The sequence below is a fragment of the Heptranchias perlo genome, chromosome 3 (genome assembly GCF_035084215.1).
Source record: "Heptranchias perlo isolate sHepPer1 chromosome 3, sHepPer1.hap1, whole genome shotgun sequence".
Classification (NCBI taxonomy): Eukaryota; Metazoa; Chordata; class Chondrichthyes; order Hexanchiformes; family Hexanchidae; genus Heptranchias; species Heptranchias perlo.
The window spans coordinates 47900909-48045087 of NC_090327.1; the positions used below are offsets into that span (position 1 = coordinate 47900909).

The 144179-nt window shown below is 43.9% G+C and overlaps 1 protein-coding gene across 1 annotated transcript; it reads right to left on the bottom strand.

Annotated features, from left to right (window-relative positions):
- Nucleotides 1-502: 502 nt before the first annotated feature.
- Nucleotides 503-105848, bottom strand: LOC137308161 (serine/threonine-protein kinase H1-like). The gene is made up of 3 exons (XM_067977048.1): nt 105792-105848; nt 100838-101572; nt 503-2165 (listed from the first exon to the last, which is right to left on the bottom strand). The coding sequence occupies exons 1-3, from the start codon at nt 105846-105848 to the stop codon at nt 1857-1859; spliced, it is 1101 nt and encodes a 366-aa protein (XP_067833149.1). The 3' UTR covers nt 503-1856.
- Between the last annotated feature and the right edge of the window lie 38331 nt (nt 105849-144179).

A 144179-nucleotide genomic window follows, 5' to 3' on the forward strand; every position in this document is an offset into this window, starting at 1 on the left:
AGTTGTGTATAGGCCCCCTGGTAGCAGCTGTGAAGTGGCAGAATGTATAAATGCAGAGAATAGACAAGCATGTAGCAAAGGCAGTGTGGTTTTAATGGGGAATTTTAACTTTCATATAGATTGGGATAAGCAGATGAGATCATATCAAAAAGGCAGCGAATTTCTTGAGTGTGTTCAGGTCAGCTTTCTGAAACAATATGTCCTAGAACCAACAAGGGGGCAGGCCATATTAGATTTAATAATGAGTAATGAGCCAGATTTAGTTAACAGCCTAATGGAGCGTGAATAGTGTTCATAATATGATTGAGTTGTGTTTGAAAGGGAGAAACCCGTAACAGCTACTAAGATTTTAAATTTAGGTAAGGCCGATTTCAACAGGATGAGACAGAGACTGTCCACAGTAAACTGGGCAAATCTGTTAATGGGTAAAATGACAGAAGATCAGTGGGAGGTGTTCAAAAAAGAATTTATTCTAGTACAGAACCAGTTTATATCCCTAAGGGGCAAGAGCTCTACTTGCCAGAAAAAGCAGCCATGGACGACAAAAGAGGTAAGGGACAACATAAAAGTAAAAGAAAAAGCATACAAAAATGCAAAAAAATAGCATAGATCCTGGCGACTGGGAGAGATACAAAGAACAGCAAGGGGTGACAAAACAGATAGTAAGAGCTACACAGAGGGAGCGTGAAAAGAAACTTGCAAGGGATATCAAAATCAATGCAAAAATTTTTTAAAATTATATTAGGAAGAAGAGGGTGGTCAAGAGCAATGTGGGCCCCTTAAAAAATGATAATAGTGATATTCTAAATGGAAATAAGGAAACGGTGGACACGTTAAATAATTACTTTGCATCAGTACTTACAGTAGAGGAAGAGGATAGTATGCTGGACACCCCAAGGAAACTAATATTGAATCTGGGACAGGGACTCACCAAAATTAATGTAAGCAAATTAACAGTAATGAAGAAAATAATGGCGCTAAAGAGTGACAAATCCCCAAAACCAGATGGTTTCCATCCCAGGGTTTTAAAAGAAGTAGGTGAGAACATTGCAGATGCCCTAACTATAATCTTCCAAAGTTCTCTTGATTCAGGAACTATTCCTTTAAATTGGAAAATTGCACATGTCACTCTGCTATTTAAGAAAGGTGAGAGAGGGGAACCTGGGAATTATAGACCAGTTATCCTAACATCTGTGGTTGTGAAATTACTAGAGTGTATAATTAAGGATAGAGTTACTTGAACACCGTGAAAATTTTCAGCTGATCAGAGAGAGCCAGCATGGATTTGTAAAGGGTGGGTCAAGCCTGAAGAACCTGATTGAATTTTTTTAAGAGGTGACTAAAGTAGTGGACAAGGGAATGTCTACGGATGTTTATATGGACTTCCAGAAGGCATTCGATAAAGTCCCTCATAAGAGACTGTTAGCTAAAGTTGAAGCTTATGGAATTGAGGGCAAATTGGCTGAATGGCAGGAGACAGAGAGTAGGGATAATGGGCAGGTACTCAAAATGGCAGGATGTGACTCGTGGTGTCCCATAGGGACCTGTGTTGGGGCCCTGAATGTCAGAAAAGATAAAAGATATTTTTGAATTTTACATCTCATGGCATAAACATGTCTATCAATCTTTAAGATGACACTGATTAAACAGAGATGCTAAAATACTGACAACTCTATTTACTTTGATATAAAAAATGTTCAATACAGAATTATAGCTACAGTCTTGTGGCTGTGTATGTGAATTGTTTGTATGTTATTTAGACTATTTTAAATGGTGAACCAGCCAATTAAAGTCTAGATGATTCAATCATTTCTTTGCATGAAGAACAGTTTCATTAGGTGTAAAAACCTTGATTTCTACTGGTCAATGTGGTGCTGGTACCATAGGTTAAACTCCCGGATTTCCTTCTCACGTAAACGACGGGACTTGCTGGAACGGCTTGATTTGGTAGACTGTGCTGACTTAGAGCTTTGACAGCGGGAAGATGTTCTCCTCATCAAGTTCTGCGAGATTGACCGATGGAGGTTTTTCATAGAGGACGATGCTGCCATTGTCACAACCCATGGATGCTTCAAAGCTTGTGCAGCTGCCATTCTCTCATTAGGGTCTATTGTGATTAGTCTGTCAATGAAGTCCTTGGCAAGGTTAGAAACATTAGGCCACGGCTATAAAGAAAGGACAATGCAAACAAAAATCAATATTAATACAGAATGTTATGTAAGATAACAATGAATTCATTAAAGATCAAGAAAATAGTCAGAACATTTATAGGAATGGCATCTCTTCCCACTCTTGCACATCACCTTGGGAGTCCCCTGAGGATTCAATCCTTGGCCCCCTCCTCTTCTTATCTACATGCTACCCTTTGGCAACATCATCACAGACATGGGTCAGCTTACACATGTACACTGACGACACCCGGGTCTACCTCTCCATCATATAAATGCAAGTCTTTCTTTCTTTATTTCATATCTCTTCGATCCTCCACTGTCTCTGTGCTGTCAGACTGCTTGCCCAACGTTCAGTCTTGGATGAGCCACAATTTCTTCCAGCTAAACACTGGGAAGACTGAAACCACCGTCCCCACCATAAACTCTGTACTCTCATCACTAACTCCATCTCCTTCCCAGCCGTTGAGCTCAGCTTCTGACCCCATATTCTCTTCATCACAAAGACGGGCTATTTCCACTTCTGTAACAATGCTCACCTCCGCCATTACATCAGCCCATCTGCTGCTGCAGCCCTTATCCATGACGTTGTCACCTCCAGAATTGACTATTCCAATGCTCCCCTGGACGGCCTCCCATCCTCCACGCTCCTTAAACTTCAGCTCATCCAAAATTCTGCAGCCCATATCCTATCCCGCTCCAAGTCCCACTCACCCATCACCTCTGTCCTTGGCTAGTGATCTCCCGCTACCTCAAAATTCTGATCCTCGTTTGAAATCCCTCCAATGCCTTGCCCTTCCTTCACTCTGCAACCTCATGAGCCCTGCAACCCATCCTCCCATGAATTCTCCATTCTTCTGGCCCTGGTCTCTTGTGCATGCCCTGCCTTCACCCCCCGCTATTGGCAACCTTGCCTTCAGCCGCTTAGGCTCGACAGCCTCTCCACCAACCTCTCATCCTTTAAAAATCTCTTTAAAACTCACCTTTTTGACCAAGCTTTGGTCACCCCACCTAATATCTCCTTCTTTGACACCACATTCATTTTATTGATTATGCTTCTGTGAAGTGCATTAGGACATTTATCTACATTAAGGTCAATATTTAGTATAAGCTGTTGTTATCATTGTTGTTAAGGCCAGAAATTAGAAATAAAATCAGAAAATGCTGGAAATGCAGATGAGTCCAGTAAGGTAAAAAGTTAAGCTAACATTTTGGGTGGCACATTTAATTAGAACTCTAATGAAGGGCCCTTCCCAAAATGTTAATCTACCTTCTCTCTTTCAGATGTTGAATGACTGGCTATGCATTTCTGTTTTTATTTCATTAATTTATTAGTCATAGTAGGGATTCAAAATTTATCAAAAAGATACTAATTGTTACTTAATTGCAACACATTTACATTAGTGATAGGTTTCTAGTAACAATAACACATTTTAATAACTGAACAATGAGTTGTTTCGATAATGGTTACTCATAATGATGCATGTGTACATTTATTTTGGATTTTGCAGTGATGCACTGAATGGTAGAATGTGAGTTTGCATCCATGATTCCTAGCATGAGAAGTTCCTGATCACAGGAATAAAAAAATGATGTGGCTTTTTATATCTAATCTTAAAAATCAGTAATAAATTGGAGTTGAGCTGTTAGCTCGTAGCACTTACATTGTTTAATTCTAGTCAGTTTAAAAACAGGAATAATAATTTCACATAATGCAGAATATTCCAAAAGTATACTAAGTACGTACAGTGAGTCTATCATAGGTGCACTGTTGAAAAAGGAATGAGAATCAGCTACATTGGTGGCTGCTATTGTAACTTCCTCTGTATTATGTGTAAAGAAATCCTAAACGCATTGTTTAAAAATGGTTTTACATATTAGACATTGTGCACAAAGGAAATCTTCCCTTGCCGTTTTAATATAAAGACTGGGTAAAATATTTTGTGATATCGCAATGTCAAAAGCAAGTGCTTATATCTGAATCAGGATATGAAGTACAGTCAGGAGATTACTGAATATAAACAAAGATGAGGAGAAAAAAAGCGCCAAGTGTTCCCAGGCTACAGAGGGGTGATTTAGACAGGGCTCCAGTTCCCCACTATCTTATATCCTTTGTTACATCCTTCAATATGTGTGTGAAGTGGGGAGGGGATTCTGGAAGAATAGGGCCGTGATTTGTCTGTATGAGAGCCGCAATGGTCAAACACTCTGCCGGCACTAAAACAAAAGCAAAATACTGCGGATGCTGGAAATCTGAAATAAAACAGAAAATGCTGGAAACACTCAGCAAGTCAAGCAGCATCTGTGGAGAGAGAAACGAGAGTTAAGGTCGATGACCTTTCATCAGAACTGGAAGAGGTTAGAGATTTAACAGTTTATAAGCAGGTACAGAGCTAGGGAAAAATGGGGGGGGGAGGAAAGAACAAAGGGGAAGGTTTGTGATATGGAGGAGGGCAGGAGTGATTAAATGACAAAAGGGATGATGGTGCAAAGTAAAAGGAGGGGGGGGGTGGAAATAGGACAATAAAGAAACAAAAGATAGGTCAGAGGAGGTGTAAATGGCAACAGCAGAACTATTACCAGCACCTGCTGTCTGAGAAAATGGGAGCAGTGGTTATGATCTGAAGTTGTTGAAATCAATATTGAGGCCAAAAGGTTGTAAAGTGCCTAAGCAAAAGATGCATTGAGCTTCATTGGAACAGTGAAGGAGGGCAAGGGCAGAGAGGTGAGAGTGGGAGTGGGATGGAGAATTAAAATGGTAAGTGACTGGAAGCTCGGGGTCATGCTTGTGGACTGAATGGACGTGTTCAGCAAAATGTTCACCCAATCTGTGTTTGGTCTCCCCAATATAGAGGAGGCCGCATCGAGAGCAGTGAGTACAGTATACTAAATTGAAAGAAGTACAAGTAAATCACTGGTTTTATCTGGAAGGAGTGCTTGGGGCCCTGGATGGTGGGAAGGGAGGAGGTGAAAGGGCAAGTGTTGCATCTTCTGCACTTACGTGAGAAGGTGCCAGGGAAAGAGGAGCGGGTGTTGGGAATGATGGAAGAGTAGACCAGGGTGTTGTGGAGGGAAAGGTCCCTTCAGAATACTGAAAGGGGAGGGGTGGGGAAGATGTGTTTGGTGGTGGAATCGCACTGGAGGTGGTGGAAATGGCAGAGGATGATCTGTTCAATGTAGGGCTGGTGGAGTGGAAGGTGAGGACAAGGGGGACTCTATTGTGGTTCTGAGAGGGAGGAGATGGGGTGAGGGCAGAAGTCCAGTAAATGGGATGGACACGATCGAGGGCCCTGTCAACTACAATGGAGGGGAATCCACGGTTGAGGAAAAAGAAAGACATATTGGAAGCACTGGAGTGGAAGGTGATGTCGTCAGACTCTGCCGAGATTCACTGTTGAGGTTTTCATACAATGATCATTTTACTAATGATCATGGGACTTATTTAAATGTTCCCAATATTTTGCTGTGTAGCAGTAATATGAAATAGGGTAAGAGAAAAGTGAACAGAAATGGTACAAAGTTGTTCTTTGTATTGCACAGGAGATTATTAGAAATAAAGTAAAATTGTTTGGTATCGCCAAAAAAGGTCTAAGTTAAAGATGTACAAAAAATGTCTGTGTGGAAATAACTACTCAAATAAATACAACCTGTCAGAGGTTGCGAGGCCATGAGTGTTAGGTTGCTTATGTAGCTAATTCAATATAAAGGTAACAATGCAAGATAATAAAAACAGAAAAGTGTATAGTTGTAAGAAATTGACCACAATGTAAAAAACTGGTTCTATTGTTCCTTTATTCACAGACAGTACAGATCTGAATGTATTCACACGTGCTATATTTTCTGTTCCAAGCACCTCTGAAGAAGGCAGTGGTGATTCATTTCAGGCATGTCTGTGGTAGGCATAAGGGTGTGGTGCTTTAAGAAAGAAAGAACTTGCATTTAAATAGTGCCATTCATGACCTTCACAGCTAATGAAGTATTTTTGAAGTGTAGTCACTATTGTAACGTTGGGAAATGTGGCAGCCAAGAGAATGAGAGGCCAGTCAGCCAACAATCCCTTCAGAATATATTCCAGTACTCATTTTGAAACCCATTCACCCCTGAATTAGAGGTTAAGAAGTTCCTGACTGGTCACAGAGACAAAGCTATGTCATCGGCAGAGAATTTATTTATTTGCATTAATTTATTTGCATTACCAAAGTCATCTGGACAGGTGACTCTGGACAAGCTTGGAGCACGTATAAAGCTAGAAATTATTATTAGTGATATCAGTGGATGGAAGTTTAAGTACAGAATGACATCATTTTCCTCCATTTTAGTGGAAGCATAACTAATTTAAAATAAGTGGGTTGATGTCTGTGTTAAAGTAGTGGGCAAATAAATGTTATTCTAATGTTTTCAGCTAGTATCGTGAAACAGCAATCGCAAGGCTATGGGGTACAGCTCAACTTGGACTGCATTAGCTAGATGAAGGAAAAACTGCTATTTTAGATTACCTCAGTAGCCGGGAGGCAGAACTGAGTCAACAGACCACTTCCTTACCAATTAATTGAGTTTCAAATCATTTGTTTGTACTAGGTACAATGTGACTTTTTCAAGGTCTCATGAGGATTTGGCAGGAACATCTAAGTCAGCTTGTATCCTTTGTAGTTAGGATACTCAGCAATCAGATATATAAAAGCACTAGCCATGCATTCGCACTATCTACAGGACCCAAGAGAAATGTCTTAGCAATATGTGTGAGTTCCTGTAGAAGAGAACTAAATGGCTCAAAACTGAAGCTTTGGTTGGGTAAAATAATTTTTCACATTAACAACAGTTGTCCTTCGTTGTCAGTTGTTAGTAGTAAACACACTCATCAAAGGTTCCTTTTGTAGTGTGTTGTTGGAACATGAAATGCTTTACCACAAGGAATGGTTGAGGCAGAGACCATTGTATATTTGAAGAGATATGTAGATAAATATTTGAAGCAGAGGAAGATACAAGGTTATGGAGAGAGAGCAGGGCAGTGGGATTAGTTTCGGATTGTTCTATACTCCATCACATACATAATCAGATGAATAATCTTTTTCTGTGCTGTAGACTTCTATGGTTCTAAGTTGTCACATAATATAGAGAACATCTTTAGATTAATCATGGACCAGGAAAGTGATAATTCAGAAAAAGAAATGGTAAGTAGTGTCAAAACTGCAAAAAAAACTAATGATTTTTTATTCTCTTGACTAATAAAATAGAGATTTTAAAAAAAACAATCAAATGGTTTCAAGTTAAATAGTAAAACTTTGTTAAAACCTATGTTTATATAAAATGCTGTTATGTCAGTGCTGCCCTAATAGCTCTGAATGTATCTGAGTACCCCAGACTCTTCCATCACCATCCCTGGGTGTGTCCTGTCCCACCGCCAGGACAGACCCACCAGAGGTGGCGGTACAGTGATATACAGTCAGGAGGGAGTGGCCCTGGGAGTCCTCAACATTGACTCTGGACCCCATGAAATCTCATGGCATCAGGTCAAACATGGGCAAGGAAACCTCCTGCTGATTACCACCTACCGTCCTCCCTCAGCTGATGAATCAGTCCTCCTCCATGTTGAGCACCACTTGGAGGAAGCACTGAGGGTAGCAAGGGCACAAAATGTACTCTGGGTGGGGGACTTCAATGTCCATCACCAAGAGTGGCTCGGTAGCACCACTACTGACCGAGCTGGCCGAGTCCTGAAGGACATAGCTGCTAGGCTGGGCCTGCGGCAGGTGGTGAGCGAACCAACACGAGGGAAAAACTTACTTGACCTCGTCCTCACCAATCTACCTGTCGCAAATGCATCTGTCCATGACAGTATTGGTAGGAGTGACCACCGCACAGTCCTCATGGAGATGAAGTCCCGTCTTCGCACTGAGGACACCATCCAACGTGTTGTGTGGCACTACCACCATGCTAAATGGGATAGATTCAGAATGGATCTAGCAGCTCAAAACTGGGCATCCATGAGGTGCTGTGGGCCATCAGCAGCAGCAGAATTGTATTCCAGCACAATCTGTAATCTCATGGCCCGGCATATTCCTCACTCTACCATTACCAACAAGCCAGGGGATCAACCCTGGTTCAATGAGGAGTGTAGAAGAGCATGCCAGGAGCAGCACCAGGCGTACCTAAAAATGAGGTGCCAACCTGGTGAAGCTACAACTCAGGACTACATGCATGCTAAACAGCGGAAGCAACATGCTATAGACAGAGCTAAGCAATTCCACAACCAACGGATCAGATCAAAGCTCTGCAGTCCTGCCACATCCAGTCGTGAATGGTGGTGGACAATTAAACAACTAACTGGAGGAGGAGGCTCTGCCAACATCCCCATCCTCAATGATGGCGGAGTCCAGTACGTGAGTGCAAAAGACAAGGCTGAAGCGTTTTCAACCATCTTCAGCCAGAAGTGCCGAGTGGATGATCCATCTCAGCCTCCTCCCGATATCCCCACCATCACGGAAGCCAGTCTTCGGCCAATTCGATTCACTCCACGTGATATCAAGAAACGGCTGAGTGCACTGGATACAGCAAAGGCTATGGGCCCCGACAACATCCCAGCTGTAGTGCTGAAGACTTGTGCTCCAGAACTAGCTACGCCTCTAGCCAAGCTGTTCCAGTACAGCTACAACACTGGCATCTACCCGACAATGTGGAAAATTGCCCAGGTATGTCCTGTCCACAAAAAGCAGGACAAATCCAATCCGGCCAATTACCGCCCCATCAGTCTACTCTCAATCATCAGCAAAATGAAGGAAGGTGTCGTCGATAGTGCTATCAAGCGGCACTTACTCACCAATAACCTGCTCACCGATGCTCAGTTTGGGTTCCGCCAGGACCACTCGGCTCCAGACCTCATTACAGCCTTGGTCCAAACATGGACAAAAGAGCTGAATTCCAGAGGTGAGGTGAGAGTGACTGCCCTTGACATCAAGGCAGCATTTGACCGAGTGTGGCACCAAGGAGCCCTAGTAAAATTGAAGTCAATGGGAATCAGGGGGAAAACTCTCCAGTGGCTGGAGTCATACCTAGCACAAAGGAAGATGGTAGTGGTTGTTGGAGGTCAATCATCTCAGCCCCAGGACATTGCTGCAGGAGTTCCTCAGGGCAGTGTCCTAGGCCCAACCATCTTCAGCTGCTTCATCAATGACCTTCCCTCCATCATAAGGTCAGAAATGGGGATGTTCGCTGATGACTGCACAGTGTTCAGTTCCATTCGCAACCCCTCAAATAATGAAGCAGTCCGAGCCCGCATGCAGCAAGACCTGGACAACATCCACGCTTGGGCTCATAAGTGGCAAGTAACATTCGTGCCAGATAATGACCATCTCCAACAAGAGAGAGTCTAACCACCTCCCCTTGACATTCAACGGCATTACCATCGCCGAATCCCTCACCATTGACCAGAAACTTAACTGGACCAGCCATATAAATACTGTGGCTACGAGAGCAGGTCAGAGGCTGGGTATTCTGCGGCGAGTGACTCACCTCCTGACTCCCCAAAGCCTTTCCACCATCTACAAGGCACAAGTCAGGAGTGTGATGGAATACTCTCCACTTGCCTGGATGAGTGCAGCTCCAACAACACTCAAGAAGCTCGACACCATCCAAGATAAAGCAGCCCGCTTGATTAGCACCCCATCCACCACCCTAAACATTCACTCCCTTCACCATCGGCGCACTGTGGCTGCAGTGTGTACCATCCACAGGATGCACTGCAGCAACTCGCCAAGGCTTCTTCGACAGCACCTCCCAAACCCGCGACCTCTACCACCCAGAAGGACAAGAGCAGCAGTCACATGGGAACAACACCACCTGCACGTTCCCCTCCAAGTCACACACCATCCCGACTTGGAAATATATCGCCGTTCCTTCATTGTCGCTGGGTCAAAATCCTGGGACTCCCTTCCTAACAGCAATGTGGGAGAACCGTCACCACACGGACTGCAGCGGTTCAAGAAGGCAGCTCACCACCACCTTCTCAAGGGCAATTTGGGATGGGCAATAAATGCTGGCCTCGCCAGCGACGCCCACATCCCGTGAACGAATAAAAAAAAAAGTTACCGTTGTTACACAAAGCTCTTTAGTTTCATGTCTATAATGACCTAGATTTTCTGATCTGGTGGGAATCCCGGCGATTTGGTGGAGGTGCATTCCCATCTCCCTGCGCTTTACCCCCAGAAAATCTTCCCAGGTCACAGTGCAGTATTGCTTTGTTAATCATGGCAAACATGTCAGATGACATATTCCTGTTATTATCTGTTACTTTTGGCAGAAAATCTTGGAAGTGGTAGTCGAGATCAGGGAACCAGAAGAATGGCTCCCCAAAACATTGCCGACTCCAGTCCACCTCAAGACGGACCTATAATGGGCAGAAAAAAAAGTGGAAAATATGGGCCAATGTCTCCCTAAGAGTATGTACCACATAGAACGTGACAAGTAACATATGTGGCATAAAATGTGGTACAAAGATCTGGCACACATTCTGAGGACTAAAATAAACTCCAGTTCAGTACAGGAATCCGAGGGAACATCTTCAACATGCCATATTGCTGTATGTTGCAACATATTTCTTTCCTCAGCAGACGTTTGTAAATGTATGAGCAAACTCATCAACTAGAGTCGTGGTTCACTACTACTGTTCCCTGTTAGTCAACAAATGTGTCTCAAACCTCCTGTGATGAAAAGATTATGACAAAATGACTAAGCCCTAGCAAGATCCTAGGTAAGAAGCAAACACAGGAGTGATTATGGAGGAAGGGTCCGTTTTGGGCGGTGGTAACGCGATGTGCTACCACCCCGCACCCAACGGACCCTGCGCAGGCAGGACACAAGTTTGGACCCAAGGGAGCACTGACCTGCAATTGGCGTTCCTTTCCAGGCCTTGCACATGGAATCAATGCAATTTGCACTTTCCACCACCAGAGGGAGCTCAATCTCCTAAAGGGAGGATGTTTCTTAGAAATCTCTTAAAGGTAGCTGGTTCCTGTTATTTGCTGAAAATAACAGCCTACCGTCTGCATGGAGTCTGAACAGAGATCAGACATCGCACACGTAAAACACAGATGTAGATACCATCCATATGTTTACACACTGATGAGTTATGTTAAAACATTGAATAAAGGTTGCGCACTACTAAATCCCACAACCTCCAATCTGCACACCAGACCTCACCAATCTGCCGATCTGAGTTGGTACCAGGCCTGCGAGAGTGCATGCACCAAGGTTCTCTGCTGATGCACTAGAGACCTTGGGTGCAAGAGGTGGACAGAAGGAGGGACATCCTATATCTGGAGGGGGGACAAGAGGCCTTCCAGACATATACTCATAAGGCAGCGGAGGACGAAGTCAATGCAGCGCACAGCATCATGAACATGGATGCAATGCAGGAGGAAGTTCAATGCTTTGACATGAGTGGTCAAGGTGAGTGAGGTCAACTGTCAAGTGGCGTCTCCTGCCAACAGCACTGTGTGCGGACAACACAGTGTGAGCTGCTGAGAGTTTGGTACGTGTGGGAGTTCGGTGCAGTGGGGGAAGGAGGTGCTGCTCTGCCTTGCTTTTCCGAACTTTTTCCGCAGAGCGGCAGTGGACCTGAGAGTAGAAGACTGAGATTGGGGAATAAAAGCAGCAGCAGACCTGCAACAAGAGACAACTACTGTGCGACGTCACAGGTGAGGCAGGAGAGTCAGAGAGGTGAGCACAGTATGAAAGGGGAGACCGAGAGCGGGAGGAGAGTCTGAGAGTCTAAGGCAAGTCATGGCAGCACAGCTCGCACCCGTGATATGCTCCTCCTGCACTATGTGGGAAGTCATGGACACTACCAGCGTCCCTGGCGACCATGTGTGCAGGAAGTGTGTCCAGCTGCAGCTAATGGCTAACCGTCTTTCGGAGCTGGAGCTGCGGGTGGATTCACTGTGGAGCATCCGCGATGCTGAGACTGTCGTGGATAGCACGTTCAGTGAGGTGGTCACACCACAGGTAAAAATTACGCAGGCAGAAAGGAAATGGGTGACCGCCAGGCAGAGTAAAAGGACTAGGCAGGTAAAGCAGGAGTCCCCTGGGGCCATCTCCCTCTCAAACAGATATTCTGCTTTAGATACTGTTGGGGAAGATGGCTTATCAGGGGAAAGCAGCAAGAGCCAGGTTCAGGGCACCACGGGTGGCTCTGCTGCACAGGAGTGGAGGAAGAAGAGTGGCAGGGCTATAGTGATAGGGGATTCCATTGTAAGGGGAACAGATAGGCGTTTCTGCGGCCGCAAACGTGACTCCAGGATGGTATGTTGCCTCCCTGGTGCTAGGGTCAAGGATATCACGGAGCGGCTGCAGGGAATTCTGGAGGGGGAGGGTGAACAGCCAGTAGTTGTGGTCCATATTGGTACCAACGACATAGGTAAAAAAAGGGATGGGGTCCTGCAAGGTGAATTTAAGGAGTTAGGAGATAAATTAAAAAGCAGGACTTCAAAGGTAGTGATCTCAGGATTACTACTGGTGCCACGTGCTAGTGAGTATAGGAACAGGAGAATAGACAGGCTGAATGCGTGGCTGCAGGGATGGTGTAGGAGGGAGGGATTTAGATTCCTGGGACATTGGGACCGGTTCTGGGGAAGGTGGGACCTGTACAAGCGTGATGGGTTACACCCGAGCAGGACCGGGACCAATGTCCTCGCGGGGGTGTTTGCTAGTGCTGTTGGGGAAGGTTTAAACTAGAGTGGTAGGGGGATGGGAACCTGAGCGGGGAGTCAGAAGGGAATAAAGTTGAGAGCAGCAAGAGAGGGGAAGATCCAGGGGAAATCTACAATACAAATAGTACAAACAGTTGTTCAAGAACAAGTGAAAGGGAAAAGCGTAGAGCAGCGGAAAGAAAGTGTACTTTAGGCATGACAGATAAAATAAAAACTAGAAAGCGTAAGGCGATTAACCCAGCATCAAAGCTGTGGCAGGGGGTTAGGAACCTGAGCAGGGAGACAGAGGAAATCGTGTCAGGAAGGGACAGAAGGTATGGAGTAAAAGGTAAAGTGTTAAAAAAGGAAAAAGCAGGAACTAAGTGTCACAAAACATATTTGAAAGTTCTTTATCTGAATGCACGTAGCATTCGTAACAAAATGGACGAGTTAACGGCACAAATAACTACGTATGGGTATGATCTTGTGGCCATTACAGAAACATGGCTGCAGGGTGACAACGACTGGGAATTAAATATGCCAGGGTATTTAACAATCAGGAAGGACAGGCAGGACGGAAGGGGAGGTGGGGTGGCTATGTTAATAAGGGAAGGAATCACTGTAATACAGAGAAATGATATTGGGACAAAGGATCAGGATAATGAAACAGTTTGGGTAGAGATAAGGAATAATAAGGGGAAAAAAAACACTCGTGGGCGTAGTATATAGGCCTCCTAATAGTTGCAACTCTGCTGGAAGAAGTATTAATCAGGAAATAGTCGGGGCATGTAATAAGGGAACAGCTATAATTATGGGGGATTTTAACTATCATATTAACTGGACAAATCAAATTGGGCAGGGCAGCTTTGAGGAAGAGTTCATTGAGTGTATTAGGGATGGATTTCTTGAGCAGTATGTAACTGATCCTACAAGGGGGCAAGCAACCTTGGACCTGGTCCTGTGTAATGAGCCAGGATTAATTAATAATGTCCTAGTTAAGGATCCCCTTGGAATGAGTGACCATAACATGGTTACATTCCATATCCAATTAGAGGGTGAGAAGGTTGGTTCTCAAACAAGCGTACTGAGCTTGAATAAAGGAGACTATGATGGTATGACAGCGGAATTGATTAAAGTGGACTGGGAAAATAGATTGAAGGGTAAGACGGTACATGAACAGTGGTGTTCATTTAAGGAGTTATTTTACAACTTTCAAAAAATATATATTCCACTGAGGAAAAAAGGGTGTAAAAGAAATGACAGCCATCCGTGGCTCAGTAAAGAAGTTAAGGATAGTATCCAACTAAAAACAAGGACATATAAGGTAGCCAAACTTAGTGGGAGGATAGAAGATTGGGAAGTCTTCAAAAGACAGCAAAAAGTAACGAAAGGATTGATTAAGAAAGGGAAGATAGATTATGAAAATAAATTAGCAAAAAATATAAAAACAGATAGCAAGAGTTTCTACAGTTATATAAAAAGAAAAAGGGTGGCTAAGGCAAACGTAGGTCCCTTAGAGGATGAGTCCGGGAAATTAATGGTGGGAAACATGGAGATGGCAACAATGCTGAACAAATATTTTGTTTCAGTCTTTACGGTCGAGGACACTAAGAATATCCCAACACTGGACAAACAGGGGGCTCTTGGGGGGAGGAGCTAAATACGATTAAAATCACTAAGGAATTGGTACTCAGTAAATTAATGGGACTCAAGGTGGATAAATCCCCTGGACCTGATGGCTTACATCCTAGGGTCTTGAGGGAAGTGGCAGTAGGGATTGTGGATGCTTTGGTAATTATTTTCCAAAATTCTCTGGACTCGGCAAAGGTCCCGGCAGATTGGAAAACTGCTAATGTAACACCCTTATTTAAAAAGGGTAGTAGGCAGAAGGCTGGAAATTATAGACCAGTTAGCCTAACATCTGTGGTGGGTAAAATTTTGGAGTCTATTATTAAGGAGACAGTAGCGGAACATTTGGATAAACATAATTTAATAGGACAAAGTCAGCATGGCTTTACGAAGGGGAAGTCATGTCTGACAAATTTGCTTGAGTTCTTTGAGGACATAACGTACAGGGTGGATAAAGGGGAACCAGTGGACGTAGTGTATTTAGACTTCCAGAAGGCATTCGACAAGGTGCCACATAAAAGATTATTGCTCAAGATAAAGAATCACTGGATTGGGGGTAATATTCTGGCATGGGTGGAGGATTGGTTATCTGACAGGAAGCAGAGAGTTGGGATAAATGGTTCATTCTCGGACTGGCAACCAGTAGCCAGTGGTGTTCCGCAGGGGTCGGTGCTGGGTCCCCAACTCTTTACAATCTATATTAACGATTTGGAAGAGGGGACCGAGTGTAACATATCAAAGTTTGCAGATGATACAAAGATGGGAGGGAAAGTAGAGAGTGAGGAGGACATAAAAAAACCTACAAGGGGATATAGACAGGCTGGGTGAGTGGGCAGAGATTTGGCAGATGCAATACAATATTGGAAAATGTGAGGTTATGCATTTTGGCAGGAAAAATCAGAGAGCAAGTTATTATCTTAATGGCGAGAAACTGGAAAGTACTGCAGTACAAAGGGATCTGGGGGTCCTAGTGCAAGAAAATCAAAAGGTTAGTATGCAGGTGCAGCAGGTGATCAAGAAGGCCAATGGAATGTTGGCTTTTATTGCTCGGGGGATAGAATATAAAAACAGGGAGGTATTGCTGCAGTTATATAAGGTATTGGTGAGACCGCACCTGGAATACTGCATACAGTTTTGGTGTCCATACTTAAGAAAAGACATACTTGCTCTCGAGGCAGTACAAAGAAGGTTCACTCGGTTAATCCCGGGGATGAGGGGGCGGACATATGAGGAGAGGTTGAGTAGATTGGGACTCTACTCATTGGAGTTCAGAAGAATGAGAGGCGATCTTATTGAAACATATAAGATTGTGAAGGGGCTTGATCGGGTGGATGCGGTAAGGATGTTCCCAAGGATGGGTGAAACTAGAACTAGGGGGCATAATCTTAGAATAAGGGGCTGCTCTTTCAAAACTGAGATGAGGAGAAACTTCTTCACTCAGAGGGTAGTAGGTCTGTGGAATTTGCTGCCCCAGGAAGCTGTGGAAGCTACATCATTAAATAAATTTAAAACAGAAATAGACAGTTTCCTAGAAGTAAAGGGAATTAGGGGTTACGGGGAGCGGGCAGGAAATTGGACATGAATTTAAATTTGAGGTTAGGATCAGATCAGCCATGATCTTATTGAATGGCGGAGCAGGCTCGAGGGGCCGATTGGCCTACTCCTGCTCCTATTTCTTATGTTCTTATGTAACTGCACCACACACTACACCCCCATCCCCCACATACCAATAAACTCTTTCCATCAGTATTCAACTCTTCCAATCAGATGCTTCCTCTCATCCTTACACATTACCACTGTTTCAAGCTGCCCACCCACAACTCACAGGCCACACACACTGGCAGCTATTCAACCATGACAGGCATATCACCCAGGCACACGTTCCGCTTTCTTGCAGGAGAAGATGGCGCATATCAAGAGGCAGCAAATGGCCGTGGCATTTAGCCCCTCGAGCCTGTTCCACGATTCAACGAGATCATGGTGGACCTGTGACCTAACTCCATATACCTGTCTTAGCCCATATCCCTTAATACCCTTGGTTCACAGAAATCTATCAATCTCAGATTTAACATTCACAAGTGAGCTTGCATCAACTGCTGTCTGCAGAAGAGCATTCCAAACGTCTCCTACCCTTTGCGTGTAGAAGCATTTCCTAACTTCATTCCTTCACTTCCTGGCTCTAAATGTTAGGCTATGTCCCCGCGTCCTAGTATTGAAGGACAGGAGACCTCCAAAAACAGTTTACAAATGTCTCAGCAGCCAGAGGCAATAATCCAGCCACTAACCTGTAAATCCTGTGTGCTCCCTTTAAACAGCGCCAGTGAGGGGGGTCCTCCGGGCACTCTAAGATACGTTCAGATCGTCAGGGTTAAGACAGTGCATTGAGTTGAGCGTTAGGCACCATTTTGGAACTTATCACTTTAAATCAGCGTTGCACACTGATTGAAGCCATTTTCTCCCTACTTTACACGATTCCAGCGTTTGTTATCTGCGCCTGCGCAAACTCTTATACCAAGATGGCATCTGGCGCACATCACGCAGGAAACATGCATGCGCATCCAAGATGCCATCTTGGATGTCAGAGAGGCCGTGTAGTGCCGAAACAACGGGCGCTACACAGCCCAATTTAGCGCCCTATGTGTTTAAGGCCACTACCTGCGTGACCCTTCATTGACTTAAATCGTTTACTACAAGAGGAACGTTTTTCAGTGCATTAAAAAATCTGGAACTATCTTCCATCAGTTTTATCCATTTTACCCTTTTCCTTTTATATTGTTTTCATCAAGAAAACACCAAGAGAAAGGGGGGTATATTGCATTAGACAAATAATCCAAATAATAGGGGAAAATTATTTTTGGTAAAATGCCTTTACATTGGAAAATTTAGTACAGGTAAGTTCTAGCCCAACGCAACCTTCTGTACTAAATCAACTAGAAAATGCATTATGTCAGGTGCAAGGGTATTTTGGCAAGGATGAAAATCTCTCCTTGTGCTGTATATTCAAATGTCGAAGAACATACACATTATTTAACTGCTTGCACCTGCAATATCTTATTCAAATTACTAATTAAGGAAAGAAGATAGAACTTGCATTTATCTAGCACTGTTCATGGCCTCAGGAGGTCCCAAAGCACTTCATAGCGAATGAAGTACTTTTGAAATGTAGTCACTGTTACAATGTCGGGAAACCGGTCAATTTGTGCACAGAAAGGTCCCACAAACTGTAGAGAGATAAATGACCAGATAATCTGTTTTGGGTGGTGTTGATTGAGGGATAAATGTTGGCCTAAGTAATCAGAGGACTTTTCTCCTTTGTTCCTCCTTTTTATTTCCTCTTCATTCCATAACAAAGCAGAGTAATTACAATACACCCAATGAAAGACAGTAGGATTACATGACATAGCTGAAATGAATGGAGGTCTGGTCTACATTTATTTAAAGAGGCAGTGGGGGCGAAATTGGGCCTTACAGCATTCATTTTGTAGGTGCTATGTGGACTTCTAAGCCCCGAAAATGGCATCTGAGATGCGCTCGCACACTTCCGATGTGAAGTGCGCAGGACGCCATGTTGGTAAAGGTGGTTGCACACGCGCCTAACGAACGCCGGCAGCATGTAGAGAAGGGAGATTATGATGTAAATCAGTGTGCAAATCTGATTTAAAGCAGCTGGCGAAATTTTCGAACTCCCTGCTCCAGCCAACGCACTGTCCTAACCTCGCACAGCTGAACAGGAATTAAAGGGCAGGAAGGAACCCCCCCCCCCCCACCAGCGTTATTTAAAGGGAGCACGTAGGAGTTACAGGTTAGTTGCTGGATTAGTTATTCTGGCAACTGGTACAATTGTGGGTGTTTGTTGAAGTTTCCTATACTTGGAGAAAGTTGCAATATTATATAGAAAGTGGTCCAGCTGGTCTTGCAGTGCTGTTAGTGGCATTTAAAATAGTGTGCTGAACAAAGTTCCTTCCAGATATGGATGGCCTGCTAGAGCTTCCTCTGGGAATTGAATATGACTGGGAGCATGCAGAGAGGCCACACAGAGCAGGACAAGCTGCTGAAGTGGGAAGAGGAGGAGGAGGAGGAGGAGGAGGAGGAAGTGAAGGAAGAGGCAGGGGGGACAACAACGTAGACAGGCCTTGTCTGCCAGAGTTCTGCGTGATCAGATGATTAATGAGCGATACCCATAACCTCAATGACACCTCCCCATTCACCAACAGTCCCACATAGAAACAGCTGAGAGGAGCAGAACAGAGTAGAGGGAGCGTCCCATAAAAAGGTGGGATTTTGGAGCACCAAGAACAGCTGAGAGGAGCGGAACAGAGCAGAGGGAGTGTCCCATAAAAAGGTGGGATTTCGGAGCACCGAAAACAGCTGAGGAGCGGGGGCCTTCAGGCAACAGCTGTGACGGAGTTCGAAGTGACGTCAGGAATCAGAAAGGGACACGACACAGGGGAGGCACCTGATTGGTAAGTAGGTTCAGGTGAGTATTTCTGCTATTCTCCAGTAACTAAAGTAAAAAGAAAGGTAAGGTCTGCAGCTCTTATAGCAAGTAGTGTTTTTTAGTGAATCAAGGTCCCTGGTGTAGTTAACATTTTCTAAATTAAGAGTAATTTAAAGGAGTAAACTCTTTAAAGGGAATAACTAAACAGCTTAATCTAAGGCAAGTCATGGCAGCAGAGCTTGCACCCGTGAAATGCTCCTCCTGCACTATGTGGGAAGTCATGGACACTACTAGTGTCCCTGGCGACTACGTGTGCAGGAAGTGTGTCCAGCTGCAGCTACTGACTAACCGCATTTCGGAATTGGAGCTGCGGGTGGATTCATTGTGGAGCATCTGCGATGCTGAGATTATCATGGATAGCACATTCAGTGAGGTGGGCACACCGCAGGTAAAGATTACGCAGGCAGAAAGGAAATGGGTGACCTCCAGGCAGAGTAAAGGACTAGGCAGGTAGAGCAGGAGTCCCCTGGGGCCATCTCCCTCTCAAACAGATGTACCGCTTTGGATACTGTTGGGGGAGATGGCTTATCAGGGGAAAGCAGCAAGAGCCAAGTTCGTGGCAACAGGGGTGGCTCTGCTGCACAGGAGGGGAGGAATAAGAGTGGCAGGGCTATAATGATAGGGGATTCAATTGTAAGGGGAACAGATAGGCGTTTCCGTGGCCTCAAACGTGACTCCAGGATGGTATGTTGCCTCCCTGGTGCTAGGGTCAAGGATGTCACGGAGCGGCTGCAGGGCATTCTGGAGGGGGAGGGTGAACAGCCAGTAGTCATGGTCCATATCGGTACCAACGACATAGGTAAAAAAAGGGATGAAGTCCTGCAAGGTGAATTTAAGGAGTTAGGAGATAAATTAAAAAGCAGGATTTCATAGGTAGTGTTCTCAGGATTACTACCAGTGTCACGTGCTGGTGAGTATAGGAACTGGAGAATAGACCAGATGAATGCGTGGCTGCAGGGATGGTGTAGGAGGGAGGAATTTAGATTCCTAGGATATTGGAACCGGTTCTGGGGAAGGTGGGACCTGTACAAGCGGGACATAGGGAACATAGGAACATAGGAACAGGAGTGGGCCATTCAGCCAAAGGGACACGGGACACGGGTTGAGTTGTGGTATGGGGAGAGGAGAAAGTAAGATATGCGTGCTTACACCACCTGTAGCACATGAGTCAGAAAAGATTGTGGGCTGAGGGAGACGAGTGAAGCGAGAAGGAGGATTTGGTATGCAGAGATCCTCATCGATCCCTCCAGCACCGCCAGTGGCCACAGCCTCAGCAAGGGCCCATCCACTGATGGACAGCACAGTCTCCTCCATGGGGGTGAGGACATGTAGGCATACCTATCCTCCATCCGTTCTTTCCTGTTGCCTATTGTTAGGCGCCACCTTCTACTTCAAGAAAGAAGGAAATGTGTCAGTGAATGTCATGCAGGATGTTTGGGTCATGTGGCTGTCATGGTTAAATGGCTGCCAGTGTGTGTGACCTGTGAGTTGTGGGTGTGCGGCTTGCAAGAGTAGTAATGTGTGAGGGTGAGATGAAGCATCTGATTGAAGGAGTTTGTTGGTAGGTGGGTGATGAGGGGTGTAGTGAGTGGAGCAGTGAATGAGGCTAGTGGTGCAGTTGGTAGGATATGCCACTTGAAACTTGAATACACTCACCTTGACCACTCGTGTCAAATCACTGAACTTCTTCCTGCACTACATCCATGCGTGTGGTGTGATGCTCCTGGCATTGACCTCATCTGCCACAGCCTCCCACTGCCTCTTCAGCATATGTCTGGAGGGCCTCTTACCCCCCCTGCGGATATAGGATGCCCTTCCGTCTGTTCACCTCTTCCACCAAGGCCTCTAGTGCACGTTTGAGAACCTCGGTGCATGCTCTTTCACCGGCGCAGCCGTTCTTCAGCATATTCCACCACAGAGTTACTTCCTGCAGCCACAGTGCACCTTCCCTTTAAGAAGTGCGGGCTGCCTTTAAGTGGTGCTAGCTACTCCCGACAGTGGGGCCCCCTACTGGTGCGTGCAGCCAATCAACAGCGCAGGTAGCGCTGGCTGCACGCAGCTATCATTGAAATTAGCAGGCAGCACAAACGTTACGTGCTGCCTGCATCGTAACCAACGAGAGTTAATCACGCACCGCGAACCCAGCGCCCATTTTCGGGAGTTACCCCCAGTATATGTACAATGATTTTGCATCTTTAAACTGTAGAAATGACATCTTACCAGCACCTATTTTTCTCAGACCTCTTTTTCTCACAGACCTCTTTGTGATGCGTACTTTTCCACAATGCTTTTCTGGTAAATAAAGCTTTGTAACGTGATGTTTAATATATCTTTCACTGGTCGCAGCACCTATTTAATACAATGGAATTTGGCACTACCTTTGATGCAAAACTGTTCAATGGGGAACCACATTAATACCTGTTTCAACTACATTTCATATAATATTACCACGCAGGCTTCTTCCACCTCTGAAGTGGTGTCTGCTATAAAAAAATGAAAGAAATCATACTTTATACAAAAGATGAAACAAGAATCAAAATGAAGTGCTTAATATGTTTCATTCATAGTGGTATACTGTCATGGGAACAGGGCTGGATATTTATATTTGGCCATTAGCTTCAACCTTTTTACTTTTGTTCAATTTAGTGAGGCTAAATAAACAAAGTAGTTTCCCAGGATGTAAATAACAAGAACTAGCAGACCTCCTGTGGCATTGCTCATGGGTGGTCTGACATATGAAACATGTTTTAATGTTTAGCTGCTGACCTGGTTTGTCCCTTTACAGACACTGCTCAATTATTCCCCATAGGCGAAGACAAGTAACTTTAGCTGCTTGGAAGATGCTGGGGTCAATCAGAGGGTAATTGTAACTGCTCGTAAATTTCTGATTCCAGGTCATAGAATCATAGAATCATAGAAGTTACAACATGGAAACAGGCCCTTCGGCCCAACATGTCCATGTCGCCCAGTTTATACCACTAAGCTAGTCCCAATTGCCTGCACTTGGCCCATATCCCTCGATACCCATCTTCCCCATGTAACTGTCCAAATGCTTTTTAAAAGACAAAATTGTACCCGCCTCTACTACTGCCTCTGGCAGCTCGTTCCAGACACTCACCACCCTTTGAGTGAAAAAATTGCCCCTCTGGATCCTTTTGTATCTCTCCCCTCTCACCTTAAATCTGTGCCCCCTCGTTATAGACTCCCCTACCTTTGGGAAAAGATTTTGACTATCGACCTTATCTATGCCCCTCATTATTTTATAGACTTCTATAAGATCACCCCTTAACCTCCTACTCTCCAGGGAATAAAGTCCCAGTCTGTCTAACCTCTCCCTGTAAGTCAAACCATCAAGTCCCGGTAGCATCCTAGTAAATCTTTTCTGCACTCTTTCTAGTTTAATAATATCCTTTCTATAATAGGGTGACCAGAACTGTACACAGTACTCCAAGTGTGGCCTCACCAATGCCCTGTACAACTTCAACAAGACATCCCAACTCCTGCATTCAATGTTCTGACCAATGAAACCAAGCATGCTGAATGCCTTCTTCACCACCCTATCCACCTGTGACTCCACTTTCAAGGAGCTATGAATCTGTACTCCTAGATCTCTTTGTTCTATAACTCTCCCCAACGCCCTACCATTAACGGAGTAGGTCCTGGCCCGATTCGATCTACCAAAATGCATCACCTCACATTTATCTAAATTAAACTCCATCTGCCATTCATCGGCCCACTGGCCCAATTGATCAAGATCCCGTTGCAATCCTAGATAACCTTCTTCACTGTCCACAATGCCACCAATCTTGGTGTCATCTGCAAACTTACTAACCATGCCTCCTAAATTCTCATCCAAATCATTAATATAAATAACAAATAACAGCGGACCCAGCACCGATCCCTGAGGCACACCGCTGGACACAGGCATCCAGTTTGAAAAACAACCCTCGACAACCACCCTCTGTCTTCTGTCGTCAAGCCAATTTTGTATCCAATTGGCTACCTCACCTTGGATCCCATGAGATTTAACCTTATGTAACAACCTACCATGCGGTACCTTGTCAAATGCTTTGCTGAAGTCCATGTAGACCACGTCTACTGCACAGCCCTCATCTATCTTCTTGGTTACCCCTTCAAAAAACTCAATCAAATTCGTGAGACATGATTTTCCTCTCACAAAACCATGCTGACTGTTCCTAATTAGTCCCTGCCTCTCCAAATGCCTGTAGATCCTGTCCCTCAGAATACCCTCTAACAACTTACCCACTACAGATGTCAGGCTCACTGGTCTGTAGTTCCCAGGCTTTTCCCTGCCGCCCTTCTTAAACAAAGGCACAACATTTGCTACCCTCCAATCTTCAGGCACCTCACCTGTCGCGGTGGATGATTCAAATATCTCTGCTAGGGGACCCGCAATTTCCTCCCTAACCTCCCATAACGTCCTGGGATACATTTCATCAGGTCCCGGAGATTTATCTACCTTGATGCGCGTTAAGACTTCCAGCACCTCCCTCTCTGTAATATGTACACTCCTCAAGACATCACTATTTATTTCCCCAAGTTCCCTAACATCCATGCCTTTCTCAACCGTAAATACCGATGTGAAATATTCATTCAGGATCTCACCCATCTCTTGTGGTTCCGCACTTAGATGACCTTGTTGATCCTTAAGAGGCCCTACTCTCTCCCTAGTTACCCTTTTGCCCTTTATGTATTTGTAGAAGCTCTTTGGATTCACCTTTGCCTGATCTGCCAAAGCAATCTCATATCCCCTTTTTGCCCTCCTGATTTCTCTCTTAACTCTACTCCGGCAATCTCTATACTCTTCAAGGGATCCACTTGATCCCAGCTGCCTATGCATGTCATATGCCTCCTTCTTATTTTTGACTAGTGCCTCAATCTCCCGAGTCATCCAAGGTTCCCTACTTCTACCAGCCTTGCCCTTCACTTTATAAGGAATGTGCTTACCCTGAACCCTGGTTAACACACTTTTGAAAGCCTCCCACTTACCAGACGTCCCTTTGCCTGCCAACAGACTCTCCCAATCAACTTCTGAAAGTTCCTGTCTAATACCATCAAAATTGGCCTTTCCCCAATTTAGAATTTTAACTTTTGGGCCAGACCTATCCTTCTCCATAGCTATCTTAAAACTAATGGAATTATGATCACTGGTCCCAAAGTGATCCCTCACTAACACTTCTGTCACCTGCCCTTCCTTATTTCCCAAGAGGAGGTCAAGTTTTGCCCCCTCTCTCGTCGGGCCATCCACATACTGAATGAGAAATTCCTCCTGAATACACTCAACAAATTTCTCTCCATCCAAGCCCCTAATGCTATGGCTGTCCCAGTCAATGTTGGGAAAGTTAAAGTCCCCTACTATTACCACCCTATTTTTCTTGCAGCTGTCTGTAATCTCCTTACATATTTGCTCCTCAATTTCCCGTTGACTATTTGGGGGTCTGTAGTACAATCCTATCAAAGTGATCTCTCCCTTCTTATTTTTCAGTTCTACCCATATGGACTCAGTGGGCGAACCCTCGGATATATCCCCTCTCACTGCTGCCGTGATGTTCTCCCTAATCAAGAACGCAACTCCCCCTCCTCTCTTACCTCCTGCTCTATCTTTCCTATAGCATCTGTACCCTGGAACATTGAGCTGCCAGTCCTGCCCCTCCCTTAGCCATGTTTCAGTAATAGCTATAACATCCCAGTCCCATGTACCCATCCATGCCCTGAGTTCATCTGCCTTGCCCATCAGACTTCTTGCATTGAAATAAATGCAGTTTAATCTAGACTTCCCTTGGTCTTTGCCCTGCTTTCTCAGACCATCTGTCCGGTCATGTTCTGTACACTCTCCCTTACTGCCTTTTGTTTCTGTCACCACTTTATTTCCCACTGACTTCCTGCATCGGTTCCCATCCCCCTGCCACATTAGTTTAAACCCTCCCCAACAGCACTGGCAAACACTCCCCCTAGGACATTGGTTCCAGTCCTGCCCAGATGCAGACCGTCCAATTTGTACTGGTCCCACCTCCCCCAGAACCGGTTCCAATGGCCCAGGAATTTGAATCCCTCCAGCTTGCACCATCTCTCAAGCCACGTATTCATCTTAGCTATCCTGTCATTCCTACTCTGACTAACCCGTGGCACTGGTAGCAATCCTGAGATTACTACCTTTGAGGTCCTACTCTTTAGTTTAACTCCTAACTCCCTAAATTCAGCTTGTAGGACCTCATCCTGTTTTTTACCTATATCGTTGGTGCCTATATGCACCACGACAACTGGCTGTTCACCCTCCCCCTCCAGAATGTCCTGCAGCCGCTCCGAGACATCCTTGACCCTTGCACCAGGGAGGCAACATACCATCCTGGAGTCTCGGTTGCGTCCGCAGAAACGCCTGTCTATTCCCCTTACAATCGAGTCCCCTATCACTATAGCTCTGCCACTCTTTTTCCTGCCCTCCTGTGCAGCAGAGCCAGCCACGGTGCCATGAACCTGGCCACTGCCACCTTCCCCTGGTGAGCCATCTCCGCCAACAGTATCCAAAACGGTATACCTGTTTTGGAGGGAGATGACCGCAGGGGACCCCTGCACTGCCTTCCTACTCTTCGTCTGTCTGTTGGTCACCCATTCACTATCTCCCTCAGTAATTTTTATCTGCGGTGTGACCAACTCACTGAACGTGCTATCCACGACTTTCTCAGCATCGCGGATGCTCCAAAGTGAGTCCATCCGCAGCTCCAGAGCCGTCAAGCGGTCAAACAATAGCTGCAGCTGGACACACTTCCCGCAGGTGAAGGAATCAGGGATACAGGAAGGAGCCCTGAATTCCCACATCCCACAAGAGGAACATGACACGGCGCTGGGATCTCCTGCCATGACTTAACCCTTAAATTAGCTTAAGAACAACTACAATGTCAAGAGAAAAAAAAAGGAAAGAAAAACTACTTACCACTCCCTTTAAGGAGTTTACTCCTTTAAATTGTTCTCAATTTAGAGAATGTTAACTACACTGGGGACCTTGATTCACTAAAAAATAAACGCTACTTCCTATAAGACCTGCAGACCTTCCCTTTCCTTTTACTTCAGTTACTGTAGATAAGGAGAAATACTCACCTGAACCTACTCACCAATCAGGTGCCTCCCCTGTGTCGCGTCCCGATCTGATTCCTGACGTCACTTCGAACTCGGTTGCAGCTCCGCTCGGCTCCTCTCGGCGCTCTGAAATCCCGCCTTTTATCGGACGCTCCCTCCGCTCGGCTCGGCTCCTCTCAGCTGTTCTCAGCGCTCTGAAATCCCGCCTTTTATCGGACGCTCCCTCCGCTCGGCTCGGCTCCTCTCAGCGCTCTGAAATCCCGCCTTTTATCGGACGCTCCCTCCGCTCGGCTCGGCTCCTCTCAGAGGAATCAATTATTAAATGATGGTCTTTTTCTCATTTTGAAGGTTGTTTTGAATTGGAAGAAAATGTGACCGTTTGTAGTTTGATGTCTGGAGTGTGAGGCTTGGACACATGTTAGACATTAGAGGGGAAAAATTGGATAGGGCCTGTTTTTGGGTGGGAGTAGCCCGCTCCACTATTACCCCGCGCCCAATGGTCCCTGCGCAGGCAGGACGAGATTTTCGTCAGGCCTGAGGACTCACCTGCAATCTGTGTTGGAAATCAGCGTTGAACGAGGATTCCATGCAATTTGCACTTTCCACCAGCAGGGGCAGCTCCAATCTCTTAAAGGCAGGCTGTCTGTTAGAAATCTCTTAAAGTTAGCTGATACCTTGCTGAATATAACAGCCTGCTGTCTGCATGGAATCTGAATGGAGATCAGACATTGCACACGTAAAGCACAGATGCAGGTCCCATCCCTATGTTTACATAATGATGAGTTCTGTTAAAACATTGAATAAAGGTTGCGCACCACTAAATCCCACATCCTCCAATCTGCATGCCAGCCCTCACCAATCTGCCGATCTGAGAGTCCGTGCACCAAGGTTCTCTGCTGATGCACCAGAGCCTTGGTAGAAGAGGTGGACAGAAGGAGGGACATCATATATCCGCAGGAGGGTTGGGGGGGTGGGGGGAGCAAGAGGCCTTCCAGACATACACCCAAAAGATAGTGGGAGGCAGTAGGGGATGAAGTCAATGCCAGGCACACAGCATCATGAACATGGATGCAGTACAGGAAGAAGTTCAATGCTTTGACATGAGTGGTCAAGTTGAGTGAGGTCAACTCTCAAGTGGCATCTCCTACCAACTGCACCACGAGCCGCATCCACTCCTCCACGCACTAAACCCCCCAACACCCACCTACCAACAAACTCTTTCCATCTGAACTCAACTCTTCCAATCAGATGCTTCCTCTCACCCTCACACATTACCACAGTTGCAAGCTGCCGAACCACAACTCACAGGCCACACACACTGGCAGCTATTCATACATGACAGGCACATTGCCCAGACACACGTCTCGCTTTCTTGCAGGAGAAGGTAGTGCATATCAGTAGGTAGCAAGTGGCAGTGGCATTCAGCCCCTCGAGCCTGTTCCACCATTCAATGACATCATGGTGGACCTGTGACCTAATTCCATATATCCGCCTTAGCCCCATATCCCTTAATACCCTTGGTTCACAGAAATCTATCAATCTCAGATTTAGAATTCACAAGTGAGCTAGCATCAACTGCCGTTTGCAGAAGAGCTTCCCAAACTTCTCCCACCCTTTGCATATAGAAGCATTTCCTAACTTCACTCCTGCACATCCTGGCTCAAAATGCTCGGCTATGCCTCCTAGTCCTAGTATTCAAGTATAGGATACCTCCAAATACAGTTACAAATGTCTTGGCAGCCAGAAGCAATAATCCAGCCACTAACCTGTAAATCCTGTATGGTCCCTTTAAATAGTGCATGTTGGGGGGGTCCTCCAGGCACTCTAAGACACATCAGATGGTCGGCGTTAAGATTCTGCGTTGAGTTGATCGTTAAGACCCAAAATGGTGTCTATCACTTTAAATCAGCGTTGTACACTGATTGAAGCCATTTTCTCCCTACTTTACATGATTCCAGCATTCGTTATCTGGGCCTGTGCTTACTCCAATACCAAGATGGTGTCTGGCATACGTCACGCTGGAAACGTGCATGCGCATCTAAGACGCCATCTTAGACGTCAGAGAAGCTGTCTGGCGCCAAAACAGCGGGCGCTACACAGCCCAATTTAGCGCCCTAGATTTTTTAATTCCTCTTGTTGATTCTGCATTGTTCCTCTGCTTTCTTGATGTACTTGATTCTCTGTAGTTCTTTCCTCACTGGCTAGATCTTTGTTTTTTAGGGGATACATTTGCTTAAGTTTGAGATCAAATAACAGTTCTTAGTACATTAAAAGCTAATTTGGGAAATTTTAAACGGTTAGTAACTTTTAAAGCATTTTCAAGCAAGGTGTAATAGTCATGTGAATGCAAAACAAATGGGATTATAATAGTATAATTTTACTTTAGGCAATCTGCATTACATTTATAGAGGCAACAGAAGTTCACATTCATCTCAAAATCCAACCTTGCCTCAGCAGTATGAGCTGCTTCAGTTACTCGTTACAAAGCCTGTTTGGTAAAAGTAAGATCCATCTCCGGGGTAGCTCTCATGCCAGTGCAGACACAGTGCAGGTTCCTAGCAGTATAGTCACAAATAGGATTCACATCCCAGACATGGTACTGTTTTTACTGCCATCTTTATACCTCTACTGTCTGATGATCCCTTTTACCAATTGCCTTTTCTCCTTCCCATTTGAAACTTCTCCCCAGAAGCTGCCTCTCCTTTCTGCTCATCGCCACCACTCTCATGAGTTGCCACTGTCTCTCTCCCACCAGTCAACACTCCCTCATAAAAGTCTGCTTACGTTTATACATATGCATGCAGTTCACATATTCATCTTCCAAGATAAGCATGTCTGCGAAATGTATGCAGGTGCAGATTTATTTTTTGACAGCTATATGGTTCAATTTGTGGCTAAAGTCACAGTGTTAAGCAAGTTGCACCTCCTTGTTTTGTCACTTTGTAATCCAGGAAATCACACGTCCTTGCTTCATGATTTCCTTGTTAGAAGAAACCCACACACTTATTGACTTTCTTGTTAAGGAAGTGTCATTGATAAAAAATGTATTTATTGTAAACAGGTGTGAGTATTCTTGGCAGAAAAACATTATGAATTTATATGCCACTGGCATAAATAGGACACCTCCACTAAAGCCACAAAGGTGCACACTCAAATGTTGTCTTAGCCCAGGTGAGATATTAAAGCACTAATATAGAATGCTAACACTTATTGTTGGTCATGTAATAGGTTGTAGCTGAAGAGGTGAAAACAATAATTAGAAAATAATTGTCGACAAGTAACCAGCATTTATATAGCACCGTTCACTTCCTCAGGATGTTCCAAAGCAATTCACAGCCAATTAAATATTTTGAAGGGTATTCACTGTTGTAATGTAGGCAAATGTAGCAGCCAATTTGCTCACAGCAAGATCCCATAAACAGCAATGAAATAAATGACCAGATAATCTGTTTTCAGTGGTATTGGTTGAGGGGCAAATATTGGCCTGGACACTAGGAGAAACCCCTTGCTCTTCTTCAAATAGTAGCATGGGATCTTTTACATCTGCCTACACCTCAATTTAATGTCTCTTCTGAAGACAGCACCTCCAAAAGTGTAGCACTCCCTCGGTACCGCACTAAAGTGTCAGCCTAGATTACATGCTCACACCTTCATAGTAGGGCATGAACCCACAGAGGTGAGGATGCTACCACTGAGCCAGGGCTGACGCTGCAAAGTTGCTGATCAGAAATACGAATTTATAGCATTTTTCCACAGAAAATACATAGGAAACTGAGCAATTTTTAAAAATTTTGGGTTTTTATTGCTTCTTTTGCAAAAGGTTCTGTTGTAATGTTGTTTGTTATGTATCCCACAACTTACCTATTATTTCAAAGATGATTTATTATAGTTTACAAATTGATTATGGTTTTCTACTGGATCTTCCGAGCCATTGACTTAGTGAATCTGGCAAGTGTACTTTGGAGCTGCTTCTGGCTGCGTAAGACATGCACGCAGGGAGCCAATGGCACTAGTACAGCACTAAACCAGTATAAAAGTAGCTTACGATACCACTGGCTCCTGGAACAGGAGTTGTTTACACTATGGAGTGCAGCCAAGGGCGTGTGACTCACACTCTGCAGTCAACTCCACTCCTGTAAAAATGCCTCAATGGAACGGAGACTGTTCGTTAATACAACAAAATACCTGTCACCATGAAATTATTGCAACATATATATGTTTACTGTCCATATTTTGGATAAATCCAGAGATGTTTGACTTGCAGTAGAAGCTTGTATTGTACTGCGCTGACTGCATTGAGAAGAAATACCTGTTAAAAGCTCAAAAATTAGCAGTGTAGTTAAACCTGAGAAGATCACTTTGTTAATATCACAATCATTTTATTGTCAATTTTAATGGACAGAAACAGGTTTCTGTCTGTCACTTGACTAAGATTACATCATTCCACTCATGATTCTTCTCTGGGTTTGTCTGTTTTTTAAAATATATATTTTGCTCCTTCCCTTTTTCTGGTTGTATTAATATGCCTGTGCGCCTCTTGTTTTTCAATTTTGAAGAAGGGTCTACATGCGAAATGTTAACATGTCTGTTCTCTTCATTGATGTTGACTGACCCGCTGTGTGTTTCCAGCATTTTCTATCTTTGTTTTACATTTCTAGCATCTGCGGCATTTTGCTTTTCACTTGATCTGGTCAAGTTTTCACTTCATTGCTCTATTGCTACAGTGTAAATAACACAATGTACTGCTCTTGCAATGGGTCCACTATGAAAACCACTATATAACACAATGCATTGTTGGGCTCCTAAATTAGAGTCTTAATCTTCTTCCTTTAACTGAATAACTACAATGCCTTCCCTGTTTACCAGAGTGTACAGTGACTCCATTCACACTTCATATCACTACCAACATCAAGTATATTTAAATTCTGCAAATATCCCATGTTCAAGCAGTAACAAAGTTATACTTGACAATGATGTGACGCTGAAACATTTTCTATGAGTAATTAAGTATAAATATAAGGAATCTTACAACACCAGGTTATAGTCCAACAATTTTATTTTAAAATCACAAGCTTTCGGAGATTATCCCCTTCGTCAGGTGAAGGGGATAATCTCCGAAAGCTTATGATTTTAAAATAAAATTGTTGGACTATAACCTGGTGTTGTAAGATTCCTTACATTTATCCACCCCAGTCCATCACCGGCATCTCCACATCATAATTAGGTATAAAAGTGACAAAGAAAAAAAAATCCAGTCGCCAAAGATCGGGATCTTTAGGGGTTGGATGGCGGGGGGGGGTCAGGGAGAGATCAGGATCTTTGGGGGTTGGATGGGGGGGTCAGGGAGAGATTGGGATCTTTGGGGGTTGGATGGGGGGGTCAGGGAGAGGTCGGGATCTCTCGGGGTTGGATGGGGGGTCAGGGAGAGATTGGGATCTTTGAGGATTGGATGGGGATGGCCGATCGTGCGGGGTGGGGAGGTGAGCTGTCACAGATCGTTGGGGAGGTGAGAAGTCGGAGATCGTTGGGGAGGTGAGCAGTTGGAGATCGTCGAGGAGGTGAGAAGGCAGACATCGGGGGTGGGGGGGAACATCGGGGTAGGGGGGTCTTTGAGATCGGGGGGGGGGGGGGTCGGCCGATCATGGGGGTCTAATCGTGGCAGGTAAGCTTATTGGGCCTGGAGGAAACATTCCTGCTCCTCCTGGCCCAAAAGCAGTGCAATAAAGGCACTCACCTCATGATCCGAACCTTCTCGCCTCCTTTTCACTGCGAGATTCATGAGCCCCGGGAAACCCACACTGGAGGCATTAAATTTAAAAGTCAGTAAAATTCAATTTAAAAAGCCCTAACTAATATCTAATAAGGACATTAACTGCTGTAATAATTACCCGCCCGCCTGAACTAATTAAGGTCCTGACTGCAGTGAGTAAGTTACTTGCACGCATCCAAATGCCTCATTTAAACCCGGAAGTGGACGTGTTGGAGCCGGGTTGCGGTCATGCTTGAAAAATCAATTATTTTAACTACCCACCCGCCCCCAACTCATCCGTTCTTGGGGGTTAAAATTCCCCCCTTTGACTCTGCAACTAGGAGGTCAGCTGGAAATCCCCACAGGTGCTGCTGCAGGCGACAGTTCATCCGCCTGTAAATGGCCTGACAATTAAAATGTGGAGATGCCGGTGATGGACTGGGGTTGACAATTGTAAACAATTTTACAACACCAAGTTATAGTCCAGCAATTTTATTTTAAATTCACAAGCTTTCGGAGGCTTCCTCCTTCGTCAGGTGAACGATGTGAAAACATCGTTCACCTGACGAAGGAGGAAGCCTCCGAAAGCTTGTGAATTTAAAATAAAATTGCTGGACTATAACTTGGTGTTGTAAAATTGTTTACAATTGACAATTAAAAGGAAGTGACGCCGGCAGGGTGGCATCTCCCACCTGTTTTCCCACAGCTTCCACCTGCTGAGTGCCCAATAACATGAATGCTGGAAAGATACCGGAGAGGCGCAAGTGTGGGATGCAGGGATGTCCAGACTTGGGTCTCGGCCTGGATATCCGCTGAGAGAAATTTTTCTTCATAGAGATCTCAAAGCCAGACTACATTATGTTCGGGTTTACGTCCTCTATTCCCTGTTACAAACAGTTACGCTGCCTTCCCACTCCCTTCAGGCAGCTACAATGAAATTGCCCAGAGAGAGAAGAGGCAATTAGAGTGGGAGAAAGCTCGGGTGGAGTACAAACACCGGCATAGATCAGTGGGGCCGAATGCCCTGTTACTGTGCTGTAGATCCTATGTAATTCTATGTAATTATGAAGGGGAACAATTTCCATGATGTTAGGTCTCATCAGCCGGTTCCAACTGTTTCTTATCCGAGCAGCTATCAGGCTCCCTCTAGCAGGCATCCAAGATATACCCATACTGCTGCGAGCACTTGCCTTATTTATTTTAATAACCTGACCCCACCCTGACCTTCGGATACTTTGGCCGGATCACCATGGAAGGGTACGAGTCCTGCTCCACCGCCATAATAATGGCAGAGCAGGATTGAGGAATTTCAGCCTCACTGTGTTGTCCTGAAGGGAATGAAAAGGCAGTGTAACAGGTTGTAACAGGGAATGGAGGGCGTGAGCCCAAACATTATGTAGACTGGCTTGGAGATTTTTATAAAGAAAAATGTAATTCCTTGATAAATTACTTTCTAACTCTACAGTGTCACTGTTTACAGTATACTGAAACAAAAGATCTGCATTTTGAGAATATCTTTCAAGAAAAAGTAAATGAAAACAAATGACTTAATATTCATGTTGTATGTAATTAAATAAATTAAGTAAATAATGGTTTGATAGTTACACAATAAAGCATCCAGAAAGGCATCAATATCGGTATGCACAACACGTAATCCAGTTTACTGATATAAAAAAAATTGGGGGCCCAAAATTCCGAAAGCACCATTGTACCTTTACCACTGGAAGTGGAACTGAGGCAAGGCGGGACTTCCACCTACCATGAGACTGTGGTGTTGACTCCACCATAAACGGTGGGGTTAGGTAATATGAATACAGAGATGCATGCAGGCCATCTAAATCCAGCCTTCAACACCTCTCAGAGTCCACGGAGGGGCAGTGGAAATCTGGGGAAAGGCCTTCAGACCTTAGGGGACCATTTGGAAACAATGATGGAAATAATGGAATGATGGGCTTCTGAGAGCTTTTGATACTATCAGGTCTGCCCTCTCGCTGATCAATGGGTCATGAGATCTAGGGCACAGCACAAATGGCATGGCCAGAGTTTACCTTTGTGATGCTGTCCGCTCTTCTGGTGACCGCTCATGCTGCCTTTCCAGTCAACCTCCTCAGATGCCTACTCATGTTAGTGTCAGGGCACTGGACCATGCTGCCCATGCACCTAGAATGGTGATGCAGCCTGCTGGATAGTTCTCCTGGGACTCCGAAGGCCTGAGACTACGGCCAGCTTGGTTCCAAGAAGCTCACAATGTCACAGCGGAGCCAATTATCACTGTAGTCCCTGACCGTCAGCTATCACCTATGCACAGCACCAGAAAAGGTTTAAGAACAGCGCAGAGAGGCACTAAGGATAGATGCGGTGGTAATAAGAAGCAACAGCTGTAAATACATACGTGTATAGTAAAACCTTTTAGTGATATGAAGTCCAGTATTCTGAGGTATATCTGTTCTTTGTTTGGTTTTTGTGTTTGAGAAGATGTTTAGAAGTCAGTTTGCCAAGGAAAAGCCGGTCCTTATATTCCTCTTTACTGAAGTGTTGCTTCCTTAAGCAGACCTTTTCTGATACATTCTTGTGGGAGCAATGTGGTCTGTAGACTCTGGTGGAAGGGTACCTCCTACTTGGTCTTTTCCCCTTTCGTGTAGCCTTGTCTCGCAGGCCTTTCTCACTTCCCCTTCCTCCAGCTCCTGTTCTGCCTGCATTATAAGGACCTATATGGGAATGCCCAGAGTGAATCCCATAGTAAAGGCTCCACTGCAGAAGGGTAGGAAGAAAACAATTTCCCTGCCTGAAACTGTTGAAAGGCAGCTTGCAGAATCCTTTCTTACCAGCACAGCTGAGAAAAGATTTTTCTACTCACTTCAGTTAAAGCTGATGTTTCAGACAAAGTTTGTGGACAGTCAAAGTCTGTGAACTCAACCACTTCCTGGTTTGACAAGTCACGAAGGTAACTTACCCCTCTTTTCTACAGGTTTCATTTAAGTCAGGTCCAATTCTATCCTAAATGCCAGAATTTCTGGGACTGCAGCTTTTGGTCTCATTTGCATACACACACCACTTTGGGGGCAGGCGCATCTTTTGCCAGCACCCAGTTCTACCAGAATTTAGTGCGTGTTTTTGAACAGGTGTAACTCTAGGGAATCTGACTTACACCCTAAATACTGGATCCCCTACACTCCCAAGAAAGAAAACCACAATATTTCAAGGCTTGGGTGTTAATTTAAAGTCTGCAAACAATACGAAGACCAAGAATAATAGCATGCAAAATTTTAATTAGAAGCAAAGTCATTGACCATGTCTGAATCATACACTTATTATGAAGACAAAGAAGTGCAGAAACCATTTTCGATTTCACTGGTTACTGTGTGACCTTCCTGTCTCTGTATTCACTTTTATAAATTAATGTTTTCTTTTGTGACTTCAGCCATCTATTTGCTTGGTTCAAATTTCTTCTTTGTCTCGCATTTTATAATTAAAATCCATCAGGGCATGAAATTGACAAATGCTAGCATATTGCTTTCAATGACTGGTAAGTGCAGGTTTCACTTTCTCTGCACGCAAGCAGAACAAAGAGGACATACAACAGAGACATAAACCAACGCTAGATGATACCGATAACAATACCTGTCTGGAGGATATAGCCCTTATCTCTCCATCAGCTCTGTTACAGCACAAAAGGATACAGTCTCTGACAGATTTCACAGCTAGAATTTTTAATGCATCGAACAAGAAATAGGGCTTTGTTGATTTAAAAGCTGGAGAAACTTGAGCAAGTACGAAGACAGGTAATAAAAAACTTTCTTTGTGGGGGTGGCGGGGGGGGGAATTAAAGTCAGCCAGCTGTCCTCATGTACTGGATAAATACACTGTGTAACAATAACCTCAGTGTTCTCTTGTTTATGTGTAAGCCCTATTCATTAAACAGTTATTCTTTTTTGATACCCTACATACCTACGCTGTCAAATTATCCTACAGATCTCCAGGATGTCCTGAATAAATTCTTTAGCCTACAGAGGATACTTATAATATGAACTCTTCACTCCATTCCAGTCTGCATCCTACATATATGGGAGATTGCCTGATTGTATTTTGAACTACCAGGACTTTCACAATGAAATCCTTAAGACTCAACAGGCGCTGCATTTCATTTTATTTTATTTCTTGTTACCAATTTAAAATCCAAGCGTATTAAAGTTTATATTAACTGTACATGGGGAAACCTATTTGATACAGTGGGTGAGAATTCCTCTGACTACTATCTGTAGTGACTCCATCGCCAGAAATTTCAATGGGAAGGAGTATGAAGCAGGCTGTATAATGGGTGGTGAATCCAATATTTCCTGTTTAGAACGTCCACCACTGAAGTTGAAAGTTCCAACCAAAAAATGTGTTGTTGAAGATTTCCTTCGGTGGGTATCTGAAGTGAAATTGTAGGCTAATTCTTTTTGAAAGCCTTTACATTTTGTCTAGAAATCTTCATGAATGCATTTACAATGTTACAATACATAAATACTGGATTCTTCCTTCAATATTAGAGCTTTGTACTGTCAATTAGGAGGCTAGATTCTTGACTGACATTCATATCAACACAATGACACAATAATGTTTTAGGCAGGAGTAAACCATTGGTTCATCCAGCCTATCCTTCCAAGCCTCCCATCAGGTTCTTAACTGTGATTCTTGGACTAATAGTGCTACATCAGCTCATCCAAAACTCTGTTGCCCATATCCTATCCCACATCAATTCCCATTCATTCATCACTCCCACCGACCTATATTGGCTGCTGGTTTCTCAATACCTAAATTTAAAATTCTTATCCTTGTGTTTAAATCCCCTCATGACCTTGCCCTTCCCTATTTCTGTAACCTCCTCCAGCCCTACAACCCTCTCGTCATGCTCTCTGTTTCTCTGACTTTGGCCTCATGAATTCCCCCTTCTATCACCCCACCATAGGTCTCTGTGCTTTCAGACGACTAGGTCCCACTCTGGAATTTACCCCTAAGGTGGAAAGTACCCCTACCATCTTACCCCAAGTGGAGAGGGTGAGAAATAAATGTCTCTCCCTCTCCACTTACAGCTCTTCCTTTAAGACCCTCCTTAAAACCCACCTCTTTGACTAAGCTTTTGGTCTCCCCTCCTAAGCTTTTCCTCTTTGGCTTGGCATCCATTTTCCTTGCACCTTTGGGATGTTTTTCCAAGTTAAAGGCACTGTATATATGCTAGTTGTTGTCATTGTTATGTCATATTTACTAACAGGAATTCATCCAGTCCCTGTTCAAAACCATAGTTTTCGACATTTTTATCATCCTCTTACCAAAAAATGTTACTTAAATTTCTTATTTTCCTTTGATATCCTTAACTTCAAACTGTATCCCCTTGTTATGAATTCGGGACTGCTAAATATTTATTCTCTCGTTCAGTTGCATCAGTCACTCCCATAAGCACTTCCGAGGGTCTTACTTTTTATGGGCGTTAACTCGCACTACTCTATACCTATTTGTGTGGTAGCGGGACTTGGAGGTGTAATAGTGAAATCCCCTTATGACCTGAACCAGAGCTCCATGCATCTCTTCAATCTCTCTCTTAACGTAGACTGAGTTAGCACTGGATGAGGCGATGCTTGGTTCAGATTGTGAGGCTGCTTTATTCCATAGTAAGGTGAACGTACAGAGGAATAGTTAAGATCAGATTCACTTAAAAAATAAATATGCTATACCACTTCACTTTTGTCGGTTTTCTTGCTTCACTTAGGCTACCTCCTCTACTTTCTGATCTATAGCCCAGGGCAGAACCTCCTCTCCCTGCAGGAACCTGTCTGTAGCAGCTTTTTGCTGCCTTGTGTGCAAAGTCTTATTTTGAAAGATGGCCTGCCTTTTTGGTGTCTGTGTCTCTCGTATGAACTCGCGCTTCACAGATAGACAGAGATCAAAGGATTTTCCAACACATTGGGTAAGAAATGTTTTCCGTTTACCCAGAATTGTTTATTGTTTACTTTCTGGGAAAAACTATTTTTATGTAGTGTATTAACCACCCTTTGGATATCCCTTTTTTTAAAAATACGCATTGCTTTTAAAGAACAGCATTACAGGGAACTCTTTTTCCAAAATCCTTTCTTTTTTTATTCATTCTCAGGATGTGAGTGTCACTGGCAAGGCCGACATTTATTGCCCATCCCCAGTTGCTTTGAAGTGGCTTGCTTGGCCACTTCAGAGTGCAGTTAAGAGTCAACCATGTTGGAGTGGGACTGGAGTCACATATAGGCCAGATGACAGGTTACCCTTCCGAAAGGACATTAGTGAACCATTTGGATTTTTATGATAAGCCAAAACAGTTCAAAAGTACCTGGATGTGCACCTGAAGTGCCGCAACCTACATGGCTACGGACCAAGTTCTGGAAAGTGGGATTAGGCTGGGTGGTTCATTTTCGGACGGCGCGGACACAATGGGCCAAATGGCCTCCTTCTGCGCCGTAAATTTTCTATGATTCTATGACACATGGTCACTTTTACTGATACCAGTATCTTTTAATTTTTAGATTTTTTAAGACTGAATTCAAATTTTCAAACTGCCATGAAAGGATTTGAACTCACGGTCTCTGGAATATTAGTCTAGGCCTCTGGATTACTAGTCCAGTAACAAAACCACTACACTTCTGTACCCACTACTTTCTGTGGAAAATGGTTAAATCCTAAAACGTGACAACGCAAGGGCGATTTTGGTCATGGTATTTTTTTGGCGGGAACAGGGCAAAAACCACAGTGCAGCACTTACTGCCACGTTCCCACCAACATCCAGCCCGCCGCAATTTTGGAGCGGGCCAGGAAATAAGTGCCCAGCGCTCCTGGTCATCGAGCCAGTTCGGCCATTCAATAACATCACGGCTGATCTGTAAAAGCTTCAACTGACTCAGCCTTTTGTGGGAGAGAGTTCCAGATTTCTACTAACCTTTGTGTGAAGAAGTGTTTTCTGTTTTCGCTCCTGAATGACCTAGTTCTAAGATTATGTCCCCTTGCTCTAGATTCCCCAACCAGAGGAAATAGTTTCTCCGTATCTACCCTATCAAATCCTTTTAGCATTTTAAACACCTTGATCAGATCACCCCTCAATATTCTAAACACAAGGGAATACAAGCCAAGTTTATGCACCCTGTCATCATAATTTAACCCTCTAAGCCCCGGTTTTATTCTGCTGAATCTGCGCTGTCCCCCCTCCAAGGTTAATATATGCTTCCTGAGGTGCGGTGCCTAAAACTGAACTCAGTACTCCAGATCAAAAGCAAAATACTGCGGATGCTGGAAATCTGAAATAAAAACAGAAAATGCTGGAAATACTCAGCAAGTCAAGCAGCATCTGTAGAGAAAAAAGCAGAGTTAATGTTTCAGGTCGATGAACTTTCGTCAGGTGCTGATGCTGCCTGACAAGCTGAGTATTTCCAGCATTTTCTGTTTTTATTTCAGTACTCCAGACGTGATCTGACCAAGGCTCTGTACAACTGAAGCATAATTTGCTCCCCTTTGTATTTCATACCCCTTGAGATAAAGGCCAACATTCCATTAACCTTTTTGATTGCTTTTTGTACCTGTCTACTAGCTTTTAATGATTGGTGTACTTGGACTTCCAATTCTCTTCGCTCATCTACAGTCCCTAGTTTGTCACCATTTCGAAAATACTGTGATTTATCTTTCTTGGGTCCAATATGGATGACCTCACAGTTGCCCATATGGAATTCCATTTTTTTTATTCGTTCATGGGATGTGGGTGTCGCTGGGGAGACCAGCATTTATTGCCGAGCCCTAATTGCCCTTGAGAAGGTGGCGGTGAGCTGCCTTCTTGAACCGCTGCAGTCCGTGTGGTGAAGGTTCTCCCACAGTGCTGTTAGGAAGGGAGTTCCAGGATTTTGACCCAGCGACGCTGAAGGAACGGCGATATATTTCCAAGTCAGGATGGTGTGTGACTTGGAGGGGAATGTGCAGGTGGTGTTGTTCCCATGTGCCTGCTGCTCTTGTCCTTCTAGGTGATAAAGGTCACGGGTTGGGAGATGCTGTCGAAGAAGCCTTGGCGAGTTGCTGCAGTGCATCCTGTGGATGGTGCACACTACAGCCACGATGCGCCGGTGGTGAAGGGAGTGAATTTTAGCGTGGTGGACAGGGTGCCAGTCAAATGGGCTGCTTTGTCCTGGATGGTGTTGAGCTTCTTGAGTGTTGTTGGAGCTGCACTCATCCAGGCAAGTGGAGAGTATTCCATCACACTCCTGACTTGTGCCTTGTAGATGGTAGAAAGGCTTTGGGGAGTCAGGAGGTGAGTCACTTGCCGCAGAATACCCAGCCTCTGACTTGCTCTTGTGGCCACAGTATTTATATGGTTGGTCCAGTTAAGTTTCTGGTCAATGGTGACCCCCAGGATGTTGATGGTGGGGGATTCGGCGATGGTAATGCCGTTGAATGTCAAGGGGAGGTGGTTAGATTCTCTCTTGTTGGAGATGGTCACTGTCTGGCACTCGCCTGGATGAGTGCAGCTCCAACAACACTCAAGAAGCTCAACACCATCCAGGACAAAGCAGCCCATTTGATTGTCATTCTGTCCACCACGCTAAAATTCACTCCCTTCACCACCGGCGCATCGTGGCTGTAGTGTGTACCATCCACAGGATGCACTGCAGCAACTCGCCAAGGCTTCTTCGACAGCATCTCCCAACCCGCGACCTTTATCACCTAGAAGGACAAAGGCAGCAGGCACATGGGAACAACACCACCTGCACATTCCCCTCCAAGTCACACACCATCCTGACTTGGAAATATATCGCCGTTCCTTCAGCGTCGCTGGGTCAAAATCCTGGAACTCCCTTCCTAACAGCACTGTGGGAGAACCTTCACCACACGGACTGCAGCGGTTCAAGAAGGCAGCTCACCGCCACCTTCTCAAGGGCAATTAGGGCTCGGCAATAAATGCTGGTCTCCCCAGCGACACCCACATCCCATGAACGAATAAAAAAAATGGAATTCCATATGGGCAACTGTGAGGTCATCCATATTGGACCCAAGAAAGATAAATCACAGTATTTTCGAAATGGTGACAAACTAGGGACTGTAGATGAGCGAAGAGAATTGGAAGTCCAAGTACACCAATCATTAAAAGCTAGTAGACAGGTACAAAAAGCAATCAAAAAGGTTAATGGAATGTTGGCCTTTATCTCAAGGGGTATGAAATACAAAGGGGAGCAAATTATGCTTCAGTTGTACAGAGCCTTGGTCAGATCACGTCTGGAGTACTGAAATAAAAACAGAAAATGCTGGAAATACTCAGCTTGTCAGGCAGCATCAGCACCTGACGAAAGTTCATCGACCTGAAACATTAACTCTGCTTTTTTCTCTACAGATGCTGCTTGACTTGCTGAGTATTTCCAGCATTTTCTGTTTTTATTTCAGATTTCCAGCATCCGCAGTATTTTGCTTTTGATCTGGAGTACTGAGTTCAGTTTTAGGCAGTTACTTGCCATTTATCAGCCCAAGCCTGGATGTTGTCCAGGTCTTGCTGCATGCAGGCTCGGACTGCTTGATTGTCTGAGGGGTTGCGAATGGAACTGAACACTGTGCAATTATCAGCGAACATCCCCATTTCTGACCTTATGATGGAGGGAAGGTCATTAATGAAACAGCTGAAGATGGTTGGGCCTAGGACACTGCCCTCAGGAACTCCTGCAGCAATGTCCTGACGCTGAGATGATTGGCCTCCAACAACCACTATCATCTTCCTTTGTGCTAGGTATGACTTCAGCCACTGGAGAGTTTTCCCCCTGATTCCCATTGACTTAAATTTTGCTAGGGCTCCTTGGTGCCACACTCAGTCAAATGCTGACTTGATAGTCAACGGCAGTCACTCTCACCTCACCTCTGGAATTCAGCTCTTTTGTTCATGTTTGGACCAAGGCTGTAATGAGGTCAGGAGCCGAGTGGTCCTGGCGGAACCCAAACTGAGCATCGGTGAGCAGGTTGTTGGTGAGTAAGTGCCGCTTGATAGCACTGTCAACGACACCTTCCATCACTTAGAATCATAGAAGTTACAACATGTCCATGTCGCCCAGTTTATACCACTAAGCTAGTCCCAATTGCCTGCACTTGGCCCATATCCCTCTATACCCATCTTACCCATGTAACTGTCCAAATGCTTTTTAAAAGACAAAATTGTACCCGCCTCAATACTGCCTCTGGCAGCTCGTTCCAGACGCTCACCACCCTTTGAGTGAAAAAATTGCCCCTCTGGACCCTTTTGTATCTCTCCCCTCTCACCTTAAATCTATGTCCCCTCGTTATAGACTCCCCTAGCTTTGGGAAAAGATTTTGACTATCTACCTTATCTATGCCCCTCATTATTTTATAGACTTCTATAAGATCACCCCTTAACCTCCTACTCTCCAGGGAAAAAAGTCCCAGTCTATCTAACCTCTCTCTATAAGTCAAACCATCAAGTCCCGGTAGCATCACTTTGCTGATGATTGAGAGTTTTTGCCATAGTTTTGCCCACTCACCTAACGTATCTATGTCCTTTTGCAACTTCCTGCTCCCATCTGCACTACTTATTGTCTCTTCTAACTTTGTGTCATCTAACCTGGCAATCGAGCTCCAGGGGAAAAAAGTGGCATTTGAAGTCAGTGATGGAGGAGTTGATAGGACATTCCCAGCTTGAGCTGAATGGAAGCCCAGCAGTACCTGCTCCTGGTCAACCAAGGACCACCTGCCATAGAACACCATGCTGTCTGTATCTTGTCACCCTCTCTGCACATCCACACTTACCTGAAAGGGTGGTAGAGGTAGAAACCCTCAACAAATTTAAGAAGTACCCGGATGTGCACTTGAAGTGCCGTGACCTACAAGGCTACAGACCAAGTGCTGGAAAGTGGGATTATGCTGGGTGGCTCATTTTCGGCCGGCGCAGACACAATGGGCTGAATGGCCTCCTTCTGTGCCGTAAATTTTCTATGATTCTATTCTATGATTTTTAAAAATTCATTCATGGGATGTGGGTGTCGCTGGCGAGGCCGGCATTTATTGCCCATCCCTAATTGCCCTTAAGAAGATGGTGGTGAGCCGCCTTCTTGAACCGCTGCAGTCCGTGTGGTGACGGTTCTCCCACAGTGCTGTTAGGAAGGGAGTTCCAGGATTTTGACCCAGCGACGATGAAGGAACGGCGATATATTTCCAAGTCGGGATGATTCTATGATTCTACCTCATTTCTTACATTACTTATTCACTATTTCAAAGAAGAGCAGGGGAATGCTCCCCAGCGTCCTGGACAATATTTATCCCTCAACCAATGTCACTAAAACAGGTTCTCTGGCCATTTATTTCATTGCTATTTGTGGGACCTTGGTGTGCGCAAATTGGCTGCCGCGTTTCCTACATTACAACAGTGGCTACACTTCAAAAATATTTCATTGGCTTTAAAGCACTTTGGGACGGGTCGTGAAAGGTGCTAACTAAATGAAGTCTTTCTTTCTTTCATTTCCTCTGACCAGGTCCTGGTCAGCAAGGATAGGTGGGGCAGAAGAGGAAAAAGAGGATGATGATGAAGAGGAAGATGGTTGTAACCTATTGAGAGAAGATGATGAGTATGAGGACACTGATGAAGACCATCCCTCCCTCTGCAACTCTGGTTGCCCTGTTCCCTCTCAAATTACACCACCTTCATCACCTGCCTTATCTGGCTAACACACCAGCTCAAAGCCTTTTACCCAGGGGATCTAGATAGTGAGGAAGAGGATATTGTAACGGGTGACTCCCTGAGCACCATCTAGCCAGAGGAATGGGGAGTTGAGAACTTGGCTGTCCTCCAGTGGAGGCTTCCCTTGACTGAGGAGCCCGTAGACTCCGAGTTCATGAAAAGAAGGATGTTCGATTAGCATTGTATTATGTGCAGACACTGAGGTCAGTCTCACAGGATGGACGGTATTTGAAAGGGTTCCGACAGCAACATCAGGGTAGCTTGTGGCAGCTGGATTATAGTCTGTGACCTTCCTTCTCTCCCACAGAAAGCAGTGTCCCTGGACAAATCTGTGCCTCTTCTTCAACGGAAGCACAGACTGCAGTCCTAGTGTCCCCAGAAAAATCTTCTTCAAAGATGCTGACAAACATGATAAACAGGCAAAGGTTTTCAGTGCTGCTTGGGTGAGCTCCTGAGAAGACTGGAAATGAAGACTAATGGGGGCATACATTCCAGAAACTCTGACTTCTGAAGTCTATCAACTTATTTACATGTGTACACGAATGGGTGGGTTTAGCAACTGGGACTTCTACCAGGACTGGAAGCTTCAGGGGAACCGAAAAAGTGGGCTGAAACATGGTGGAAATGGGCCCTGATGACAATTACGAGTCTCTAAATTGTATTGTGCTGCCAATACACTCCAAACTCACCACTACAAGGACAGATTTTCCCGGCCTACATTTCTGTCACAACTTCCACAAGGTGCCATTTACATTTTGGAAGTTTAAATAAATCTTGCAGTTGCTAAACATTATTGCCAGTTGTTAACATCTTTGCAATACAAGCATGACTGACTTCGGTTCATTTCAGCATGGTTCACTCAGAATCTTACTCCAGAAACATGATAATTAATGGGTTTCCACAGGTCACCACACCTGCTGTACTGACATGATCTGATTGGATTACCTTTTCAATAACAACAATGAATTGTGTGAAAAATAGAAATTGCTTAAAGTAAAGGAATTCTCCACACTAAAAGAAAACCTGCTGCACTTTAGTGCTGTGAATTATCTCACATTTCATTGACATTCCTGCACTATGATGTCATGGCTGTGCATATGGGTACAAACACAGGTACCTATACCCTTCGTCTAGGATTACACAGAGCAATTGTGTAATCGTAAAAGAATTTGAAGATTATGTGATACTAACAGTCAAACATTTCAAATGAGATAGCAAAGAGATTATTTGATTTGGGGTTAGGTAGGTCTTGGGTGAAGGGTGTGTCCGGGAGTGGGGCGAGTTGGGGGTCGAGGCGGTGAGTGGTGGTCAGCAGTGGCCCGTGGTTTTAATGTGGAACTGGGAGGAGTCCTCCTGCACCTCCTGGCTCCACATTCAGGTAAGTATTACCTTTATGGTGGCAGCCTACAGTGGTCCATTTAAGAACCACCGGTTAGGCTGCATATAAATCTGGTTTTCCTGAATGCAGCCAGCCCAGCGCCGACTGTGTTCAGGGCAAATCAGCATCAAACAGGTGTCAGGCCCCTTATTTGCATATGCAAAGGGTCTAACGCTTGTTTCAGGCATGGGCCTTGGACACCTCTTTTGATACCTATAACAATATGGCGGGCAGCGGACTTCTGGTGTGGAATGTTTGCATGCACGCCGCCCGTCATATTGGATGCTTTGGCACCCATTTTACATCCATATCACAAGAGCATTTGACAGAGTGTTGAGCAAAAGGGGGACAAAGAGAAGGTAGATGTTTGGAGGCAATGAAGCATAATTGAAAAGAAGGATCTTTAAGAGGCTTTTGAAAGTAGGGAGAAACACGAGAAGGTGCAGGTGCTGAGAGAGCGAGTTCAAAAGGGCAGGGGCATAGTGGCTGAAGGAATGGCAGATTGGAATGTGCGTACAGGGATATACAACTAGAGGAGATCACCAACGTAAATGGGGCAAGGCCATAGAGGGATTTGTTGGTGAGAACAAGGATCATAAAACTGATTCCAAGTATAATATGCCCCTTTGGAGGTAAGAAAGGCTGGAATCAGCCCACACCTGGTGATCCAACTTATTTTACAACTCTGAATGCAGAAACATTTACATTTTAATCCACATGAAACCCCAGGTTGAGGTTTAAGCTCTGGTGAAGGAAAACTGGTACCACTTCCGATAGCAGATGAGTGTCCAAAACCAAAAAGTTACCTAGTTGAAACCAGAAACCCTCACACAGGACAAGGATCTACTTGAACTGATTGGACTGACAAAACAAATGGAGCTGATTGAAGCTTAGAGAACACATGTTTGAAAGTAAAATTGACAGCCATCATCAGTAACTATTGTGTCTGGTGGAGTAAACAAGAAGTCACTACCTTGAAAGGGATATACAGCAGGCCAGAGTTGGAGGAATAAAGGGCATAGGAGGGGACAAATGTTAAAGGAGGTTATAGAGTTAGGGCAGGATGAAGTCATGGAGACATTTAAGGATAAGGATTTTAAGTTAAATCTATTGGGGAACACGGAACCAGTGTACATCAGCAAGGAGGACAAATGGGAATTAGTATGGGACAGGATGTAGATGACAGAGTTTTGGATGAATTGACATACAAGGGTAGTGGAGGATGGCAGGCCAGCAAAGAGGACATTGGAGAAGTGGCTTTTAAAGGTCATGAAAGCATGGATAAGCATTCCGGTGGAAGTGGATGTGAAGTTGAGGTGGAGGTGGAAAAAAACAGTTTGGTGATAATGGAATATGGGGGTTGAAGTTCATCTCTGGGCTAAGGTTTTACACGATCTTACTCAGATTGGCAAGGGAACAGAGTTTATGGCTGAGATGAGAATGATGACTTAAGTCTTCCTGTAGTTCCGCAGGAGGAAATTTTGACCCATCCATGAATTAATGTCAGGCAAGCAGTCTGGCAGCACAGGGGTGGTGGTGGAGTCAAGGGAGGTGCTGGAGAAATAGTGCTCAGTTTCAGCAGAATACAAATGGAAGCTGATCCCATGTCTGCAGATGATGTCACCAAGGAGCGACATTTAGATCAGGAAGAGATAGAATAGAGCTCTAGAGGTAACTGTGCAGGGGCACAAAGATGTGCCATTGCTGGAGATGTGTTGGATGCATTGGGACTGTAAGGACTGGAATCATACAAGGGTAGTCCCATGGAACTGCACAACAGAGAGGAGTCAGTGGCATGCTTGATTGCAGAGGGGTCAAAGAGAGCAAGGCACATTGCAGTCAATGCCACAGAGGATGTGACATTGACCAGGGCGGTCTTGTTAATGTGAGCGGGACAGAAGCCAGACTAGTGGGATTTAAAAAGGAGCTAAAGGCAAAGAGTGAACTGAATAGAAAAAAGCTAGACTTTGAAATAGATGAGTAGAGCACAAGTGACCCAATCATCAAAGAAAAAACATCGACAATCAATCCAAGTTATCACTGTTAATAATGATCAACTCATGCGCTTGTGTGTGAAATTATTGAACCATCCTGAGCTTAATAACACCCTTTACACCTCAGAATGTTCTCCTCAACTAGGATTTAAACTCCTTTTTCAAAAGTTCAAACCTCCTAAATATTATAATGACACAGAAGATTCTGTTAATCAGTGGAAGTTAAACAAAGCATCAAAGTGATGGTTCATTATGACATCAAAAGTTCCATATGTGGTTTAACTGGAGAATTTTATAAGAAGAATACAGCCCACAGTGGTTATCATCCTGAACTAGCAACCCAGAAATCCCACCAAAGCAAATTACGAAAATGATTTCAATAAATTTGCGGGCTCGTGCCAAAAACAATACATGAAAGCTTCCAAATTATTTTAAAATCCAACTAATGTCCTTCAGGGAAAAGAACCTATCACACTTACCTAGTCTGGTTTACACATGACTCCAGTCCCACATTATGAGATTGACTCTTAATGCCCTCTGAAGTGGCCTAGCAAGCTGCTTAGTTATAAACAATCACTATGAACTTTAATAATCATCACCACAAGGTCTGTAGTGGTTCAAGGAGAAGGCCCACCACCATCTTCTCGGGGCAACTGGGGACAAGCGACAAATATTAGCTTGTTAGTATCGCCCACATCTTGAGAACAAATATAGTAGAAACATAGAAAAATTTACGGCACAGAAGGAGGCCATTTGGCCCATCATGTCTGTGCCGGTCGAAAAAGAGCTAATCCCACTTTCCAGCACTTCACGTGCATATCCTTTTTTCTATTCAGTTCACTCCAAGTGCATATCCAAGTACTTTTTAAATGTAATGAGGGTTTCTGCCTCTACCACCCTTTCAGGGAGTGAGTTCCAGATCTCCATCACCCTCAGGGTGAAAACATTTTTCCTCAGCTCCCCTCTAATCTTTCTACCAATTACTTTAAATCTTTGCCACCTGGTTATTGACCTCTCTGCTAAGGGAAATAGGTCCTTCCTATCCACTCTATCTACGCCCCTCATAATTTTATACACCTCAACTGAATCACTCCTCAGTCTCCTCTGTTCCAAAGAAAACAACCCCAGCCTATCCAATCTTTTCTCATAACTAAAATTCTCCAGTCCTAGCAACATCCTCGTAAATCTCCTCTGTACCCTTTCTAGTGCAATCACATCTTTTCTATAATGTGGTGTCCAGAACTGTATGCAGTACTCAAGCTGTGGCCTAACTAAGTTCCAGCATAACCCCCCTGCTCTTATATTCTATGCCTCAGCTAATAAAGGAAAGTATCCCGTATGCCTTCTTAACCCTTGTGAGGGAGACTAGAACTAGGGGCCACAGTTTAAAAATAAAGGGTCTCCCATTTGAGGTGGAAATGAGGAGAAATTTTTTCTCTGAGAGGTTCGTGACTCTGTAGAACTCCCTTCCCCTGAGAGCAGTGAAGGCAGAGTCACTGAATATTTTTAAGGCTGAGTTAGATAGATTCCTGATTAACAAGGGAGTCAAAGGTTATAGTAGGTAGACAGGAAAGTAGGGTTGAGGTCACAATCAGATCAGCCATGATCTTATCACATGGCATAGCAGACTCGAGGGGCCGAATGGCCTACTCCTGCTCTTAATTCATATGTTCGTATGTTAACCACATTATTTACCTGTCCTGCTACCTTCAGGGATCTGTGGACATGCACTCCAAGGTCCCTCTCTTCCTCTACATCTCTCAGTTTCCTTCCATTTATTGTGTAGTCCCTTGCCTTGTTTGACCACCCCAAATGCATTACCTCACACTTCTCTGGATTGAATTCCATTTGCCACTTTTCTGGCCACGTGACCAGTCCATTGATATCTTCCTGCCATCTACAGCTTTCCTCCTCACTATCAACCACACGGGCAATTTTTGTATCATCTGCAAACTTCTTAATCATGCCCCCTACATTTAAGTCTAAATCATTGATATATATACCACAAAAAGCAAGGGACCTAGTACTGAGCCCTGCGGAATCCCTTTCAGTCACATAAACACCCGTCGACCATTACTCTTTGCTTCCTGCAATTTTGGATCCAATTTGCCACTTTCCCTTGGATCCCATGGGCTTTTACCTTTTTGACTGGTATTGGTTTATTTGAATGTGCCTGCTCAAAAATGGACAGCCATCTGCTGGAAATAAGGGTGGAAAATTGGGTAGATACTAAAGTGTTGCATTTCCTTTCCCTGTGAGGAGAGGAAAGAATAGGCTACCGAAAGGTTATATTTTGTTGAATTGGTCTGTGTATTAAATGTACAGAAAGAAAAGGTAGAATTCTCAACTTCTGCAGGGGCACAACACAGAGATGAGCTGACAAGTAAGCAAAAAGTTTACAGACCTCAACGAGTCGATCCATCATGACCTTATATTAATTAGCTGTCTAAAGTATACATTGCACACATTTTTTCTCCTCTCACACTTTCTTGTTTGCCTTGAAAGATTAACATGCATGCCCATCATGCAGCAGAATGCACTTTGCAGTAATTTACACCTGGGAGTGTTCCTTCAGTCATATTTTTTAAATGATCCCAAGACAAATCCTTCCATGCACTCTCGCCTCTGAGTCAGAAGGTCGTAGGTTCAAATCCCACTCCAGAGACTTGAGCACAAAATCTAGGCTGATACTTCAGTGCAGTACTGAGGGAGTGCTGCACTGTCGGATGTGCTGTATTTTGGATGAGACGTTAAACCGAGGCCCCGTCTACCTTCTAAGGTGGACGTAAAAGATCCCATGGCACTATTCAAAGAAGAGCAAGGGAGTTGTCCCTGGTGTCCTGGCCAATATTTATCCCTCAACCAACAACTAAAACAGATTATCTGGTCATTATCACATTGCTGTTTGTGGGAGCTTGCTGTGTGCAAATTGACTGCCATATTTCATACATTACAACAGTGACTACACTTCAAAAGTACTTCAGTTGCTGTAAAGCACTTTGGGATGTCCTGAGGTCATGAAAGGCACTTTATAAATGCAGGTCTTTTTTTTTAATCAATGCAGCTCTATGATCCGTGCACATGAAATCATACCCCAATGAACTGCACAATGATACTTGGGTGTCATTGTATGTCCTCCGGACGATTTGAACTTCACACCTCTGGTCCCCTGTTTACAGGAGAAGGCCATACATAACAGGAGTTAGCACATCTGCATAAGAGACGCCCTAACTTTAGGGCCTTGAATGACTTTGAGGAGTCCACGTTTGAGATCATCAGGTGAGAGGCCTTAGAGGGAGTCACCAATGATGGAGTTGGAGGTCCCCTATCAGCTCTAGGTCAGCACTTGCCTTCTCATGCTCTTCCTTCTCATCCTATTCTGTCACTGACTGGCACTAGAGCATACAGTGAAGCGCAATACCTCACATTCATTCTGCTGTAAGCTATAATTCAAGGGTTATCGGGATGACAGCGATGCTTTTTCAGGGTGTCAGTGCCAACTGGCGCAGACCTGTTCAGCATCTCAGAGCATCCAGTGTCACTCACTGTTACCCTTCTAAACACCAGCTCAGCTGCATCCACCCCAAGGCTGTATGGCAACAAATAGAAATCTCCAAGTAAACCTTATTTGTTTTATATTTCACATATGTGCAAGGTCATCTTTTGTCCAAAAATATTTTTGCCATTTTTTTCTTTTTAATAGAGTTGCTGAGATTATAGCTATGCACACACCAGCCTAGCTGGTAAATCAGTCTGGTTGAAATTATGACCTATAGAAGTGAAATGGTAGTGCTACATGGTTAACCTTGTGTCAAGCAACAGCTTAGCTCAATGCTTTACCTTAAATGCTCAAGCTATCATTGTTAACAAGCCCTACTTTAAAAAGTCCTAAGCTGTAATAGTTGAGAATCAAGTGCGCAAAAAGATTATAACATTTGCTTGATGTAATCATTTTCTTTAAATTATTAATAAGGTACAGGAAGTCTTACAGCAAGGAGGCCTTTTCCATAAATCAGCAGACAGTCTAACCTTGGCATTGATACATCTCCCCTTGCAAGGTTGCATGTACCTTGAGGGCATTGTGTGCTGAAACACAGCAGCATAGCACGCAAGAGACCGCCTTTTGACCAAGAATGGTAATAGGAATCTGTTTGAAACAATGCACTATTTTTGGCAGACAATAGCAGCCATTGCCAGTTTATCTGCAGAACTGTCACTGACTGAACCATGAACCCAATTGCTTGAGTTAGAAAAGAACAGCCTTTATGGAGGAAGTAGTACAATTTTTTCAGAAAATCCATTTTTGACGGATATGCCTGCTCCAAATAGAAAAATTCAAAATTTGAAAGTTTTCATTAAAATATCTAAATGTAATTAAGGAGATAACCTGAAAACTAGTCGAAGATCGTTTGTAAAATAATTTTTTTCATTTCCAATCTTTCATTAGAAGCGAGGGCATCTCCCTTGGTATTGTTCATGGTCTGCAGCTTGGGCTGCGAGGGGCAGCGGGTGGGCAGAGATTGGCTGAAGAGTGGATATTGGGAAAGTGGGTAACTGAGTGGCTACATGTAGAATCAGGCAGGCAATGGGAAGGGAGCATCATTGGGTGCTATATGTTGGCACCACAGCTGAAAGGGGAGAGGGGGAGTCTGATGGTGAGACAGCCTGGTTAGGCAAGCCATGAAGGCAGATACCATTCAGGATGGGACTTCAATTTAAAAATTCAATTTCGTCATTTCAAAAGAAAGACTTGTATTTATATAGCACTTATCACCACCTCAGGACGTCCCAAAGCGCTTTACAGCCAAATGAAGTAGATCTGAAATGTAATCACTGTTGTATTGTTGGAAATGCGGCAGCCAACTTGCACACATCAAGGTTCCACAAATGGCAATGTGTTTCGAGGATTTCATTTCGTTCACCTGAGGAAGGAGGAAGCCTCCGAAAGCTTGTGAATTAAAAATAAAATTGCTGGACTATAACTTGGTGTTGTAAAATTGTTTACAATTGTCAACCCCAGTCCATCACCGGCATCTCCACATAATGGCAATGTGATAATGACCAAATAATCTGTTTTAGTAATGTTGGTTAAGGGATAAATATTGGCCAGGGCACAGGGGAGAACTCCCCTGCTCTTCTTCGAACTGGTGCCATGGGATCTTTTGAGGTCCACCTGAGAGGATGCATGGGGCCTCAGTTTAACGTCTCATCCGAAAGATGGCACCTCCTACAGTGCAGCACTCCCTTAGTACTGCACTAGAGTGTCAGCCTAGATTTTGTGCTCAAGTCTTTAGAGTGGGACTAGAACCTTTGATCATTCTGACACTGCACCTAGACTGATACTACTGAGCCACGGCTGACACCAGTATGTAGTTTGTTAATTTATAAATATTAATGAAATGAAGGCATTAAATAATGTTATAATCTCTTACGGGTCATGGAACTCTCATGGCTGCTCTTATCACAATGTGATTGGTTCAGTCACAAAAATGGCCTGAGAAATTATACTGTAAACACCTACAATTAACTGTCCCTTTGAAAACCAGGAACATGGGAACTCCTGATATTGGGAACTCCCACACCAGCCTGTTGTCTCCTGTATCATCAGCCTACAAAACCTCATGGGAAGTCTTGTTGAAAGCCAGGGCCTGGCATATCCGAGTCCCAGCCTATTTTGTGGCCTTTCTGCCATTCTCCCACTGCAGGAGTTCATCTGGAAGTTCATCCATTATGTTTCTAATTCGATAAGGAAATAAGTATTGTTTGATTTCGTTCTGGAAAATGAAGTGGGGCAAATAACTGATAGGAGAACAATTGGGAAATAGTGATCCTGAAAACTATGATTTTTAGAAAATATAAAAAACACACAAATTTACTGGATTTCTTTGAAGAAATGATTGATCTTAAAGACAATGGAAATTCTGTGGAAGTGGTGTTTGTAGAATTCACCAAGGCTTTTGATACCAGGCCACGCAAGCAATTAGTCCACAAAATTGGAAGACATGGAATAGAGGTAAGCTTCTGAGGTATACTGAAAATTGACTAGATGAGAGAAAGCAGTGAGTGGTTATGAATGGAGTTTCAGGATGACAAGGGGTTGCTAGCATGCTGCCACAGGGATCAGTAGTAGTACCATTGCTATTTACGGTGTATACAAATTATTTGGTGCCACATTGGAGGGGAATAGGCAAACCAAAGAGATCTGGATAGGTTGCATAGGTGGACTGATGAGCAGCAAATGCCATTCAATGTGAACAAATGTACATTAATGAGATTAGGGAAAGGAACAGTGGAGATATAAACTAAATGGCTCCCGGCTACATGACACAACACAGGGGAGAGATTTGGGGATATTAGTGGATAGCTCACTAAAACCGATAGAGCAATGTGCAGCAGCAGTAAAGAAAGCTAATCTTGGAATGTATAGCGAGAGGGATAGAGCACAAATCCCATAAGTTGATAATGAATCACGCACTGGTACAGCCACGCCTGGAGTGCAATGTACATTTAAGAATAGCCAAGCTTTGGAGGTAGATATCTAGCTAACAGATAGGTATCTTGCTAGTAGATACCTAGGTAGATATCTAGCCAGATATACGGAACATTCAGAATTGACGAGCAGGAAAAGACCGACTGGTCTATCAAGTCTTCCCCACACCATGATGGCCAGACCATAATGGCTAAATACACTTCTTCCCTCACCCAACCTCCCCTTCTCACACCAACCCCCAGCAGCCATGTAATCTCCTGGGAAAGGCAAGATACAGAAAGAAAAGGGCCTATAAGGGAAAAAAATACCCTGTAAAGTTCCTCTCCGACCCCTTCAGGTGTTCAAAACCATTCCAGGAGATCACATGGACCAAGTGTTATCTATAAAGACATTTACCTGCTGTATGATGCGATCTCTGCCCTAGTCAGGAGCCGGTCCAGCTCCCTCTTGAAGGTATGTAGACAGTCAGCACCCACCACACCAGCCAGCAACATATCCCAGAGGCTCATGTTTCTCTGGGAAAAGAAGAACCGCCCAACATCCAGTCTAGTCCAACTCTTCCATAGTTTAAATTTGTGAACCCTGGTCCTCCCCAACCTGTGAAACTGGAATAATCTATTAATAGGGATGCTATTCAGCTAAGATATCTAGCTAAGAAACAGATATCTAGCTGAAGCATCTGAGGTATGGGAAGACCTGTGATTGTTTACTCTAAAGGAGAATCAGGGGAGATATTATCCAAGTATTCAAGATTCTAAAGGGAATAGATAAATTGAACCTCGATAAATGGTTTGAGACTGCCATAAACTTTAGAACCAAGCTTATAAGAGGGAGATGCAATGACAGTTTAAATTTAACAACTTTATACAGAGAGTTGTGATTGTGTGGGACAGGCTGCCCAGCAGGCAGTGGAGGTAGTGTGGAAACTTTTAAGGGAGAATTAAATAGAGATTTGAGGAAGTGGGCAGTCGAGAAGTATTAGTGTTTGATATTGTTCTGGTCCTGTACTTTCCAATACTGTATATTCCTACTGCTTGACATGATCTGTCAGCTCTGTCAGTCCCCAAAAAGCAAATATAGTTGCTAAAAAAGTTCCAAGACATCAAATCTGACTAGCAACAACTATTGTCCTTCTTTGTTTCATGATTTTAAATTCCAACACAGTTTGCTTGCACGCTAGTCTCAGGAAATTTCTTAAAAGCCCGGATAATTCCGTGACTTCAGTGCAACAGCACTCAATCCATTTTACTGATAGTCTTTAAACCGTATGCACCAACCTGACCACAACTTGTCACTTGCTTTAGTTTACATTCAACAAGTGGATAGCAGTTCACAGGGAAGAGGTAATATTCAGAAACAAAACAGTGGGCAGAGTATGCATGTGCATGAATGTAACCCAAGCTGATGATGTCTTGTTGCAAAGCTCCGTTAATTGATGAGCTCTTTGTTCTTATTCTCAGATTCAATATGCAGATATAAAAGAAAATACAGACAAATAAGGGTATGAGCAAATCTTGAAATTGAAGAGTTTATATCCTTCCATACAGCTCACTTTAATGAACTATCAACAAGGTATGCAAGAAGTGGCCTTATAATATATATCTTAAAATCCCTTTAACAACAGAGATGCAAATTCGCATCTGCTTGGAATCTGCAGCCAGATCAGAGTAAAGACTGAAGTCTAAACACAAACAAATCGGAGGAAATTATTCTGAGTACAGCAAGGTCTCAATGCTAATCTTTGGTTTGGGAGTAAAGGTTTCCCATGACTTGAACTAATGTACTGCACCTTTTATTGCAAGTTATTATTGGGCTACAATGTATTGTCATATCCAGTAATGTTTAATGTGCAGTGTGCATGCAGGCAAGTGAGTCTTGCAGAATAGTTTTGGTTGCAGATGACCCTGGAGGGTGACTCCGAGGAGTGTTGGCAGTGCTCTAATGTACTTCTGCACTGGTTGGCTTTGTTTGTGCCACTAGACCTTTATGAGTTACTATATTTGAATAAGGTGACTTATGTAGCGGGTGTTGCTGGCGTGTCAGCATTTAGAGAGCAAGGGGTCGATTTTCCAATGGTGGCGGGTTGGCAGCGGGGGGGTGAAGGTGCGCATGGCAAACCCGCATAAACAAAGCTTACCCATTTCCGACGCGATCGCATGGTGATTGCTGATGATTAATGTCCTCTCCAGGTTTCGTGCCCAGAAGCCAGCCTGATTGACAGGCTGACTACCGTCAGGAGCTGCAACTACCAGTTCTCCAGCTTTCACATGGAAAGTATGCAGCAATAGCAAAATCTGGCAAATCACTCCTTTCAGTAAATGTCCTAGGTTGCCGATTTAAATGCCCCACAGCAATAAAATGAAACTATCATGAAACAGCATGGATGCAAAAATTGGTTAAAAAAAACTACCATTCCCCAGAACCAACATTCTTTACCTTAGTGGTTTACAGGACCTCACTTCTCCCCTCCAAAAAACTGGAATTTATAACCCAAGGACCTCAATGACAATGACTAAGATGGACTGTTGATTTTATTATGAATAATTCTCTGGCAACCCTCAAGTGCAAAATACAGTAAAAGTATCAAGGTATTATATAGAACAGAAGAGAAAAACTAGGAGAACATTTAGACAGATGGTGCATACAATTATCTGAAAAAAAAGGTTAACCAAAGGAAAAAATTGTGCTAAGAATAGGAGTGAAGAAAAATAGAAGACCACATTTTGTTGTACTGAAATCATGTTGGTGCAGCATTTTAGGACTGTCTTTCCACTATAGGAAGAGCATAGTTGATAATAGTTTAGCAATAGTTAACATTGATATCAGCAGTGAACATCTGGATATATGCACGTGAATCGTTGGGAGTAGATACTTACTGTGGCATTATGTTTAAACACATTAGAAAGATTTGGGACTGATTCCAAGTTTGACATACAGTTCCTAGCCAAGCAGATAGTCAACCCAATCTTAGGAGTTTCTCACACCCTTAATTATAGCTAATTATTAGGTTTAGTGGGCTTGCACCTGTTGCACCCAAATGCATTTACAACTATTTATAAATTGTTCAGCTTCTTCCATCATCGCATCCTATTAAATATATTTTTACGGGAAGGACAAGAGAATCTGACACAGAAACACGTTCTGAACTTATCTGTGGATTTATTGCCGGTGAGTGTTTTTATATTTGCATATTTTTGTAGTATCAAGATAAAATTGTGATTTCTCAACTGTGTTCACCTTTAAACAATATTTATACCCAAAATTGCCCACTAATTTGAACTCAATGGGCTAGATTTTCCTGTGAAAGTAACGCAAGGTTAACAGGGCTCACAGTTACTTCTGTGCATCTGGTACAGCAACTTCCAACGACCGCACATGCCCAGTCAAATGCGGAAATCCGGATATTGCTGTACCAGATGTGACCCTCCTCTGTAGACTCTGCGAGAGCAACATCGTGCTGGCTGGCTCCCCATTCAAATGAAAGGAACGACATGAAGTTCCTGCACTGACAAGATGGCCACGAACTAATCTCGCTAGACAAAGGTAATTCAAGTTATTTTAAGTTTAAGCACACTTTTAACGGCGTGGTAGGTCTTAATGACTGCCAAACAACCTCCCTGGCACTGAAAATTAACTTTAATTGTTGTTCGAGATTTTATTAAAAAAATTAAATTTTTATTTAACTTTTTCTTTCTGTCCCTTTTATCTTTGTCCCTTAATTCAATATTTCTTACTCTCTCTATTTTGCTTTCTGTACCTGATTTGTCAGAGGACATGGTTGAGGCACTAAATGAACACTTTGCATGCATACGTACATACGAACAGATGTAGGCCACCTAGCCCCTCGAGCCTGGTCCGCCATTCAATGAGATCATGTCTGATCTGTTTCCTATCACTTGTAACTATCAAAGGGAGTGATAAATTCTCTGTGACCTATCAGAAGGATGGATAAACACCATTTTCACTAGAGAAGAGGATGCTGCCATTGCAACAGTAAAGGAGGAGGTAGTAACGATATTGGATAGGACAAAAATAGAATCATAGAATGGTGACGGCACAGAAGGAGGTCATTCGGTCCAAGGAGACTGTGCCGGAGGCGTCAGAGAATAGATAAAGAGGAGGCACTTAAAAGATCGGCAGTACTCAAAGTAGAAAAGTCACCCGGTCCAGATGGGATACATCCTAGGTTACTGAGGTAAGTAATGGTGGAAATTGAGGAGGCTCTGGCCACAATCTTCCAATCCTCCTTAGATATGGGATTGGTGCCAGAGGACTGGAGGATTGCAAATGTTACACCCCTGTTCAAAAAAGGGGAATGGAATAAACCCAGCAATTACAGGCCAGTCAGCCTAACGTCGGTGGTGGGGAAACTTTGAGAGATAATAATCCGGGACAAAATAAATTGGCACTTGGAAAAGTATGGGTTAATAAATGAAAGTCAGCACGGATTTGTTAAAGGAAAATCATGTTTGACTAACTTGATTGAGTTCTTTGATGAAATAACAGAGAGGGTTCATGAGGGTAGTGTGGTTGATGTTGAGTATATGGACTTTCAAAAGGCATTTGATAAAGTACCATATAATAGGCTTGTTAGCAAAACTAAAGCCCATGGGATTAAAGGGACAGTGGCAGCATGGATACAAAATTGGCTTGGCGACAGAAAGCAGAGTAGTGGTGAACGGTTGTTTTTCAGACTGGAGGGAAGTATACAGTGGTGTTCCCCAGGGGTCAGTATTAGGATCACTGCTGTTTTTTTTATATATATATTAATGACCTGAACTTGGGTATAGAGGGTATAATTTCAAAGTCTGCAGATGACAGGAAACTCGGAAATGTAGTAAACAATCTGGAGGACAGTAACAGACTTCAGGAGGACATAGACTGGTGAAATGGGCAGACACATGGCAGATGAAATTTAACACAGAGAAGTGTGAAGTGATGCATTTTGGTAGGAAGGATGAGGAGAGGCAATATAAACTAAATGATACAATTTTAAAGGAGCTGCAGGAACAGAGAGACCTGGGAGTGTACATACACAAATCTTTGAAGGTGGCAGGACAAATTGTTAAGGCTGTTAAAAAAGCATGTGTGATCCTGGCTCTCCGGAAGCCATCCTACAACTCATCCGCTTCATCCTGGATCACAATGTCTTCACCTTCGATAACCAGTTCTTTACCCAAACACACGGAACAGCCATGGGGACCAAATTCGCACCCCAATACGCCAACATTTTCATGCACAAGTTCGAGCAGGACTTCTTCACTGCACAAGACCTCCAACCAACACTATACACCAGATACATCGACGACATTTTCTTTCTATGGACCCACGGCAAGGAATCACTAAAGAGACTACACGATAACATCAACAAGTTCCATCCCACCATCAAGCTCACCATGGACTACTCCTCAGAATCAGTTTCTTTCTTGGACACACGAATCTCCATCAAAGACGGGCACCTCAGCACCTCACTCTACCGCAAGCCCACGGACAACCTCACGATGCTCCACTTTTCCAGCTTCCACCCTAACCACGTCAAAGAGGCCATCCCCTATGGACAGGCCCTGCGAATACACAGGGTCTGCTCAGACGAGGAGGAACGCGATGGACACCTACAGACGCTGAAAGACGCCCTAGTAAGAACGGGATATGACGCTCGACTCATCGATCGACAGTTCCGACGGGCCACAGCAAAAAATCGCATAGACCTCCTCAGGAGACTAACACGGGACGCAACCAACAGAGTACCCTTTGTCGTCCAGTACTTCCCCGGAGCGGAGAAACTACGCCATGTTCTCCGCAGCCTTCAACATGTCATCAATGAGGACAAACACCTCGCTATGGCCATCCCCACACCTCCACTACTCGCCTTTAAACAGCCACCCAACCTCAAACAGACCATCGTTCGCAGCAAACTACCTAGCTTTCAAGAGAACAGCGTCCACGACGCCACACAACCCTGCCACGGTAACCTCTGCAAGACATGCCAGATCATCGACACAGATACCACCATCACACGAGATGACACCACCCACCAGGTGCATGGTTCATACTCCTGTGACTCAGCCAACGTTGTCTACCTCATACGTTGCAGGAAAGGATGCCCCAGAGCATGGTACATTGGCGAGACCATGCAGACGCTGCGACAACGGATGAACGGACACCGCGCAACAATCGCCAAACAGGAGGGTTCCCTCCCAGTCGGGGAACACTTCAGCAGTCATGGACATTCATCCACCGACCTTCGGGTAAGCGTACTCCAAGGCGGCCTTCGAGACACACGACAACGCAAAATCGTCGAGCAGAAATTGATAGCCAAGTTCCGCACCCATGAGGACGGCCTCAACCGGGATCTTGGGTTCATGTCACGCTACACGTTACCCCACCAGCGAACAAATGTTATCTGTTTTTAATATAATGGGTCATTTGCTGGCTCTCTCTGCCTTCCGGATGTTTCTGCCTCTCTCTGTGTTTTTTTTTCTCTGTTTTTTTTTCCCTGTTTGTTTTTTTATTGAATGTGTATTCGGAGGTTCTGCAGGTAACACCTCTCTGTCTGAACACGGTGATTGCCTTGGCAACGGGCAGTTGCAGAGGCAGTCTGTAAACACCATTTATTATTGTTCAATATGTATAAATGCGTAGGCTTCAAGGAGATCTTGAAACATTTGCCTGAGGAAGGAGAAAATCTCCGAAAGCTTGTGAATTTAAAATAAAATTGCTGGACTATAACTTGGTGTTGTAAAATTGTTTACAATTTATAAATAGAGGCATAGAGTACAAAAGCAAGGAAGTTATGCTAAACCTTTATAAAACATTGGTTAGGCCCCAGCTGGAGTATTTTGTTCAATTCTGGGCACCACACTTTAGGAAGGATGTCAAAGCCTTAGAGAGAGTGCAGAAGAGATTTACTAGAATAGTGCCAGGGATGAGGGCTTCAGTTATGTGGAGACACTGGAGAAACTAGGATTATTCTCCAAAGAACAGAGAAGGTTAAGAGGAGATTTGATAGAGGTGTTCAAAATCATTAACAGTTTTGACAGAGTAAATAAGGAGAAACTGTTTCCAGTGGCTGTAAGGTTGGCAATCAAAGGACACAGATATAAGGTAATCGGCAAAAGAGCCTGAGGTGACATGAGGAAACATTTTGTTATGCAGCGAGTTATAATGTTCTGGAATGCACTGCCTGAAAGGATGGTGGAAGCAGATTCAAGGGAATTGGATAACTACTTGAAGGGAAAAAATTTACAAGGCTATGGGGAAAGAGCAGGGGGATGGGACTAATTGGATAGCTCTTTCAAAGAGCTGGCACAGGCACGATGGGCTGAATGGCCTCCTCCTATGCTGTACCTACTATGATACTATGAATTCACTATTCTAACCTACACTTTCTGGTCTGACTCTGAACTGCTTATTAACAGGTGTGGTTAAGGGGATACACAGCTGTTTACCCCGTTCACACAGGTCCCAGAGGCCCGGGAGAGGGCGCCGCATTGGATTGAGTGCCCCATGAGAAGAACGTTCCATGCAAAAGCCCATGCAAGTATAACAAAGAGCGGGCGCCGTTTGTTTGCCACTCACTGGAAAATCCGACACAATGCGTGCTCCTATCAAATGATTCTTCACAGCCCCATTGCACATCACCCACCTCATGGTACAAGACGCACATTTCTTGATGATAGAATAGTATCAGGACACTCAGTCACCAGTAGCAATTGCTCACAGAGCTCTATTTTACAGATTTTTATTATAAATTATTCCTCAATTTTTTTTTATTCGTTCATGGGATGTGGGCGTCGCTGGCGAGGCCAGAATTTATTGCCCATTCCTAATTACCCCTGAGAAGGTGGTGGTGAGCCGCCTTCTTGAACCACTGCAGTCCATGTGGTGAAGGTTCTCTCACAGTGCTGTTAGGAAGGGAGTTCCAGGATTTTGACCCAGCGACGATGAAGGAACGGTGATATATTTCCAAGTCGGGATGGTGTGTGACTTGGAGGAGAACGTGCCGGTGGTGTTGTTCTCATGTGCCTGCTGCCCTTGTCCTTCTAGGTGGCAGAGGTCGCGGGCTTTGGGAGGTGCTGTCGAAGAAGCCTTGGCGAGTTGCTGCAGTGCATCCTGTGGATGGCACACACTGCAGCCACGGTGCGCCGGTGGTGGAGGGAGTGAATGTTTAGGGTGGCGGATGGGGTGCCAATCAAGCGGGCTGCTTTGTCCTGGATGGTGTCAAGCTTCTTGAGTGCTGTTGGAGCTGCACTCATCCAGGCAAATGGAGAGTATTCTGTCACACACCTGACTTGTGCCTTGTAGATGGTGGAAAGGCTTTGGGGAGTCAGGAGGTGAGTCACTTGCCACAGAATCCCCAGCCTCGGACCTGCTCTTGTAGCCACAGTATTTATATGGCTGGTCCAGTTAAGTTTCTGGTCAATGGTGACCCCCTGGATGTTGATGGTGGGGGATTCAACGATGGTAATGCCATTGAATGTCAAAGGGAGGTGGTTAGACTCTCTTTTCTTGGAGATGGTCATTGCCTGGCACTTGTCTGGCGCGAATGTTACTTGCCACATATCAGCCCAAGCCTGGATGCTGTCCAGGTCTTGCTGCATCCGGGCAAGTACTACTTCATTATCTGAGGGGTTGCGAATGGAACTGAACACTGTGCAATAATCAGCGAACATCCCCATTTCTGACCTTATGATGGAGGGAAGGTCATTGATGAAGCAGCTGAAGATGGTTGGGCCTAGGACACTGCCATGAGGAACTCCTGCAGCAATGTCCTGGGCTGAGATGATTGGCCTCCAACAACCATTACCATCTGCCTTTGTGCTAGGAATTAATGTCTATTATAGGTCACGGTGTTGCGTAAATATTAGCTAAATCTTGGGAACCCAGTTTTAGTCAGACTCCTGCTTTTATAGTTAAACCAGTTTATTAAAAGTTCCCCACAGCATATATAGAGATTCTGATTCTTTCCTTCCCTTAACAGCCACATCTATCTCTTGAGTTCACTGAAAGGTCATGTTTGTTTTCCTGGGCTACATTTACATTGCAACTGTAATGTTGATACAAAGCGGCTTTGAGTCTTACTTATTCTAAAGTTGCAGTGTAAATGTACCGTAATATGACAACCAATGCTACAGGAGTACTGATCGATAGGAATAATATTTCTAGAGGTGCTGTTCATGGGAAACATATTACTTGGGAGCACTCGTTTATGAGAATGAACCACATCATGAGTCAAGCCTCTACTTTACTCACATCCATGGCATTCTCGGATGATTAGATCACATCACCCACTGGTGTTATTTCTCAATAATTGCTGCCCATTGCCTACCCTATTTGTCTACCCCTGTACCTCCAACATGGAATATTGATGTACCATTTCATAAATAAAACCATTTCTGTAGGTTTTCCTTTATATGACCCTTCATGCTTACTTAGAAGCAGTATTACTGTATTACTTTTGAACAATAAGCAACTTAAGATACATTATTTACATATTTTCTTCTTTTCTCAATTCCCCCACTGCTGTTGGATAGGCTAGGGTACCATTTGTGTTCTTGTCTCACTGTGCACTTATAACTGATTCTTCATTTCCTCACGAGTTTGGCTTTTGTCACTGTCTGTTGGATCTCATGAGATTACAAAAACTTTTTTGCTCCAAATCCTGTAGACATCCCTCCACACAATCCAGACCAGCCTGTTACTAAGTCAGATAAATTACAATTTATCAGACTTGTCCCCATTTACCTTAGTTGCTGAGAACACAGTACTCAAACATAACATGAGCGATGTAGTGAAATGGTAGTGGATATTTTGCAATTATGCATTCTAATTACCAGCAGAAAGCTTACTAGGATAGTTCAGAACCTTGTCCTGCCATCATTCCCTTATAGGAACAGGAGTAGGCCATTCAGCCCCTCGAGTCTCTTCCACCATTCAATAAGATCATGGCTGATCTGTATTTCAACTCCATTTACCTGCCTTTTATAACCTTACCTAACAAAAATCTATCAGTCTCAGTTTTGGAATTATCCTGGCCTCATAAATAAACCCTTTCAGCCCTAGTCTCATTCTGTTGAATCTGCGCTGCACCCCCTCCAAGGCCAATATATCCTTCCTGAGGTGCAGTGCTCAGAACTGAACACAGTACTCCAGATGTGATCTAACCAGAGTCTTATACAGCTGTGGCATAACTTCCACTCCTTTGTATTCCAGCCCCCTTGAGATCATTGCTAACATTCCATTAGCCTTTTAAATTATTTTTTGCACCTGGCCACTAGCTTTTAATGATTTCTGTACACGGACCCCCAAATCTCTCTGCTCCTCCACAGTTCTTAGCTTCTCACCATTTAGAAAATACTCTGATCTATCTTTCTTGGGTTCAAAGTAGATGACCTCACACTTCCCCACATTGAGTTCCATTTGCCGCTGTTTTGCTCACTCACTTAATTCATCAATGTCCCTTTGCAACTTTCAGCTCCCATCTACACTACTTACATTTTGCCATTGCTCCTGGTGGTCTTTTTGCCACTCCCTCCCTCTTTGCTGCCATTCCTGGCAGCCATGAAATGTTCCTTGAGATTAAAATCTTTGCAGATTAGAACTGGGGGCCTTAGGTTTGAAGTGAAGACTAGTATTAGGCCGAGGGTTACGTCTGGACTGAGGATTAAGGCTAAATTTAAGGTTTGGATTAGCTTATTTTGGGGGGGGGGGGGAACATCATTTTATGGTAGAGGAGAGTTCAGTTTGGGCCATTCTTTTGGGCCAATATGTTTCATGGCACCAGCCTTGATGCTACTCGCACAGATCTTGTTGTTGTTATTATTTCCCTCTCCCCTACTCTGGCCACGTTGCTGTTCCCCTTTGCACCAAACCGCTAGAAAACCATACTGTTGAATATCAAAGGGCTTGGATCTTCAAGCAGAATAAAATATTTATAATGTGTGATGGCTCATCTGTATTTCGTGGTATATTCATCAAAGAAATCAGTTTAAAGTAATCACAAAAAGAGTTACTCACCACCCTCTGCATAAAGTAGGCCAGAAAGAATAAGGAAATCTTTGTCACAAATGGTTGTTGCAGAAAAGTTCCAATGTTGAAAGAGAATTAAATAGTTGCTTGAAAAAGACAAATATTAAATGTTATGGGGAATGAGCGGGAGAGTGGAATTAGACTCAGTGGAATGTAAAATCGGGCGGGATGTATAATGGGCGGCTGACCTGCTACCGGCAGTTTTCCACCTGGTGAAAGGTAAATTCTACATCAGTGACTTATGTGGAGAAAAACAACAGCAAAGACCTAATAGATGGAATGGCTTGTTTCTAAACTGTAACATTTGGAGTTGCTACAATAACAGGATCCATAGAGGAAGATGTAGGAGAGATGGTAGAAAAGAATGGCATGAAAACCAAAGGGACCTAGGGGTTCAGGTACATAGATCATTGAAGTGTCATGTACAGGTGCAGAAAATAATCAATAAGGCTAATGGAATGCTGGCCTTTATATCTAGAGGACTGGAGTACAAGGGGGCAGAAGTTATGCTGCAGCTATACAAAACCCTGGTTAGACCGCATCTGGAGTACTGTGAGCAGTTCTGGGCACCGCACTTTCGGAAGGACATATTGGCTTTGAGGGAGTGCAGCGTAGGTTTACTAGAATGATACCCGGACTTCAAGGGTTAAGTTACGAGGAGAGATTACACAAATTGGGGTTGTATTCTCTGGAGTTTTGAAGGTTAAGGGGTGATCTGATCGAAGTTTATAAGATATTAAGGGGAACAGATAGGGTGGATAGAGAGAAACTATTTCCGCTGGTTGGGGATTCTAGAAGTAGGGGGCACAGTCTAAAAATTAGAGCCAGACCTTTCAGGAGCGAGATTAGAAAACAATTCTACACACAATGGGTGGTAGAAGTTTGGAACTCTCTTCCGCAAACGGCAATTGATACTAGCTCAATTGCTAAATTTAAATGTGAGATAGATAGCTTTTTGGCAATCAAAGGTATTAAGGGATATGGGCCAAAGGCAGGTATATGGAGTTAGATCACAGATCAGCCATGATCTTATCAAATGACGGAGCAGGCACGAGGGGCTGAATGGCCTACTCCTGTTCCTATGTTCCAATAAAAACATTGGGGGGGATTTTAACTTCCCCCACGACGGGCAGAAGACGGTCGGGGGGGGAGGATTAAATTGGTAAAAATGTGAAATCCGACTCCAATCCCCCGCGATCGTGCCTATTTATGGTTTAACCCGCTCTGGAGAGGTGGATCCATAATTATAATATTTAAATGACGCTCTGTTCCTCATATTTTGGGAGCCATTTGAATTTAACGGCTGCAGGACTGGTTTCCCAGAGCTTGGGAAACGCAGAAGCTAAGGGGAGGTGGGAGCTATCAGATCCAGCAGTTAAGTGCTTTTTAGAGCACTGCTTGTGAGCCAGGAGGAGCAGGAGTGCTTCCCCCCGGCCCCTCAAGCAAATCTTTTGCCGCGATCTGCCTCCCTCCCCGTGACCGGCCAATCCCACCCCCCCGTGATCTGCCAAGACCCCCAATGATCGGCAGAGCCACCCCCTCCCGTAATCGTCCGATCCCCCTGCAATCGGCTGACAACCCCCACAATCTGCTGATCCCCCCTGCGATCCCTCCCTCCCCACGATCTCTCCCTCCCACCCTCCTTGCTGCCGCACTCTAAGCACCCCCATCATTCCCCGGTCTTCTTCGATTACCAGGGACCGTTAAATTCGGCAGGACCTCCACATTCCCGGCATTTCCGGGTTTCATGGCCGCAAACACACACCCCCGCTCCCTCTCCACCTCCCCGTAAATATCGGGACCATTGTGTTTGTTCAGATTTGACTTGCCAATTAAAGGGCTGAAATTCCATTCCTGGAACAATAGCATTTTGTACTGCTGGGGCATTTTTTATTCATTCATCAGATGTGGGCGTCGCTGGCAAGGCCAGCATTTATTGCCCATCCCTAATTGCTCGAGAAGGTGGTGGTGAGCTGCCTTCTTGAACCGCTGCAGTCCATGTGGAGAAGGTTCTCCCACAGTGCTGTTAGGTAGAGAGTTCCAGGATTTTGACCCAGCGGCGATGAAGGAACGGCGATATATTTCCAAGTCAGGATGGTGTGTGACTTGGAGGGGAACGTGCAGGTGGTATTGTTCCCATGTGCCTGCTGCCCTTGTCCTTCTAGGTAGTAGAGGTCGTGGGTTTGGGAGGTGCATGGGGGAACTTAACTGGGTTTTCTATTGTCCCCTCATTTAAATGATGTTGGTGCTTTCCCCCAGCACAATTTACATCAGGCACTGGAGAGCAGAGGTCGAGATTTCTTGGTCAGGAGCTGAAATGTGTCAAATGGCACCTGCATTTCTTGTTGGTGGCAGTGTTTGAAACTGGGAATGTTTTGCTGTGTTTTGTGCTGAGATGAGGCAGGAGACTAATGTCCAAGGGACAGGCAGGAGAACCTATGCCAGGCAAAATGTTTTAAATGGAGGAGAGAGGTCCAGCAGTAAAATGAACTCAGTGGCAAGGGCACTGATCAAGTGGACTGTGTGTTGTCAATTTTCTTGAGTGCTGTTGAGGCTGCACCCATCCAGGCCAGTGGTGACTATTCCATCATACTCCTGACTTATGTCTTGTAGACAGTGAAGAGGCATCAACATTCCAGGTGAGAAACTTGGTGCAGATGTCCCAGCCTTACCACGCAATTTTTGGAACTTATTTTATGTTTTCTTCTTAACAGCATGCAATACACCAACTTATCTCCACCAAAATCTGCTTCTAAGTCATTCTTCAGTCGCATGTATGTGAAAGTGACTAGCCCTTTTGATTTTTCCTCTGGTTTCCTCTTGGCATCTTCCCTGACATCATTCCATTTATCCATGAGATACTGAATTTACTGCATAGTGAGTTAAATATGTTAACTTTGTCTTTTTCTTCTTTCTTTCTTTTCTACCAATTTTTTCCCCTCCCGTTCTCTCCTGAATCTCTCCTGGGGTACAATTCAACTGGCATTAGGTATTCCTGGTTCCTCGCTGAAGTGTCCATCTTTCACACTTGAGCCAGAGAGTGAGTGATGGCAGGCTATTCCACTACAGCGACATCACATCTTTGCCTGATCCTGTCGTCATTTGACATCTACACGGACACATTTCCATCAGGTTGCTGGATACTTACCGGGAGTAGAAACTGTGCTAATTTTCCATTTATTGAGCCCATGGATGCTGAGGTCCATTGCAGCACTCCTAATGCTACGGTACGGTAGCATAGTGGTTATGTTACTGGGCTAGTAATCCAGAGGCCTGGACTAAAATCCAGAGTCATGAGTTCAAATCCCGCCACGGCAGCTGGCGAATTTAAATTCAATTAATTAATTAAATTCAATTAATTAAATAAAAATCTGGAATTAAAATACTAGTATCAGTGATGATGGCCATGAAACTACCGGATTGTCGTAAAAACCCATCTGGTTCACTAATGTCCTTTAGGGAAGGAAACCTGCCGTCCTTACCCGGCCTATATGTGACTCCAGACCCACAGCAATGTGGTTGATTCTTAATTGCCCTCTGAAATGGCATAGCAAGCCACTCAGTTGTAAAATCTCGCTACGAAAAGTCATAATAAGAATAAAACCGGACGGACCACCCGGCATCGGACCACTAGGCACCGGACACGACAACGGCAAAACACCAAGCCCAGTCGACCCTGCAAGGTCCTCCTTACTAACATCTGGGGACTTGTGCCAAAATTGGGAGAGCTGTCCCACAGACTAGTCAAGCAACAGCCTGACATAGCCATACTTACAGAATCATATCTTTCAGCCAACATCCCAGACTCTTCCATCACCATCCCTGGGTATGTCCTGTCCCACCGGCAGGACAGACCCACCAGAGGTGGCGGTACAGTGATATACAGTCAGGAGGGAGTGGCCCTGGGAGTCCTCAACATTGACTCTGGACCCCATGAAATCTCATGGCATCAGGTCAAACATGGGCAAGGAAACCTCCTGCTGATTACCACCTACCGTCCTCCCTCAGCTGATGAATCAGTCCTCCTCCATGTTGAACACCACTTGGAGGAAGCACTGAGGGTAGCAAGGGCACAGAATGTACTCTGGGTGGGGGACTTCAATGTCCATCACCAAGAGTGGCTCGGTAGCACCACTACTGACCGAGCTGGCCGAGTCCTGAAGGACATAGCTGCCAGACTGGCCCTGCGGCAGGTGGTGAGCGAACCAACACGAGGGAAAAACTTACTTGACCTTGTCCTCACCAATCTCCCTGTCGCAAATGCATCTGTCCATGACAGTATTGGTAGGAGTGACCACCGCACAGTCCTCGTGGAGATGAAGTCCCGTCTTCACACTGAGGACACCATCCAACGTGTTGTGTGGCACTACCACCGTGCTAAATGGGATAGATTCAGAACAGACATAGCAGCTCAAAACTGGGCATCCATGAGGCGCTGTGGGCCATCAGCAGCAGCAGAATTGTATTCCACCAACAATCTGTAACCTCATGGTCCGGCATATTCCTCACTCTACCATTACCAACAAGCCAGGGGATCAACCCTGGTTCAATGAGGAGTGTAGAAGAGCATGCCAGGAGCAGCACCAGGCGTACCTAAAAATGAGGTACCAACCTGGTGAAGCGACAACTCAGGACTACATGCATTCTAAACAGCGGAAGCAACATGCTATAGACAGAGCTAAGCGATTCCACAACCAACGGATCAGATCAAAGCTCTGCAGTCCTGCCACATCCAGTCGTGAATGGTGGTGGACAATTAAACAACTAACGGGAGGAGGAGGCTCTGCAAACATCCCCATTCTCAATGATGGCGGAGTCCAGCACGTGAGTGCAAAAGACAAGGCTGAAGCGTTTGCAACCATCTTCAGCCAGAAGTGCCGAGTGGATGATCCATCTCAGCCTCCTCCCGATATCCTCACAATCACAGAAGCCAGTCTTCAGCCAATTCGATTCACTCCACGTGATATCAAGAAACGGCTGAGTGCACTGGATACAGCACTGTGGGAGAACCGTCACCACACGGACTGCAGCGGTTCAAGAAGGCGGCTCACCACCACCTTCTCGAGGGCAATTAGGGATGGGCAATAAATGCTGGCCTCGCCAGCGACGCCCACATCCCGTGAACGAATTTAAAAAAAAGCTGAGATCAGCTAACCCAGTACAAATTTGGATTGAACCTTGGACTTCTGGTCTGGATGACTCGGTTGCCCATAGCCAGCTGAGCCATCAGGGGTACAGTATATGGGGCTCCAAAGCATGGTGCTATCCTGTCATCCATGTTTGCCTGGTTTCCAATTCACATTATCAAGGTACAAATATTCCATGAAACCATCAATGGACCATGAAATTGAATGAAAAAAATAAATTAAACAGAAATCAAGGGTAGCATATAAGACCAGTAACAGTCAAAAAACATTACTTTTCCAGGTGAAAAGGTGCTTTTAGTATTTGATGTATTTCATGATATACACATTTTTGCATGCTTATTTAATAATTTTCCAGTTTTGAAGTCAGCATTTGTAGCAGGTCAGGATCAATGTAAATAATTTTTTCACAAATTGACAATTTTTCCCCCTTTTCTCCGTTCCCGAAGGTATGTCACCTTCAGGAGTACATCACGTTTCACGTATGTCAGACAATGAGTGCCTGTTCTTAATAGAACTATCAGTGAAGAGGCAATTGTGTGCCTCCTAGACTGTACACTGGCAAAGACCGGAGAACACTGCTCTCCATCACATGGTGTGACAGGGGAAACTACGACAGGAAACAAGAGAAGAAAAGTGGGAATGCTGTGCTCACTTACAGCATTCCCACACAGTAGTGTCCCTCCTGAAAAAAAATCATACAAATGTCATTACAGAACTTTTGAAAATAGGACCTATAAGAACACAGCTTGAATCTTTTCATAATTCCTTCCAAATCTGTTTCTCTTTTTAGTACTTAGATACGTTTTTTTGCTCAGCAAAGATGACGGTGCAGGTGTCAAAGCAGCACAGCAGAACTAAAAGTGGTTTTACCAGATTGGCGCATAAGCTAATGGGGTCGTCTTTGTGGTGACAAGCTGTAATCTTATCATTCCATGTTATTAGAGTAAATAACACAGTACTTGAGTTTGATAGTGGGCAGCTCCAACAAAATATAAAATGAAGATCCTCATAGGTGGTATTGTTTTCATCATAAACAACTTTACTTCTAATTTAGACAACAGGAATTAGAGATTACAATAAAAGATAAAAGGAACAGTTTCCTCATGATTACTAAATAAATAAATTGGCAGTTCTTATGTCAATAATATCTGCGCCTGTTCCATAAACAGTTTTACTGGCATTGGTCCAAAATGGGCAAAGAGATGGCAATGAAAGGGACTCTGGTTTTCACCTCCCCTTAAAATCTTCACGGCATGAGCTCACCAGTGCATCTGATTTTCACTGCAACAGTTAGCATTATAAGTTATAATTGACAAGTCAACACAGGTCCAATCAACTGCTGACGGCTGCCTCAGGAAGAAAAATAACTTCGACAATATAATTATTGTACCTATTGTTAATTCCTGAAACAGCTGTACTGTGTAGTCTATATAAACTACATATATAAACTGAGATGATAAATACTCAAACACTGAGTCAACAGAAAGTCTAGATTTAACTTGTGCCCTCAGGTATGGTGCCACCCTCACTGCTTAAAGGTGCATTGTTGTCAGAGCGTTCCTGATTAAACAGTGACTTAAAACATTTGGATCAAGGATGATTGGCGCATTCTCCATCTGTTGTGGCAGTAGAGCTCAACCCTCTTGGAAACTGTTACTTGAACAGTGAACAATTTAAGTTCTTTTGAATCTATTGCTACTGAATACATCCTAACAGATTTGAAGTGTGTTGCTAACACATGTTGAGGCACTTTGGGACCTGATAGTCCTGTTCACTGTGCCTGGGAATGCTCAGTTCTCAGGTGCAAAGGAGAGGGAAAAGGGACGGAAGTCCATAATGCTTCCCCTTCCCCCCCCCACCTCCTCCACCGCCCCCGGTCAGTCTCAAGAATCTAAGATAAAGGAATTCAGTGAGGCAGGAATGCAATTTTTAAAATAAATGCATTAACTTTTCCTTAAATATTGACACCAGCCCACAGAGCAGGCAGGGAAACATAACCTGGAACCTCATTTGGCTTCACACTAGACATTATGCATTGTTTTTTAGTTTCTCCTTTAAAGAGTGGACACTCAGTGACTGGAATTTTGCAGGTTTTTGATGTCATCTTCCAATTTGTCTAATAACAAATTGTTCGATAAAAATCTGCAGTCATTTTATAATCCAAGTATCATTTTCTGTGGGCCCAGCACAGAGAAATTTGGCAGTTTAATAAAGAGTCCAATCAATACCCAGCATTTTCATCTCATGTAAAGGATTTTTTTCCTAAGTGTAACTATGTATCCGTCTGATTACCAGCAACCCTGAAGTTCTTGCTCCAAATCACATCACTACTCCCCAGCAAGCAGCTCAGATCACAGGCTTAATAGTAGGGGACTTCAACTACCCTAACATCAACTGGGATTCAAACAGTGTGAGGGACACAGAAGGCGACAGTGACCACAATTCAGTTAGTTTTAGCATTATTATGGAAAAGGACAGAGTTAAATCAGGAGTAAACATTTTAAATTGGGGGAAAGCAAATTTTACAGAACTAAGAGGTGATTTGGCAGAATTGGACTGGACACAATTACTTGAGGAGAAATCAGTGACAAGCCAATGGGAGGCACTAAAAAGTGAAATTCTACAGGTACAATGCAGACACGTCCCCTCAAAGAAAAAGGGTGGCACTGCCAAATTTAGAGACACCTGGTTGTCTAGAAGTATACGGGGCAAGATAAAGCAGAAAAAGAAAGCTTATGACTGTCACAGAAAACTAAATACTGCAGAAAGCCTAGAGAAGTATAGAAAGTACAGGGATGATGTAAAAAAGGAAATAAGGAAAGCAAGAGAGGGCATAAAAATATTAGCAGGCAAGATTAAAGAAAACCCAAAGATGTTTTATCAGTACATTAAGAACAAGAGGATAGCTAAGGAAAAGGTGGGACCTATCAGGGATGATAAGGGTAACTTGTGTGTAGAAGCAGAGGATGTGGGTAGGGTTTTAAATTAATATTTTGTCTCCGTATTCACAAAGGAAAGGGATAATCCGGACGTAGCAGTTAAAGAGGAGAGGTGTGAAATATTGGATAAGGTAAAAAATAACGAGAAAGGAAGTACAAGAGGGACTGGAATCCTTGGAAGTTGATAAGTCACCAGGGCCGGATGGATTGTTTCCTAGGCTATTGAAGGAAGCGAGGGAGGAAATAGCGGATGTTCGGAGGATCATTTTCCAATCCTCACAAGATACAGGGGAGGTACCAGAGGACTGGAAGACTGCAAATGTAGTACCGTTGTTTAAAAAGGGTACGAGGGAAAGGCCAGTCAGTCTTACCTCGGTGGTGGGCAAACTATTAGAATCAATACTGAGAGATAGGATAAACTATCACTTGGAAAGGCAGTCAGCATGGATTTGTTCAGGGAAGGTCATGCCTTCCTGATTGAATTCTTTGAGGAAGTGACAAGGAGGATTGATGAGGGTAGTGCAGTGGATGTTGTCTATGTGGATTTTAGTAAGGCATTTGACAAGGTCCCACATGGCAGACTGGCCAGAAAGGTAAAAGCCCATGGGATACAGGGAAATGTGGTGAATTAGATCCAAAATTGGCTCAGTAACAGGAAACAAAGGGTAAAAGTCGATAGGTGTCTTTGCGAATGGAAATCCGTTTCCAGTGGTGTGCCACAGGGCTCAGTGTTGGGTCCCTTGCTGTTTGTGGTATATATTAATGATTTGGACTTGAATGTAGGGGGCATGATTGGCAAATTTGCAGACGACTCAAAAATTGGCCATGTAGTTGATAGTGAAGAGGATAGCTGTAGATGCCAAGAAGATATCAATGGATTGGTGGAGTGGGCGGAAAAGTGGCAAATGGAGTTCAACCCGGAGAAGTGTGAGGTAATGCACCTAGGGAGGGCAAACAGTAAAAGGGAATATGCAGTAAACGGGAATGTATTGAGAGGGGTAGAGGAAGTGAGAGACCTTGGCGTGCATGTGCACAGGTCCCTGAAGGTGGCAGTACAGGTAGATAAGGTTGTGAAGAAGGCATACAGAATGCTCTCCGTTATTAGCCGAGGTATAGAATACAAAAGCAGGCATGTAATGATGGAACTGTATAAAATGCTGGTAACACCAAAGCTGGAGTATTGTGCGCAGTTCTGATCACCACATTACAGGAAGGACGTAATTGCTCTGGAGAGAGTGCAGAGAAGATTTACAAGAATGTTGCCAGGGCTTGAAAATTGCAGCTATGTGGAGAGATTGGATAGGCTGGGGTTGTTTTCCTTAGAGCAGAGGAGGCTGAGGGGAGACTTGATTGAGGTACAAAATAATGAGGGGCCTAGATAGAGTAGACAGGAAGTACCTGTTTCCCCTAGCGGAGAGTTCAAGAACTAGAGGACATAGATTTAAGCTGATTGGCGGAAGGATTAGAGAGTTCATGAGGAAAATCATTTTTACCCAGAGGGTGGTGCGTGTATGGAATTCGCTGCCCGAATTGGTGGTAGAGGCAAGAACCCTCAACTCTTTTAAAAAGTACCTGGACTTGCACCTAGTGCTGTAAGCTGCAGGGCTATGGACCGGGTGCTGGAAGGAGGGATTAGAATGGGCACCTGGTTGTTCTTCGAGCCGGCGCGGACATGATGGGCCGAATTGTCCCCTTCTGTGCTGTATCTTTTCTATGGTTCTGTATGGTTCCATCTAATTTTCAGATACTTACCTTAGTCTAGACCTTTGCACGCAGTAGGTGCACGGTGCAGAACACCTGCGGAACTCGCAAAGCATTCCTGGGTCTGCTTGTATTTTTCTTTCATTTACTTTTTTGTATCTCCCCTGCAGTTTGACCTACTGGCTCTAAGTAACAAAGCACACAGCAAAGGGGCAGGAGTTTTAACCCAGCTGCCAACATCATTCCTTTCTGCCCGCCCTTGCTGGGGGAGTTTTTTGCCCCAGTTTTTGATCACGTTGCTGAGGCTGGATAAGCTACCAACTTGTACACCTACAGTACACAGCCGATAGCCACTCGCACAGTGTGTGGAAAAGCCTACAGCCTTCTTCACCCACTCTCCTGATTAAAGGAAGCAGTGTGATATTGGAAGATGACGGTGGCAGGAGACGGCATAATTTTGTTGCTGGACCCCACATTTGTATATTTCAACTGTCACTACCAGGCTTGAATTCGCCAAGTCTCACACTGGCCTCCTGAACTATACTTTACACAAACTGCAGCTCATCTAGAAATCTTCAACCTGCATCATGAAGGAAAGGGTTAACTTTGCTCCTTTGGACATTACATTTGGACCTTTGGACCTACATTTGAAGGAAAGGGATATCTTTGCCCCTTTGGACATTACATTTGGACAATTGGACATTGTAAGTTTAAAACTGCAAAGGCAGAAATGTGCAGGAACTTTGAGAAGCTTCAGTTTTCAACAACTGATAAGAACGAAAGCAAAATGCGCAGAAGCTTCGAACAGGCTGTTGGTTCTCAAAACAACTTTGGTTCTCAAAACAACTGACCTGGAAAAACAGAGCTGAGACAGTTAGAAATCCTTGGGAAAGACAACTAAAACTACTGCACCTGGGTTCACACAGACAAGAAGCGACAGTAGGTTTCACAAGGTGAAAAAGATGCACCTGGATTCGCATGGCTTTAAGTGGCACAGCCGACCGCCCGTCATTAAAGCAACAGTGGGTGAGTGGCCAAAATGGGGCGTTTCTTAACTTTTACTCACACCCCAACTGGCAAAAATTATATAAAAATGGGACATTGTGGCAGATTCTTTACTGCAGTTGGAGGAGCTTGCAGAAACTTTGCCTACAGGAAGGCCACCAAAGAAGAAGAACCTCATGAGCTACAAGAGAGCTGATCACCCTAACGGCCTTGATGCTGAAATCCTTGGTTTTTAAGGTTGCACGTTTTGCTTGATTGTTTTGCTTGATGCTTGTGTGAATTGTTTAAATCACTAAATAATCACTTTGATTAACAAACCTACCGCATACATGTGACTTTGTTTGACTGACTATTGTCCAGGTTCATGAATCACTGTTCACTGGAACATCTGTATCCTCACAATCCTCTTATACCAAGAATCCTATTCAACCTGATATAACATTCACCCTTCCCACTAACTAGAAAGGTAAAAAAGGTGGGGAAACCACAGCCAATTCAAAAAAGAACTCTGGGCAATTTCTCTGACTCCTAGAGCAATCAAGTGAAGTGAGTACACACCAACCTCTCACGCTTTATGCAAACACTTTGCTTTTCAGGCACGGTGTTTGTGTGTCCATGTTTGCCCTTGGAAGTCCGCGGGTTCGAAATGAATTTGAATTGGCAAGGGAGAGGTAGAACTGAGAGGGTTGGAGAAGAGACTGTCACTGTGAAAGGCGGGAAATTTGATAGGGTGCAGTGTCTTTATGAACTAGATCTGGAGGGGATAGAATGCCTTTGTGAATTGGAGTGGTGGAGGGTTTTATTTTTATAGATATATGTGGATACACTGGAAAATGCAGCAAAAGAATTGTCAAAAATCAAAATTTCCTGGGGAAAGCCCCCTAGAAAATAAACTTGGCACAATCAGAGCTCATTTCCCTCTTTAAAAATTTCTAAATCCACCAAATTGCACTTTTGTGTACTTCAGGTTTTTACCCCCCATGTAATACAAGAGATCAATATTAGGTATAGCTGCAGCTTAAGTCATGACAAGTTCATGTCCCATTGCACTCCTATTGTAACTATTTTCATATGCCATATATGAGGCCACTGGATTTGACTTTTCACAGTACAACAAACTGAATTGCTGAATGTGGTCCCAAAAATACTAATAAAAATCTTGAAATCCAATGTAATAAATGGAAATTAACTTACTGAGTCACCTTAAAGCAGTGACTATGGTCAACTTTTTTGGAGCTCTGTCAGCTTTCTTGAAGATGTTCGCCAGCTTTTTTGAGCTTAGTAGGTTGGCATGTGTGCATGCTTCACTACAATATTACAGGCAAACAAACATACAACCTTTAATTATGCACAAACCAAAAAGTTGATGTCAAATCTTGAACAGAAGTTTATGTTATTAAAATACTAATAATTTGTTTACACTGTTGGAATTTAACCAATGGTATGTTAACCATATCCATTTTTCTATTACTGTGGATAAAGTTATGAAAGAGATGGCAGCAATTTTGGAACATGGGTTCATGTTTGTACTCTTCCATGTTGAGTGCTTGATCTTACTGTGGAAAAGGTTCTTCTTCATAAAGAAGAAAGGAGAGAAAATTGGATTCAATTAATTTCCAGGTCACTCTTAAACACTTTCTAGCAGCCAGGCTGGAGTGACATTGGACGAGATCTGGGAGTAGGTTACCTTCTTGCATTCTTGCCTGCAGTTGATGCGTGGCATGAAAAGACTGCAAAATGGGACGAAAATGCATTCTTACTCCGTGAATTAAAAAAAATAAGAACAATAATCTGGTTTGCAGGTTGTTAGAAAACAGGGGGTCAGAATGTAGGCAGAGGTGAACCATTAGAACATCTGGGAGCACATGCAGCACGCATAGAAGAGAAGGAAACCTGGAACCAGGGCCATCTTTGAGGAGTCAAACATTCTACTCGCTGTGATGCTGGGATAAGTTGGGAATGCATGATTCTTTTAAGATATGGGAGTCATTGACACTCATTGGCACTACTATACAGAATTCTTTGGCAGTGGTTGTACTCACCAGTAATTCACAAGACCTGTTACAAACCACTTAATAACATTTGTGGATATGGAATCCTGGGATCATTAGGCTCCAGAGGAAAATTATCATCTGGTATCCTATCTCACTGAAACTCATTTCATGGATACATATTTCAAACACAAGCCAGCAGGCAGTAGGTACATCAGAAAGGGAAATCACAAGAAATGAGACAAGACCCTAGTGCTGTTTCTAGCTCTTAACCTCGCTGTCACATCACCACCCTGATTTTTTAGTTTGCGAATCTTGGGATTTAGGAGTCATTAAAATGGCCCAGATCCCCAGACACAGGATCTCAGGAATGCAAACCCCATCCTACATCAGGTATCTTTGTGGCTAGTGGCTTTTCTGAGTAAGGCTATTGAGTCAATACTGACTTATTCCAAATTGTGAGTCATTTTTTGTTTCAATATAAGCTAGTTTGAGACAGTGCAAACTGATTTCATTTAGAACCTTTGCTGAAATCAGACTGATTTATATGCTCCGCAGTGTTTCCACAGATTCAAGTAAGAGAAAGGAGTGCTTTTTAAAGGCTTGTGTTTGATGGCTGCTGGCAGACTGTGAGGTTATATTTGGCAGGCACCTATTTTTAAATGATATATTGCTCACGTCATATCTCCAAGGTTTCTGCAGATCTGCCACCGCAGTTACGGTGGATGATCGGGAGCAAACACCATGGGCAGAATTATATCAAGCTATTCTCATGCTCCTCCTAGAAGCAAAACCAAGAATTGCATAACAGCGGGCAGGTCATCTGCCCAGCAGTGCATGGGGCATTGCACAGGGAGTCCTTGAAGGGGAGAAGCAGAGAGATTATTGGAATGAAAATCCGCAGGCCTTGCATCTCAGCATACGTGCCAGAGTCAGCCTGCTGGGAACCTCAGCTGCGGACCCTGCCACACTTTGCAGCATCAGGGAGATGTTCCCTCATTTATATTGCCACCCATGTAGTTGTGCTGCAGTATGAGTCAGACCCTCAGGAGAGGTAAAAGAATAATTGAAGACAATAACACGGTAAAGCAAAAGAAAGATACATCTACCAATACTCTAATGCCACTGATGAAGCTTAAAGATATGTGTTTAAGTGTTAACACACAGCTGTTTATTTTACTTCAACTTTGTTTCATGTTGTAAAGAACCATTCACAGTGTTAAAATGCATGAGAAGCATGCATCATCTTCATTGTTATTTTCTAAGCAATCTATTAATCTAATAACTCATGTACTGCCTTCAAGACGAAAGAAACAACTATCTTCAGTCAATGGCTTTCTTAATAAAATTTGAGATCGGGGTTAGGTCACGCACAATATCATTGAGAGTTTTAAAATGAAGTTAATACCAAACTTTGAATATTAACAGTCTCTTGCTTAAATATTATTTCAAACCCAAAGCATTACTTAGGTTAGAAAAGTCCTATGGGTCATACATTTACATAACTGCATTCACTTTATAAGAATTCCTGAAAAGAAGTGAAGTGGAAGAGAATTTTTCATGCATTTTGACGATTGCTAAATCTACAAGCTGCTACATGCTCTCTTCAAGCAATTACCAGACCTCAAAAGTTCCGCACAGTTAGAATGTTTATGTTCTGTGACTGTTTTTAATTACAGGATACCAAGGCAACATAAGTTCATTCCATGCTCGTATTTTCTATACCAATTAAAATTTTGAGAGAACAATTTGTAGAATGTGCATGGTTCATTTGTTTAAAAATCAATGTAATTCAAATTATCCTGATGTTTTACGGTTTCATCATTCTAAATTTGTATTTAAAAATTCTTTGATCCATTATATAATGGCAAAGATGAACTAATTTCCTGGTCAAGCATGGAATAACCTCAATAGATTTTTTGCCAAATTATTTATATTCTCTTCATTTTCCTGACTTCTAAGGCTCCCTCATCCACATGTCATATCTTATTGAGAGGTCACATGAGCAGGTTAACTGCTGCCTATCCTCTGCCACAGCACAATGGTGGCCAGTGATGACTGCTCCCAATTTTCTTGTCTGCAGGCAAGTGTTCCCTCCACTTCCAGCATTAGGCAATTGCAGGCATGAAGAGATATCTATCTACTCATGATAACCATTACAGTTCCACCTGTTATATTTATGATACTGGCCCAAATTTTGCTGTGGCAGAGCATCTAATGGCACCTGCCATTAGTTAGACTTGTCCTTGCACTTTTAGGTTTTTAATTTTTTTGCGTGGCAAGTTGCTGAAAGAGCGAGCTGATAATGTTGCAGTGAGGGAAACAGGGCATCTGGTACCTGAGTGAACAGGGCAAGCAACTGGGTATCTCCTTAAACAATCAGATTGAAGGGTTTAGAAATAAACAATGCAAGGTCTGAGAAGGAAGTGTAAATAAGAGTGGGTGAATTCAATGTCAAATCAGGTACAGAAAGAGAAATAAAGAGAGGGAAAGAAAGACTGGATTAAGAAATAGAGAAAATGAGAAAGAAAGGAAAAAAAAATTAAATTTTCTAAATTTGACATTTTAAAAATCTCCAACAACAATTAATACCTGAAGAAATGAGACTCCACTCTAGTAATAATTAATTTTCAGTGCCGGAGAGGTTGATTGGCAGTAATATAAAAGGGTACTTATGCTTCTAACGATGAGACTTAACTTTCTGATGTGAGTATAGTTCGTATCTACCGTGCAAATACAGCAACTTTCAATGGTGAGGCAGACAGCGAGATGCTGTTTTCGCGAAGCTAACGACGGAGCAGCGTAACTTGGACAGCAACTTTTGGATTTCTGTGTTTACAGCATCAGCCCGTCGCCTGAAGTTGCTGTACCATTTGCGCATAAATAACGGCGAACGCCATTGGCCTCAATGTTATCTTGACAGCAAATTCTGGGCCATAATCTCACTGAATAGTACGTTTCTTTACAGTCCACATTTGATAATCAAAAAAGGTATTTCATCAAAATATGATGTTTTACACAACATACAAAACAAAGAACCTGTCTTTGCTATTGTTTTAAAGTAAATAAAAAAGAAACATCACAAAACCTAGGTTTCCTCAATCTATTATCACTTTTGATGACTAATTAATGCTATTGCTAGACACATTTAAATTTATAGTAGATTCAAAGTCAGTCGGGATAATTTTCAGCTTTGCCACCTATGTGGTAATCTGACGGAGCAGATCGCCTGCTCGTTGTAGAACCTGCCCGATTTTCATCCCAATGAAAACAATGGAATTAAAATTGGCTGTGTTCTACAATGGGCGGGTGATCCACTCTGCCAGGTTAGCGCCCAGGCAGCAAAGATGAAAATTTACAATACTGTGCTGAGAACAACTTGATTGATATCACACCTTTAACATCATAAATATTCCAAGTCACTTAACAGAGATGAAACAACAGTGAGCAGAAGTGGAGGAATTTGGGGTGGCGAATGAAGGCACAGTCGAAGGTTTTCAGCAATTTTTTGAAGGTAGGGAGAGAGGTAGCAAAGCAGAGGGGTTTAAGGAGAGAGTCCCACAGAGTAAGGCCAAGATGGCTGAAGGCTCTGCTACTGATGATGGCTGAGGAAGGAGGAAGCCTCCGAAAGCTTGTGAATTTAAAATAAAATTGCTGGACTATAACTTGGTGTTGTAAAATTGTTTACAATTGTCAACCCCAGTCCATCACCGGCATCTCCACATCACTGATGATGGCGTGGAGGGAGAGAATTCATAGGAGGCCAGAGTCAGAGAGTGGAGCATGAGTGCTGGCGCATAGGGTAGAAAGAGGTTATGGAGAGAGGTGGGCCGAGGCAATGAGGACATTTTTTAGCAAAGATGAATTTGAATTTTTGTTTTGAAGTTTTGAATTTAATATTATGGAAGATGGGGAGCTACTGAAAGTCAGTGAGTACAGGAATGATGGGTGAGCAGCACTTAGTGCAGGATAGCATGTGGAGTTTTGGATGCATGAGTTTGCGAAAGATGGAGCTTGGGAGACTGGTGAGGAGAGCATTGGAGAAGTAGAGCCTGAGGGGAGGAAGGTATGGATGAGGGTTTCAGTGGCAAGGAGGTGAAGTAAGCAGAGGTGAGTAATGTGCAGAGGTGGAATTAGGTGGTGTTAGCGATGTACCTAAGGGATTTGAAGCGCAGTGCAGGGTCAAGTGGCACACAGGGATTGAACATCATCAAGTTCAGCTTGAATGAGCAATCAGGGAGGGAATGGAATCAGGGCTAGGGTATGGAGTTATGTTGGGGGTTGAATATGATGGCTTTATTTTTGCCAATGTTAAACTGGAAAAAACTTTGGCGCATCTGCGCCTTGCAGTCTGATAAAGGAAGGAGCCCAGGAAAGGTAGTGGTGTAGTCAGGAGCTAGTTAGGGAGTGGATCGTAGTTGCAGGAGGTAAGTCTCATCAGAGGTGATTTTAATTATAAGCCGGCTGGCCAGTGGAGCAGGAGACCCGGTCCATTTTGAGGGCAGAGCTTTGTTAACATGGAAATTCTGGGCCAAGTTACAGGCACTACACAAACCCTGTCAAGTTTAAATCTTTCAATCGCAAAGGGCACTTAAGCTTACAATTTTACTTGTAGGTTAACTTTACTGAACAAATATGATTCCGACCAAAATAAATATCCATAATTTTTTGAGGTTCAAAATAATGAAGTCAATGGAAAGGAAAATCCATGTATGATGGGTAACTGATCTGCTACTTCCTTTTTTGCACTCTTGCCAAAGTTGAATTTCACCCCCTACGTTTATTATTTTTTTTACCCCGATTTTTATGAAATTCAAAACCCTCATCTTTGCTTAAAAATTTCCCAATCGCCTCGCCCCACCTCCCTCTGTAACCTCTTCCAACCCTATATGCTAGCACTCATCCTCCACTCTCTGACTCTGGCCTTCTATGAATTCTCTCTATTCACTCCATCTTCAGTAGCAGAGTCTTTTGCATGTGTGTGACATTCATCAGACTTCTCTTTCAGCACCTGATACCGATAGTAAAGTGAGATTAAAACGTTGTAGGTTCTGAACTATATAAATGGATTCCTCTCATTTTTGTATTTGCATAAAATTACATTGAGACCTGTAGTATTTCACAAATAAGTTCCATATAAAAGGAGTGCAATTCAAAGAATATTTCTAGTAGAATGATGAAAACAACAGAAGGTAAATAAATAATAATCCAAATCCATTTCTGTTTTGATTTAGATAAAAAGGAAAGATTAAATACTGAAAATCTGAAATAAAAACAGAAAATGCTGGAAGTGAACAGCAGGTCAGTCCGTACCTATAAGAGAAAGATAAATTAAATGTTTTGAATGAGATCCTTCATCAGAAATGGTTACAAACAAACCATTAATTCATCTTTTTTTCATTTAGACACTCTTCTGATCATTGTTCTGATGAAATGTGACACCCAAAATGTTAAATGATCTTTTTCTTACAACTGTCAATCAACCCACTGTGTATTTTCTGGTGTTTCTTTAATTTAATTTTTTTAGGTCCATCACCGCCGCATATCATTTTCTGACTGTGAAGCTCTTAACCCTGAACTTTATTTTTTTATTTTTTTTTATCGTGCAGGGGGATGGGAACCGATGCAGGAAGTCAGTGGGAAATAAAGTGGTGACAGAAACAAAAGGCAGTAAGGGAGAGTATACAGAACATGACCGGACAGATGGTCTGAGAAAGCAGGGCAAAGACCAAGGGAAGTCTAGATTAAACTGCATTTATTTCAATGCAAGAAGTCTGATGGGCAAGGCAGATGAACTCAGGGCATGGATGGGTACATGGGACTGGGATGTTATAGCTATTACTGAAACATGGCTAAGGGAGGGGCAGGACTGGCAGCTCAATGTTCCAGGGTACAGATGCTATAGGAAAGATAGAGCAGGAGGTAAGAGAGGAGGGGGAGTTGCGTTCTTGATTAGGGAGAACATCACGGCAGTAGTGAGAGGGGATATATCCGAGGGTTCGCCCACTGAGTCCATATGGGTAGAACTGAAAAATAAGAAGGGAGAGATCACTTTGATAGGATTGTACTACAGACCCCCAAATAGTCAACGGGAAATTGAGGAGCAAATATGTAAGGAGATTACAGACAGCTGCAAGAAAAATAGGGTGGTAATAGTAGGGGACTTTAACTTTCCCAACATTGACTGGGACAGCCATAGCATTAGGGGCTTGGATGGAGAGAAATTTGTTGAGTGTATTCAGGAGGAATTTCTCATTCAGTATGTGGATGGCCCGACTAGAGAGGGGGCAAAACTTGACCTCCTCTTGGGAAATAAGGAAGGGCAGGTGACAGAAGTGTTAGTGAGGGATCACTTTGGGACCAGTGATCATAATTCCATTAGTTTTAAGATAGCTATGGAGAAGGATAGGTCTGGCCCAAAAGTTAAAATTCTAAATTGGGGAAAGGCCAATTTTGATGGTATTAGACAGGAACTTTCAGAAGTTGATTGGGAGAGTCTGTTGGCAGGCAAAGGGACGTCTGGTAAGTGGGAGGCTTTCAAAAGTGTGTTAACCAGGGTTCAGGGTAAGCACATTCCTTATAAAGTGAAGGGCAAGGCTGGTAGAAGTAGGGAACCTTGGATGACTCGGGAGATTGAGGCACTAGTCAAAAATAAGAAGGAGGCATATGACATGCATAGGCAGCTGGGATCAAGTGGATCCCTTGAAGAGTATAGAGATTGCCGGAGTAGAGTTAAGAGAGAAATCAGGAGGGCAAAAAGGGGATATGAGATTGCTTTGGCAGATCAGGCAAAGGTGAATCCAAAGAGCTTCTACAAATACATAAAGGGCAAAAGGGTAACTAGGGAGAGAGTAGGGCTTCTTAAGGATCAACAAGGTCATCTATGTGCGGAACCACAAGAGATGGGTGAGATCCTGAATGAATATTTCACATCGGTATTTACGGTTGAGAAAGGCATGGATGTTAGGGAACTTGGGGAAATAAATAGTGATGTCTTGAGGAGTGTACATATTACAGAGAGGGAGGTGCTGGAAGTCTTAACGCGCATCAAGGTAGATAAATCTCCGGGACCTGATGAAATGTATCCCAGGACGTTATGGGAGGTTAGGGAGGAAATTGCGGGTCCCCTAGCAGAGATATTTGAATCATCCACCGCTACAGGTGAGGTGCCTGAAGATTGGAGGGTAGCAAATGTTGTCCCTTTGTTTAAGAAGGGCGGCAGGGAAAAGCCTGGGAACTACAGACCAGTGAGCCTGACATCTGTAGTGGGTAAGTTGTTAGAGGGTATTCTGAGGGACAGGATCTACAGGCATTTGGAGAGGCAGGGACTAATTAGGAACAGTCAGCATGGTTTTGTGAGAGGAAAATCATGTCTCACGAATTTGATTGAGTTTTTTGAAGGGGTAACCAAGAAGATAGATGAGGGCTGTGCAGTAGACGTGGTCTACATGGACTTCAGCAAAGCATTTGACAAGGTACCGCATGGTAGGTTGTTACATAAGGTTAAATCTCATGGGATCCAAGGTGAGGTAGCCAATTGGATACAAAATTGGCTTGACGACAGAAGACAGAGGGTGGTTGTCGAGGGTTGTTTTTCAAACTGGATGCCTGTGTCCAGCGGTGTGCCTCAGGGATCGGTGCTGGGTCCGCTGTTATTTGTTATTTATATTAATGATTTGGATGAGAATTTAGGAGGCATGGTTAGTAAGTTTGCAGATGACACCAAGATTGGTGGCATTGTGGACAGTGAAGAAGGTTATCTAGGATTGCAACGGGATCTTGATAAATTGGGCCAGTGGGCCGATGAATGGCAGATGGAGTTTAATTTAGATAAATGTGAGGTGATGCATTTTGGTAGATCGAATCGGGCCAGGACCTACTCCGTTAATGGTAGGGCGTTGGGGAGAGTTATAGAACAAAGAGATCTAGGAGTACAGATTCATAACTCCTTGAAAGTGGAGTCACAGGTGGATAGGGTGGTGAAGAAGGCATTCAGCATGCTTGGTTTCATTGGTCAGAACATTGAATGCAGGAGTTGGGATGTCTTGTTGAAGTTGTACAGGGCATTGGTGAGGCCACACTTGGAGTACTGTGTACAGTTCTGGTCACCCTATTATAGAAAGGATATTATTAAACTAGAAAGAGTGCAGAAAAGATTTACTAGGATGCTACCGGGACTTGATGGTTTGACTTACAGGGAGAGGTTAGACAGACTGGGACTTTATTCCCTGGAGAGTAGGAGGTTAAGGGGTGATCTTATAGAAGTCTATAAAATAATGAGGGGCATAGATAAGGTCGATAGTCAAAATCTTTTCCCAAAGGTAGGGGAGTCTATAACGAGGGGGCACAGATTTAAGGTGAGAGGGGAGAGATACAAAAGGATCCAGAGGGGCAATTTTTTCACTCAAAGGGTGGTGAGTGTCTGGAACGAGCTGCCAGAGGCAGTAGTAGAGGCGGGTACAATTTTGTCTTTTAAAAAGCATTTGGACAGTTACATGGGGAAGATGGGTATCGAGGGATATGGGCCAAGTGCAGGCAATTGGGACTAGCTTAGTGGTATAAACTGGGCGACATGGACATGTTGGGCCGAAGGGCCTGTTTCCATGTTGTAACTTCTATGATTCTATGATTCTATGATTTGCTTTCTGAGAGGCCTTTTAAAGGTGCGCATGACCAAGCATTAACATCAATGCGCCTGTCAAGTAGAAAGGAAAGCAGATCATTTTTGACATACTACTTACCTTAGATGCTAGCAGGTACAGAAGGACGGCTATTGTGGGCTTGTCCTCTAACTTTTCTTTTCCTCTACATGGAAAAAGCACCTTGCATCTCCGCTCTCTGTCATGCCTTTTACGGGTAGCTTGGTTGCGATAACTAGTTCTAACAGAACTCTCTACAAATAGTCTGAGCTCAATGCTATAGGACCGTATGTAAAAAGAATTGATCTGGGAAGAAACTGAGCTATTATTTAAGGCGGGGGGAGGCAGCTACACATCCATGTAATGACTGTCCCATATGCAAAACTAGAAAATCAACATACCCAGCTTGTTTCGGGAACCCGTAAACTACGTGCCAAAAAAATATTAAAAGTTAGTGTCTGTGGGAAAGGTATGCAAACCACAAAGATCACAGATTAGCATTGTATCCATTCATTCGTTATAGACAGCAACAGAAACAATGTACCTTTGATATTAATAGTTTCATAGATCAGCCTAAATTTAGCAACTGTTTATTGTGGCTTTCAGGCCTGAAGTTTACAAAGTAAATTCAGTGGCTGTCAATCTGGTTACACAAAAGAGACTGAACAAAACTTGTTGAATACTATAGTTATTCAGAGATTGGCATGGGCTATATGCTGGGCGAGTTCCATGTGAAGATTTAAAGCTAATTGGGTAATCCTTGATTTGATTTGTGGAATCAGAGATGCAAAACATGACTAGCTCGACAACTCTTTCCCTTTGCAAATGACAAATACTTTGGTTAAAAAAATAACATAACCCGTGTCAGTATATCTACCTTTTGAAAACAACCTTGACTCTCATTGGGTTCTGTTTTCCTCTGCTCTCGAAAAATGGGAGAAAAGTCTTTTTCTTAATAATTCATAACCTGCTAGTTAAATCAAGGTAATTTTGAAACACGTGGGGCACGATTTTAAAAGGGCGATAGGATGGCAGCGGGCTGATCAATGGGAGTGTGACAAATGTGAATTAAAAAAACTTACTGTTCCCCACACGATCGCGACTTAATTGGTGGCCATTAATCTTGTTTCCAGATTTGCGTCCGAAAGCTGTGCAGGAGGCGGACTGCGCACCCGCATGATGGGACGTGAGCTGGAATGTCTAAATTTAAAGGGCCATTGTTCCAATGGATTTTGCTGGAGCAAAGAGCAAGGAGACACAATGGAGCAGCACAGGGGGCAAGGCTGCTCCAAGATTCAACGATACCTCACTTCAGATGCTACTGGCCGGGGTGAGGAGGAGGAGGAGGGAACTATTTTACCCGGCTGACAGGAGGAAGCGCCCTGCATCGCCGACCAAGAAGGCCTGGTTTGAGGTGGCAGAGGAAGTCATCAGCAGCAGCAACATCTCCTGCAATTGGATCCAGTGCAAGAAGTGTTTCAAAGACCGGTCAGCAAAAGTGAGTACACTTATTGATTCTTCTGCATTCCGTGTTGCACATCACCGCCCACCCACCCCCAACTCATTCTGCACTGCCTAGACTACTCCATCACATCGCACCTCACACCCACTTAAGGCTCATCCTCAACTTGCCATTACTTCGTGAGGACATCCTCACCTCCCCATTTGTGACCCCACCACTACCATTCACCCCAATCCTGATCCAATGTAATGTCTCTGTCTGATACGCACCCTCTGATGCACCTCTTTCACAGTCAGCCTCACCCAAAGCAATGCATTCATCGGTTGGCCACTTCATCATCACTCACTCACACATCTGTACTTTCTCCCCTTCTAGAAGAGAGCGCAAAATGCACAGGAGAGAGCAAGGACTGGAGGGGGCCACAGCAAATAAAGGCGGAGGAGGAGGCCCTGAAGATCAGCCGCACCCTCGAGAGCCTGTCCCCTGGGGGACGCCGAGACTGGCACCCCACAAACATCTAGTCACACAACTTCAACATTCATACACACAACATGAATTAATGTTAACAATGGTTGGCATGTTGAGCACCTCAGTCTGCTCATTGAAACATGACACATCTGTCATGATGCTTAATATTGCCTTTTGTTCCCTTACAAGCCCTTCAACAACCACAGTGACGGGAGAGGGCAATTCCTCAGAGGAGCTCCCGGCCTCTGAGGGTGCACCGTCACATCTTAGCGAGCCATCCACCACCGCAGATACTCACATCTTGGTTGGTCCTAGTAGTCAGTTAGTTGGGTTGGCACCTGGTGAGTCACCACATTTACGTGAGCACGAGCAGACACTGGTGGCAGGGGCAGCTGTGGAGAGTCCACGTTGGTGGGAGCACTCCTCTCCAGACTCTGCTCAGCTGGACGCAGATAGCTGAACCCCGGGGGCCATCCTTTAAAAGGAGAATGATCGAGGGACAGCAGTATATTTACGAGATACTGAAACAGGTGCCACGCACGCTCTCCACAACAGCCCAGAGGATGGAGGAGTCCAACTCCTGCATTATGAAATGGTGGCATAGGAACGTGAGGGAATCTCTGAGATACTGTCACAGGGACGTGAGGAACTGTCTAAGATAGCGTCTTAGGTAACTGCAGAAATGTCTGAGATAGTGTCATAGGTAAGTGCGGGAATGTCTGCGATGGACAGAAGGCTAGCCTCCATTGAGCTTCAAGCACAGCTCTCAAATGAGTCCATTCAGGCCCTGACAATGGCTGTGTGGACTCATGGTGCACAACATTCTGCCACCTTAAACAGGCAGACAGAAACTTTACAACTGTGCTTCCAAGGCATCATACATGTACTCTAAACTGTTCTGCAGCTGGGTGGTAGGAGTGATGTGGGCCTGGTCCAGGAGAGGGATGATGGCGAAAGGGGACATGGAAGCGGGGACGCCACTCAAAGCGCTCCCTCTCAACCAGTACCCGCAAAGCTGCGTCCTCTCCAGGTGGCCGAGTCTGCCCCTGCACAGGTGCAGGTGGAGCAGTCTTTGGAGGGGCCCTACTGGGCTCCAAAACCCAGAGGGCACAGCCTGAAAGCATCTAAGCAATCAGGGCATGAACATGAGCAACCTGCCACTACCTCTGCTGCAGCCACAGGGGATGCACCACGTAGGAGTAGTCGGAAGAGAAAGGCTAAGGATTTGTGAGCACGAAGAGTACGCACAGGGTGTGTTTGACAGAAGGTCATGTTTTTCATTTATATTTGGTCTTTGTTAAAGTCACATTAAATGTTATCATTCTCACCATTACTGCCACGTCTTGCCCATTCTTGACTGCCTTTTGTGATAGCGCCCTTTCACGTGCTTCATCATGAACAGCGCCACTTGATGCCACTCAGTGGCTGACTTTACAGTGGGTGCAGGACTGATTTTTGCTGGGGTGGGGAGTGGGGGAGGGGGGGTGCTGGTGTTGGTGCTGGCGCTGGTCTTTCCAGGTGGTTGAGGACTGGATTCTTCTCACTTTCTGATCTTATGAGAACCGTTCACATATGAGTGACTCCCTGGCCTTGTGAGCAGCCAGGTGAGCCACTGTTCCGCCCATGGGTTCGTTGTCCTCCTCCTCCTCTTCTTCCTCCTCCTCTTGCTTCTCCTCAATGTGGATGGCAGATGTGGATGCTGGCTGAGGGCATGGGGCCTCATCAACCGGTACCCCTCTCTGTTGCGTCATGTTGTGCAGAGGCAACACGTTACTATAATGCGACCCACTCTTGCTGGTAAAGCGCTCCCCCAGAACGATTGAGGCACCGAAATCGCATCTTCTGCAGTCCTATCGCATGTTCAATTATAGACCTGGTGGCGATGTGGCTGTTGTTGTATCGACGCTGTTGCTCGCTGATGGGGTTCCTCAGAAGTGTCATGAGCCACATGTGCAGGAGTTATCCCTTGTCCCCGAGGACCCGGCCCTTAAGGCTGCTCGGTGTGTGGAAGAGGCCCGGGATGTTGGATTCCCTCAGAATGAACGAATCATGGCAACTGCCAGGGAATCTGGTGTACACGTGAAGAAATCTTCTGCGGTGGTCACAAACGAGCTGAGCGTTAATAGAGTGATAACCGTTTCTGTTGATGAACAGTCCTGGCTCGTGTGGAGGTGCTCGGATTGCTATATGGGTGCACCCTGTACACGTGGGAAGCCAGCCACAGAGTGGAATCCCACTGCCCTCTCTGTCTGGCTGAGGTCATCCATGGGGAAGTTGACTTATTGCGAGGCCCTGCAAAACAAACCATCAGCGGCCTGCCTTATGCACTTGTGTGCTGACGACTGAGAGACCCCAGCGATGTCACCAGTAGCACCCTGGAATGATCCGAAGGTGAAGAAGTTGAGGGCAGTGGTCACTTTAACAGCGGCGGGTGATGAGATGCCCCCAGGCCCAGCTGGGAGCAGCTCGGCATGAAGGAGGCTGCAGATGTCTGCGACCACCTGGCAACTCACTCTCAGCCTCAGTATGCACTGCTGCTCAGAGAGGTCCAGGAAGCTGAACCCCGGCCTGTAGACCCCCTGACAAGGGTAGTGCCTCCTGCAACGTTACTCCCTCTGTTGTTGCCCTCTGTGCTCTTGTGCAGGTGCCTGTGGCGCAGCGCTGTGTTGTGGAGCTGCGAGTGGCGGAAGTGCTCGCCATGCCTGGCGAGGATGATGATGTTGTTCATCCTCGGATGTAGTGGTGAATACAGCCATTGCGCCCCCCATCCTGATGGTGTCAGTTTGAGGGGGTCCAAAAAGTTGGTAAATATGTGTAAACAGAACAATTCTGAGTGTGAACCAAGAATTTTCAGTCTAAACACAAAGATGTCCCAGCCAAAAGTTTGTCTGAGAGAACTGAGTGCCCTGCTGCAATAACTCACCTTTTATCCCCATCTGTCAAACAGGCATTTAAATGTCCAAATGGCTGCCGGATGAAACCCAACGACTTCTCAATGCCGTGTTTCACACAGCTCGGGAAACACGTTGAGGCAGCTTTGAAATCACTTGCCTTCATTGTAAATTATATTAATTCATTTTTTAATGGTTTCAACAAGAGATGTAGTGCTTTACAAACATACGAACATACAAATTTGGAACATAGGAACATAGGAACAGGAGTAGGCCATTCAGTCCCTCGAGCCTGCTCCGCCATTTGATAAGATCATGGCTGATCTGTGATCTAACTCCATATACCTGCCTTTGGCCCATATCACTTAATACCTTTGGTTGCCAAAAAGCTATCTATCTCAGATTTAAATTTAGCAATTGAGCTAGTATCAATTGCTGTTTGCAGAAGAGAGTTCCAAACTCCTACCACCTTTTGTGTGTAGAAATGTTTTCTAATCTCACTCCTGAAAGGTCTGGCTCTAATTTTTAGACTGTGCCCCCTACTCCTAGAATCCCCAACCAGCAGAAATAGTTTCTCTCTATCCACCTTATCTGTTCCCCTTAATATCTTATAAACTTCAATCAGATCACCCCTTAACCTTCGAAACTCAAGAGAATACATCCCCAATTTGTGTAATCTCTCCTCGTAACTTAACCCTTGAAGTCCGGGTATCATTCTAGTAAACCTACGCTGCACTCCCTCCAAGGCCAATATGTCCTTCCGAAGGTGCGGTGCCCAGAACTGTTCACAGTACTCCAGGTACGGTCTAACCAGGGTTTTGTATAGCTGCAGCGTAACTTCTGCCCCCTTGTACTCTAGTCCTCTAGATATAAAGGCCAGCATTCCATTAGCCTTCTTGATTATTTTCTGCACCTGTTCATGACACTTCAATGATCTATGTACCTGAACCCCAAGTCCCTTTGGACATCCACTGTTTTTAACTTTTTACCATTTAGAAAGTACCCTGTTCTATCCTTTTTTGATCCAAAGTGGATGACCTCACATTTGCCTACATTGAATTCCATTTGCCACAGTTTTGCCCATTCACCTAATCTATCAATATCCCATTGTAATTTTACGTTTTCATCTCCACTGCTTACAATGCCACCAATCATTGTGTCATCGGCAAACTTAGATATGAGACTTTCTATGCCTTCATCTAAGTCATTAATAAATATTGTGAATAATTGAGGCCCCAAGACAGATTAAGAGCGGGAGTAGGCCATTCGGCCCCTCAAGCGTGCTCTGCCATTTGATAAGATCATGGCTGATCTGATTGTGACCTCAACACTACTTTCCCATCTACCTACTATAACCTTTGACTCCCTTGTTAATCAGGAATCTAACTCAGCCTTAAAAATATTCAATGACCCTGCCTCCACCACTCTCTGGAGAAGGGAGTTCCACAGACTTACGACCCTCAGAGAAAAAATTTCTCCTCATCTCCATCTTAAATGGGAGACCCTTTATTTTTAAACTATGGCCCCTAATTCTAGTCTCTCCCACAAGGGGAATCATCCTCTCAGCATCTACCCCTTCAAGTCCCCTCAGGATCTTATATGTTTCGATAAGATCACCTCTCATTCTTCTAAACTCCAATGTATACAGGCCCAACTTGTCTAACCTTTCCTCATAAGATAACCCCCTCATCCCAGGAATCAGTTGAGTGAACCTTCTCTGAACTGCCTCTAAATCAATTATGTCCTTTCTTAAATGAGACCAAAACTGCACACAGTATTCTAGATGCGGTCGCACCAATGCCCTGTACAACTGTAGCAAAACATCTCTACTTTTATATTCCATTCCCCTTGCAATAAATGACAACATTCCATTTGCCTTCCTAATCACTTGCTATACCTGCATACTAACTTTTTATGAATCATGCACTAGGACACCCAGATCCATCTATACCTCAGAATTCGGCAATCTCTCTCCATTTAAATAATGTACTGCTTTTCTATTCCTTCTGCCAAAGTGGTAAGTTCACATTTTCCCACGTTATACTCCATCTGCCAAATTTTTGCCCACTCACTTAACCTATCCCTTTGCAGACTCCTTATGTCCTCATCACAACTCACTTTCCTACCTACCTTTGTGTCATCAGCAAATTTAGCAACCATACATTCAGTCCCTTCATCCAAGTCATTGATATAGATGGTAAATAGTTGAAGCCTCAGCATTGATCCCTGTGGCACTCCACTCATTACATCTTGCTAACCTGAAAATGACCCATTTATGCCTACTCTCTGTTTCCTGTTAGCTAACCAATCCATGCCAATATGTTAACCCCTGCACCATGAGCTCTTAATTTGTGTAGTTGCCTTTGATGTGGCACCTTGTCAAATGCCTTCTGAAATCAGAGTATACCACAGGATCCCCTTTATCCACATTGCTTGTTACTTCCTCAAAAAACTCTAATAAATTAGTCAAACACGATTTCTCTTTCACAAAACCGTGTTGACTCTGCCTGATTGCATTGAGATTTTCTAAGTGCTAAGTTTCTATAACCTCCTTAATAATAGATTCTAGCATTATCCCTAAGATAGATAGCAGGAAACTACAGGCCAGTTAGGCTTTCTGTCTCACTCCTTTCTTGAATAGAGGAGTTACATTCCCTATTTTCCAATCTGATGGGACCCTTCCAGAATCTAAGGAATTTTGGAAAATTAATACCAGTGCGTCTACTATCTCTGCAGCCACTTCTTTTAATACCCTAGGATCGTCCCGCTGGCTTTAATTGCCAGCCGGACTTTTGGGATCGGGAACGGCGCACGCACCCAGATGGCTCTGGTTGTGCGAGTTTTTGGAGCCGGGATTTCTGCCTGCTCCTCAAAAAGACAATTTTCAATGCTCCCCCGCCCCCAACGCACCCGGACTTTTGCTTTGCAACGAAGGCTGATACGGCAACAGAACCATATGGAGGCGTCACTTGTCTCCTCACATAGTACATTGGAAGATGAGTTGGGCTGTGTTACTGAAAGATAGAATTTGCATTCATATAGCACCTTTCAAGACCTCGGGATATTCCAAAACACTTCACAGTCAATGAAGCATTTTTTGAGTGTAGTCACGGTTATAAGGTAGGAAACGTGGCAGTCAATTTGCGCACAGCATGGTCCCACAAACAGCAATGAAATAAATGACCAGGTCATCGGGTTTTTTTAGGTGTTGGTTGAGGGATAAATGTTGGCCAGGACACCAGAAGAAGTCCCCTACACTTTTTCAAATAGTGCCCTGGGATCTTTCACGTCCACCTGAGAAGACAGATGGGGCCTTGGTTTAACATCTCATCTGAATAACCATGCATGAATATCCATTAGCACTATCTATTGAAATCACACCCCTTTTTTTTACTCATATTTACTTTTTTGCTAAAATTATCAAACAGAGGAAGATATACCTCCATATTGCAAAGGATTTGAAATTTGTCTTGCATGTACTGACAAAATCTTACTCTTGGTAACACGTTGAAGTCAACATTGGATTATTTCTTTCAGAACCTACTTAAGTCTTAAGTCTGGGATAATTTAATGAGAGCCAGTTCTGACCAATAGTGTATTCAGGAGATGCTATTCAATGGGTCTGAAGTCTGTAAACACAGTATAATTACTAAATCGATGTCAAGTCCTGTTGCAGCCTCTATACTTATTACCAAGTCAAGATAATTCAGATTTTATAACCATGCCCATTATGAATCACCAGTTTTTAATATGCTGTTTAAATGCAGCCATTCTTCTTCAGAACCTGAAAGGTCAATTAGCTCCTGAGGGAATCAGTACAGCTCTCTCTCTGATTAATACATTTCAGAGCAGTACTGTGGGAAACTAATAACAATACATTGCAGATGGCTTTTTCTAATCCTATTAACCAAACTCACTGTTTTTTCATTTATCATGAAAGCATCTCTACAAGCCTCCTCAGTAGGTAGCTTGTGAGAATAAGTGGTACCTTATTGTGAAATTTTCTCCCATTGTACTAAATACCAGAGAGCATAAAATCTGTATACAGATGAGGGTTATTAAATGTGGCCTTTTTTAAGAGCCAGACAACCTAACACTTCAGCAGGGTTTTGAGTGACTTCATGCTGTTTTATATATAAAGTGAGCTCTTCTTTTTGAATAGCTTTGTTGACCCGACCTTGTCGAGCATTAATATGGTCAGCTTACCAAATAACTACTAGACAAGTTGCACCTTGTTTAATCTTTTAAGGAATACTTTAAAATGAAGACAAGTAACCTATCTGTCTTCCAGTTGTTTCAAAGAACACTTTGGGGGTAATTTTGAGTTTGGGTGATAGTGTAAAACAGGCAATATTGATTATACATCTCTCCCGATTTTCATTTCCATTGAAGTCAAGAGCTTCACAGATGTCTCCACTGAGGTTTTAATTGAGGGGGTCCTCAAGGAGGGAGGTCCTCTTCCCCACTACCCACAGGAGCGTCCCCAGGGTGACAGTGGTCCAGGCCTGGACAGAGATCATAGACAGGGTCAGACAGGGCCACCTGCATCACCCTCCAGACATGGATGCAATGCCGGAAGAAGTTTAAAAACCTCACAAGAACAGAAGCGTGAGTACACCTCTTCATTTCTCCACCTCTCTCAGCATCACTTCACAACACTTCTTTCACCCCTCCCCAACTACTCTCAACAATTCCCTCCCCTCCATCACATCCATCAACTTTCTATCACAAGAGCACACTGCAACACCTCTCTGTCTCAGTACAAACACACTCAGTTCTTTCTTCCCTCTCTTCACACCACACACTGACACCACTCTCACCTTCTCAGATACTACTTGCACAACTCCTCCCACCACTTCTTCCTCACTTCACATCACACACACTTCCCTTTATATTCATCGCATACCCATCCTCGTTCCATCTTGACGCATCTCCACCTCTCAACACATCAGCTATATGCACGAGCCCCACACAACTCCACTTACCTTTTCAACAGCCACTCACTAACTCTTACCCTCTCTTTCTGCAGCCCATAATGCAAAGGAGAAGAACAAGAGTGGAGGAGGAGTTCCGTACATCATCACCCTCACCGAAGCAGAGCAGAACGCCCTGGAGATCAGGGGTCCAGGCAGAGCATTGGGGAAGGTGAGGTTCATGGCATTCCAGAACAGGGTGTCTATATATTATTTGTAACCCTTCATTCACCTCAGCAAAGTTCCAGCAAGCTTTATTACTTCAAGCTGTATTCTCAGGACTGCCACCTGCTAATGTCATGCCTCTATTTGCCATCCTAACTATTGTCCCTTTTCTCTTTCAAATGGTCAAATTAAGTTGCTAATTCTGAGGAAAGAGATAAGCAAAGATCATGCGCTGTTTAAACAACACATGTTTGTGCCCATGGCTTTGTTTTAAATAGCAGATGATTTGACTTGAGTTTTTGCATGACTTTGCAAAGGCATGTAATGCGCTGATCATTTAAAATAAAGACGTGACTGTTCCACCTCTTCTCTAATTTTTTGGGTGAGTATGAGGTGTATCAGTTTCATGCCTAGGCAGTAGTAAGACCTGAAACAAACCTGAATTCAGTGAACATGAAGAGCAGACAATTAATTGAGGACGATAATAGCATTTTCTGCAACAATTGTCTATTTTTATAGTGAAGTATTATCAGTCCATTGCATAGTGAGTATACTGTTCACTCCCTTGAGGATAGTTACAAATATTTTCTGCTTTTACATCCATTGACAACATAGTCTACATTTTCCAATTAAGCAGCAGTGGTAAGATACCTCACTTGCCACCAGCGTGTGTCAGAAATTGGTTGCGTAATTGGAAAATTTGCCCTGTTGAATCCATTCTAATTGTCTCAGAGATATTGGGCCAGAATTTACTGTCAAAATAATGGTGAGGCTAACAGCGCTCACTGTTATTTATGTGCAAATTGGAGAGCAACTTCCAGCGAGGGCACATGCTCAGTTAAAAGCAAAAATCCGGACACCACTGTCCGAAATGCGCCGGCCGCCATTGGCTTTACGAAAACGACATCTCGCCATCTGATTCACTATTCAAATACATCGAACGGCGTGAAGTTCTTGTACTTACATGGTAGACATGAACTAAACTCGTGATGAAACGTTAGGGCTTGTCTGAAGTGATGCGACGAGCCTGTCTTGCTGACATTAAAAGTTTGCGCATACTTAATTAAGCCTGGATTCAGACGGAGGGAATTTTTTAGTTGACAGAGACTTGTAGAAAACATCTGAGAGAGCCGGGGGTCAGATTTTTTTCACTTAAAAAGGTTCTCGAGACGCAGCTGGCAGTGCCAGGGATCTGGGTCTTTGACACTGGTCAGTGGAGCGACAGGAGCAGGCTGCGAGACCGCTTTCCGCCTCCTATATCTGTGGTCCTAAGGCTGACAGTGTTCGTTCCACAACGGGTACTAGGGTGGGTGAAAGGGCACCGAATTATACTAGAATGAACTCGGTCGGATACCGGGAAGCCGAATGGCGGCTCTCGAAACCTAGAGAGGTCGGTCAATTTAAAATGTGGGGAATAATGCTGCTGTCTGCGGCTGTACAGCTCGGCTAGCCTGGCTTTGCTATTTCCAAAACACCAGTTCCCCACTAATAATGGAAGACCGCTTTCTGTCCTCTATCTCCATGGGCCTGAAGTCAACTGACTTCAGTGCACAACTGGGGCTAGACTGGGTGAAGGGGCACCTAAAGATACCAGAACGAACTGGGTCGGACACCAGGAAGCCGAACAAAAGCTTCCGAAATCAAGCGAGCTTGGTCAATTTAAAATGTGGAGAATAATTCTGCTGCCTGCCACCATGTCATCAGACTTTTTTTTGGTCAATTCCAGACAACGCTCGGATGCCCTGTAGAGGGTGCCGCGCTGTTTCGATCTCCCGCTGACAGCAACTTGCCGTGCAAAACCTCATGGAAAGTCTTTCGGCATATGCAAGTCTAACGAACCTCAGGCGCCATTCGTTTGCCACTTACAGTAAATTCTGGCCCACCAGGAATGCTGGCCTAGAAATTAGTTCACACCAGCCTGAATTGGGCCCAGCGAAAGATTCCTGCACCAGAACGGTAGGCCCAAGGCACACACGATATTGGGCCTCAGGCCTCACTTACACGCGACCGGTAACCTGCAGATACCTGCTGGGCACCCCTAGGCAGCTCGCCGGCGGAGGATTTCAATTTAGGGCTGCTACGTCACCAGTAATGGCCCTCAGGTAAGTCCTGGATTTATACTGTCATTGTCAATGAAGCTTTGTACTGGTTAGTGAGAAGTGGGGTTTGTGAGTGTGCAAGGATAGATCACTCTGAGGATTTTCTACTCCCATCTGCCCCGCAAATGTAAGTACTCAAGAAATGACGAAACTTATTAACTTATCAAGATGAATTTGAATGAAAGCTGAAGGTGGAATTTAAAGCTGTGTCCCTGCCTCCCTACCAGAGAGGGCCCAGCACTCTACTGACATGATACTAGCTAAGGAACAAAGCATTTCCAAATCATTCTCATTTATAAAAATTGACTCTTGTACCTTATTTTTATGTTCTCACGGATAACAAAGCGATACTCAATCTTCTAACATATATTCAATTTTCATTATAAGGTGGTGCTTGGAAGCCAGCCAAAAGCTGGGTTGTAACAAGGAAAATTACATCTGAGGTCCAATATTCGTAGCACCCACTAAACAACATTATTGATCAATGCCTGCATTTTCAGCATCCACATAAGTAAATAATATATTCAGATAATTCAGTAACTACATCATTAAATAAATTTAAAACAGAAATAGACAGTTTCCTAGAAGTAAAGGGAATTAGGGGTTACGGAGAGCGGGCAGGAAATTGGACATGAATTTAAATTTGAGGTTAGGATCAGATCAGCCATGATCTTATTGAATGGCGGAGCAGGCTCGAAGGGCCGATTGGCCTACTCCTGCTCCTATTTCTTATGTTCTTATGTACCCTGGGATTGATATTGTAAATCCTGACACTTAGGCAACCATGATATAATGAAATGACGATGCTGTAAACATCAGCATTGTAAGAAAAAAGCAAATATCCAAGACGGTGGCCTGGATTTTCCTCCCAATTACCGCCATTTTTTGGGAGGTCCCATAGTGTATAATAGAGGAAAATAAGGCAAGGAAACCTTCTGCTGAATTCCCGGTCTTAAAAATGTCTATTGGAATTTTCTTCTGCCCCCTCCCTGGGTGGATCTCACCAGCTCCACTGTATGTAAATGACTGAGTAGGTGGGGCTTGGTCCCATGTCTTATTTCCCTCAATGCCCACTCCAGCTCCAACTCCCTGGAAGGACACCTTTATCGAAGAGGCGTTCAGAATTGTTTGTTAGTGGAAGCCAGATGGTATGTGTTGTAAAGCCATCAGGTGGCTTTCTGTAACTTTCTTTACTTGCTGTTCAGTTCTGCTGCTTCCTGCCCCTCCCCATAACCATTATTTGTAGAATGGGTTTTGGCTTCCGAGATTTCTCTGTTTAATAAGGTTGCTGGCCTGTCCCTTCAAGGGACCTGCTGCTACAGTGAGTGAAATGCAGCCCAGTATTTCTCTCCCTCATAGTGTTGGACCCCACCAATGGACAGTGGAGATAGTGCTGGGAGCCGGCCCTGCATTTGTAAGTAACCCTGACCCAAAAAAAGGACGGAGTCACAGCGGGGTCGGCCTAGCGGCTGAATGTCCCCTCCTATTTTTGAAGAGGTGACTAAAGTAGTGGACAGGGGAATGTCAATGGATGTTATATATATGGACTTCCAGAAGGCATTTGATAAGGTTCCACATAAGAGACTGTTAGCTAAGATAGAAGCCCATGGAATCGAGGGAAAAGTACAGACTTGGTTAGGAAGTTGGCTGAGCGAAAGGCAACAGAGAGTAGGGATAATGGGAAGGTACTCACATTGGCAGGATGTGACTAGTGGAGTCCCACAGGGATCTGTCTTGGGGCCTCAATTATTCACAATATTTATTAACGACTTAGATGAAGGCATAGAAAGTCTCAAATCTAAGTTTGCCGATGACACAAAGATTGGTGGCATTGTAAGCAGTGTAGATGAAAACATAAAATTACAAAGCGATATTGATAGATTAGGTGAATGGGCAAAACTGTGGCAAATGGAATTCAATGTAGACAAATGTGAGGTCATCCACTTTGGATCAAAAAAGGATAGAACAGGGTACTTACTAAATGGTAAAAAGTTAAAAACAGTGGATGTCCAAAGGGACCTAGGGTACATAGATCATTGAAGTGTCATGAACAGGTGCAGAAAATAATCAATAAGGCCTTTATATCTAGAGGACTGGAGTACAAGGGCGCAGAAGTTATGCTGCAGCTATACAAAATCCTGGTTAGACCGCACCTGGAGTACTGTGAGCAGTTCTGGGCACCGCACCTTCGGAAGGACATATTGGCCTTGGAGGGAGTGCAGCGTAGGTTTACTAGAATGATACCCGGACTTCAAGGGTTAAGTTACGAGGAGAGATTACACAAATTGGGGTTGTATTCTCTGGAGTTTCGAAGGTTAAGGGGTGATCTGATCGAAGTTTATAAGATAGTAAGGGGAACAGATAGGGTGGATAGAGAGAAACTATTTCCGCTAGTTGAGGATTCCAGGAATAGGGGACACAGTCTAAATATCAGAGCCAGACCTTTCAGGAGCGAGATTAGAAAATATTTCTACACACAAAGGGTGGTAGAAGTTTGGAACTCTCTTCCGCAAACGGCAATTGATACTAGCTCAATTGCTAAATTTAAATCTGAGATAGATAGCTTTTTGGCAATCAAAGGTATTAAGGGATATGGGCCAAAGGTGGGTATATGGAGTTAGATTACAGATCAGCCACGATCTTATCAAATGGCGGAGCAGGCACGAGGGCCTGAATGGCCTACTCCTGTTCCTATGTTCCTACTGCAGTTCTGATAGGAAGCCAACTGATGAGGACATTCTGATTTGTATGTGTGCAGAAGTTTGTACAAGAATGTTACAGGAGAGGTGTCTGTAAAATGTTGGAAAGTGAATTGCAAAAGACCTTGAAAATGAGGTTTTTTTTGTAATTGTGAAGTTTACCGTAAGCTTTTAAAGCTTGAGAACTGAAAGTTATAGCTATTAATAAATTATTCCACAAGTTTCACCTACCTCACCTACATAACTGTATTTGCACTTGAGAATCATCCTGTAAAGCCTTGTCCGGTTTTCATCCTCAAATGGCATAGTTCCACTAAGCAAAATATAGGAGATCACACCTAAAGCCCACATATCTACTGCATTGGTGTAAGGTTTCCTCAACAGGATCTCAGGTGCAATGTACTCTGGTGTGCCACATGTGGTCCTCATGGACCAGTCTCCACCTTTATTCCCAGAATTGGCTAGTCCAAAATCAGTGACTAGGATCTTGGAGTCTGATCCTGGGTGATAGTAAAGTAGATTTTCTGGTTTCAAATCTCTGTGTGTAATTCCCAAGGTGTGTAAGTACTTGATGCCATCTAGAACCATCTGCAGTACCCTAGTAGCATCTCTCTCTGTAAATGATCCTTTGGCAATGACACGGTCAAAAAGTTCTCCACCAGTAGCCAATTCCATCACCATGTAAATACGATCTTGGGTCTCAAAGACCTCGATCAGCTGGATGATGTTGCGATGGCTCACCCTTCTAAGCACATTAAGCTCTGACTCGCACACCTCCTTTCCTTCTTTAGCCTTAGTCTCAATCATTTTGATGGCAAAGGGCTGTTTGGTGGCTCTGTGTTCAACTCTCACCACCCTGCTGAAGCTTCCTCTTCCAATCAGAGCCTTGATGTCATACCTGATGAAGATGAACAGCACAGATTTGTCAAGATTGGTCAACGATTTAGATAAAATGCCTTTAAAATGCTGTAGTTTCAAAATTCAAAGTTTAACGCAAACATCAAAGTCAAGCTATGTGTGTGTTATTAGACTGTAAATGTAATAGGTAACAACAACAATTTGTATTTATATAGCGCCTTTAACGTAGTAAAACATCCCAAGGTGCTTCACTGGAGCGTCATCACACAAAATTTGACACTGAGCCATATTAGGAGCTATTAGGACAGGTGGTAAGTTTTATGGAGCGTTTTAAAGGAGGAGAGAGAGGTAGAGAGGTTTAGGGAGGGAATTCCAGAGCTTAGGACCAAGGCAACTGAACGATTAAAATCGGAGATGCGCATGAGGAGGAGCGCAGAGATCTCGGAGGGTTGGAGGAGGCTACAGAGATAGTGAGGCATGATGTCATGGAGGGATTTGAAAACAAGGATGAGAATTTCAAAATTGAGGCGTTCCCGGACCGGGAGCCAATGTAGGTCAGCGAGCACAGAGGTGATAGGAGAACGGAACTTGGTGCGAGTTAGGATATGGACAGCAGAGTTTTGGATGAGCTCAAGTTTATGGAGGGCGGAAGATGGGTGGAGGGCCAGGAGAGCATTGGAATAGTCAAGTCTAGAGGTAACAAATGCATAGATGAGGATTTCAGCAGCAGATGAGCTGAGGCAGGGGCGGAGACGGGCAATGTTACGGAGGAGGAACTAGGTGGTCTTGGTGATGGAGTGGATATGTACTCGGAAGCTCATCTCAGGGTCAGATAGGATGACCAAGGTTACGAGTGGTCTGGTTCAGCCTCAGACAGTGGCCAGAGTGAGGGATAGAGTCGGTGGCTAGGGAATGGAGTTTGCGACAGGGACCAAAGACAATGGCTTTGGTCTTCCCAATATTTAGTTGGAGGAAATTTTTGCTCATGCAACGTGACAAATAAGAGACAGCAGAGGGGTCGAGAGAAGTGGTGGTGATGTAGACCTCGGTGTCGTCAATGTACATGTGGAACCTAACGTGTTTCGGATGATGTTGCTAAGGAGCAACATGTAGATGAGAAATAGGAGGGGGGAGGGATAGATCCTTGGAGGACTCCAGGGGTAATGGTAAAAGAGCAGAAAGAGAAGCCATTGCAGGTGATTGGCTACGACTGGATAGATAAGAATGGAACCAGGCGAGCGCTGTTCCACCCATTTGGATGATGAAGGAGAGGCGTTTGAGGAGGATGGTGTGGTTAACCATGTCAAAGGCTGCAGACAGGTCGAGAAGAATGAGGAGGGATAGTTTACCGTGGTCACAGTTACATAGGGTGTCATTTGTGTCTTTGATAAGGGCCATTTCAATACTGTGGCAGGGGTGGAAACCTGATTGGAGGATTGAAGACAATAACAGTCATAGAATCGTTACAGAACAGAAGGAGGCTATTTGGCCCATCGAACCTATGCCGGCTCTTTGTAAGAGTAATCCAGTTAGTCCCATTCCCACGTTCTTTCCCCACAGCCCTGCAAATTTTTTCTCTTCAAATATTTATCCAATTCCTTTTTGAAAGCCACGATTGAATCTGCTTCCACCACCCTTTCAGGCAGCGCATTCCAGATCGTAAAAAAGTTTATCCTCTAATCACCTTTGGTTGTTTTGCCAATCACCTTAAATCTGTGTCCTCTGGTTTTGAACCATTCCTCCAATGGGAACAATTTTTCTTTATTTACTCAATCAAAAGCGGTCATGATTTTAAACACTTCTATCAAATCTCCTCTCAACCTTCTCTGCTCGAAGGAGAACAACCCCAGCTTCTCCAGTCTCTCCACATAACTGAAGTCCCTCATCCCTGGAACCATTCGAATAAATCTTTTCTGCACCCTCTCTAAGGCCTTCACATCTTTCCTAACTGTGGTGCCCAAGTCAAAGGTGCAAGTTTTACATGGTTTCTGTTAAGAGATCTATTTATTTATTAATAATAATAATAACTATTTTAATACCTAAGCTTAATCCCTACTGACTACATTTACCTATTCAATCTGTGTGCATATTATCGGAAAAACAGCAGATCAGTCATTAAGGGAAGTATGTCAAACATCAATGGAGATCACTTGTAGCTACATTGTAGCTCATTTTGCACTGCTAAGAAAATGTGCAAATAAACTTAGAGGTATGTATATATGTAGCAGGATAGAGGCAAACATGATAGCTTCTTTATTTTCCAAGATATAGTCCCTGTGAGCATTACTCCCCACTGGGAGTGCCAGATCACAGATTCACTTCTACAAAGTTTGAGGCATTTTGTGTCTCAACATATATTATAATTTAAATTGCTCAGTGGCTGATCAATTGTAAACAATACTCTTAAATACTGTGAGTCTGCTTAGATTGGGCATTGGATTACTAAAAGTAAAACTAAATTTTTACTAAAACTAAAAGTTGATCTGGCTCCAATATTCTATCGCCAGGCATGTCATTTTGGAACCAACTTGGCCCCAAATAGATTCCATTTATCTCTCCCTTCTCCAAGTAGAAGGAATCTTACAACACCAGGTTATAGTCCAACAAATTTATTTTAAAATCACAAGCTTTCGGAGATTATCTCCTTCGTCAGATGATTGAATGAAAAGGTTCTCAAATCGCATATCTTATACGATGTTGGGACAGCATCACACCAATCAAAAGGTGTCGTTGTTATTCAAACAGGCCAGTCACGGAGAACAGCACGTCCCAGTACACTCGATATACATTGTGTCTTTTACACAGGCAGGCAGAAAGAAACTTAAAATGGCAGAGAGAGAGAGAATTTTAAAAAACATATAAATTTTTTTTTTCCCCCTTTTTGCTGGTGGGGTTACGTGTAGCGTGACATGAACCCAAGATCCCGGTTGAGGCCGTCCTCCAAGTAGGATAGTCATTAGTTGGATAACCGACAAGCATGGGTTTGAGTCCTCCCTAGATGAACAGCAGGTACCAGGAATTCCTCACTAGAACATAAGAACATAAGAAATAGGAGCAGGAGTAGGCTAATCGGTCCCTCGAGCCTGCTCTGCCATTCAATAAGATCATGGCTGATCAGATCCTAACCTCAAATCTAAATTCATGTCCAATTTCCTGCCTGCTCCCCGTAACCCCTAATTCCCTTTACTTCTAGGAAACTGTCTATTTCTGTTTTAAATTTATTTAATGATGTAGCTTCCACAGCTTCCTGGGGCAGCAAATTCCACAGACCTACTACCCTCTGAGTGAAGAAGTTTCTCCTCATCTCAGTTTTGAAAGAGCAGCCCCTTATTCTAAGATTATGCCCCCTAGTTCTAGTTTCACCCATCCTTGGGAACATCCTTACCGCATCCACCAGATCAAGCCCCTTCACAATCTTATATGTTTCAATAAGATCGCCTCTCATTCTTCTGAACTCCAATGAGTAGAGTCCCAATCTACTCAACCTCTCCTCATATGTCCGCCCCCTCATCCCCGGGATTAACCGAGTGAACCTTCTTTGTACTGCCTCGAGAGCAAGTATGTCTTTTCTTAAGTATGGAGACCAAAACTGTATGCAATATTCCAGGTGCGTTCTCACCAATACCTTATATAACTGCAGCAATACCTCCCTGTTTTTATATTCTATCCCCCTAGCAATAAAAGCCAACATTCCGTTGGCCTTCTTGATCATCTGCTGCACCTGCATACTAACTTTTTGATTTTCTTGCACTAGGACCCCCAGATCCCTTTGTACTGCAGTACCTTCCAGTTTCTCTCCATTAAGATAATAACTTGCTCTCTGATTTTTCCTGCCAAAGTGCATAACCTCACATTTTCCAATATTGTATTGCATCTGCCAAATCTCCGCCCACTCACCCAGCCTGTCTATATCCTCTTGTAGGTTTTTTATGTCCTCCTCACTCTCTACTTTCCCTCCCATCTTTGTATCATCTGCAAACTTTGATATGTTACACTCGGTCCCCTCCTCCAAATCGTTAATAGTGGCATAATTCATCATAAAATGTCTGAGTGCATTGCTGTTATGCTCCTGACCACAACATGATTGCACACCATACCCCATCAAATGGTGTATCCATCAATGGGAGGTGTAGACCTTCACCAGCATCTTCTTGCCTCTCTGCAACCCAATTATGGTAGGCACCAATCTTAGATATATGAACATGTGTTCTCATACCTGGATTCCAGGTAGCACCTTCCAGCAGCTATTGTCCAAAGTCTTAGATCAGTTATACTATATCTCAGCGATACAACAGATATCTGTCTTCAGCACAGTGGAAGGTCCTACGAGCACCAGCTGCAACATACCAGCCACCTTGATGTTCCAGTTATCAAAGTTTAACATCTTCTAACTTATTCATCACCAACTGCTTAATCCAGATTCTCATGTGCTTTAGTAACCAGTTGTACCCACTGTAAGGCTAACTCCTCTGCCAGGGTACTCAGTGACAGATTGGTGTAGGCTGGAGTCCACCTTCCCTGCAACCATTTCTGTTTTTTTCCAAAAAACTTGCTTGATTTGGTCCTGGATCTTAAGCATGGGCCAAAGGAAGCTTTTCTATTGTACACCGAGGAGCTCTGAGCTATGAAGAACTGTATATAGCAATATATCTCAAGATGCTTCACAGAGGTGAACTTAGACAAAAATGGATGTTAAGCCAGAAATGAAGATATTAGGAGGAATGACCAAAAGCTTGGTCAAAGAGAGGGGTTTTAAGGCAGTCTTAAAGGAAAAGTGAAAGGTGGAGAGGCAGAGAGGGAATTCCAGACATGGGGCTGAGACAGCTGAAGGCAAATGATGGGGCAAAGAGTGGGGAGGGGGGGGGATGTACAACAGGCTAGAATCAGGGAAAAAGAGAGTTTGGGGTGGGGGAGGTTGTAGAGCCTGAGATGGTTACAAAGATAGTGAAGTAACTTAAACACAAAGATGAGAATTTTAAATTAGAAGCATTGAGGGGCCAGGAGCCAATGCTGGTCAGCAAGGACTGGGGTAATGGGTGAGGAGTATTAGGCGCGGGAAGAAAGACGAAGAAGGCCAAAGTGACCTCACCCCATCGCAGTGCAGTCTGAAAGAGCTATGTCCAGTATGAATTTGACATCTGCTAATATGAATCAGGTGCCCCTTGTTTCTTAAGAACATAAGAAATAGGAGCATGTGTAGGCCATACGGCTGCTAGAGCCTGCTCCGCCATTCAATAAGATCATGGCTGATCTTCTACCTCAACTCCACTTTCCCATCCTATCCCCATAGCCCTTGATTTCCTTATTGTCCAAAACTCTATCAATCTCAGTTTTGAATTTTTCTTCATCTCGATCCTAAATGGCCGACCCCTTATCCTGAGACTGTAACCCCTAGTTCTGGACTCTATAGCCACGGGAAACTAGTTGGTTAGCCTCTCAGAATCTACCCTGTCAAGCTCTCTAAGAATTTTATACGTTTCAATGAGATCTGCTCTCATTCTTCTAAACTCCAGAGAATATAGGCCCTTTCTACTCAATCTCTCCCCACAGGACAACCCTCTCATTCCAGGAATCAATCTAGTGAACCTTCGTTGCACCCCCTCTAAGGCAAGCATATCCTTCCTCAGGTAAGGAGACCAAAACTGTACACAGTACTCCAGGTGTGGTCTCACCACAGCCCTATATAATTGCAGCAAAGCTTCCTTATTCTTGTACTCCAAACCCCTTGCAATAAAGGCCAACATACCATTTGCTTTCCCAATTGTTTGCTGTACCTGCATGTTAACTTTCTGTGATTCATGTACAAGGACACCCAAATCCCTCTGAATACCAACATTTACTAGTCTCTCACCTTTTAAAAAATATTCTGCTTTTCCTACCAAAGTGGATAACTTCACATTTCCCCGCATTATACTCCATCTGCCATGAAATAGGCATTAGGCCCCGATCTGCATGTGTAACAAGCTCAACATCAGTTTCAGGCAAGCGCTCTGGATGCCTACAGAGAATCCCTAACCAATATGACAGGCGGCGCACTTCTGGCATGGAATGAGTGCGCGCTCGCTGCCTGCCATATTGAACCCTTAGGTGCCCATTTTACACCTGTAAAACAGGTGTAGTGTGATCAAATTTCTAGGCTGATCTGTTTGTTAACTTTCCGACTTTTTTTTCATAAATCATTGTGGGTACAGTCGAATACTTTAAGGGACCCATTGGCACCAGGAAATACGTGCAGGAAAATATTAAGGGATCCAGCTCAGAGAATAAAAGAGCCCATTCTCAGCAGCACCCTGAAAATAAACTAACACAAAACACATCAAGAAATTCATCCAAATTCATTGGGGCATCCCGCAGAATTTTTTTTACTTTAAATAACTACTTATTGAAGAAAGTGGAAGAGCAGCAGTGCTGTAGTGATGAAGAACATTTTATTTAATACATCTTTAATAAAAATAAAGTAAATAATTTATACTAATGTTAAGAAAATTATTTTGCATAAGAATATAACATTTGTTAGGGATGAGTAGAGGCTAGTCAGCTCATTAAAGCACATTGTTCTAACATCCTAGGTCTCATTTCATAGCATCAATTATATTTTGAATAACAGACTTCATTATTAAATATATATTATTAAAAGAAAATCTCCCACCATGGAGTTTTGCTTGCTGGGAGTACATATTGTGAATTTAGCACGTGCCCTCACAATTTTCCAACCATTAATTTTAAACGATGGAAAATCATGTGGAACGCATACACTTCAATTTCAAATATGCAGTTCCAGCAGGTGAAGCTCGCGCTGGGAGTGTAAATTAGTAAAATGATTCCCTAAATGCCTGATTTTGCATCTGAGGAAGGAATCTTTGTGAAGTAGGCCTTAGAGTGGAGTGCATATCAACTACAGTGGCACTCAGTGCTGTTTCTTGAATCCTACCAGACTGACTATCCATCCAAGGAGTTCTGACTGGGTTCATCATTCTGAACTCCTTGAGGAGAGTGACTAATTTTATATCAGTGTGCTCAGCAGAGTGACTATTCAGGCAAGATGCTCAGTTTACTGATGTCAGCTTTGTTGCATACTGTTGCAAACAAATAATTTTGAATTTCCACTTGGTGTTCAGCAGACTGCACATTCATATATGCATTAGCAATGTCCCAAGAATACACTCTACTTCCACTTTTTTTGGCTGTGAGGTAGGTTAACCCACCTACTCCAACTTCTGACCATTGTGCTAGTGTTTCCCTTGACCTCTTGCAGATTGATCCTCCACAGTCCTGCATTTTTTAAGAGGTGAAACTATGGAGGTTCGTGCCCTGGATATCTCCTCTTCTCCATTTCTTCTGAGCTTTATATTATTCTTGGGATGTTGGCTTTTGATTGCATCTCTTTGTCGTCCTCATCGGAATCCGCTTTCTCCTTCTCAGAAACCCCAATTGGTTCAGACCCTAAAAGGTATGTGGGAGATGGGATTTGGATCCGTGCCCATTCATATCTGTGAAAATAAGAATGTAGAAATTATGAATTTATGACTTAATAAATCACAATCTATATTTCTAAAGTCTGGTTCATTTGATTCATCATTCTAATTTTGTTCTAATTTGTTAAAAATTGTATTAAAAAAGCAGCAAACGGTGATTTTTTTTGTAAGAAGTTCAATATAAAAAGTAATTTTGTCACCTGTCTCAAGTCAAGCTACTCTGCAATAGTTAGGCCACTGTTACAGAGTACTGTGTACAGTTTTTAAAGGATATGAAAGGCAGAGAGCATACAGTGTAGATTCACTAGGATGATGCTAGAGATGAGAAGCTATAGTTAAGAGGATCGTCTTGAGATACTGATACTATTTACACTGGAGTAGTGAAGGCTAAGAGGAGATTTATTTGAAGTTTTTAAAAGTGATGAAGGGTTTTAATAGGCTGAATAGGGAAAGAGTATTTCTTCATTCGGTGAAGTTAGCGACAAGGGTTCATCAATTTAAAATTGGAAGAGTATGAAATGTGTTGCCACAAGGAATAGATGAGACAGAGCTGCATTGTATCTGTACAAAGTGAATAACAAAATATTATCGATCCATTCTATAAATATTTTAAATGAGCTTACCAGAATCAGAAGAGTCAGTTGATTGTGTCTCTTCCTCCCTCAAATTGTGGAAAATGAGGACAACACTCCATTCTGCTGCTGTCAACCCTTTTCAGGATGAGGTGAAGGCACAGCTCCATCCGTTGTTTTTTATCCCCTCAGTTTGTTGTGAGTCATCATGAATCTATCCACCCTTTTCAAATACATGGAACCTCTTCTTGTACTTCTCTGTTGGCCTGGCAACATTGGATACCTTGTTGACTGTAACTAAATAGTTATTTCAGCCCACACGTTTCAATGTTATGTGATAATGCAGTTGGAGACTTTTTTTTGGCAAACCCCTTTACCTAAACTTTAAGTTGTCTTTCCCTGAAGCGTGGCTTCCTAGTGGTTTAAGTGTAGAGGTGATAGTCAACCACCAGATTAACAAATGCCAAGCGCTCTGTTGTCAGTTGTTAAAATGGTAAATCAATATAATTTCATCTAATTTACCATAGAATGGCTTAAACTCACTGTCACTGGTAAATTTCCATGTAGGTTGGTGCTATGCTTAAGAATTAGAGGCAAATAAATGAACTGTTTACATCTCTTACATCAAAAATGCCCCTTACTGCCTCCATGCAGGACCATTTGCAGAATTGTCTGCATGTTAATTTCTACAAAAACAGCATTTAATCCTTAATTACTTTGAGCTCCTAAGCCTAACACGTGTCAGTTTAGTACAAAGCGTCACAGGTTGTACTGTAAAATTCTAATAATTCTAAGGTAGTTGGGGCAGGTATAAAAATGAATTACAAACAAATGAGCTAAATATTGAGCCAATCAAAAATGTGTTTATCACCTAATTTACATATAACAGGTCTATCTACAATTTTACAACACCAAGTTATAGTCCAACAAATTTATTTTTAATTCCACAAGCTTTCGGAGGCTTCCTCCTTCATCAGGTGAACGGTATGACGAAGGAGGAAGCCTCCGAAAGCTTGTGGAATTAAAAATAAATTTGTTGGACTATAACTTGGTGTTGTAAAATTGTTTACAATTGTCAACCCCAGTCCATCACCGGCATCTCCACATCAGGTCTATCTACAACAGTCCTAACTACATGAGCACTTAACTGAGGTGACGATTCCATCCATGTAGTTTATTTTTTTATAAATGGCAACTTTATACTTTACACATATATTTTCAATTACTCTCTGCCTCCGTCTGTCAATTCCTCCACCGCCCCACCCACAGATCATTCAGGAGTTGAGCTGTGGGCAAGAGAACTGCTGCCAGATTTCCGCCACTTCATAAGTGGCTGCTCAGAGGTGTGTGACAGTGAAGTGGGGTGACGCACTCACCAGGTTTCTCTCGCTCTATGAAATGCCTGCCCACTCCACCACTGCCTCACCTAACCATTGGCCTCACCTATACCATTAATTATTATTGACTTACAATAGCTTCTTGCTTACTGTGCAATTCTACATGCTCGTTCTCTTCCCTCAGTTCTCGCTGTTAAAACCATTACTCCTCGCACCAACTTCTACTCAAACTCTACTTCTTGGGACCTGAAAACTGTGGAACTTCTTATTTCCTCCATTCTACCCTCCCTCATAAAATCCAGGCTTTTAAAATTCAAGCTTGGATCATCCAATCGCAACTTTTTGATTTGCAGTGTCCCCTCTGCTCTTGTCACCTTAGGTGGTGTCCTGCACGATAGACTATGCCCCTTTAACTCGGAATCTCTATAAGAAACCTAAAATATGGGAGCAGTGTTTTTACTGTAAGCATATGGGGATATTTGTATAATGTCAGAGATTCAAAGCAAATTTGAATTATGCCACAAAAATGTCAATCTTTCCCTTTAAAGGCTCACTTACAGTCATGCAGCACAGATCAATGTTCATGCGAGTTCAGTCTGAATTTGTAACAGATACATTTTCCTCCGTTTATTAATTCTAGTCAAAGCGTAGGCACGAATGCAAGGTGAGGAACAACTTGGGCTGCGCTATGTGAATGTAAACGAGTCTTTACGGGAAAAGGTTAACGTTTTAGAAATGCCATTCAAATTTGGTAATTTCTTCAAAAGTATGGGCTCTATAAAACATATACGACACAAAATGATTTAAAATTTGTTGTAATTTTATTGATAAAACAATAGCAATTGTTGCTCAACAAAAAAAAAACTATTGGGGAAAACTAAAGTTATAACGTTGATATAAACCTGTAGTTCTGACCAAGACTGAGTTCGGAGTGAATTCAGAATTGTTTGCCTACTGTGCCAATTACCTTGCTGTCACTTTTGGATCAAACTTGGCTCTGTACTTGGCCACTTTGGTTCTCCTGGCTCCATCGGGGCAGCTCGCGTCATTTTGCCCATTGCTCACTCCCTTGGATCCCGGTTTCAGCGGCTGCTCATCGCACACCTTAGGCTTGCATTTCACCACCGTCTTTACAAAATCCACGTAGCAGTTCCTCGGCGGCTCTGGCAGCACTTTACTCGTCCCGCAGCCCATCACTCGGACATTGTGCAGTCAACGAGGCTGCATCTGGCCGGTGCAGACCCAGATCTACCAGCCCTGTGATCGCAGTAACAGACCGGCACTCTGCATTTCACCACTACTGCCCCCAAGAGGGAAAGAGCAGCCAGCGATCGTGTAAGTGCTATCGAAGGTCTCACTTTCCTTTAAAATTCATCTGAGCTGAAATAAAAGCCGAGCCCGCCCATAACACATTAGTGGGTGCGCCAAGTGATCTGTCGGAAGGGTCAGGATTTTTCCAACATATAAATTGGAGGATCGCTTGTCAAGGTGTTCACCAAATCCAGGGCCATTGCCGAGGAGTACCAGACTATAATAATACCAGCATTTTCTGTTTTTATTTCAGATTTCCAGCATCCGCAGTATTTTGCTTTTATAATACCAGGAACTAACACAAATGACATTGGTGTCTTAAACTAGACAAATTGAATGACACTTCCCACATTAACATCCCAACCTACACAAATCAACACTTACACCACAAGCTCACGAGTCACCTATTTTCAGGTGAACTGCTTAATCAGGGTTAATTGCCAAGTCCACATAGGAAATAGAAAAACTTAATGGGCCACAACTTGCTGTCAAAATAACAGAGAGGCTAATGGCGCTCGCTGTTATTTATGTGGAAATGCTACAGCAACTTCAGGCGAGGGGCAGATGCGCGGTTAAACCCGGAAACCAAAAGTTGCTGTCCGAGATGCACTGCACCGCCATTAGCTTCATGAAAACGGCATCTCGCTGCCTGCCTCACCATTGAAATGCATTCAACAGCGTGAAGTTGCTGTATTGGCGCAGTAGAAATGAACTAAACTCGCCACAGAAAGTCAAGCCTTGTCCATGTCAGTCTAAGTATCCTTTTAATGACATTATAAGTGTTAATTGCTGCCAGTCAACCTCTCTGGCACTGAAAATTAACTATTACCAGTGTGGATTCTCATTCCTTCAGGTTGTAATTGTTGTTGGAGATTTTAAAAATGTAAAATTTTAAGTATAATTTTTAAAAACTTTTCCTATCTGTCTCTTTTCTCTCTCTCTCTTAATCCAATATTTTGTTCCCTCTTTTTATTTCTCTTTCTGTACCTGATTTGACATTGAATTCACCCACTTTAATTCATCTTCCTTCTCAGTCTTTGCACTGTTAATTTTACAATCCTTCAATCTGATTGGTTAAGGAGATACCCTGTTGTTTGCCCTGTTCACCCAGGTCCCAGATGCCCTGTTTCCCTCACTGCAGCTTTATCAGCTCGCACTTTCAGCAACTTGCCATGCAAAAAATTTATAAACCTAAACGTGTAACCTAAACGCCGTTAGATGCCCTGCTACAGCAAATTATGGCTCAATATTGGTCACTAGGGTGGAAGTAATTTGTGATTGTTTGTCCCATCAGGGGATTCTGTAAGCCAGGATCTCACAGATTGGCTTTATTCTTAAAGAGGATTTGTGTCTGGAGGCAGGTTTCTTGAAGATGTCTTTGAACCTGATGTGATTGACAGCTGCATTTAATTGTCAATTTTTAAAAAATTTCCCTTTGTCTCAGTTTAGATTTCAAAACAGAGAGTGGATATTACTGTTACCCATACCTAAAGTCCTTAATGAATTTCTGTATTACCATATAAGCCTTTCCTCACAGATTGGCAGGATGTAACAAGTGGTGTTCCCTAGGGATCTCTACTGAGGCTTTAACATTTCACCATGTATATTAATGACTTGCATGAAGGAATAGAGAGTTCAATATACAAGTTTGCAGATGACACTAAGTTAGGAGGCCCAGTAAGTTGTGTGGATGGGAAGAGAAATTTATAAAGGGATATAGACAGACTAAATGAGTGGGCAAAACTATGACAGATAGAGTTCAATGTGGGGAAGAATGAGGTCATCCACTTTGAATCTGAGAAAGTCAAATTGGAATATTTCTAAATGGTGAGACTAGGAGCTGTGAAGGAGCAAAGGGATTTAGATGTTCATGGACACCAATCACTAAAAACTAATGTAGAGGTACAAAAAGTGAATGGGACTAACTAGGTTGCTCTTTCAAAGAGCTGGCATGGGCTCGATGGGCCGAATGCCCTACTTCTGTGCTGCAACCATTCTATGATTCTTTGAAAATGTTAATGGCCTTTATCTCAAGGGGACTGGAATTTTAAAGTGAGAAAATGATGTTTCAGTTGTACAGAGCATTGGTCAGAGCCCATCTGTGTTCAGTTTTGGGCACTGAACTTCAGGAAAAATATATTGGCTTTGAAAGGAGTACAGCACAGATTCACCAGAATTATACCAGGGCTTAAAGGGTTAAATTATGAAGACAGATTGCATAAACTTGGATTGTATTGCCTTTCTATTAGAAGGTTGAGGGGTGTTCTAATCGAGGTATTTAAAATGATTAGCAGATTTGATGGGGTAGATGCTGAGAAACTACCTCCTCTGGTGGGGAAATTCAGAACAAGAGGACATCATCTTAAAATTAGAGCTGGGCCATTTAGAAGTGAAATCAGGAAGCATTTTTTCACACAAATATTTGTGGAAATCTGGAACTCACTCCCCCAAAAGACTGTGGATGCTGGGTCAATTGAAATAATCAAGACTGAGATTGATAGACTTTTGTTAAGCAAGGGCATCAAGAGATATGGAACAAAGGCAGATGAGTTGAGTTACAGATCAATATGATGGAAGCCAGTCTGTCTCTGTCAGCCTTTCTTTCTTTCCTGAAAATATAGTCAGCAACACTATGCCAAGAACAGACTTAAATTTTGATTCATCACATCTCTCAGGATGTGCCAAAGCAGTTTGCATACAATGAAGTACTTCTGAAGTGCAGTCACGATTCTTCGATCAGCAAACCCCACAACCATTTTGTGTGCAGTAAGATCCCACAAACTGCAATGAGACCAATGGCCAATTAATCATTTTTTGGTGATGTTGGTTGAGAGAGGAATGTTGATCAAGATACCAGAAGTCCATGCTTCTCTTCAAATAATGCCATGGGATCTTTAACATCCACCTGAACCATTGGAATAGATAAACAAGGCCACAGTTCAACATTCTGCCCAAACTACATCACCTCCAACAGTGGGCACTCCTTCAGTAGTGCATTGAAGTATCAGACTAGGTTATGTGTTCAAATCCTGGAGCAGGGCTTGAACCCACAACTTACCGACTCAGAGGAAAAGATTGCTACTAACTGAGCCAGGCTGACATTCCAACAGCGTCAGTGTGACCTGGGGTGAGGCACTCTCCCTCTTCCATCCCTCCTCCTCTCTCTCCTCAGTGCCACACCTGGAACTCATCTGCTGTTGCAAGGGTTTGAACGCTGCTGCACGTTGTGGGTGAGAATTTCTGATCTTGCAAAACTTCCCACCGATACCTTGCAGGAGTGTTCAATCCACTGCAGCAGTAACAGGAGGTAGTAGCTGAGGGAGAGCCAGGAGCGGCATTGAAAGGAATGGTCAGGAGCAGCACTAAAAGGGAGGGCCAGGAGCGGCACTGAAAGGAATGGCCAGGAGCGGCACCGGGAGGGAGAGCCAGGAGCGGCACCGGGAGGCAGAGCCAGGAGCGGCACCGGGAGGCAGAGCCAGGAGCGGCACCGGGAGGGAGAGCCAGGAGCAGACCTGTGGGAAGGGAGCCGCAGTGGTGCTGATTTTCACTTGAACACTGCTCTGAAAATGCTGATGTCCACGTGAAATGCAGGCGGTTGGCATGCTCTCTCACACCATTAGCCTCCAACCTCTCTCTCTGTTGTAACTTTTATTTCTATTTTATCTATACTGTTATGATCAGTGCTAATTTGAATCAATCTTTCTTCCTTCTAAACCATTCTACGTGCTCTGCCTCCTTCAGGCATCTTTATTCTGTTGATATGAGGAACCATTGTACATTCTCCTACAAAGTGATATTGATAGATTAGGTGAATGGGCAAAACTGTGGCAAATGAAATTCAATGTAGACAAATGTGAGGTCATCCACTTTGGAACAAAAAAGGATAGAACAGGGTACTTTCTAAATGGTAAAAAGTTAAAAACAGTGGATGTCCAAAGGGACTTAGGGGTTCAGGTACATAGATCATTGAAGTGTCATGAACAGGTGCAGAAAATAATCAAGAAGGCGAATGAAATGCTGGCCTTTATATCTAGAGGACTGGAGTACAAGGGGGCAGAAGTTATGCTGCAGCTATACAAAACCCTGGTTAAACCGCACCTGGAGTACTGTGAACAGTTTTGGGCACTGCACCTTCGGAAGGACATATTGGCCTTGGAGGGAGTGCAGCGTAGGTTTACTAGAATGATACCCGGACTTCAAGGGTTAAGTTACGAGGAGAGATTACACAAATTGGGGTTGTATTCTCTAGAGTTTCGAAGGTTAAGGGGTGATCTGATCGAAGTTTATAAGATATTAAGGGGAACGGATAGGGTGGATAGAGAGAAACTATTTCTGCTGGTTGGGGATTCTAGGAGTAGGGGGCACAGTCTAAAAATTAGAGCCAGACCTTTCAGGAGCGAGATTAGAAAACATTTCTACACACAAAGGGTGGTAGGAGTTTGGAACTCTCTTCCGCAAACGGCAATTGATTAGCTCAATTGCTAAATTTAAATGTGAAATAGATAGCTTTTTGGCAATCAAAGGTATTAAGGGATATGGGCCAAAGGCGGGTATATGGAGTTAGATCACAGATCAGCCATGATCTTATCAAATGGCGGAGCAGGCACGAGGGCCTGAATGGCCTACTCCTGTTCCTATGTTCCAAATTATTCTTTCCAAGGACTTCAAAATGTGAACCTCCATACCTCTCTCATTCTTTCTTTCCTTCTGGAATCTTTTGACTTTTGAAACCCATAGTCAACATCGCCTAAGAGTTTATTTCCATCTTTGTGTAACGTTAAAGAAAAAGGGGTAGAGTTTCCATTGGTTTATGCTAGTAATATCAGCATAATTAGGGCTAAATCAGCCGAACCACTGCAAAAGATCAGGGAACTTTAAATGTAAGGGAGTTACGTCCAAAACCACTTATGTTCATGGTTTCTGTGACCTTTTACGCTGGTTTGAGATTCAATTCGCCCGGATCAGGCCCCGGCCACAAAACTAGCCATGACCCCAGTTGACATTGCGAGATATTAGGAACTCGATCTGTAACAAGCACAATTTCAAACGCATTTTGGGTGCAATTTCCTGATTGCGCCCAAAGCAGAAACTCTACCCCAAATTCTTTTACTAAACTACCATTGTAAAGCAATCACAAATTCTAACCTGATTTGGCTCATTGTCTTCTTTAATCTTTTCAACCATGGTAGTGACCTGCACTGTGTGCCTTGGCCCTTCCTTCACCTTAGATTGTCAAGTTTTGAAAAATCATCGTGTGTTCATTGTTAAATTTTGTCGTTGTATCTCAATAAATTTCATCTTTGTCTTACATTTTAAAACCTTAGGGCACCAAATTAAGGACCCTCAATTGCCACAGGCTTTGCAGATCCCAAGAAATGTTGCAATTGAATAAAAGCAATTATATTAAAATTCAGACAATTTCCTTGCGTGAACTTTCATCAGTTTAAATAGGGGCTATCACCACCCAGTGGCCAATCTTATTAGTTCAGGTAAGCTTCAGGAATAAAGGGGCAGGCCATACTTGGAAAACTCGATTGGACCAAATTAAATTAAGTTTTACCTGATTTGGTTTTGCCCTGTGAGCAAAGGACTCACAGGTAAAAGCCAATGAAAATGGTGCTAAATGATCATATGAGATGGAGAAATGGGGCTCAATTTTAAAAGGGCGGCGGGATGGCAGCGGTGGGGGTGGGGGTGGGGGTGGGGGTGGGGGGTCGGTCAATGGGTGCGCGGCAAACCCAGATTATAAAAACTTACCTTTCCCCACACAATCGCGACTGAATTGGTGGCCATTACTCTTATTTCTGGGTTTCCCGTCCGAAAGTGGGCGGACTGCACACCCGCATGACAGGCTCAGCTGAAGCGTCTGGATTTAAAGGGCCATTGCTCCAATGGATTTTGCTGGAGCAAAGAGCCAGAAGACCCAATGGAGCAGCACAGGGGCAAGGCTGTTCCAAGATTCAGCGATGCCTCACTTCAGATGCTACTGGCTGGGGTGAGGAGGAGGAGGGAACTATTTTACTGGCCGACAGAAGGAAGTGCTCTGCCTCTGCCACCAAGAAGGCCTGGCCTGAGGTGACAGAGGAGGTCACCAGCAGCAACAAGATATCCCGCACTTGGGTTCAGTGCAGGAAGCGGTTCAATGACCTAACTAGGTCAGTAAAAGTGAGTAACTTATTGATTCTCCTGCATTCTGTGTTCCTAATCACTGCCCTCACCCCCCTCACATCATTCTGCTCTGCCAAGACTACTCCATCACATCACACCTCACACCCACTTAAGGCTCATCCTCAACTTGCCTGCACTTCCTCACCTCCCCATTTGTGACCTCATCACTACCACTCGCCCCAATCCTGATCCAATGTGATATTTCAGTCTCATACTCACCCTCTGATGCACTTCATTCACGGTCAGCCTCACCCAAACCAATGCATTCATCAGTTGGCCACTTCACCATCATTCACTCACACGTCTGTACTTTCTCCTCTTCTATGAGAAGAGAGCGAAAAATGCACGGGAGAGGACGAGGACTGGAAGGGGGCCTCCACAAATAGTGGTCCTCACAGAGGAGGTGGAGGAGTAGACCCTGGAGATCAGCCGCACCCTCGAGTACAGACGTGTGAGTGAGTGATGATGAAGTGGCCAACCGATGAATGCATTGCTTTGGGTGAGGCTGACCGTGAAAGAGGTGCGTCAGAGGGTGCGTATGAGACAGAGACATCACATTGGATCAGGATTGGGGTGAATGGTAGTGATGGGGTCACAAATGGGGAGGTAAGGAAGTGCTGAGGAAGTGAAGGTACGTTGAGGATGAACGTTAAGTAGGTGTGAGGTGCGATGTGATGGAGTAGTCTTGGCAGTGCAGAATGATGTGAGGGGGTGGGGGCAGTGATTTGGAACACGGAATGCAGGAGAATCAGTAAGTTACTCACTTTTACTGACCTAGTTAGGTCATTGAACCGCTTCCTGCATTGGACCCAAGTGCGGGATATGTTGCTGCTGGGACGCCGAGACTGATACCTCACAAACATCTGGTGACACAACTTTAATATTCATCACACACATGATGTTAACAATGATTGGCACATTGAACACCTCAGTATGCTCATCGCAACATAACACATCTGTGATGATGCTTAATATTGCCTTCTATTCACTTACAGGCCCTTCAACAACCGCATTGATGGCAGAGGGCGATTCCTCAGAGGACCTGCCGGCCTCTGAGAGTGCACCGTCACATCATAGCGAGCCGTCCACCAGCACAGATACTTACATCTCGGTGGGTCCTAGTAGTCAGTCAGTTGGGTTGGCACCTGGTGAGTCACCACACACAAGTGAGCACGAGCAGACACTGGTTGCAGGGGCAACTGTGGAGAGTCCGCGTCGGTGGGCGTACTCCTCTCCAGGATCTGCTCAGCAGGATGCAGATGCTGAACCCTGGGGGCCACCCTTTAAAAGGAGAATGATCGAGGGACAGCAGCACATTTGCGAGGTACTGGAACAAGTGCCACGCACACTCTCCACAATAGCAGAGAGGATGGAGGAGTCCAACTCCTGCATTAGTGGAATGGTGGTTCAGGTATGGGAGGGAATTTCTGAGATAGTGTCGCAGGGACATGAACAACTGTCTGAGATAGTGTCGCACGTAACTGTGGAAATGTCTGAGATAGCGTCACAGGTAACTGCGGAAATGTTGGAGAAAGTGTCGCAGCTAAGTGCGGGAATGTCTGCGATGGAAAGAAGGCTAGACTCCATTAAGCTTCAAGCACGGCTCACAAATGAGTCGATTCAGGCCCTGACAATGGCCGGTCGGACTCAGGGTGAACAATATTCTGCCATCTTAAACAGGCTGATAGATATTTTAGAAGTGGCCTTAGAAGGCATCATGCAAGTCCTCCAAACTGTTGTCCAGCAGGGTGGTAGGAGTGATGTGGGCCTGGCCCAGGAGAGGGATGATGGCGAAAGGGGATATGGAAGTGGGGACGCCACTCAAAGCGCTCCCACGTCTTACCTGTTGCCCCCCTCTCAACCAGTACCCGCAATGCTGCCTCCTCTCCAGGTGGCGGAGTCTGCCTCTGCACAGGTGCAGGTGGAGCAGTCTCTGCAGCGGCCCTTACAGGCTCCAAAACCCATAGGGCGTAGGCCGAAAGCATCTAAGCAGTCAGGGCATGAACATGAGCAACCTGCCACTACCTCTGCTGCAGCCACAGGGGATGCACCACGTAGGAGTGGTAGGAAGAGAAAGGCTAAGGATTTGTGATCACGAAGGGTATGACAAGGGTGTCTGACAGACTGTCATGTTTTTCATTTATATTTACTTTATGTTAAAGTCACATTAACATTTTCATTCTCACCACTACTGCCCGTCTTGCCCAATCTTGACTGGCTTTTGTGATAGTTCCCTTTCATGAGCTTCACCATGAACGACGACCCTTGATGCCACCCAGTGGGTCACTTTACAGTGGGTGTATGTGCAGTTGCAGGACTGTTTTGTGCAGGGAGCAGGATGGGGAAGGGGTGCTGGTGTTGGCGCTGGTCTTTCCAGGTGGTGTGGACTGGACTCTTCTCACTTTCTGATCTTACGAGAACCGTTCACATATGAGTGACTCCCTGGCCTCACAAGCAGCCAGGCGAGCCGTTTCCCTGTCCATGGGTTCCTCCTCCTCCTCCTTCTGCTCCTGCTCTTCCTCAATGTGGATGGCAGATGTGGATGGTGGATGAGGGCATGGGGCCTCATCAACCAATACCCTTCTCAGTTGCGCCATGTTGTGCAGGACACAACACACTACTATAATGCAACCCATTCTCGCTGGTGGGTGTTGAAGCGCTCCCTCAGAACGATCGAGGCACCGAAATCGCATCTTCAGCAGCCCTATCGCATGTTCAATTACAGACCTGGTGGCGATCTGGCTGTCACTGTATCGATGCTGTTGCTCGCTGATGGGGTTCCTCAGAGGTGTCATGAGCACATGTGCAGGGGGTATCCCTTGTCCCCGCAGAGCTAGCCCTTAAGGGTTTTCAGTGCGTGGAAGAGCCCCGGGATGTTAGACTCCTTCAGAATGAACTAACCGTGGCAGCTGCCAGGGAATCTGGTGTACACGTGAAGAAATCTTTTGTGGTGGTCACAAACGAGCTGAGCGTTGATGGAGTGATACCCTTTTCTGTTGAAGAACAGTCCTGGCTCGTGTGGAGGTGCTCGGATTGCTATATGCGATCAATCGATTGCACCCTGTACACATGGGAAGCCAGCCACAGAGTAAAATCCCACTGCGCTCTCCGTCTGGCTGAGGTTGTCCATGGGGAAGTTGACGTATTGCGAGGCCCTGTGAAACAAGCCGTCGGTAACCTGCCTTATGCACTTGTGTGCAGACGACTGAGTGACCCTGGCGATGTCACTGGTAGCACTCTGGAATGATCCGGAGGCGAAGAAGTTGAGGGCAGTGGTGACTTTAAAAGCGACGGGAAATGAGATGCCGCCAGGCCCAGCCTGGAGCAGCTCGGCATGAAGGAGGCTGCAGACGTCTGCGACCACCTGGCGACTCACTCTCGGTCTCCGTATGTACTGCTCCTCAGAGAGGTCCAGGAAGCTGAGCCCTGGTCTGTAGACCCTCTGACAAGGGTACTTCCTCCTGCAACGTTCCTCTGCTGTTCCCCTCTGTGCTCTTGTGCAGGTGCCTGTGGCACAGCTCTGTGTGCAAGTGGCGGAAGTGCACGCCGTGCCTGGTGAGGATGGTCATGTTGTTCGTCCTCGGATGTAGTGGTGAATGCAGCCATCGCGCCCCCCCATCCTGATGGTGTCAAGTTTGAGAGGCTCCGAAAAGTTGGTAAATATTTGTAAACAGAACAATTCTGAGTGGAAACCAAAAATTTTCAGTCTAAACACACAGATCTCACAGCCAAAAGTTTTTCTGAGATGCAATAACTCACCTTTTATCCCCATCTGTCAAACAGGCATTTAAATGTCTAAATGGCTGCCGGCTGAAACACGACTCGTTCACCATGGCGTGTTTCACACAGAACGGGAAACACGCTGAGGCAGCGTTGAAATCATTTGCCAGCATAATTAATTACATTCATGCACATTTCTAGTACTTCAAGTACTTGAATTGTTGGTTCAAATATTGTGCCGACGGGACTTCCGGGTTCGGGAACGGCGCCGCACCCAGACTTTCATTTTAAAATTGAGCCCATAGTGTCCACACCATCAAGAGAAAAATCCTTTGGTTGCTATACTGGAAATCTTCATTATTTTGCGAGAGGAAATCGTCACATTTATTGCTACACAAAATCAAAGGAATTCTTCACTCCCCTGTGTGTGATCTTTTTCATTACTTGGAGTGAGAGTTAGTTGGGAGCAGAAGATATATTTCTAAGTAAAAAAAATGTACAGTACTAAAGGCATTGCACACTTTGGTCAGTATTTTATACACTTGTAACTCGATAGTCAACATTGGATATATTTATCCAGATTTGTGTCTTGTATTTTTAAGATTAAATGGAAATTAATGGTTGGGATAGGAATAGGCAGATTGCATTGTAGAAATGTTAGAGTTTGTGGGCTGTGGCTGACTATGTGGGACAGGACAATGAGTGGTACTGAATTCCTTTTCTATTCTACTCAGTTGCTTTATTTTTAAAAATATAGGTGAGGCTTTATTTTATGTTGTGTTTATGTTCCATATTGTATGTCTGTGTTGGTCATCTGGGGCTTTCCTCATGACATGTCTGGGTCTGATGTAGACTAATTGATAGAGACTGATTGCTATGATTAGTCAACAACTCTATTATCATTGCATCATGCAACTACCAGGATGGTAGAAGGTGAACAAGATGGACTTTTGCCTTTTTCATCTAGCAGCTCCAATGTTCCTATCTCATTACTGTCTACTGTTTTCCCCATCACATTATTTACTGGGCTGGGAACATAACTAATGTGAAAAATGCTTTAAAAATTTCCCTGTACTGCAACACGCTCTCACCGCATGTTCTTTAATACTTTGCATGCAGTGATCTTTCCATTTATTCTCTTTTGGGCTCTAGGGGAAATTAAGGGATATAAGGATCGGGCAGGAGAGTGGAGTTGAGGTCGAAGATCAGCCATGATCTTATTGAATGGCGGAGCAGGTTCGAGGGGTCATGTGGCCTATTCCTGCTCGTATTTCTTATGTTCTTATGTCTCTTTATGCTCATTTCTGTGATATTTCCAAATGTGTCCTTTCATCTTATTGTCTTTATAATATCACTTTATATATTTATGGATCAACTTCCTTTCCTATTTGCTTAAAACATTTGATAGAAATTTGTTCTTTTTCTATGGTTAATTTAATCATTTTAGATTTTGGCTGCTGCTATATATATTTAATAAATCTGATTGGCACTCTGTCTCTCTAGAAAATCCTCATGACCATTCAATTTTTGATTAGTGTTTCTCCCTCCCTCCATACCTCAGTGTTATTTTCTAATTTATCCTCCTAGTTCTTCCTCATTACCTTAACATTCAGCTTCCAGGAACACTTGTGCTTTCATTTCATTTATTTTTTCTCCAGCTGGAACACCATACTGAATCTAAGGATGTTCCGATCACTGTATTCAAGGATATCACATCTTCCAAATTTTCCATCATGTCAGGCTTTCAATTAAACACCAGATAAAATGTGGTCTCTCCCCTTCTTCCCCTTTAGTGGTGCTGAACTATCTTCATGAACTCAGCTTTTCCTCTTCAAGGCACTCCTTATTTTCCAATTGCCCATTTTTCAAGGAATTCTTTATTTGTTCAAATATCTGCTTGATTCCTTTTGCTTCTGCAGCTTATTACAAGAGCCCTTGTTGTTACACTTTGTAATCCAAGTTGGCTCAGACCTGCACATACTTTTCTTCACTTTAAATTTCAACTGAGGTTGCAGAATTGTACAGTTTGGGTTCAAAATCTGAATTGATCTAAAGGCTTTTTGATATTGCTTTACTATTTTAAAACAATACTGAGTTGCACAGATGGTGCTAGTAGAAAGAAGGTCACGAATATGTGTCATAACCACAACTTAGTTTTAGAAAGATTAACTTGATTTTAGGAAAAATTGAATGTGTATTGTAAAAGCAATAAAGTTAATGCAGTGGCATACTTTAGCCACTTGTGGGCGTGTTTTCTAATACCAGCACCCATAGAGGTTTGCATTAAAAGAAACAGAAAACTGGGAAACCATTTATTGCAGCATCTTCTGTGATTTAGTGTTATTCCAAGTTTTCCTGCTTATAGAAGCAGAAGATATTAACTGACTGCACATTAATACCAATTAAGGACTCAATAGAAGCCACTAATCCTTTTCCTGCTGGCTGCAATGTTTCCGGCCATTACAATAATATGACTGTATGTAGAAGGTAGGTGGGACTAGAGTCTGTGCCTCACTGTCACTATGTTCTCTTAGAAATTGATTTTGGTCACTTGGGGGTTGAAAAGGAATTTCCCAGATTTTTTTTCTCTAGAGCATAGGGTTTTTAAATCTGTTTTTTTACCTCGCTCAGGAGATTACATGACTAGTGGGAGAGAACACTAGGAATGATGATGTTTTGTTGCATCATGACTGGGACAGGCTCGTTAGACCAGCCGGCCTTTAATTGTCTGTCCTTTCATATGTACGTCTGCTCTTCCAAAGCTGAGCTGGAGTGTTCTTTCTGCAGCAAACGTGAAGGCATTGCTGCAATTTTTTTAGCACTTTGTTGTGGCAGGAGTCAGAAGAGGAGAACAGGAACGGAGGTTGTATGGGCAGCTCATTAACATGTGCACGACTCACCTCTGGTTTCAATCTTCTGGCCAGGACAGGCTACCTGTCTCAAAGGAGGTATCCTTCAACCACAGTACTTTTCAGCAGACAACTGGCTGAACCTGTGATAGGCAATGCTCACCTATTGACAGCTGAGATCACTGAGCTGTTCCAGCCTCACTCCCATGGAGTCTGGAGCAGTTCACGTGATATGCTGTAGACCGATTTATTTGTATGATAACCATAACTTTATCATGCAGCAGTCCTGTGAAATTAATAAAACTATCACCAAAATGTAATTTTATTGGGCCAGAATTTGCTGTCAAAATAATGGTGAGGCTAATGGCACTCGCCCTTATTTATGTGCAAATGCTACAGCAACTTCAGGCAAAGGGCAGATGCACGGTTAAACTCAAATAGCCAATAGTCGCTGTCCGAGTTCCACCGTTCCGCCACTAGCTTCGCAAAAACGGCATCTCACTGTCTGCCTCACCATTTCTTTTCTATGGTTCATTGATGTGCATTAAATGGAGCGAAAGTTAATAGCCACAGAAAGTTCAGTCTTGTCCATTTCAGTCTAAGTACCCTTTTAATGACGTGATAAGTGTTAATTACTGTCAGTCAACCTCTCTGGCACTGAAAATTATTACAAGTGCAGAGCTCATTCCTTCAGGTTTTACTTGTTGAAGATTTAAAAAATGTAAAATTTTAATTTTTTTTACTTTTCCTTTCTGTCTCTTTTTTCTCTCTCAATCCAATCTTTCCCTCTCTTTATTTTTCTTTCTGTACCTGATTTAACACTGAATTCACCCACTCTAATTTACAGTGCCTGCACAATCCTCCAATCTGATTGGTTAAGGAGATACCCAGTTGCTTGCCCTGTTCACTCAGGTCCCAGATGCCCTGTTTCCCTCACTGCGACATTATCAGTTCGCACTTTCAGCAACTTGCCACGCAAAAAATGTAAAAACCTAAAAGTTCAAGGGCAAGTCTAACCAATGGCAGACGCTATTAGATGCCACAGCAAATTATGACCCAATGTGCTGGCACTCTGCCTCTCACTGCCTACCTGTTCAGAGAGGATCTTGCTGGAGCAGTAACCTGCTGGTGCTACAGTCACGTGCTCTGCTCCCCTAACTGGCACTTCGCCTTTAAACAGGAATGTGAAGTGCTGATACACTGAAAGTGGCCATTATTTTCCACATTACATTAGGATATTTGGGGTGTAACACAGTAATCTTTACACTAGTGGTTTATCGCAATCCAAATTCATTCCAGTCACTTCATTCAGGCGAGGAAGGGCAGATCAACAGCAATTGAAACCCATTCCTGTTTAAAATGAAAGTGCTGGATAGTGGAGATACCTACTATAAAAAGCAAAATACTGCGGATGCTGGAAATCTGAAATACGTACAGAAAATGCTGGAAATACTCAACAAGTCAGGCAGCATCTGTGGAGAAAGAAATGGAGTTAACGTTTCAGGTCGAAGACCTTTCGTCAGAACTGGAAGTAGTTGAAGATTTAACAGTTTTTAAGCAAGTACAGAGCCAGGGAAAGGCGTTCTAGAACATTGTAAAGTGCCTAATTGAAAGACGAGGTGCTGTTCCTCGAGCTTCCGTTGAGCTTCATTGGGACAGTGTAGGAGGCCGAGGACAGATAGGTGAGAGTGGGAGTGGGACAGGGAATTAAAATGGTAAGTAACCGGAAGCTCAGAGTCAGGTATGCGGACTGAATGGAGGCGTTCAGCAAAGTGATCACCCAATCTGCTTTTGGACTCCCCAATGTAGAGGAGACTGCTCATGAGCAGCGAGTACAGTATACTAAATTGAAAGAAGTACAACTAATGTCCTTTAGGGAAGGAAACCTGCCATCCTTACCCGGTCTGGCCTGTGTGTGACTCCAGACCCACAGCAAAGTGGTTGATTCTTAATCGCCCTCTGAAATGGCCTAGCAAGCCAACTGTACTCAGTTGTGCAATCTCTCTTCAAAAAGTCATAAGAATAAAACCAGACAGACTACCCGGCATTGGATCATTATGCACCAGACACGACAAAGGCAAAACAAGCCCAGTCGACACTGCAAAGTCCTCCTCACTAACATCTGGGGACTTGTGCCGAAATTGGGAGAGCTGTCCCACAGACTAGTCAAGCAATAGCCTGACATAGCCATACTCACAGAATCATACCTTTCAGCCAATGTCCCAGACTCATCCATCATCATCCCTGGGTATGTCCTGTCCCACCGGCAGGACAGAACCACCAGAGATGGTGGTATAGTGATATACAGTCAGGAGGGAGTGGCCCTGGGAGTCCTCAACATTGATTCCGGACCCCATGATTTCTCATGGCATCAGGTCAAACATGGGCAAGGAAACCTGCTGATTACCACCTACCGTCCTCCCTCAGCTGATGAATCAGTCCTCCTCCATGAGGAGCACCACTAGGAGGAAGCACTGAGGGTAGCAAGGGAACAGAATGTACTCTGGGTGGGGGACTTCGATGTCCATCACCAAGAGTGGCTCGGTAGCACCATTACTGACCGAGCTGGCCGAGTCCTGATGGACATAGCTGCCAGACTGGTCCTGCGACAGGTGGTGAGCGAACCAACACGAGGGAAAAACCTACTTGATCTCGTCCTCACCAATCTACCTGTCGCAGATGCATCTGTCCATGACAGTATTGGTAGGAGTGACCACCGCACAGTGGAGACAAAGTCCCGTCTTCACATTGAGGACACCAATGTGTTGTGTGGTACTACCGCCGTGCTAAATGGGATAGAATCAGAACAGATCTAGCAGCTCAAAACTGGGCATCCATGAGGCGCTGTGGGACATCAGCAGAATTGTATTTCAGCACAATCTGTAACCTCATGGCCCGGCATATTCCTCACTCTACCATTATCAACAAGCCAGGGGATCAACCCTGGTTCGATGAGGAGTGTAGAAGAGCATGCCAGGGGAAGCACCAGGCGTACCTAAAAATGAGGTGCCAACCTGGTGAAGCAACAACACAGGACTACATGCATGCTAAACAGCGGAAGCAACATGCTATAGACAGAGTTAAGCGATTCCACAACCAATGGATCAGATCAAAGCTCTGCAGTCCTGCCACATCCAGCCATGAACGGTGGTGGACAATTAAACAACTAACAGGAGGAGGAGTCTCTGTGAACATCCCCATCCTCAATGATGGCAGAGTTCAGCACGTGAGTGCAAAAGACAAGGCTGAAGTGTTTGCAACCATCTTCAGCCAGAAGTGCCGAGTGGATGATCCATTTCGGCCTCCTCCCGATATCCCCACCATCACAGAAGCCAGTCTTCAGCCAATTCGATTCACTCCACGTGATATCAAGAAATGACTGAGTGCACTGGATACAACAAACATCCCAACTGTAGTGCTGATGACTTGTGCTCCAGAATAGCCGCGCCTCCAGCCAAACTGTTCCAGTACAGCTACAATACTGGCATCTAACTGACAATGTTTAAAATTGCCCAGGTATGTCCTGACAACAAAAAGCAGGACAAATCCAATCCGGCCAATTACCGCCCCATCAGTCTACTCTCAATCATCAGCAAAGTGATGGAAGGTATCGTCGACAGTGCTATCCAGTGGCATTTTCTCACCAATAACCTGCTCACCGATGCTCAGTTTGGGTTCCGCCAGGACAACTCGGCTCCAGACCTCATTACAGCCTTGGTCCAATCATGGACAAAAGAGCTGAATTCCAGGGGTGAGGTGAAAGTGTCTGCCTTTGACATCAAGGCAGCATTTGACCAAGTGTGGAAAGGAGCCCGAGTAAAATTGAAGTCAATGGGAATCAGGGGGAAAACTCTCCAGTGGCTGGAGTCATACCTAGCACAAAGGAAGATGGTAGTGGTTGTTGGAGGCCAATCATGTCAGCCCCAGGACATTGCTGCAGGAGTTCCTCAAGGCAGTGTCCTTGGCCCAACCATCTTCAGCTGCTTCATCAATAACCTTCCCTCCATCATGAGGTCAGAAATGGGGATGTTCGCTGATGATTGCACAGTGTTCATTTCCATTCGCAACCCCTCAGATAATGAAGCAGTCCGAGCCCGCATGCAGCAAGACTTGGATAACATCCAAGCTTGGGCTGATAAGTGGCAAGTAACATTCACGCCAGACAAGTGCCAAGCAATGACCATCTCCAACAAGAGAGAGTCTAACCACCTCCCCTTGACATTCAACGGCATTACCATCACCAAATCCACGACCATCAACATCCTGGGGTCACCATTGAACAGAAACTGGACCAGCCACAGAAATACTGTGGCTGCAAGAACAGGTCAGAGGCTGGGTATTCTGCAGCGAGTGACTTACCTCCTGACTCCTCAAAGCCTTTCCACCATCTACAAGGCTCAAGTCAGGAGTGTGATGGAATACTCTCCACTTGCCTGGATGAGTGCAGCTCCAACAACACTCAAGAAGCTCAACACCATCCAGGACAAAGCAGCCTGCTTGAGTGGCACCCCATCCACCACCCTAAACATTCACTCCCTTCACTGGCTCACTGTGGCTACAGCGTGTACCATCTACAGGATGCACTACAGCAACTCGCCAAGGCTTCTTCGACAGCACCTCCCAAACCCACGACCTCTACCACCTAGAAGGACAAGGGCAGCAGGTACATGGGAACAACACCACCTGCACGTTCTCCTCCAAGTCACACACCATCCCGACTTGGAAATATATCACCGTTCCTTCATCGTCACTGGGACAAAATCCTGGAACTCCCTTCCTAACAGCGCTGTGGGAGAACCTTCACCACACGGATTGCAGTGGTTTAAGAAGGCGGCTCACCACCACCTTCTCAAGGGCAATTAGGGATGGGCAATAAATGCCGGCCCCGCCAGCAACGCCCACATCCCATGAACGAATGAAAAAAAAATCTGTTTCACCTGGAATGCGTGTTTGGTGCCCTGGACGGTGGGAAGGGAGGAGGCGAAAGGGCAGGTGTTGCATCTCCTGCACTTGCATGGAAAGGTGCCATGGGAAGGAGATCTGGTGTTGGGGGTGATGGAAGAGTGGACCGGGATGTTGCGAAGGGAACAGTCCCTTCAGAATGCTGGAAGAGGAGGGGATGGGAAGATGTGTTTGGTGATGGCATTGCGCCAGAGGTGGCAGAAATGGTGGAGGATGATCCATTGAATGTGTAAGCTGGTGGGGTGGAAGGTGAGGACAAGGAGGATCTTATCGTGATTCTGGGAGGGAGGGGAATGGGTGAGGGCAGAAGTGCAGGAAATGGGACGGACACGGTCCTGTCAACTACAGTGGAGGGGACTCCTCGATTGAGGAAAAAGGAAGACATATTGGAAGCACTGGAGTGGAAGGTGGTGTCGTCAGAACAGATGCGATGGAGACGGAGAAACTGGGGGAAGGGACTAGAGCCCTTATGGGAAGCGGGTGGGAGGAAGTGTAATCAAGGAGAAACCTACCAGTTATATTTATAATATATAACATTTCATGTGACTGTTGAACTTTATAACTGCAGTAAAAAATTGTTTACTGCAAATATAACCAGTTTTATAGTATACCATGTGAATTGCTGTTTAGATTCTGCGGGAGTGGGGCCAGGTTGCCAATGTCATCACAGATATACTTGCATCCCTCTGAGAACGGCTACTGCTGGGAACTTTGTGACCCAGCCCCTCAGTCCAGAAAGCTCATATCACTTTTCAATAATGGAATCCCACAGGTCATCCAAATGCCAGTCTACCTTGGTTTTACATTTATTTTAGCCGGACATTTGATAGCCTGTTTCCCACTCTCAGGAAGCTGGCCTAATGTTACTTTTGCTAGTTAGGTGAGTCTTAAGCCAGTTGAGAAGTGCAAAACCGGCATAATGCAGATCAATTAGGATTGGCCAGATTTCTTGAGTTATCTTTTAGTCCAAAAAAGGGGAAATAATTCCCTTAGTGGAAAACAGGAAATTTCACTTGGAAGCATTTCAGTGGTGATTACCTTAAATAATAGCACTCGAAAAAGCATATATTGTGCAATATTTCAATCAGGTTAATAATCCCTTTTGTTTGATTAGCCTGCGCCATTTTATTCACTATATGTGTAGTGGCTCCCGCAATGGTTTAGTGCGTAGCTGAACCATACAGACCGGAAGATCCTTGCTCTATGCTGAGTTAGCTGATCCCGGACAGTAGGAGGCTATCATAGGCCTCACACCCCTGGCCTAAGGAGGGGAAAATCATCCAGCATTCTGTTTTGCGATTTAAAAAAAAAGAAAAATACTGCAGATACTGGAAATCTGTAATAAAAACAGAAAATGTTGGAAACACTCAGCAGGTCATGCAGCATCTGTGGAGAGGAAAATATAGGGTTAATGTTTCAGGTCGATGAACTTTCATCAGATGTTAACCCTAAGTTTCTCTCTCCACACATGCTATCTGACCTGCTGATTGTTTCTAGCATTTTCTGTTTTTATTTCTCATTTGTGATTGGTCTCTAGAGACCCTTCCTGGAAGTAAGCGGGTGTCAGCTTTGGTTGTGAGCTTTGGTTGTGATATATCCTGCAGTTTAACAGCCTGCTGACACAAAGGGGGTGATTTTAAACCCCAAGAACGGGTGGGTTGGGGACAGGTGGGAGTTGAAAATAGTTGTTTTTTGGGTCGCAACCGCAACCTGGCTTTATTTCCGGGTTTAACGTCGGCGTGTAAAAGTACAGGCTTCCCACTGGGAATGCAAAGTCCGAAAATTTTGCAGTTGCGACCCAAAAAAAAACTGTTTTCAACTCCCACCCGCCCCAAACCACCCGTTCTTGGGGTTTAAAATCGCCCCAAGTGTCTAGACTCACACTCAATTATTGGTCAGCATACCAGTGGGTGAAGCTGTACCTCAGTAAGAAGCCAACACCATTAAGAAAGAAGAAAGAAAGGCAGACTTGCATTTATATAGCATGACCTCAGGACATCTCAAAGTACTTTACAGCTAACGAAGTACTTTTTTTCAAGTGTAGTCACTGTTGTAATGGAGGAAATGCAGCAGCCAATTTGTGCACAGCAAGCTCCCACAAACAGCAATGTGATAATGACCAGATAATCTGTTTTAGTGGTGTTGGTTGAGGGATAAATATTGGCCAGGACACTAGGGAGAACTCCCCTGCTCTTCTTCGAAATAGTGCTGTGGGATGTTTTACATCCACCTGAGAGGGTAGATGGGGCTCGGTTTAACATCTCATTGGAAAGATTGCACCTCCAACAGTGCAGTACTCTGGATTAAGTGCACAAGTGTTAAGCCAGTTGAGATGTGTGAAACTGGTATAATGCAGATCAATTAGGATTGGCCAGATTTCTCGAGTTATCTTTTAGTCCGAAAAAGGGGAAATATTTCCCCTAGTGGAAAACAGGAGGGGGGCTTGAACACACAACCTTGGAGAGTGCTACCACAGCTGACACCTGAGGGAGAAGATTCAATGAAAGAAAGAAAGCCACATGTCATCAGGAATTTCTAGCTTTCAGGCTCTGCGCAAAGGAAAATGCTACAAAATCTGCTCAGGTCCAGGTTAGTCTTCTTTCACAGGATGCAAGCGCTTGAGGTTAAACTTGGAAACAATGGGCTGCATATGGAGCAAAACAGTGATTCATTTTATTTAGAACAAATTAACTGAACAATAAACAGACAGTACTTTTTATTTAGCAAAATCTCATCACCATTGCAATGTTGGTAAGTTTTAAGTTTTTGTTTAGTTATTAACAGTACACAGGAAATGGACACAGGAAAGCACTTAAAGCTGGACAGGAACACACAGAGACTTTTTGGTAAAATATCAGTCAGGAGCTGGAACTCGTATGGTTTGCAAAAATTCCAATTTGTTTCTTTTTCTGTGCAAACCACCATGAGGTAAATGAGTGCTGGGGAATGGAACATTTTCTCACTTTTGGAGCCAAACTCAGCAACAATAAATCCAAAGGTCAGATAAATACTGGGTTAGGTGCAGAATAAAGCTCTCTCTCTCTGCTGTCTGCCAAGAGAAACTCCCTTGGTTTTCCTGAGCTGACATTGCTAAGGGAATCTGGGACTGTACATTTTTCTACAGTCTCTAAAGCTCTTAAAACCTGGGGGTGGGTGGAAGGAAGGGGGAGATGATGATCTGTATAGAAGTGTTTCACGTAGCTTTTTGTAGATGTCTATCCCAGGGGTATACAACCTCTGACCCTAGCAATCCGACCTTTGAAGCTCAGGCAAATCAGTTTTATTTGCACTAGCAGTTCTTATTTTCTAGTTTGTGCTGTTTGAATTTCATGAGGCTGGAGGTTTGCACAGGGCTGCTCTTGGCACTGGTGCCTCATTACTGGATAAATTTTAAATTAGAACACTAGTTGGTATCAACAGCTTGGGATTTATACAAACCAATGGGAATATAGATTTAAACTTTGCACATGGCCTATGAGGTTTCATGGTACTCACCCATTGAGCCCAAACAAAACAAAAACCTGGACACTCCGCGGCGGACTGGCCATATGGAAAATTAGGAGATTTCCCGAGTGCCCCATGAACGGTTCATAGTGCTGAATTATTGGTGCCCTCCTTTTTATGTGAGAATCTCGAAGAATCCCGCGCCTCGAAGAATCCCGATGCAAATCATTAGGCCTCCAACTTTGCAGAGCTCCAGGGAAAAATGCACTTCATGAAAACCATTAGGCTTTTATAATAGTATACAGTGATAGTGTAACACCCGATACACCCTACGACCGTCCACTGTGGGCAGATAAGATGACTAATGACACCACTGAGCATCTTCCCAGAGCTAGGGGCTGTGATGAGAATTCTGCCAAGTTCTTTTATGAGTAATGGATGAATTATAATGGATTTGTATTTGTGTATTAGCATTCACAAAGTGCAGGATAAAATTTAATGCATATTAGCTACAACCTCATGTTCTATTATTTGAATTCCAACTTTGGAACAAATATCAGATATGGGAAAACAGGTCAAAGTTCAATGGTCATCAAATCCATTGCCTGGTATGCTCTATTAAGGTCAAAATATAAGCAGTATCTATTCCTTCTGATCCCTGCACACAAATGTCATGACAGTAATTCTATAGCTTACACAACATAGAAAGATGCCCGAGTTCCTTCTTTAATCAGACCAATGCTGAAGTCCTACCAGCTGTTGGTCCTTGTCTGGGGCCTGCCTAAGTCTCACAGAACACATTCTGCAATGTACGCAATCTTACAAATGCCTTTGGTATTTGGCTGCTCTCGGTTGAATTCATTTTTATATCATAGGAATGGGAGTAGGCCATTCAGCTCTGAGAAAATATGCTAGAATTGAAAGCTCAATTGTATTGAACCTGCTCTGTTGAAGTCATTTGGATTTTTTGAGGGTTAAAAAAGATGCCTGACCTCTCTAAATGGATTAGAATTTTAAAATAAGTCAATTACTACATGGAATTACATAGAATGTACAGCACAGAAACAGGTCATTTGGCCCAACAGGTCCATGCTGGTGTTTATGATCCATACGAGCCTCCTCCCCCCCCTTCTTCATCTAACCCCATCAATATATCCTTCTGTTCCTTTCTCCCTCATGAATTTATCTAGCTTCCCCTTAAATGCCTCTATGTTAGTCGCCTCAACTACTCCTTGAGGTAGTGAGTTCCACATTCTAACCACTCTCTGGGTAAAGTAGTTTCTCCTGAATTCCCTAATGGATTTATTAGTGACTGTCTTATATTTATGGCCCCTAGTTCTGGTCTCCCCAGCAAGTGGAAACATCTTCTCCACGTCTACTACAGCGCTAAATGCTCTACTGTATATGGGGGACTAGTGGGAAAAGACTCAGTCATCACCAAAATAAAGCAACACTGAAAATAAAGACAAGAAAAATATACTTGCATTTATTTAATGCCTTATCATGACATTGAAACTTCTCAAAGCATTTCACAGAGTGAATCACTTTGGGATTGCACCAACGCAAACACTGGATGTCTTGTCCAGCTGTGCTTGACACTTGATATTTTGTAATACAAAAAGGATTGCAGCCTTTTGGCAATAATTATTTACTATTCTTCAAAATATATCCTTTGTTAAGTATCCCAGCCTTAAACAACAATCTAAGTCACTAACATTAATCTATTTTCTGTTTGTTACTAGCAAAAAACACTTTGCAGAATTGGTAGAGAAGGGAAACAGTGGACTCTGATCCTCAGCGGAAAGAGGTGCCTTAGGTTGCAGTCTTTAAACAAACTGCCTCCCGCTAGAAGAATGCCTTGATGTCAATGTTAAAATTCAAAAATTGAATACACAAATATTATTGGACTTCTGATGAGACAAAAGCCCGAATAATGTGAATTACACAGTCTCTTCCCTTTGTTCAGTCTGTTTAATGTGGAGATAGAACTGAGCATTTTGGCTGAGCATAGGACGGAATATAATACCATTTATAATATCTGACTACATGTATGACTACATGCATGCTAAACAGCAGAAGCAACATGCTATTGACAGAGCTAAGCGATTCCACAACCAACAGATCAGATCAAAGTTCTGCAGTCCTGCCACATCCAGTCATGAATGATGGTGGACAATTAAATAACTACAGGGAGGAGGAGGCTCTGTGAACATCCCCGTCTTCAACGATGGCAGAGTCCAACACGTGAGTGCAAAAGACAAGGCTGAAGCGTTTGCAACCATCTTCAGCCAGAAGTGCCGAGTGGATGATCCATCTTGGCCTCCCGATATCCCCACCATCACAGAAGCCAGTCTTCAGCCAATTCGATTCACTCCACGTGATATTAAGAAACGGCTGAGTGCACTGGATACAACAAAGGGTATGGGCCCCGACAGCATCCCGGCTAGAGGTGCGGCTAGTTCTGGAGCACAAGTCTTCGGCGCTACAGCCGGGATGCTGTCAGGGCCCATAGCCTTTGTTGTATCCCGTGCACTCAAGGGCAATTGTATAAAACACTGGTTAGGCCACAGCTGGAGTACTGTGTGCAGTTCTGGTCGCCACACTACAGGAAGGATGTGATCGCTTTGGAGAGGGTGCAGAGGAGATTCACCAGGATGTTACCAGGGCTGGAGCGCTTCCGCTATGAAGAGAGACTGGGAAGATTGGGTTTGTTTTCCTTGGAGCAGAGGAGGCTGAGGGGGGACATGATTGAGGTGTACAAAATTATGAGGGGCACAAATAGGATGGATACTAAGGAGCTTTTTCCCTTCGTTGAGGGTTCTATAACAAGGGGACATAGATTCAAGGTAAAAGGAGGTTTAGAGGGGATTTGAGAAAGAACTTTTTCACCCAGAGGGTGGTTGGGGTCTGGAACTCACTGCCTGAAAGGGTTGTGGAGGCAGGAACCCTCACAACATTCAAGAAGCATTTGGATGAGCACTTGAAATGCCATAGCATACAAGGCTACGGACCAAATGCTGGAATATGGGATTAGAGTAGACAGGGCTTGATGGCCGGCGCGGACACGATGGGCCGAAGGACCTCTATCCGTGCTGTATAGCTCTATGACTCTATGACTCTAATTAGCGATGGGCAATAAATGCTGGCCTCACCAGTGACGCCCACATCCCATGAACGAATAAAAAAACACTCAGCCGTTTCTTAATATCACGTGGAGTGAATCGAATTGGCTGAAGACTGGCTTCTGTGATGCTTCATGCAGCAAGACCTGGACCACATCCAGGCTTGGGCTGATAAGTGGCAAGTAACATTCACGCCAGACAAGAGCCAGGCAATGACCATCTCCAACAAGAGAGAGTCTAACCTCCTCCCCTTGACATTCAACGGCATTATCATCACCAAATCCCCCAACATCAACACCTTGGGGGTCACCTTTGACCAAAAACTTAACTGGACCAGCCACATAAATACTGTGGTTACAAGAGCAGGTCAGAGGCTGGATATTCTGCGGCGAGTGACTCACCTCCTGACTCCCCAAAGCCTTTCCCAATCTACAAGGCACAAGTCAGGAATGTGATGGAATACTCTCCTCTTGCCTGGATGAGTGCAGCTCCAACAACATTCAAGAAGCTCGACACTATCCAGGACAAAGCAGCCTGCTTGATTGGCATCCCATCCACCACCCTAAACATTCATTCCCTTCACCACCGGCGCACCATGGCTGCAGTGTGTACCATCCAAAGATGCACTGCAGCAACTCGCCATGGCTTCTTCGACAGCACCTCCCAAACCCACGACCTCTACCACCTGGAAGGACAAGGGCAGCAGGCACATGGGAACAACACCACCTGCACGTTCCCTTCCAAGTCACACACCATCCTGACTTGGAAATATATCGCTGTTCATTCATCTTCTCTGGGTCAAAATCCTGGAACTCCCTACCTAACAGCACTGTGGGAGAAACTTCAACACACGGACTGCAGCGGTTCAAGAAGGCGGCTCACCACCACCTTCTCAAAGGCAAATAGGGATGGGCAATATATGCTGGCTTGCCAGTGACGCCCACATCCCATGAACGAATAAAAAAAAAATTGGTTTGGTGAGTCATATAAATGTATTCTGCACTTAACTATCTACACGATGCTACAAAATTTGTGAAAGTATAAAAGCCAATAGTAAATATTTTTTACACAAGTTTGTTTAGCCTTTGAATCAATACTATCTGACACAAAATGTGGTGACTTGATGAAAGAAACAATTGACTGTTATGAAAGTTAAGAGAAGAATTCTATTAACAGAACTAAAATGCAGGAGCTTGAGAGAGAAAATGATTTTGGTTGTTTTTTTAATTTTCTTACCAGAAATGCATTTGCTTCTCAGATAGTAACTGTAGTGAAACAGATTGATTGTTGCTGATGTGTATGCTCCCTGACCCCTCAGAATGAAAAAGAAAGCAATAGTTCTTAAAAGGGTTAGGAAGTAACATTTCGGATAAAAAAAAGCTGAGGCTCCCAACTCTAGCCTTGTCTGAATAGCACTGTTGCATGGTACAAGAATTAAAAGGGCAATGTTATAATGGTGAAATGCAAGGCAATTTATGTAAGGTTTATAGATCAGAGAGGACACAATCATGTAATGGACAGAGAGGTATAATTGCATTGCTGGTCACAACTGGTGTGAAAAATTACATTTTTGTTGGGTTTTGTCTTCTGTTTTCTACAACAACAATAACTTGGACTTATACAAGTATCTTTTACATAGAAAAACATTCCAAGGCACTTCACAGACGTGAAGGAGAATGGATGCCAAGCCAAAGAAAGAGAGATTAGGAGGTGTGACGAAAAGCTTGGATAAAAGAATGGGTTTTAAGAAGGGATGAAGTCAGTGGGGAGGGTATGGACTTTTTGGTGGGGCTAAAAACAATGACTTTGGTCTTCCCAATGTTTAGCTGGAGGAGATTACTGCTCATCCAAGACTGGCCGTCGGACAAGCAGTCTGACAGCATAGAGGCAGTGGAGGAGTCAAGAGAGGTTGTGGAGAGTAGGAACTGGGTGTCATCGGTGTACATTTTACCATTGTATGTATGGCTATAAATGCAAGTTCTTTCTTTATATTGTATGAAATGGTCTCCCTTAGTATTATGCATATGTCTTCACAGAAGAGGATACAAATAACTTCCCAGAAATCCGAGGAAACCAAGGGACTAGTGAGAAGGAGGAATTAAAGGAAATTAGTATTAGTAAAAAAAAGTGCTGGAGGAATTAATGGGACTAAAAGCTGATACGTCCCCAGGGCCTGATAATCTGCATACCAGAGTACTAAAAGAGGTAGCCATGGAAATAGTGGATGCATTAGTTGTCATCTTCCAAAATTCTATAGATTATGGAACAGTTCCTGCAGATTGGAGGGTGGCAAATATAACCCCACTATTTAAAAAAGGAGGAAGAGAGAAAACAGGGAACTATGGACTAGTTAGCCTAACATCAGTAGTAGGGAAAATGCTAGAGTCTATTATAAAGGATGTGATAACAGGACACTTAGAAAATATCAACGGGATTAGACAAAGTCAACATGGATTTATGAAAGAGAAATCATGTTTGACAAACCTACTGGAGTTTTTTGAGGATGTAACTGGTGGAATAGATAAGGGAGAACCAGTGGATGTGGTTTATTTGGATTTTCAGAAGGCCTTTGATAAAGTCCCACATAAGAGGTTAGTGTGCAAAATTAAAGCACATGGGATTGGTGGTAATATACTGGCATGGATTGAAAATTGATTAACAGACAGGAAACAGAGAGTAGGAATAAATGGGTCTTTTTCTGGGTGGCAGGCAGTGACTAGTGGGGTACCGCAGGGATCAGTACTTGGCCCCAGCTATTCACAATATATATCAATGATTTGGATGAGAGAACCAAATGCAATATTTCCAAGTTTGTTGATGACACAAAACTAGGTGGGATTGTGAGTTGTGAGGAGGATGCAAAGAGGCTTCAAGGCTATTTAGACAAGTTGAGTGAGTGGGCAAATACATGGCAGATGCAGTATAATGTGGATAAATGTGACATTATCCACTTCGGAAGGAAAAACAGAAAGGCAGAGTATTATTTAAATGGTGATAGATTGGGGAATGTTGATGTACAAAGGGACCTGGGTGTCCTTGTACACCAGTCACTGAAAGCAAATATGCAGGTGCAGCAAGCCTTCATTGCAAGAGGATTTGAGTACAGGAGCAAGGATGTCTTACTGCAGATATGCAGGGCCTTGGTGAGACCACACCTGGTGTATTGTGTGCAGTTTTGGTCTCCTTACCCAAGAAAGGATATACTTGCCATAGCAGCGAAGGTTCACCAGACTGATTCCTGGGATGGCAGGACTGTCGTATGAGGAGAGATTGGGTCGACTCGGCCTGTATTCACTCGAGTTTAGAAGAATGAGAGGGGATCTCATTGAAACATATAAAATTCTGACAGGGCTAGACAGATTGGATGCAGGGAGGATGTTTCCCTTGGCTGGGAGGACCAGAACGAGGGGTCACAGTCTCAGGATATGGGGTAGGACATTTAGGACTGAGATGAGGAGAAATTTCTTCACTCAGAGGGTAGTGAACCTATGGAATTCTCTACCACAGAAGGCTGTGGAGGCCAAGTCACTGAATATATTTAAGAAGGAGCTAGATAGATTTCTAGGCACAAAAGGCATCAAGGGGCATGGGGAGAGAGCAGGAATATGGTATTGAAATAGAGGATCAGCCATGATCATATTGAATGGCGGAGCATGCTCGAAGGGCCGAATAGCCAACTCCTGCTCCTATTTTCTATGTTTCTATATAATATGTAGTTGGAGTTAAAAGCATTAAGAAGTGTATCCTTGGAACATAGAATAAATTAGTTATCTTTTTCTTATTTGCAGCACAAGCAATTTTTCACCACATAAACAACAAATTTCAATTTATCTAAACTGCTAATGGTGTAATCTGGATACACTTGTGAAAATACCTTCTATTTGCGATATTTCTTGGAAATGTTTATGTCACGGCAGGATGGACTAAAATTTTACTATAGATAGGCAGAGGCACCCAGACCCATATTTCTTGCCTGTCTGTGCAGCACTGTTTCTATGATAAATAAAATGTAGACGTTTTATCACATTTCAGAGCATGCTAACTCTTCTACCAACTACTGGTGATTACACAGACAGAGTTTGTATAACAACAATATAAAATTATGTTAAACGTTGCAGAATTCAATTTTAGGGCAAAGCAAACCATTTTTACTATTCTGCCCTCTTCATTTTCCACGGTGAATCTATTGGGAAGGAATGGGACTGAGACTGGTTTAAGAAGGTGTCAGGTGTTGTTAAATTTACTGCTTTAAAACAATACACCAACCCTTACCACTGTACTACATAATAACCATCACTCTTCCATGTAGTATGATAGCTGTATCTAGTAAATCATTCCCATCGCCGAATCCCCCACCATCAACATCCTGGGGTCACCATTGACCAGAAACTTAACTGGACCAGCCATATAAATACTGTGGCTACAAGAGCAGGTCAGAGGCTGGGTATTCTGCGGTGAGTGACTCACCTCCTTGCTCCCCAAAGCCTTTCCACCATCTGCAAGGCACAAGTCAGGAGTATGATGGAATATTCTCCACTTGCCTGGATGAGTGCAGCTCCAACAACACTCAAGAAGCTCAACACCATCCAGGACAAAGCAGCCCACTTGATTGGCACCCCATCCACCACCCTAAACATTCACTCCCTTCACCACCAGCGCACAGTGGCTGCAGTGTGTACCATCCACAGGATGCACTGCAGCAACTCACCAAGGCTTCTTCGACAGCACCTCCCAAACCAGCGACCTCTACCACCTAAAAGGACAAGAGCAGCAGGCACATGGGAACAACACCACCTGCACCTTCCCCTCCCAATCACACACCATCCTGACTTGGAAATATATCGCCATTCCTTCATCGTCGCTGGGTCAAAATCCTGGAACTCCCTTCCTAACAACACTGTGGGAGAACCTTCACCACACGGACTGCAGCGGTTCAAGAAGGCGGCTCACCACCACCTTCTCAAGGGCAATTAGGGATGGGCAATAAATGCTGGCCTCGCCAGCGACGCCCACATCCCATGAACGAATAAGAAAAAAATTTAAGGGTGGAGGATAGGAGGCCGGCCAGGAGAGCACTGGAATAGTCAAGTCTGGAGGTGCCAAAGACACAGGTGAGCATTTCAGCTGCGGACAGCTCAGGCAGGGGCAGAGGTGGGCGATTTTACGGAGGTGATTTGACTCTGGAAAGAAGTTATCTGAGACTCCCTAGAGGTGGTGGCCTCGAGGGGTGTGTGATGCCAAATAGGATTTAAAGCAAGCTCAGAGGGTTCCTTACATGAATAGGGATCTCTCCTGGCCAGGAAAATTGCAGTTTATAACCAGACAGACAGTGTAATCGGGATAAAGAGAGAAAATGCTGGAAATACTCAGCAAGTCACATCATTAAATAAATTTAAAACAGAAATAGACAGTTTCCTAGAAGTAAAGGGAATTAGGGGTTACGGGGAGCGGGCAGGAAATTGGACATGAATTTAGATTTGAGGTTAGGATCAGATCAGCCATGATCTTATTGAATGGCGGAGCAGGCTCGAGGGGCCGATTGGCCTACTCCTGCTCCTATTTCTTATGTTCTTATGTTCTAAGTCAGGCAGCATCTGTGAAGAAAGAAACAGGTGAAGAAAGAATCAGGTCAATGACCTTTCATCAGAACTGGAAGAAGTTAAAACGGAATCCATGCTGCAGCTACCAACTCCTACTTTAGTATAAATACGATGTGGAGAAATGTAAGGAATCTTACAACACCAGGTTATAGTCCAACAAATTTATTTTAAAATCACAAGCTTTCGGAGATTATCTCCTTCGTCAGATGATTGAATGAAAAGGTTCTCAAATCGCATATCTTATACGATGTTGGGACAGCATCACACCAATCAGTATAATTGTATATAGTATAAATCCGACACAATTGCACAAATGGATGTGCACCACAAGCTTGCTGCAGTGCACACTACCAATAATCAGATCAATGCATCGTCACCCCCAAGGCTGCATGGCCCCTTTATTACAAGAACACCACAGACTGATCGGTGCACAGTACCAGCGATGCAAAAGCTGTAGTATAACTCTAACCTGAGGTTGTCAATCTAAGTGCAATAAACTTTAACAAGTGATACGAGACCATATCAAGGAGCTAAGCCCACACTGCTTGGGGCATTACAGTATAACTGGAACTGGTGGGAAACTACCTAAAAGTTAAAGAGATTTGCTGGAATGCCTTTATGTTTTTAATTTTAGTAAAAAGCCAACAGGACTATTGTCTCTTCACAAATTGAAAATATCTAACCAGCATACTGAGAGCAGCTCTGCGCGTGAGTTTAAGTATGTAGACATGGACGCACAGGGCAGGAGCAGCATTTGCCTCGCGGGGTCAAAGGTTCTGTTTTGGGCCCCTACGTTTTACTAGATAACTTAAAAACTACCGGGCCTCACGTCCTCTGCCTCGGCTCCCGTTCACACGCCTCCTGTCCCGAGTTAAAATTGTGGTTTTGGAATCTAAGGCCCTTCCCCTTGTTACCACCAGGGGGTGGACAAGATACGTTTTTGAAATAGCAACAGATGGCAGCCACTCACTCGCCCACCATCCTTCACAGTGGAAACTATAGCGTTCATGTGTAAAAGGACCACTTTCTGCCAGTCATGAAACTTAGTAGGAATATTGTATTTTTCTGTTAATTGCACAAAATAATTTATCATTTTGCTAAAAATTTTGGTGGTTTGTGCCTTTTTCATTATGGTGTATTTTATTTAAGATGCCCATTCTTTCTCCACCAGATACTTTTCAGACAGGCGCAGTTGCAGAAATAGTCATTTTACGAGGTAGAGGAAAATTTTCATTGATGAGGTGGGAAAGTGGAGTTGAAGTCGAAAATCAGCCATGATCTTATTGAATGATGGAGCAGGTTCGAGGGGCCGTATGGCCTATTCCTGCTCCTATTTCTTATGTTCTTATATCTGTCAGAGATAAATCATTTTAATGTTTTTACATTCTTTAGTTATATTTAAAAGGGAAGAAAATTCTGGGGGGATATTTACTCTTCAAAGGCTCATGCCAGTGGTGTCTAAAAGTTATATATCCAATGGAGATTCATCATTTCTCTTTTCAGTCACTTTGCCATGCAGGTAATGGGGAGGGTAACATGCATTCTGAAGCAAGTCCATTCATTTCAATAAGTGTTGGCATTTTGGAGCGGCCTGGGACCATTGAACAGCCACTGAACCCTGGGAAATCACACTACCTGCTGGATACTGATGCATACTTACCTGGTCCAAGGTGCAGTCCCATTTTAAAATAACGAGGGAGAAATTGGGTCGCATTGTGCCCGTTTGTTGGGCGAGAACTGAGTGTTGGGGGATGTATTATGGGCAGCGACGTCCCGTGCACAATCCTCCATGGAAGTGAGTCGACTGTCAAATTGGCAGCCAGTGACTTCCAAGTGTCCAGGGCACCTGCTTGAAACAGGTGTTAAGCCTCTTGAATAAGGGAAGATCTGTGGTAGGCTAGAGGGCAAAAGTGATTAAATGACAAAAGGGATGATGGTGCAAGGCAAGGAAGGTGATAATGGGACAAGCTAACAAACAAAAGATTGGCCAAAAGTAGCTGTAAATGGCAACAGCAGAACCATTACCAGCATTTACTGTCCCAAAAAATGGGAGCAACGGTTATGATCTGAAGATATTGAAATAAATGTCGAGTCCAGAAGGTTGTAAAGTGCCTAAACAAAAGATGAGGTGCTGTTCCTCGAGCTTATGTTGAGC

Bases quoted from the DNA above. Each gene is read 5' to 3' on its own strand.
- LOC137308161 (XM_067977048.1), bottom strand. From the start codon at position 105,848: ATGTTAAACTTTGATAACTGGAACATCAAGGTGGCTGGTATGTTGCAG. The intron at 101,573-105,791 runs GTAGGACCTTCC...TTGAAACTACAG, and splicing joins GTATGTTGCAGCTGGTGCTC to CATTTTAAAGGCATTTTATC. The intron at 2,166-100,837 runs GTAGGTGAAACT...CTTTCTTTATAG, and splicing joins AATACAGTTATGTAGGTGAG to CCGTGGCCTAATGTTTCTAA.